General features: G+C 34.5%; 10 protein-coding genes across 23 annotated transcripts; 5 read left to right on the top strand and 5 right to left on the bottom strand.

Moving 5' to 3' along the window:
• On the top strand, positions 4,923-7,210 carry LOC18597979 (indole-3-acetic acid-induced protein ARG7). Of its 2 annotated transcripts, none has more exons than XM_018120835.1 (2): positions 4,923-5,545; positions 5,648-7,210. In XM_018120835.1, exon 2 carries the CDS (start codon positions 6,700-6,702, stop codon positions 7,069-7,071), a length of 372 nt encoding a protein of 123 aa, XP_017976324.1. In that variant the 5' UTR covers positions 4,923-5,545; positions 5,648-6,699; the 3' UTR covers positions 7,072-7,210. The 2 variants fall into 2 exon arrangements, with proteins under 2 accessions (XP_017976324.1, XP_017976323.1); XM_018120834.1 differs by having other exon boundaries at positions 4,923-5,557.
• Positions 9,978-11,841, bottom strand: LOC18597978. Its single transcript, XM_018122294.1, has one exon. It carries the CDS (start codon positions 11,688-11,690, stop codon positions 10,353-10,355), a length of 1,338 nt encoding a protein of 445 aa, XP_017977783.1. The 5' UTR covers positions 11,691-11,841; the 3' UTR covers positions 9,978-10,352.
• Positions 13,101-16,710, bottom strand: LOC18597977 (adenosine kinase 2). Its single transcript, XM_007027299.2, has 12 exons — positions 16,486-16,710; positions 16,309-16,362; positions 15,519-15,565; positions 15,366-15,397; positions 15,165-15,266; positions 14,815-14,882; positions 14,584-14,660; positions 14,325-14,422; positions 14,170-14,240; positions 14,022-14,088; positions 13,756-13,939; positions 13,101-13,496 (listed from the first exon to the last, which is right to left on the bottom strand). The coding sequence occupies exons 1-12, from the start codon at positions 16,566-16,568 to the stop codon at positions 13,354-13,356; spliced, it is 1,026 nt and encodes a 341-aa protein (XP_007027361.1). The 5' UTR covers positions 16,569-16,710; the 3' UTR covers positions 13,101-13,353.
• LOC18597975 lies at positions 23,186-39,922 on the top strand. 4 transcript variants are annotated; one of them, XM_018121412.1, is made up of 21 exons: positions 23,186-23,333; positions 23,952-24,479; positions 25,172-25,268; positions 26,212-26,293; positions 26,921-27,066; positions 27,746-27,933; positions 28,048-28,178; positions 28,322-28,588; positions 29,872-30,012; positions 31,071-31,325; positions 31,451-31,591; positions 31,663-31,971; positions 32,117-32,290; positions 33,226-34,171; positions 34,339-34,406; positions 34,514-34,573; positions 35,714-35,818; positions 36,662-37,708; positions 38,034-38,465; positions 38,567-38,765; positions 39,140-39,922. In XM_018121412.1, exons 2-21 carry the CDS (start codon positions 23,960-23,962, stop codon positions 39,712-39,714), a joined length of 5,883 nt encoding a protein of 1,960 aa, XP_017976901.1. In that variant the 5' UTR covers positions 23,186-23,333; positions 23,952-23,959; the 3' UTR covers positions 39,715-39,922. The 4 variants fall into 4 exon arrangements, with proteins under 4 accessions (XP_017976901.1, XP_017976900.1, XP_017976899.1 ...); XM_018121411.1 differs by having other exon boundaries at positions 29,872-30,021; positions 34,342-34,406; XM_018121410.1 differs by having other exon boundaries at positions 29,872-30,021.
• On the bottom strand, positions 40,041-42,933 carry LOC18597974 (isocitrate dehydrogenase [NAD] catalytic subunit 5, mitochondrial). Its single transcript, XM_007027293.2, has 7 exons — positions 42,634-42,933; positions 42,036-42,356; positions 41,784-41,945; positions 41,619-41,693; positions 41,277-41,386; positions 41,132-41,204; positions 40,041-40,641 (listed from the first exon to the last, which is right to left on the bottom strand). The coding sequence occupies exons 1-7, from the start codon at positions 42,811-42,813 to the stop codon at positions 40,450-40,452; spliced, it is 1,113 nt and encodes a 370-aa protein (XP_007027355.1). The 5' UTR covers positions 42,814-42,933; the 3' UTR covers positions 40,041-40,449.
• LOC18597973 (phenylalanine ammonia-lyase) lies at positions 45,369-48,479 on the bottom strand. The gene is made up of 2 exons (XM_007027292.2): positions 47,918-48,479; positions 45,369-47,251 (listed from the first exon to the last, which is right to left on the bottom strand). The coding sequence occupies exons 1-2, from the start codon at positions 48,334-48,336 to the stop codon at positions 45,502-45,504; spliced, it is 2,169 nt and encodes a 722-aa protein (XP_007027354.1). The 5' UTR covers positions 48,337-48,479; the 3' UTR covers positions 45,369-45,501.
• LOC18597969 (ethylene-insensitive protein 2) lies at positions 59,275-68,744 on the bottom strand. 2 transcript variants are annotated; one of them, XR_001928112.1, is made up of 9 exons: positions 68,566-68,744; positions 66,853-67,728; positions 66,154-66,240; positions 65,903-66,013; positions 65,611-65,823; positions 64,228-64,413; positions 61,399-64,098; positions 59,692-60,785; positions 59,275-59,582 (listed from the first exon to the last, which is right to left on the bottom strand). XR_001928112.1 is itself a non-coding variant. In XM_007027288.2 (8 exons), exons 2-8 carry the CDS (start codon positions 67,099-67,101, stop codon positions 60,396-60,398), a joined length of 3,936 nt encoding a protein of 1,311 aa, XP_007027350.2. In that variant the 5' UTR covers positions 67,102-67,728; positions 68,566-68,744; the 3' UTR covers positions 59,275-60,395. The 2 variants fall into 2 exon arrangements, 1 of the variants encoding a protein (XP_007027350.2); XM_007027288.2 differs by having other exon boundaries at positions 59,275-60,785.
• On the top strand, positions 74,467-81,372 carry LOC18597968 (synaptotagmin-3). 4 transcript variants are annotated; one of them, XM_007027286.2, is made up of 12 exons: positions 74,467-74,995; positions 75,585-75,683; positions 75,784-75,834; positions 75,977-76,100; positions 76,356-76,474; positions 76,819-76,920; positions 77,068-77,142; positions 78,726-78,802; positions 79,217-79,466; positions 79,985-80,359; positions 80,567-80,698; positions 80,773-81,372. In XM_007027286.2, exons 1-12 carry the CDS (start codon positions 74,882-74,884, stop codon positions 80,899-80,901), a joined length of 1,647 nt encoding a protein of 548 aa, XP_007027348.2. In that variant the 5' UTR covers positions 74,467-74,881; the 3' UTR covers positions 80,902-81,372. The 4 variants fall into 4 exon arrangements, with proteins under 4 accessions (XP_007027348.2, XP_017977308.1, XP_017977309.1 ...); XM_018121819.1 differs by having other exon boundaries at positions 78,723-78,802; XM_018121820.1 differs by lacking the exons at positions 75,977-76,100; positions 76,356-76,474 and having other exon boundaries at positions 78,723-78,802.
• LOC18597967 (29 kDa ribonucleoprotein, chloroplastic) lies at positions 82,095-85,061 on the top strand. Of its 2 annotated transcripts, none has more exons than XM_007027285.2 (5): positions 82,095-82,590; positions 83,104-83,205; positions 83,652-83,951; positions 84,217-84,283; positions 84,730-85,061. In XM_007027285.2, exons 1-4 carry the CDS (start codon positions 82,213-82,215, stop codon positions 84,277-84,279), a joined length of 843 nt encoding a protein of 280 aa, XP_007027347.2. In that variant the 5' UTR covers positions 82,095-82,212; the 3' UTR covers positions 84,280-84,283; positions 84,730-85,061. The 2 variants fall into 2 exon arrangements, with proteins under 2 accessions (XP_007027347.2, XP_017977311.1); XM_018121822.1 differs by having other exon boundaries at positions 82,096-82,590; positions 84,217-84,318; positions 84,730-85,041.
• On the top strand, positions 86,952-91,874 carry LOC18597966 (putative cyclic nucleotide-gated ion channel 15). Of its 5 annotated transcripts, none has more exons than XM_018120609.1 (8): positions 86,952-87,462; positions 88,158-88,231; positions 88,448-88,994; positions 89,253-89,465; positions 89,727-90,019; positions 90,399-90,510; positions 90,706-90,942; positions 91,048-91,874. In XM_018120609.1, exons 2-8 carry the CDS (start codon positions 88,203-88,205, stop codon positions 91,753-91,755), a joined length of 2,139 nt encoding a protein of 712 aa, XP_017976098.1. In that variant the 5' UTR covers positions 86,952-87,462; positions 88,158-88,202; the 3' UTR covers positions 91,756-91,874. The 5 variants fall into 5 exon arrangements, with proteins under 5 accessions (XP_017976098.1, XP_017976101.1, XP_007027345.2 ...); XM_018120612.1 differs by having other exon boundaries at positions 86,953-87,462; positions 88,158-88,226; XM_018120611.1 differs by lacking the exon at positions 86,952-87,462 and adding an exon at positions 87,683-87,795.

Genomic DNA, 101,429 nt, shown 5'->3' with positions numbered 1-101,429 from the left:
GCGTTTGATCAGGTTCCTACGCTGATTTGCTCCATCTCCGCATCAAGAAATTTCTATAAGAATCACTTCTTAACTTGAACAGAAAAGCGAAATACCACAAAGAAGAACACACGTATTAATTCACGAACACAAGTTAAAAGAAGAAAACCATACAAGCTTATGCTGCGAGACAAACTACAGCCAACTCCCTTCCTGGTATGGTACCCTACAATGTTATGAACAACACAAGTTCGTATGGCACAGATACTATAGCATATATATAGATATCAGAGTAAATACGATATTCACATCATGCATAGCACTTGAATTAAAACACTACTCTTTTTATCCACTTCCATCATCACCGTTACCACCATTGTCCGGAGAATTGCTCCCCCAATTACCGTACTCTTGTCGAGGAATGTTGTGGTGGTTGTCTATGTTCTTGTCCGTGTCCTCGACTGTGTTCCTCCTTCCTTCAACGGCTTTTCCTTTCCCGGCACGATGTCGTTGCTCTTGCCCGTATATTCCACCGATCATGGCTCTCCTTGTCCCCGCCATGCAACTAGAACTCACCATCATCACAACCAGAAACAGCACCAAGAGCTTCATTGCGTGTTAGTTCAGGCCCCCAAAAGGAATCACCTCAAGTATTTTGAGTGTACATGGAAGCTAGTTAGCTATAGGGGTCAGTTGGGTTTAGGTGCCATTTTGTAGACAGATCAGCCAGTGTTGATATAAAGAGCATTAAAAACGACGAACAGGGTCTCCACCCAAAAAGAAAAGAGATTTGAGTGGAGTTTATAAAATTTCAAGTTACAAAAATAAGTTTTTAATGTAAAATTAATTTAATATAAATCCAAAAAAAAACTAACATCCAGAATCACTCGAACCAAAGTTTGAGAGAAGAGTTTTGGCTGTATTAGCAGCCTTAATAGGGAAGTTCCACCTTGTTAGTGGAAACATAATGGCTATACACCAAGTCAATGAGACATAATTGTCTTCATATGTGTTGAGTTGCTTTATGATGACAAATCATAGAAGGCAGCTTTGCATTTATCTGTGACACAATGTTGATGCAAATTAAAGGAAGCTGAATTTCTTCTGTTGTTATTAGGGTGTGCAGCCTAATAAGAACCCATCTGTCCATTTTCAGTTTTACTGTATGAGCTAGGTCTTTCTCTGTAATTCTTTTCCTTATGCTGGCTGTTTTGCACACCTCATGTAGACAAGGCAGGGCAGACACATCAAACACATGCCAATTCAAGCAACATGCAAACATGTGAGCGTTGTAATTTGGCTTGTTCTCTACTAATACCTTAGATCAGGTTTATTGATATGTTACTTTCATTTGTTACATGATGATTGTCGGATAGATTTCGTGTGAAGCACTTAACTAAAACAATCATGGCTTTTTTATTTTCATATAATATTTAAAAAAATTAAATTATTCAAAAAAAAATTAAATAAGTCATTGAGACTAACAATTGATTAATAATATTAATCAAATCATCCCTTGTCATTTTTATATCACATGATATTGACGTGATACGTTAACATGTCATCATAGATAATGTGATGGTATTTTTTGATGACATGATAACATGATCATATGATATTTTTACCTTCTCCATGTCAGCTTTACACTAGCATAAAATGAAAAATAATATTTTAACTAATGATAATTAGTTAATCGTTGTTTGTAAAAGGTCTATTTAACCCAAAATAAAAATATAAGAATTTGATTAAATATAGTAACAGAATAAAGATTTATTTAAATTTTTTTGAACAATTCAGAAACGTTTTAAAGCATTATTTTTTTTTCTTTTATTAAAAAGTAGCGAGAGTTTACTAAATATTTTTTGATAAAATAAAATTTAAAAGAAAATAGAAATAATTACACATTTTATACTCAAATTACAATTAAATATTCAAATTTTATTTGAATTCATTAATTTAAAAACAAAACTATCATTTTTTAACTAAATAAGTAATGTATCTAAAACATTTAATAAAATTACAATACGTAATATATTGCCATGATATTTTTGAGACACGTAGCATGTTCTTATTAATAACTAATCTTTAGACAAATCATTCAATTAGCTTTTCAGATACCAAATAAACAATTAACCTATATATATAANATATATATATATATATATATATATATATATATATATATATATATATAAATCACACAAACTCTATCCTCTTGATCTTACTAATTCTGAAAGGCACTACTGTCCTTACTATAAATATCATTGTCAAAACTTTAGCTAGCCTTGTACCTACCTTAGCTAAATGATGAACATACATAATAATCTGGCATATAACTGAGAGAACTCTCTATACCATCCTTGTATGTTCCAATCAACCCCAAGCCTTAAGATTTTAGTGGGGCTGCTAACCATTGAAAATCGTTGCAATAAAGCATCTTTAATTAAGTACCAGAAGCTTCTACCTAAAGCAAGTGGCTGAGAAGTAATTTTCTAAAATTTCCATTAATTGGCGAGGCTGCGATCAAGCCATTTTTCTAACAAGTGTCACTGATGTCCTAACCCACCACAAAGCACTCACTTTCAGGGTTCCAATTCATTTGTTAAAATAAAAATCTGCCTGCTCAATACTTGGAACCTAACCAAGCTGTTTGTGTACTCTTAGAATAAAATGGTCGGAGAAATCTTCTCTTCCCATTTTTGTAATTTTACATCATATATCTTATAAATTTTTCAATATATTAAACAACATGCAAAAATATAAGATTTTTGTAATGAAGTTGAGGGAAAAACAAAAGAAGAAAATTTTTTATTTTCTATTTAATTAATTATTAAAAAACTTAATATTTACGTTTAAATCTTTCAAAAATTTTAATTTTACTTCACCAATGGGTTGACAACATTTGGTGAGGTGATAGTATATCGAATATAAACCCAATTAGTAAATAAGAAAAAGAAAAATAGAAAATGAGTTACTCAAATCGATGAAAGCTGAATGGATTGGGCTACATATTGAAGATAGTAGGCTCGTAGTTGAGCCCAAGCCCACCTTATCTTGGACTTTAAGAAATGAAGACAGAATTGGGCTGCAAAAAATAAAACCCAAATACTCTTTCGGGTTATCTTTTTGGAGAGTATTTTGAGTGTATCAACTCGATGTGAAAGATTGAGGGAAAAGAGAATTTAAATTTTATTTTTTATACAAAAAAAACTATGTATCAATCAATGAGTGGAACTCGACGTAAAAGATGGATGCGGGGAAGTGCATCTTCTAAGATAGTCTATAAAAGGGATTTAGGCCATGATGCCCGGACCCCATGGAAAAGGCAAAGTGGTAAAGAAAGTAAAGGGGAGCCAGAAAAGAGGAAACAGGGGAAGGGGGGAAAGTATCTTTTAACTTGTTGCTTCCCAATGGGAAGCATGGGAAGGAATTAATGGGAAGTGGGAGAGCCATAGGAAGGCGGTTGAGGGAATTAAAAAATATGATTGTAAATGATAGTCAGGGGAGGATGACAGCTAAGAGAAACGGGAGAATGCACGTGTAAGAGCTGGATAAAAAAATTAAAAAAAAAAACTGAGAGGGAAGTCCAATCAAATCATTGGGAGTTTGGGGAACACATGGGTAAGCCTTAGGGAGGCGATGCATAATAATATGAGTGGTTTGATGTGTCACCAACCCTCTTTTTAAGCTGTGTGGTTCGTGTAGGTGAGTGAGCCACCGAGCCCTCTCTGAAAGACTTTGGTTGGACCTGGAATGGGGTGTGGTGGCCCGACCCTCATGTGCACCCACGTCCCCTCCTCAGCTTCGCCCCACTCCCACCCTATCGAGACTCTTTTGTCGCCGGCTACGACAACCTTCCCTACATCTTCAGACATTGTTTCACCCCCCCTCCCTCTCCAATGGTGAATCTTTACTAAGCTTAATGTCACTCTTTCATGGAGGTTTTTTTTTGCAATTACCCATATTTTACCACGTAGACCTGCCAATGTTTTCACTATATAATATTAATTCTCTAGTGACCAATGTATATTTTTGAATACATGTAAAACTGTTTTCTTGGTGTTGAAAATAGACATTTCAAATGATTATAAACACAACCCCATCATTACGGTTTTTATTTTAAAAAATAAGATTCAAATTTAATTTTTGAATAAAAATATATATATATATATATATATTATCGGATAAATTTTTTTTAAAGAATTTTGATTTTTTTATAAGATAAAAAGTTGTTCATTTTTGTATACAAATGTTGTGGTTCTAAAGATCTAAAGTCTAAGCATTCATTGAGATAATTATGTAGGTGTTAAATCACGAATTTATATTTTCAATTTAATTATCATGCCTATTAAGTATATAAATCTAAAACTCATTTAATTTTCTTATTGATGTGAAATCCGTAAGATTTGTAACAATTGACATGTTTATTAGGTGTATAAACTAAGACCAATCACTTCGTTGATAGAGGAGAGAGACTCATTTCGACTTTAGTACTGATATCTCTAACAAAGGGTTCTGTATTAGTAAAAAGTTAAATAAATTACAATACCATTTATCACAGATTCACAATTTTAATTCAAATTATCACATTTATTAATTAAAAAAATCTCTTACTTACAAATTCAAAAAAAAAATTAAAATAAATTTAAAACTTTACTCATTTCTGACATAAAAACTATGGTATTGATTAATTAGCGTAAGAAAGAAGGAAATAATAATTAATCAATCCGTTGTGAATCATGATGAATAATTAATTAAGTTGGCACACCGAATCCCAAGTCAACGAAATGCCGAGTACCTGTACCGCCATTAAAACTCCACTAGTGGTTAGGTATTTAAAGGAGCTTCTTGTTTTTCTTAGTACTACCACCGCAATGCATTGGTAACGTGAACTTGTTCCCATTTGATTTTAATGGAAATTCCACTCGAGGATGTGTAGGGCTTCCATTCGCATTTATAAACTGTTAGGCCTAAGGTTAGCTAAAGGGAAATATCTATTCAGAGTTCCCTTCCACCATAACCAAAAAATTGAGGACGAAGTAAGAGAGATGGAAGTCTTTGGGAATATTAATTAATTGAACTCCTTTGTCCTCCCTCGTTCTCTGTCTCTCTCACCATGTCTGCAGAACTGATGGCAGCTTAACTCGAATGATGTGAACAACTGAGGGACGCTTTTTCCCTACAGACGACCGAGTACAGCACATCTTGTCTTCAGGGGATGAACCCTGTGCTGGCTTTTCAATCGTCTCTCTCTCGGTCTCAGAAAACTATAACTTCAACAAATGGACCTAAAAGAATAAGGGACAATGAGAAAAAGGAAGCACAGTTATCTTCACTCGTCTTTGTCAATCTTTATGACCCATGTTTCTTCTTCTTTTGGCTTGCTCAAGTTCTGGAATCCATTAAGCAGAATTCAAATGCATTAGAACAAATCATGAATATATTAACGGAGGCATATTTTCAAGCTAAGAGAGCCCATAAACTATTGGTTTGGTCAGTAAGATATGGAGCCAAAGAAATTTTAAGTATGGAATGTTTCCAACTATCAACGGTTGGAAGGATCATTGTAAGATTCGATGTGCGACTTCCATTCTCTTGTTTTTTTATTTGGTTTGTCCTTGTGCAGAGACTGCAACCTAAGTGGCTTCTCTCCATCCTTGTTTTGCAGTAAATAGCCCATTACATGCATGCACAGACAGGGTGCGGAGATACGCAAAACTTATCCCAAATCCAGCTGCAGAGCACAGCTGCAGCATGCCCAGCTATAAAGGAAAGTCTATTTGACCATGGAACTAAAATTGTACACGGGTTTTCCCAAACCCCTGCAATCCAAGATCTAAGATAACTTTTATAGCTGAAAAGTGAGCAAAGCAGCCATTGGAAACACAAAGGCAAGAAATTGCTGCTTCCATCAAGAGAAAATCTGGACAGATGATGGTGTTAGTGGGGGAGGGCTTAGCTCATCTTACGTCATTTTTCACCAAATGTGATTTCCAGCAAAGCTCAACTTACAGAAGAGAAGCAATATGTTGTCTAAAACAATGAATGGTTGACATGACTGAAACAGGAAGGATTTATGAAGCCTTTCTTTTTTCCCTTCCTTTCAGTCTGGGCAAACTGGTGTATATTTTACAATATCCATTAATGCTTTACTATTACTATGGAGAACCAAAATTTAAGTGGGATCGCACTTTGCCCGAGAAGCTGATCCCCATCCCTCTTTCATATCTTATCTTTTCCACTCTCAACTTGTGGGGTCTTCACTTCGAGTTCTTCGAAAGATCACTGATCAAGAACCATCCTCTCTCTCTCTGAACAGAGCAAGAGAGAGACTTCCTGTCTGACCTTAGAAGCGATAACTCTACTTTGTATAGCTTTTATATCATCAGATGCATGTTCGTACAGTTTCGTATCAAGACACAAATACTATAAAGTAAAAAAGAAGGGTTCAACTACAGCACGACAAAGCGCGGCAACCAACTTATACAGCAGCGCTTAGCTTAAGAAATATACTACAACACTTTGGCTCAGCTCACCATCTCTTAGCTACCTGTCATGTCAACCATTTAATGACACTGCCTCTTTTTCTATTCTACTGCTATATAACCCTTTCTTTCACTTCTGTTTAACCATCCAACCAACTATACACTTCTCCATCCCAGATAGATATATGCAACTTCTTTTCCCCCCATCATCTACTTTTCATTTCCTTGGAAGACAATGAAGGGGAAGACTCTAAGGGCATGCCTTAGCAAATGGAGGAAGATGGGGAGTAGAGTCATACCTTGTGGCAGTTGCGAGTACTGCTATCAGTGGGCAAAGTGGCCTTCCATGCACCAAGAGAGCTCAATCCCTAGGGATGTGCCCAAGGGTCACTTGGTAGTGTATGTTGGTGAAAACTATAAGAGGTTTGTAATTAAAATCACCTTGCTCAAGCACCCACTTTTCAAGGCATTGCTGGATCAAGCTCAAGATGAATATGATTTTACCACTGACTCCAAACTCTGTATTCCTTGTGATGAAAGCCTGTTCCTTGATGTTGTTCGTTGTGCTAGCTCTCCCGAAGTTGGGAAGCTCTCCCATTGTCTTTAGGAATTCATGCTAGAAATATGATTGATTCACGAGGTTCCAGTCCTAGTGAGAACGCTAATATGTACTATACTGAGAAGACATTTGTAACATAAATTCTGTAGCTTATAAATGTAATTCAATTGAAAAATGTTTTAACTTCTGTATTTGCTCGTTTTGTAAGTTGTGTTTCTAAGGGCCTCAAACCCTCAAGGCATGTGAAGATTTGAAAGCTCTTTGGCGCATGTAGAGCAGAGTTAAACACACGGTACGATACCAGATCAACACTGAACAAGAAGCTGTACAAAACCCCACCAGCTGACAGCATCGTGACAGTTCCAGTTGGGCCAAAACTGGCAGTTTCATTAGCTCTGGCCTCCCCCTACCACTCTACCTTATCTTTGAAACTTAAACAATAATAACACCTACTGAAGTAGACAACTATAAATTCTGTTTATATTACTATAATAGAAAATCGCCGTCACTGAGAGTGAGAAACATGTTCCTTACGGCTTACTCTCCTCAAGGCCATTGTCCCTGATATTTACCATTCAGCAGGCTACATATTAAACAGATACACGCCCAAAGCAGGTAATTTATCAAGACGAATCAATCATTCAAGGTGTTGCCAATATTATGAAAGCAGGATTCTTTGTGATTAGTCTAGGTTAACAATTTCAGGAGCTAATGCTGCAAGAAGAATGAACAGAACTTTAGAGGAAAAGTGTTTAAAACCAAATATTTGACTAGATTGGCAAGTAAAATGCTTGGAACTCGGAAAAGAATCAAATCCCAGCCGATCAGACAATGTTAGCATGCAACATGCATGATGCAAGGTTACAAGTCAAAAGATGAGAAAGTTATGATCCTCAGCTATGGGAAACATTGAATGCAAGATCAAAGTCAAAGCATTTCTTCAGCTTTGGTCCTCAAAAGAAAACCAGATTGACACTGGGAAAGCAAGGTTTAGCAATTTGCTTCCATTTTAAGATTCTCAGAAATTCTCTCAACAAGAAACACCATACAAAAGCCAAGAGATGGCTCAAGCACTAACTTAAGATTACATGATGAAGGCTAGCAGGGTGAAAAATAAGCAAAGTAAAACAAACCATACTTCATGCTACAAATAGATAAACAAAAAGCCGAAACAATTTTAGGGCATAACATAACAACTAGCACTTAAGTGTTCCATCGTGCACTTTTTCACAGATTTCACATAATTATTATAATCTCCAGTAGCTCTTGCATATTCCCAGGTTCCCAACTTCTTCATTCACCAACACTTCCATTAAGTAATTCTTTCCTACCAGACACTTGTATCACAAAAACATAAAACTAAAAGAGAAGGCAATCAACTAGTGGACAACAATTCTGCGAGAAGCACTGATAGTTTTGACATCTTAAAAGTACAGGAACAGTAGTGAAATGATAAATTTCTCAAAATATTGAGCTAAAAATCATACACCAATTGACATGCAATTGATTCTTGAAGAGTATTCTTTGCACATTAGCATCAGAAGTCAAATTGTCTACAACAACAAGATGAATAGATACAGAAACAAACTCAGTCTACGTATAACAACAAATCTACACACCATTAATCCAAACTCGCTCAAGAGTCCATGCAAAGGACCAAAGTAGACTTGTCCAAAGCACTCACAGCATAATAGTGGAGTCATCAGAATGATAAACCTCTATCGACTAAAATGCATTTATATTTGAAAAACTATCAAATAGTCTGAAAATCATAAAAACATCCTACAAGCACTCTGTCACAACACTTAGTAGGAGCACATGCACAGATAAGGATTATGATAAGATCCTTAGCCATATGAGAAACAATATTGACAGCCATCAGATTGCTACCAGCATAGAGGTAAATGTATTTTGGAGGCCAAAGCCCAAAAGCTTGTCTTAAAATCCAATCCAATCCAATACAACTGGACCCGCCCAACAATAATGGCAAAAGAGTTGCTTCATACGTGCTGCTATTCAACAGCCAAAAACATTGGAATAACGAGACACATTTTGAGGATAACGTTCACAATTTAAATCTATCTTACATCATTTTAGTGATTTAAAATTTGTAAAGATAAAAGAGGGTCTTCAACTTGTCTATGGATCCCCTTAAATCTTAATCCACCAAGCCAGCTTGAATGAACTTCCACAAACCTCTGCAATTTCACAACTACAAGCAACTTTTTATAACCTTAAAAAATCATAAATACAAAAAGGTTAAAAACAAGCAGAACCTGCCATAATCTAGGCATTGTTGCATTCTTTTATCTCACTTCTCATCTCGGCCCATGTCAAAACACGTTATTTCCAACTCAGATTTTCTCTCCTTCTGAAACCATAACTTAGAAACATCATCCAATATTTGCTAAAATTGCATGTCACATCCCAATAATCTGCCCATCACAGCATTAAACGCATATTACCAGCATGCCTCCCACTCAATTTCTACAACCTCTTATACTATTCCTCACTCCAATAAAATGGAAAAGTAAAAAACTCACAGCGAAAGCAAGCAGGTAGGATATTTAGGCAAGACCTGAAGTGCACCTTTCATAAGTAAACTCTTATTTACTTCTCTTCACCAACCAACTTTGCATTCATCATGTCCCCCATAAATAACCTTGTCAGTCTGATGCAGTTGTCTAAGATTGTCTCGTTCCTAAAGCTCATCAAATTAACTCTACAAGACAGTAGAATGCACACTCACTAAGGTTATCCAGCATTCCAAACTTAAAGCCTTTACTTTTTTCTCGTTTAATAATTTAATGGACTACAAGATAACATATGCGAGATGGCATCTTACTAACAAAATTTTCCCATCAAAAGTGGGAACAAGAAAAGGCTCATTCAGTGCAAATACAGAAATTCATAACATTATCATAAGCACAAAGAGGAAAGGGACAAAAGCCACACCACAAAGATAATGGTCTTATGTATAACAACATAAGTGCTATTTGGGGCATGGGAAACCATTACCATTCTCATTGATACCAGCGAGGAACAAGTACTGCAAAGCAGTAAAAAACAATTGATTGCAACAGAATATACACAGAGAAGCAATGTTGTGGAAAATATACACAGGTAATATATTGCCTCGTGATAAAAGTACATGCAATGCATTGGCAGGTTCTTACAACAAACAATGGCAGTATTGCATCGCTAGCACTGCAAAAACAGGAAGACTCTAAGCGTTGAAAGATTGCCGCCATCTTCAGCTATCTTCAGCGTCACAGTCGAAAATTCTAGCAGCAAAAGTAACTTTCACCCATTTTTTTCCCACTTGAGTATCATCTAAGTCCATCAATCAAAGCCTCCAATTCTCTCCTCCCATACCTCCTACCCTCTGCAGTAGCTTCCCTACACCTAGCCACAAAGTAAAATATCAACCAAGCTAACATGAAGTACACCTCCAAAGCTGCCTGAATAAGGGTAGCGAAAAATTCCCCACCTATAAAAGTCAAAACCCATCTTGCAAGAGACCCACCTACGATAGCTTCGTAACACTTAATCTGTATCGCTTGGTTCAACATTGTTGACATCAAATAACAACCTTCTTTAATAATTTCCCTCCCGGTTCTCCTCGAATCCACAATAGCAATCCAAGCAGCTAATGAAAATGCAAATGAAACTAAAGTATCCACCAAAAACCACGTAAATAAAAACCCTGAAATCTCCTTCTCGAAACCCCTAATCCACGGTGACATAACTGAAAAAGGCATCAACTTTAACCTAACAAAAAGCTTGAAAAACGAGTAATGATCCTCAATTTCTCCGAAATACCATAATCCAAGAAGCTGAGTCACCGCGTCTCTCACCGCCCATTTCATTAAAACGAACCCAGTGAGTCTTTTCAAACCCATTTTCGACCCATCCCAAAAAGCCCCAAAAAAGGAAACAAATCTTCCAATCAAGTCATTAACAACTGTAACAAAAAGAACACCCAAGACCAAAGAGTAAATCGCTGTAAACCCTAGAATTACCCATCCATAAGCTGCCGATAAAAAGCTGACGAGAAAGAACAGCGCCGCCGCGTCACGTCGTCCCAACTCCAATCCTTTATAAACGAACTGAAAATCCACAATTCTTTCTTCTTGTTGTTCCCCTTCATTATTTTCGTAGTCAAACAAGGCTGCTTTAAATTTGACTCCATAACGAACAATTTCCGGCAGCAGAATTCCGTTATCGGCAACGAAATCCGAAAACCCCAATTTAGTGTCGAAGTTGGAAAGAATCACCGGCGTGCCATTGAGGGGGCGGTTAGGGAAAGAACCGAAGGGGGAGCGGTCGCGGTGATCGTCGTCGGAAGAAAAGAAGTCGTCGTCGAGAGTGCCGACGCGCGTGAGGTGGAGGAAAGGACGGCGCGTGGGGCGACGAGTGGGGTGGAGACGCGCGTGAGGGTGAGAAGGGTGGAGGTCGAGGCGGGAAAGGAGGGATTTGAAAGAAGGATCGCGGTCGATGAAGGAGGTGAGGAGCAGAGAACCGGATTCAACTAAGGAACGGAAAGAGAGGAGGAGGAAAGAAAGGAAGAGGAATGCGAAAGGGTGGGCGGCGAATTGCACGGCAGTCTTTTTTAGGATCTGGGATGTGGACCGTAGCTGGCCGAACCGGTGGTGATGATCGGTCATGGCGGTTTTTTTTTTTTTTTTGCGTTGGGGTTCAGATTTGTAGGAAGTGAGGCATAGGTGCAAGAATTGACAGAAAGGGATTCTGTTTTTCTGTTTTCCTTTCTTGGTTTTAAGAATTTTCGTTCTTTTCCATGTTCTTTTGGGTTCGTTGGAATTGGGTGGAAAGTAAGAGGAAAGGAGCGCGGCTTGAAAAGGGTCCGGCCCTGGAAAATTATCATGGGCCTGTGTCTAATTGTTGGGTCCACATTGGGGCCGAGATTGATCCGTGCTGAGTAAAGATATACTAAAGGACAGTACTTTTTATCTCAATTTTTAAAAAAATTAAAATTATTTAAATAAATTTAAGTAAATTATTTTTTCAATTACATTCAGTCAAATTTCTGTACCGATTAATAGTTAATTAATTATCATTAATCAAAACTTTTTTTATCTTTTTTTATCCATATAACATTAACAGAAATAATAAAAAATTACATATGATTATATTATCATGTCTTATCAACATATCATTATATATAAGACTCATTTGATTTAAAATAAAAATAAAAAAATTTAATTGAATATAATCAAAAAATAAAAATTTATTTAAAATTTCTTAAATAATTAAAAAAATTTTAAGTTTTTTTAAAAAAAAACTAGTAGTAATATATACTTGTTGATTTTACTTTAGCTTTTAGTTACAAATAGAAAGATTCCAAGAATGCGGGAACCACTTGGTTCCAACCAAGTGAATCTGATTCCGTTCACCTTTCCGAAGGACTGGTAGCGAAGGCCAATATCAAATAGGTAAATTTTGATCCTTATTTCCATTATTATTCCCTTCCAGAAAGGGTCATCCGGTTATGGCTAAGGTAAAGTTTAGGGTAAATTGCATTTCACTCTCAAAGACTGCAACCAAACCGGATCATTTCTATTTGATCATGATGGTGGAGAAATGGTTGGTCCAGAATGGGTTCCTGCCCACATTCTGCCCTTCGGTTTTGGAGGCATGGGTTGACTATACAAGTCTGCAACTTTATCAATATATATCCAATCTTGATTAAACATTAACTAGAAACATTTAAGAATTATGCTCTGATATAATACAAATCTCATAAATCATAACACTTTATAACTCTTTGCTTCTAATTCCATAAAAAAAACAATTATAAACATAAAGATAAAGAAAGCTTTAATTAAATGTAAAGCTAAAAATAACAATAATATATCCCCTATATCCAACTGACTGGCTTATAGGACATAATATTAACTCTTTCTTCAACTAGTACCGTTTGAGGTAGACTGTAGCACGGTTATGGTTTGATATTCTAATGCATGCTTTAAATAAGGTCTTGAAGGGTGCTTAACCCTTAATGCAAGCACATGGAGCAAAAATTAAGGTCATAACAAGACTTGTAGCCTGCTCTCGAATGCAAGAATGTAGAAATGACAATGATAGGGTAAAATAGTTGAGTTCTCTCCTTTTTGCCTTTCTTTTCCTCCAATTTCAACATGGGGATAAAATGTTATTCTCATATAACAATTTTCTCAGGCTATTTCTGGAAACAGCAGTGGTAATGACCAGCGAATAAAAAGCACAGTACAAAGAACGAACATTAGCAAGAGGGTTCTCAACAATCAAAATTTAAAACAACCGGAGAGAAGGCCAATTAAGTGGAATAGCTTAGTTAAACTCGGGCTTTTGTGGATATGTGCAGCCAGACCTTTGGATGATAACATTGGATGCATAGCAGCCAGCCTTTACACAGACGTCTATGGGCTTCCCTTGAACCAATTGTGAAAGAAAGCCTCCAACAAATGCATCACCTACAGAAAGTAGTAGAAAATTGTTAACACTGACTCCATCACAAGGTTATGATTGTATTTTTTGACACACTGATATGCCAAATAGAACCAAAGGTAGAGCATATGACAACTACTCATAATTATTTCTTCTTGCATCCACTCTTCCACCCTCCCCAGCCTCCTCTCCCTACCCTTCTGTTTCCTAGGAATGTCTCATATTGTAGTTCATTTAGCATTTACAGTTTTCAAGTATTGGAAGCAAAGGTGAAAGACCGTATACCTGCACCATTGGTATCAACAAGTTTTTCCTTGGGTAACAATATTACAGGGAATTGCTTCACTTTCCCATCCTCAGCAACAACAACAGGATCTGCACCTTGAGTAATAACAGTAATCCTCTTGAATGTTCCAGATGCTTTTGGCCACTGAGAAATCTTCAAGGCTATCTCCGCAACATCATCAGTCTGGACAGCAGAAGCAGCCCAAATAGGTCAAATATGAAACATAAGGCGTCCATCATAGAATCTAATAGTTAACAGCTATTACCTCCCAGCCATGAACCTTTGAGAAGGTTCTTGCCTCTGTCTCATTGCCAAAGACAAAGTCCATATACCTGAGCAACAATAAGTCCACAGATTTTTTTCAGTACATGTACATTAACTTCCACTGCAGAAAAATATGATAGAATGCTTACGGTAAAACTTTCTCCTGTGCGTCCTTGAAGAACTCACAAATAAATGGAGCAGAAAGATTCATTGAGAACACCTGCAGACAAAATTAACATGTCAGGCCACTAAGCCAGTGAGCAGAAGCACAAAGAGGGATTTCAGTTGTGTAAACATAATATACCTTGTTATTTGCAGCTGCATGTTCAGCAACAAGCTGGATGGAATCAGGAGATACGGTGAGAAAAAATCCAGCAATATAGAAGTACTTGGCCTTCTCAACTGCACAAAAAATATTTTATAAACAAGTTAGTCCCTAGAAGGAATAACAGACAGAAATCAAATTGTTCGTTTCAATTATTCTCATTGGAGTAAGTTAATGTATAGTTAGACCAAAATAAGAAAAAGAAAGCCAAATCCAAGAAAATAAAAGAAAAGTGTACCCAATGCCCAATTCTCAGGCCTCTTCAAATGCTCAGACTTGTAGCAATTTGCAGCTGATAAATTTGCAATGAGTGACCTACAGATAGATTTAAGAGTGAATATTGCTACTCCAGTAGATAAGACATAAATGTTGCATTACATCTTAATAATTGGAGCAAACAAAAGAAAGTACAACAGCGAATTGGCAGCATAGAAGAAATAAGGAAAAGCAAGCTCATTGTCAAGCTGACCTTTCACCACCCACAACACAAACAGCACAAGTTCCTGTTGGTGCAGATTCATCCTCAAGATATTGAACCTGATTTAATGTGCATCATAAAACATTAACAATATATTATTTTCAATTCCAAAGATCAATTCCAAAGATTAAGAAGTGCAAAAATGCAACTCAAAATAATTATGCATCCAGAAGTACGAAGGTGGAAGGAAATAACAAAAGAAGCATAATCTATTATGCTTAAAGCTGTGTGGAACTGAAATCAGAAAACAGTATAATGCTCCCTTTTTTTTTTGCCTTTTCTCACTTTTCTTTTCAACTCTTTCGGAGGTTAAAGGAAAATGGTTCAGAAACAGGGCTCACATTAACACCAGCAGCTGTTGAGTTCTTCTTCATTTCCTCCCCAAACTTGTCCTTCCCAATGCAACCCATGTAACTAGTTGCACCAGGAATTTGAAGCATCCACTGCATGAGGCAAAAAGAAACTCAAACTATGGTAACAATAAATGTTATGACTGCATTTTTCCAAAGGTCCAACCAAAATAAAAAGGCACTATGATTTACCTGTGCAACTTTGATTGAATTTTGAGTAGCTCCTGCACAAAATAAAAGTGAGGAGAATCATTATTGTCCACCAAGTTCTGATTGAAAATTCAAATTCCAACATCTTTTTTTTCTTTCTTTCAAAATCATATACCAAGGCAATCTATGCATTACCTCCAGCAATATACTCTACATTGGGGTTTGAAGCCATTTCTTCATACCTGTCATAGAGAGCCATTAAGAAAGGTGCATACTGTGCTTGTAAACAAGAGTGATTAACAAGGATAAATGTATCCTGTGGAAGGTGGAAACTGTATAATGTTGAACCCAACAACACACTTGAACCTCAAATTTTCAACCAACAGATCATATCATTTCAAACCTACTAGGTCAAGTGAGACCCCAAAAGCTCTATCTATTTTCTAAAGGAGCATGACAGAATTGACCTTCTCCTTAACAAAATTGATTCTAAAATGAAATACTATAGTTTTTCATCTTAAACTGCATGGCGAGAAGTCGAATTCGCCCTAAATATTGGATGATCAACATGTGGTGCAACCCAATCTTTTGTCATATGTTCAGATTTTACTCTATATTGATGGTGTTTAATACTTACGCTTATCAACCTTCGCTCTAAACTACAAAGGAACACACATAATCTTTCCCAAAATATCATTACAGTTTCTTTCATGTAGATTGACCATCAATTTGTCTACACGCACAACTAGCTAAAGCTGCAAATCAACGGCCGGAAATGAATAAAAAAACTTGATCTATTATATCAAATAAGGCCGTGTGTACACGCGCCCAAGTCAGGTGAAGGAAATGTTTAAATAGATAAACTAAAACTATAAATAACAAATTACAGCTTCCAGTTGATCTGTTTACACAGAAATGGTAATTAACAGAAGTTAACAAAAACAAATCATTTGACCTTGAAAACAGGGACAAAATTTTTGCTTACATGGGTATGTGTTTCTCCTCAGCCAGAATTGCATTGTTCAACTTGACATCGTACCTGAAACCAAACCAAAACCAAAACCCAACTTTAGATTCCACAACAAAAACCGATCCCAAGTCCCAACATTACAAAACATATCCCATAAAACAATAAAATCATCCAAAATTGTTCCAACCGTACTTTTTCAAGAAATCTTCGTCCACGACAGCTGAAATGTCAAGGAGAGGATTGCCCATCCCCAACAGAATTCTTTCGTAGGCCATTTTTTGGGTTGTCGGCGATTATTTGGTGAGGGGAAATCAAACAAGAGGTTGGAGTGAGAGTAGGAGACTCTTAGATCTTGGTTGGGAAAAGGATTTGAGTAATTCAAAGTTTATAGGCCCATACTGAGACTGGCGTGTCCCCACCTCACCAACCCAATTAGCCGCTATTTAGTCTTTATTTAAAAAAAAGTCCCCCATTTTGTTGCCACCTTTCAAGCTTTGGACATATTCCTCTCTCTATGGTTGGTAAATGAAAGCCCTGTTTAACTGTGACCACAAGCTCTGTTTTTTTTTTTTTCATTATTAAAGATACACTTATTTAGATAAAAGAATTAGCTTTTTTTCATTTTTTTAAATATAAAAATTACTATATCATGATGTTAAGTTAATTATTTTCAGATGAATAAAAATAGGAACTTCGTTTGGACTTGGGCTTAGCTGCGTAGTAGTAGCCATGACCCTCCTTGCTGAGGGTTGGGCCTTGTGGGCGTAGGCATTTTGGGAAAAAAATCGTTTGTCCTTTATGCATCCCTTCTTCTTTTCGTGCAGTAAAATTTTTATAAATTAGTATTTAAAAGTTATAAAAATTTATGAATTAATTAAACTATTCTTTAATTAAAAAATTAATAATTTATTAATTTTATATATTAATTAATAAAAAATTAATTTACCAACATATTTTTTTTTTCAAAATATTGGAAAAATATTTTAAAAGGCAAATAGAAAATTTCATTAAAGAAAACGTTTCCCTAACAAAAGAACCAGCAGCAGCCCCGTAGCCAGCAAGGAATAGTGGATAGTATGCCCCTTCGGGGGGCTGAGGGGGGGACCTTCCAATATCCCTTGCTAGAAAACAAAATAAGAAAAGAAAAAAAGAGATTTGAGGTGTATTGTAATATTCTTTTTTTTAAGTTATTGTTTGATATGAGAATTTATAAACAATGATTCTTCAGGATACAACAAGTCTATTATAGAATATTTTGAACGAATGAAGCCTGGTTAAATATACGTTTCTTCTATAAGTATTAAAAGATTGTGTCTAATTTGTTTCAACAGACATATCTTGTTAAGTTTTAAAAGATGTGTCTGTTTAAAATACTGAATAATTAATCAACGTATTTCAATAGATGCGTTTGAAAATACTTCTTTTTATTTAATAGTTATGTCTTAATCTAAATAGATACTTAATTTAAATACTCACTTTAATTTGAATAATCACATTTGAATAAGATTTCTTTATGTTACAAATTATCTAACAATCCCCCACTAGTTTGTAATATTAATAATATTATGCATAGTAGAGAATATCTTGAATATTTGAATTTTCTATTAATATAGAAATTTTAAAGTTAAGACAAAGTTATTGGTATCACAAGAATTGAACCACAACTCCTTATGTCATAATCAAAAATATCACACGCATAGCATTATTTAATTGCTTTAACATTATGCCCATTACTTTAGCACTTAAAATGGCCTTGTGTTAATCTTGATTTCATAAATATTTACAATAGTAAACCCTTTTAATTCTTGTTTGAAGCGACATTACTTCAATATTCATATAAGTGGAATTTGTTATTATGCCCCTTTTACTATAAGCATTTGACATTTCCATTAAGAGCCTTTCGCTCATCCTTTTCTCATAACTGACACACTGAATATTATAGAATGAGTCTATTTGAATATTCTAGAATAAAGCTATTTAATATAAAAATTTAGTGCATAATGATAGCATATAATAACTTGTTATTGCCTATTAAACTTTTATTATTAGTTTTGCTAATTCAAATTTGGGTTTCCATTACTAGTGCTATTGAGTCAAGGATTTTAGCCCCATTTCACTGAAAATTAACTTTACAGCCTTTTTTGGCTAAGTTTTGGTAAGTGAATCAATCAAATTCTTGCGAGATTTAATACAAACTATTATTATAACGTCATTTGCATTAATACTCTAATGTAGGCATATCGCAGATTTATGTGTTTAGACTTTTTATTATATATCTTATTATGGGCTACACATATTATAACCTCACTATCACAATATATGGAAATGGTTGGTATTGATTGTAGCCACAACTTTATATTTAATAACAAATTTCTAAACCATTTCGCTTCTTTTTTAATAGCAGTTAATGTTAAAAATTTCGATTTCATTGTGGAATGCATAAAACAAATTTGCTTCTTAGATGCCCAACTAATAGTACCACCTCTTAAAGTAAAAATCCATTATGATGTGGATTTATTGTCATCAATACTAGTTTTTCAACTAACATAAGAAAATCCTTCTAAAGTACTCGAAAAACCACTATAACAAATTTTTAAATTTTTTGCTCTCTTTAAATATCCAAGCACTCTAGTAATAGCCTTCCAATGATCTTTTATAGGTTTACTTGTAAACCTTGAAAGTTTTTTAACAACAAAGGCTATATCCAGTCTGGTACAATAAGCAACATACATAATGGTGCTTATGACACTTGTATATTCTAATTGTGCCATAACTCTTCACAATTCTTATTCAGTTTTATACTAAAATCATAAGGAGTATTAAACCTTTTCATTTCCAAATGACTAATTTTGTGAAGAATTTTTTATGTAATGTGATTGATTTAATAAAATTACTCTTTGATCTCTTTTGACTTTAATTCCCAAGATTGTATAAACTTCATTGACATCTTTCATTTTGAAAATTAAAGTCATATATTTCTTGGTTTCAATAATTTTAAGCATATTTATACCAAAGATCAACAAATCATCTACATAAAAACATATAATTACACCATAGTCTTTTTGTAAATTTAGAGTAAATACACTTATCAACATTATTATGTATAAAATCGTTTGAAAGTATAGTATTATCAAACTTTTCATACCATTACTTTAGAGTTTGTTTCAATCCATAAAGAGATTTAATTAGTTTACAAACCTTCATTTTATTTCTAACAAGTAAAAAATATTCAAGTTGCTCCTTATATATTTCTTCATTAAGATCTCCATTTAAGAAAGCAGTTTTAACATCCATTTAATATACATGTAATTTATGAATAAACGCCAAAATCAAAAGTGTTCATATAAATGTTATTTTTGCTACCGGAGCGTAAGTATCAAATTAATAAATACTTTCTTTTTGCGTGAAACCTTTAGCAACTAGTTTAGCTTTAAAGTTTTTCACCGAACCATTTGTGTTTCCTTCTAAATACTTATTTATAACCTATGAGTTTTGATCTAAGAGGAAGATCAATCAAAACCCATATTTTGTTTAATAAGATTGAATCCATTTCATCATTTATTGTTTCTTTCCAAAAAAGCTACATTCTTTGAAGACATAGCTTTTTTGAATGTTTTTAGATCATCTTTATCGTTTAACAAAATATGTATCTTTTTATACACTTTGATTTTACTTCATTCCACAATGAATGCTAATGCTTGCGAGTCAATGAAATCCGGATCTAAGTGCTTTCTTTTTTAGCTTTTTGACTTTTTCTCGGCTTAATTTGAGTATCATTATTTTTGTTGTTACTAGATGTATCATGAGAAGTTATATCACTTTAATCATACCTTGGAATTAAGACATCTTGTTCACAATCGAATTTATTTTCAATAAATTCAACATGTATAAACTCTATAATACCATTTGATTGTAAATTTAAAATTTTATATGCTTTAAAATGTTGGGCATAGCCAACAAAAACATCTTTTATTGCTTTAGGTTCAAGCTTTGTTTTCTATGGTTCAAGAACTTTATAAAAGGCTAAGCACCCCCATAATTTAAGATATTTCAAATTTGGTTTTCTTCCATTCTAAAGTTTACAAGATGAAACCTTAATATTCTTAGAATGAACTCTATTTAGTATATGACATGCTATTAATAAGGCTTCACCCTATAAATCGTACCATAGATGCGCATTCAATAACATAGTATTAATCATGTCAACCAAAGTTCCATTTTTTGTTCAGTCAATCCATTTTGTTGTGGTGAATAAGGAGCACCTTTTTAATGTATCAAACTATTTTCTTTATAGAATTTATTAAATTTTGTAGAAAAATATCCTCTTCCTCTATCACTTTTTAGAATTTTGATTTTCCTACCATTTTGATTTTCCATAAAAGATTTATATTTTTTAAATTTCTGAAAAGCTTAATTTTTTGTTTTAATTAAATAGACATAAGTGAACCTAAAATAATCATCAATGAAAGTTATAAAATATCTTTTTCCTCATATAGTTAAATAAACATAAGTTAACTAACCATTAGTAAAACCGTTTTCTTTTTCTTATGGTCAAAATACCTACTAAATCTTTTGTACTCATGCATTTTGTGTAATTTAATCCATATATTGAAAATGAAAGTAATTTAGTCCCTTAATTTTAAAAATTACTTCAATTTTGTTCCTTCACCTAATGGTATGATGTCAATATTGATGTGACGCGAACGTGTCATTTTGGTGATGTGACAGTACCACGTGGCATTGATGTGATGACATGGTAGTGCCATGTGGCACTGATGTGATGATGTGACAATGCTAATGTGTCGGTGCCACGTGGCAATATTGATGTGGCAAATTGAGAAAAAAAATTCTAAAAAAAAATTTATGTCACGTTATAGGGACTAAATTAAATAAAAATATATAGTATATGGACTAAATTGAATAAAATTGTAGTGATTAGGGACTAAATTGAAAAACAAATTGAAAAATACAATGATACATATACTTATTAATAAGCCAAATTTTTAAATGTAAAAGATTTATGGTGCTGAAAAATATATATAAATAGTTTCTTATTTGATTATGTAATTCTCAAATAAGTACTTTAATTTATTTTCTTTATAAAAATTAAGTTTTCATTTTTCTTTAAAAAAAAAATTTCAATAAGAATTAAGGTTTTGTTTTCACAGTTTTAAAGGGCAATAACTACTTTTCTCCTTGGCCACCCCTCAATTTAATTCTATGTTTTTTGTTTTTCTCATTAGAAGTTTAATTCATCAATTAATTGTTATGAAATTAGGACAATAATGACAGATTTACGTTTCTTGATTCTAATTTGGATTTTTTTTAAATTCTTTTAATTTAAGGATTAAATAGCTTTCAGATAACAACGTTTGTGTATGTCTAAATCTCATTATTCTTGATTTTTTTTTTCACTTTTAGCAATGATTATAAAAATAATTTTTAATTTTGATTTGTTCAATTTGGGCTTAATATACCTCTTATTACACCTTGAGCTACTTCACCCTTTCAAATTTTTGTTTAGTTTTTTATGTTTTTATTTTGTTAATATTTCAAGTTACATTTTTTAGACTACAATTTTTTAGATTAAAGATTACATTTATGATTGATAGAGTTAAATATAATTGTAAATATTTATACCGTTTTATTTTGTATTTGTGAATTTTCTATAAATCTAAATTAATAATTTAAATTTAAATTTAGTAAAATTTGATTGTGATTTTTGAACTTAAATAAAATTATTTTATAAGAAACTTTGAATAAATTTAAATAAAAGGTAAATTGGGTAGAGGTTGAATAATTCCAAAAGAATGGATATTTGTAAATTGTGAAATATATAATTAAATCAATCTATTTTGTCAATTTGAGTTCATATCAAGTTAAAAACTAAGTCAAATTATAATATAAATTTTAAATTTTTATACTATTACAAATAGAAGAAAAAAATTTATTTAATCTTTTTATATTGTTTTATTTCAACATTATACATGTTATTCATTTAAATTTGCCTTTAGGTATGAATTTTTTTATGAAATATTGAAATTCAAACTTAATTTTTATAAATAAGATAAATTAATATACCTATTCTAGATTTAAATAATTAAATAAAAAAATTTATATATATATTTTTTGACATCATAAATCTTTTTACACTTAAACATTTGACTTATTAATAAGTATATGTATCATCTACTTAAATATTTATATTTTTTGAATATTTTATTTTCAATTTAGTCTTAAATATCTTAATTTTGTTTAATTTAGTTCTTATATTATATATTTTTATTCAAATTAATTCCTATAACTTGACATATATTTTTTTAAAATTTTTTTTCTCAATCTGTCAAGTCAGTATTATCATGTGGCATCGATACGTCGACATATTAAAACCATGTCAATATTTTTACATCATCATATTATTATCACGTCACATTGTCATGTCATCGTATCAATATTATGTGATATTGTCTTGTCATTAAAAATATTAATATTGATGTTATCACTTTTAATGATAAAATTAGTTATAGAAAAATTAAATTGTAATAATTTTTAAAATAAAAAAATTAAATTATTTTAATTTTGAGTATAAAGATTAAATTAAATAAAATGTGTGAATATATTTTGACCTTTTTCTTATCAAAATTTGAAAAACCGAAATCGCAAATGAAAACAATCCAAATTTTTTCTTTCACTTTCCATTCTTAATGAGTTTGGATAATTTTTACAATTAATTAATCACGAGTAGTTAATCCTAAACGATGCTTAATTACCGCCAAAGAACGATCTTGTCTTCTTGTACACGTGCCAGCGTACGCTGTATTGTACTCTGCCACTGCTACCACTGGCACCATATTCCATGTTTATAAACCCTGTCACTTCCTAACTTTCACTTACCCCATGGCCCAGCACCCCCCCCTAGAAATAAAAAAAAAGTCTGCAGAATTTCCTGCATTTTCTTCTTCTCTCTTTCAAAGAACATTTCTCACATCTTGCTTTGTGATTTGTTTTATGTTACTTCTCGATAAGCCAAACAAATCCCCGTAAGTTGCTTTTTGTTTTTTTTTTTAGTTCTTTTTTCTTAGTTAATTATGTGTTTCGTTTTGTGATTCTTGTACCTAAGGATCGGTTTGAGCTAGAGTGCTCTGGTTTTTTTTTTTTTGGCAGAGAAATCATAGAAAGAACAAAAAAATAGTATTCTTCCTTAAACTTCACACTAACATGTGTTTGCATGCTCATCTCTTATAATTTTTTTTTATTTTTTTGAAATTTTTAGTCTTACCGAGTAAAATGTATTTTTATGTTCTTACGTAACTATGAATGTGTTTTTGTCCGTTGATGGCTGTTGCTTTGATCCTACAATATGTGACTTTTTCTTTTTAATTTCTTTTGTGCGGTTTCTTTCTTCTTCTTCTTCTTCTTTTGTTTAAATTTTATTCCTCTGGAGAAATTAAGAATTTCGGGTAGATTTGATGAAGAGTGGTCTTGATTTGATTGTTGAATTTTGTGAAGGGGTTGAAAGAGAAATTAGGGAGCAAAGTGTAATGCCTAGTTAATTACTTGAGGAAGAACTTACCAGATAGCCTCTCTGTTTTACTTGTACCTGTGCTTATTTTTAAATTTGATTTTGATCTTATTTTGTTCACTTCAATTGTTTGCAGTCGCGGCCATGGAAAGTAATAGTGGTATATCTGGTTCTAGTCCCAAAGGTAATGGTGCAAACAGTTCAAAAATGACTTCTACTACCGCCGAAGGTTTGACTTCCTTGGCGTCAGCTGGGAAAGATTCAAATTGCTCTAGAAGTTCTACCAGGGAAATGTGCAAAAACATACTGACTTCACCAAGCCCTTCAAGCGGTGGAAACAAAAAGCAATTTCAGAAGCCAATGTTCAAAACTAAGAGGACGCCGAAGTGGTTTGAGAAGAGAAGAATGACAAGATCTATGAAAAGGTTGGACAAAATTGATCGGTACTTCTCATGTTTTTCTGTCTCAAAGATGTGTGAACAAGTTTCAGGTTCACTTCGCTATGAGAAAGTTAAGTTGGTGAATCCTCAGGAACTAGTTAAACCGCATGACAATGTAAAGCGGGTTGCAGACCATGAACTGAATCCTTCTAATAGGATGAGATGTGATTCTCGCAGCTATAGAGAATGGCTGAGATTGCGAGCTAGCAAATATAAAGTGTCAGGTAACAGCCTTGTTCCACTCCACCAATAGTTCAAGAAGTATCCATAAATGGTATTCAGGAATATTTATGGATTTTAACTTAGATATATTGTAACTTGCAACCTCCTTATAGCTGCAACTTTTATATTTTTAATTCAAATTGTTCTATTTGTGTGTGTGTGTTGAGTTGCATAAGGGTGCTGGTATTGTGAAAGGAATGGGGTATGGTGGTCTAGGTGGGTCAAAATAGGTCGCTAGTGCTTGTAAATATTATTGCAATCGTGCATGGTTTTTTTTTTTTTTTTATAATTGGGGGAGGGGAGATTCGAACCTGCTCTTTTAAGCAGGGGATCATGCACCAACCAATAAGCCAAATGCTGGGGTGCAAAAAAAAGGGTTTTATGGGCTGAATGAGAAGTTCAGTTAGCCCAATGCATGCATGCATGCATGCATGTTTTTATGTATCTATAAATTCAGAAAAGGTATATTTTATGTTCGCTTCAAAAGAATAAACACATTTGTTGTTTGTTAGCTCATTGAATGCTGTCATTGGGCAGCAAAGATCTCAGTTCTCTAGCTATGGACTTTACATGTGAAAAGCAATCTTTGTTTTGCTAAGATCTGATGATTTATTTACCATATTATCTGGGTTGTTTTTATTGTTGTTGTTTTTTTTTTTTTTAATTTTTTTATCAACTTGGTAATCTTGTTAAGGATCCTATGGAAGCCTGAGTGTCACTACTGCTGATGCTTGCGAGGAAGTAAAGGAGGAAGTTATGGAGAGTCGCCTTTTATGTTCTAAAATGCAGAGGTACTGCTTTTGCAACTTACTATTTCTAAAACAGCCAGCATGCTAATACCTGTTCCTTACTCTCTGTTGCAATGAAAGACACAAAATGGGAAAAACAGAAATGTTGTTATTGGCCACCGAATAAGAATTTCTTCATTAACTACCATAATGCCTTGCCTTTTTTTCTTGAGTAACATAGCTTCAATATTTGATGATTATGTTCATATTACTGTTTTGATCCCGATTCTATCGGCAGTTTTTATTATTTCATTGATCATACAGTTCATACCTGATGTCTATGTTCTTATACCAAGGTTGTGAGAGAAAAACTTTTAGAACCCCATTACTGGAAAAACATTTAACCTTATGGGTATTTACGATGGAGTTAATGCACCAATCAACCAGAGGAAATCTACATATGATTATGTTTGGTTAGTTGACCTGATATGAGTTATGATAAATTGTAAGCATGATTTCATTGCAAGATAGTACACTATCATTTTGGTCCCACAGTTCTTCTCCAATGGTTAGTGATGGAACAGGGGTTTTACTAATGCAAATTGTAGAAAAGATCTGACCATTGTACAAAGGGCCTAAATACAGGCACTATCTTTACTTTTGGTTGGAAATAAAAGTGGAATTGTGTTTAGAAAGTGTCCACCATGTATGCTTCACTACTTTGCATTAAGTGTCTGTTGTAAAATGATTGAAATGATGAAACTGTCTGAAATGTTGTAAGGACTGATAATTATTCATTTTACTTTAACATTGCTTAACTTAAATCGTTTTACTCCATTTTGTTGGCTTGGCTACTTACATATTGGTTGTTTTTTTTGTCTTAAAGCTCACGACTATTGTTAATGTATGTGTATGTTCTGCAAGAATCTTGATGATGAAATTTCTGGACATGTTGTTATATGTTGATGGTAATCAATGACCATTAATCTTCTCTTTACCTTTGAAGGGTGGATTTTGATTCAACACAACAATGTTATTCTTGCAATGCAGAACCAGGGAACGCATTGCATAGTGTCTTTCCTGTTCAGGTCGATCTGCTTCAAAGTCTTTAAAATTTGACCTTTTTCTATTTTTTTTTCTTGCACATCATATTTCCATTTGTGTCCTTCACATGCTTTACTGAGTTAGCTTCAAAGGAAGAGCTTTATGTGCATGTTTTAGGCAATTTCAAAGAAGCATCTGCTTTAAAAAGTTCTTAATGGGATGAAAATGCATGTGTTAACACGAGAAATGAGACTGTAGTCTTTAAAGAAAACATTTGTTTTGATTCCAGTTTTCCTGTAACATAGATGCTTTTCCTTGTTACCATGTTGCAGCATTATTTTACTTCTTCATCATTGTTTTTAAAGCTGACAGAGGATGATTTATTATTTGCTTAGTATCTAATTGCTGTTACACCTCTTGTTATTTATTTTTATCCTACAAATAATTGTTTTCTCTTGCAAATTTCTGTGGATTGTTCTAACTAATGCAAATGCTATGTTAGAGGTTCTAGCTTGCATATAATATGTCTTTATTAAGAGCATTTAGTGTTAACTTGCTTTTCTTTTACTAAGTACTTTTTATTTCCCTCAAAATTTTTCTCCATTGACATTCATGCTGACTCAATAAGCTTAAGGTTCATTACTCTTCCCATTTCTTATCCATTATGCCAGGATGGAAAGGAATTGATTTCTGAGCTCAATATGGATCAGACTGAAGAATATTCCAGTGATGTGTTGGACAAGGAATCTCAGTTAGAAATTAAAACTGGTGGCGGACATAATGCATGTGTCACCTGCATGCTTGGTGGAAAGCTTTTGTGAGTTACTCAAATACAATTAGTTTCTTCTTTATATCTCATTTCTTAGATTGGATAATATCCTGGATGGACCATACCATGTAATTAACTTGGCCCATTACTTATGGTTAGTATCATGTAACTGTTTTATGGCCAGCAACCATGTTGCTACTAGAAACTCCATTTTGTTGTTGCTTACTTTCTTTGCAAAGATGACATTAAGGACTAGGGAGGGGGTAGAAGAACAAAACAAATTCTAACATGTGACTGGTCACAACTGGGGAGCACAATATGCTGAATGAGTTTGATTGGATGGTCTTCTTTATGTGTAGCTTACAATCATATGCAGTTTGATTGGGGATTATTTGTGCCAAGAATAAACGTAGATGGTTCTTAAAATTAACTTTGCCTACTTATTTTTGTGATGTAGCATTTTTTTATTCTTCAGATTGCCTACGTCTCCCCTTTTTTAGCCTTCCTGGCTTTTCTTTATCCTTTTTTGAACAAGATATTTGATTTGTTAATATGATATAATTGGTTTGCAAAATATAGCCCTAGAGTTGGTAGTACACACTTTTGGCTCCATTTTGTTACAATATTATTTTCACATATTTAAAGTTGTTAATTTGTTTTAGTATTATCTTTTCTTTCATTTGTCCATCTTCTAGCTATATATTGCATCTTATTTGTTAAATTTCAGGTCCTGTGTTGGAAAAGGGTGCAAAAGGGATTTTCATCTTTCCTGTCTTGTCCCTGCTCTAAGTAATTATCCACCTGGAGTTTGGCACTGTATTTGGTGTGTAAAAAAGAAGAAAGAACTTGGTGTGCATTCTGTCTCTGAAGTAGAGTCCATTTGGGATGCTAGAGAGGCAGTTTCTGATAATAAAAGTACAACTCATTATACTCTTGTAATGCTTGCTTTGCATTTGTAATTAGTTGATACAGTGTTACCATGTTTAAGAAGTAAATTTTGGTAATGATTAGTTGGTTCTGTGGTGTTAGCAATGCCGTGGGAGAAGCAATACTTTGTAAAGTACCGAGGTCTTGCTCATGTTCACAATCGCTGGATTCCTGAAAAAAAGCTGCTTTTGGAGGCTCCAAGACTTGTTACAAAATATAATAGCAAAAATCAGGTTCTTAGTAGTTTTTCATGTTTAACTTTATATGGTACCAATCAAAGAAAAAGAATCTCTTCCTAGTTTAGTGGGAAGAACAATATTAATGTATGTTTTCACTTTCATTGTGGGCCGGCATGGGGGTTGAGTGGTTCTTTCAGGTGATTAGGTGGAAAACAGAGTGGACTGTTCCACATCGTTTGCTACAGAAGAGAAAGTTATTGTTTCCTACAAATTCTGATGAGAATGATTTAGATTGCACTTATGAGTGGCTCGTGAAATGGACTGGCCTTGGTTATGAGCATGCTACATGGGAATTGGAGAATTCTTCATTTTTGACATCACCTGAAGCTATGAAGCTCATGAGAGATTTTGAAATTCGGCACCTAAAGTCAGAAACATTGTCTTCCCATTCTGAAGAAGAGAAGGTGCTTCTAATATAGGAAAACTGACAAATAGATGTAAATTGTACTTATTTACTTACTGCATATTTATTCCATCTTTATAGGTATAACCTAAATGTACAGGTTTCTTTCATACAATGCCTTTGAATTTCTGAGTCTTTTTTCATCTGTAACAAATTCACACTTTAACATGAAAAGGCCTTGCTAAACAAAAGCATGTCCCATGGCATGCAGAAGCTAATCAAAGTATTTATTGAGGAAAAGGTTGTGAACTTGGGGTGCTGTAACTTTAGAGTATGGTTTTTAAGTGAGTTTGCCTGATAGCTGTTGCAATGGCAATTACCTTTGGTTCTGAGTAGTTTTAAAAGTTTTAACGATGCTAGATTTTTTCCCTTTCCTTTACATTTTGTTCTTATCCTTTGGTTTCACTATATACTTGTTGGATTTGGTTGTTTAAGTAGAAATTCAGATTTAAATTTTCCTCAACTCGGAGTGCTAAATTAGAGTAGAAGAAGTGGATGGGGCGTAGATGATGCTATTGATTAGGTTATGGAACTTTATTACTGCTACAATCCTGCAATGTTAGATTTTTTGTCAGTGGGATTCCAGGGTAGCTGGGATTTTGGAAAGGCACTCTAATAATGTAGTAACTTGAGGGTGCTTTTCTTGTATGATTGGTGCTCCTTGAGCTTGTGCTTTGTGTAAATGAAACTTCCAATAGGCAACTAACTTGAAAGTAAAGAAGGTGAATCTTGAATTAATTTGTGAAATTGCAAAATCAAATGTTAGTGTTTAAGATGAATACTTCATTTCAATTAAAAAAGGTTATGAGAGGCTGGAGAGAATAGTTTATAAGAACTTCAATTGATAAGAATGGAAAAGGTATGTAAGGTGCCCATTTCAGCTTACTGTTGCTTTATTTATGTCCCTTCAGCCTGTTTATTCTCGGTCAGTATAGATTTGTTCTTAGATAAATGAGCTGGAGCAAAGTATAGGATTTTTTGTTTATTTGTGTAATACTCATGCCTGTTTCAGTCTTATCATGATTATCACTCTGTATAATATTCAAGTCTTCTTGTATTAGTATCTTATAACTCTGCTGCAGAATGCTGCTGTTCTTAGATTATGAGCTTGTGTTTATCTGCAGCATATACTGTGTTTGTTTACTCATGCCTGTTCCTCTAGCTGCTGATGTTTGTTATTCTGTATATGGGCCTTAAATCTAATGCTACTTGTGTGAATATTTTAATTTTGTATTCAGATTATGGGGTTATGAATTTATTGTAAACAATTTGCTGGTTCTGCAGAAGGAAAAATGCAGCGTTTCTGAATTGTCACAGTTGTCATTTGGAGGTTCACCTGGAGAATATGACCGTTATCTAAGTTATGTTAATAAGCTTCTTGCACATTGGAACAAATGTCAGAATGCTGTTGTCTATGATGACCAGGTGGATCAGGTAGATGGTTGTTTACCTTGTTCCCATCCCTATTTTTCATCTGGTTCTTCCGTTTCTGAGATGCTTCATGAAACATAATATCCTCTTTGATTTTATTATAAAAATTTGTGTATGTGTGCATTTGCTATTGTAAATGAACTTTGACTACATGAATATCCTCTTCTTCGCTTTCATTTGTTTTTTTATTGCAAATGAGCTGCTTTTTGAGGTGTTAATCATAATCAGAAGATCAGTTTTATTCTTGTCACTGCAAAAGCATTTTGTCTAACAAAGCTTGAGTGAGTGATTAATTAGGCTCTATTTTTGCTGTTACAAAGGGGAGCTGTCAAAATTATAGGATATATCTGTACATGCTATTTGTGAATTTTTGGTTGTTCCCTGTTATAAATTGTGTGTTGTTAATAGGACAGTTAGTCTAAAAGGCAAGAGCTCAAGAATGTTATTAAATAAATATCCAACATGCCTCTTCAAAATGCAAGTTGTGCTTAGAAGCATGGGCAATGCACAGGCCCAATGAATACCTTGTATTGGAATTTAGTCAACAGAATAAGGGTTGAAGCTTAATTGTTAGTTATGGGCTCTAGGAAGGTTTATGTATTAATCTCCAATAGAGACTTTCCAGATGGTGTGTGGTAACATATGCACAGATTATTTGGAATGACTATATTGAATCTTCTGTGCCCAGGGTCCCAATGCCAGAAAGTAAGCTTATCATGAGTTTTAGCCAGATGGCTACACTTATATATGGAGAATTTAAAATCAACTGTAACTGATAGTGTTGAAGGATTCAGAATTTTCTTCCAGAGATACTCCCTTCATATCTAACCCATCTCAGACATTCTTAATATTTTCTCTCATATGTTTTTACGCTTTACGGTGTAGGTCAGGTTTTCATTTTCATGCTCTCTTGGGTTGCTTGTATGGATGTGAGTTTATATATAACTTAAAATTTGCTGACTCTCTCTGTCTCTCTCTCTCTCTCTCTCACACACACACACACAAATATTTTATAACCAGAAGAAATGACCAAATTAAACTGCATTATTCAGGAGCGAGTTATAAAGGTGATATTGTTTGTTTTATCTCTGCAATTTACTGCACGGAAGCCTATTCTAATAATCTCAAAGTCGACTGCTCTTTCTGTATGGGAATCTGAGTTCTTACGTGTGGCATCATCTGCCAATATCATAGTTTATAAAGGGAGCAAAGATGTCCGGAGTAGTATTAGATCATTGGAATTCTACAATGAAAGTAGTTCCATAATGTTTGAGATACTTCTATCCTCTTCTGATGTTGTTGCTGAGGTACCTTTTTTTTTTTTTCCAATCCATATTATTTCATTTCACAACTGACTTGAAATACAAACTTTCTCTGATAAAGGAGACAATCACAGGAAATACATTAATTTGTCTTGTGTGATTATTTGCAGGACTTAGATATGTTAAAAGCTGTAGAATGGGGAGCTGTTGTAATTGATGAGTGCCAAAGCTCTAGAATGTCTAGATATTTTGAACAAATCAAGAGGCTAATAGCTGATATGAGGCTTCTTCTTGTTAGTGGTCAAATCAAGGTATATTTAAATCTATAACCACTTTTTTCTTTACAATCCCAGATTTACTCATCTACTGCTCACATTTTCAGGATTGCTCTGCTGACTATCAGAATTTGCTGTCCCTCCTTGATTCTGGATATGAGCTAAGCAGTGACCATTTGAAGATTGACTCTAATACTAATGTTTACGAACTAAAGGAAACATTTGCTAGTTATGTTGCATTTGAGTGCAAGTCAGGGTCTTCTAGGTTTGTTGAGTATTGGGTTCCAGTCCAGCTTTCTTATCTGCAACTTGAGCAGTACTGTGCTACATTGCTTTCGAACTCAATGTTTCTTTCTTCATCTTTGAAGAGTGATCCAGCTGATGCTCTTCGTGAGGTTATTATTTCAACCAGGAAGGTTGGCCTAACCAGACCATGGCACTCATAGAGTTAGCTGCTGTTTTGCATTTTGTTGTTTTAATTATTACTTTAAAGTGCATTTATTGCTGTGGAGTCTAAACTGACAATATCATGCCATATGCATTTGTTGTGTTTCTTTGCAGTGTTGTGATCACCCATATCTTCTTGATCAATCTTTGCAAAGTGTTGTCACAAAAGGTCTTTCTGCAGAAGAGAATTTGGCAGTTGGAATAAAAGTGAGTGGAAAACTGCAACTTCTTGATAAAATCCTTGTGGAGACTAAAGCCAGGGGCCTACGAGTATTAATCCTTTTTCAGGTAGCCTGGCAGACTACATTGAGGTTTTTTTTTTTGGGGGGGTGGTGGGGTGTGGGTGGGGGGAGGGGGGGAGAGGTATAATGTGCCAGAATCATGAGATGTCATTTGAGGGGTTGATCAGGAATTAGTCTAACCTTCTTGCTTGCAGTCATTGTTTAAATTGATGATATGATACTTCATGTGCCTTATAGAATTTACGTCATTAAACCTTTTGAAGAATAATGTAGAATGTACTTCAGTTTCCTCAATTTGATGTAACCATTTGAAGTCTTCAACATGTTGTTAAAACGAGTATATTGAAGATCTTCCTATCAAAATTTTAAGGAATTTATTAAGCATTTGTTGCCTATATAGATTCATGTCTTGTATTAGTAAATAATTTGTAGAGGAAAACTTGCACTGTGATTGGAGCCATGCCTTTTATTTTGCTATATTGGATTTTTCATTTTTTGTATATTTCTGAACTTGAAGATATGTGAATTTTCATTAAATTCATCCCACCTCCAAGTCGCTTGGAGCTTGATGATTAAGATTATTATCACAAGAGTCATTGTTTTCTGTGTAAATTCTTCTAAGCAACTAGTTCCTTTTGGTTTGGCTTTGCTTTGCATGCAAAAGTTTCCAGGAAATCAATTAGATTGCAAGATTTCAACTAACTGGCAATTGTTTTTTTTTTAAATATAATTTAACTATGATTTAGCCTTTGTCCCTGCAGCTTCTCCTTTAACTAGTTTATTTGTTTCTTCATCCTCTATCTTTGAAAAATTTGAGACGTTGTTCTCATTTGTCACTCTGTGATGTGGTGGTTGATTGGTATTTTTCTATAAAAAAGAACTTTGTGTTTCCAACTTCTCAATGACATATATCTTTCTTGATTGCATAGGGTTTATTAATTAACAGTTTAGAATTCTCTCGTTTAAATTTATGCTGTGCAGTCAATTGGTGGCTCTGGACGAGACTCAATAGGAAATATTCTGGATGACTTTATCTGTCAGAGATTTGGTAAGTATTCTTATGTGCGCATTGATGGTAGAGGATATGCCAATTCAGAGAAAAAAGCGGTTGTAAATATGTTTAATGATAAAGAAAGTGGCAGACTTTTTCTTTTGCTTGAAGATCGCGCTTGTCTCCCAAGCATTAAACTTTCAGCAGTCGACATTGTCATTCTGTTTGACAGTGATTGGGAGCCACTGAATGACATAAAGGCCCTGCATAGGATCTCTATTGGTTCACAGTTTGAGCAGCTCAAAGTATTTCGTTTGTATTCATCTTTTACTGTTGAAGAAAAAATTCTAATTCTTGCTAAGGAAGGTAGAAGAGTAGATAGCAATATAAGAACTTTAAACAGGAACAGCTGCCTTAGATTGCTAAGTTGGGGTGCTTCTTATCTATTCAATAAGCTTGATGAATTTCATGGCTGTAGTAAGTTGTTCTCAGTTTCAAATGTTTATTGTGAACAGTCATTTCTGAATGCTGTATTATTAGAGTTGCTAAGGCAATTACCTTGCAGAGGTGAGAGCAATCATTCTGCCAAATGTTCATTTATTACAAAAGTACCCCAGAACATTGTCTATGATGGAAGCATTTCTTTATTCGGTGAAAAAGAAATAGGATCGATGAACCATGAACCATCAACATTTTCTTGGCAAAAACTGCTCGAAGGAAGGCAACCGCAGTGGAAATTGTTATCTGAGTCCTCTCCAAGAAGAAAGAAGTTTCAATATCTTGATAATCCACCAAGAAAATCCGAATTTGGAGATGGTGGTGATATAAAGAAAAGCCAGATAGTGGTCAACAGCACAGATGATCCTACATATCCAAACTGGAAGTTAAAAGGCAAAAGGAAAATAACTGTTGCAAACAAGAAAAGAAAGCTGGCTGGTATGGACAAATTCCTAAAATGCTAGTTAGTTTTTAAATGTTTTAACTGGGAAGATTCCTAGTTGTGTGGAAAATGATGAAGTCAAGATGGTTGTTGCGGAGAAAAAAATCAAAACTTTAGTGTCTCTCCTTTTTTGCTTTTCTAAAGCTAACTTTTCTTTCTACAGCAGCATCTAAGGACATAGGTGAGACAAATTTTCATTGCTCAACAGATGGTAAGAAAGATGTTAATCAGGTAAATAATTACTATTGGTGCCTCCTTTGCTTGATGATACTAAGAGCAATTTGAAGTCAACTTGATTTAATCTGAGAGATGAAACATATATATATATCATGTGGCAGAACAATCAATTGTTGCTGAAGCTGGGGATCTCAAAACTTTGTGAAACTCTGCTACTTCCGGTACAGTACACTCTTTCGACACCTTTGAGTTTGTTTTATATGAATTTAAATTAACTTTATGTGTAGATTTTGACCAATAAAAAAATCAGTTGAAATTCTTTTTTTATTGAACTTTTCTGTCTATGCATCCATTATTAAGTGTGATACGTTTCCTTTCCTATGTTGTGTAAATTATCATGGAAAATTAAATAACAAGATGATTAGATGATTCAGATGGCAGCATATATCAATGCAGTGCATAAATATGCAGATCTGTGTAAATATCATTCTCTAATGCACAATATAAAGCAGTGTGAAGTTTGCATTTGATATTGCAATGTATTTGCTTGGATCTCCTTCTATTTCCCTGGCTTAAGGAAAGGCTGGCATTAAGGTTCTTATAAATGGGGGAAAATTGGAATCTCTGAACGAGTTAAGTATTTGTACATGAATTGCTTTCTGAAATTTAATGGGGCTTAAAAATAAATCTGTAATATACCTGCAGTGTAGGACCAGGGGAAAAGTAGGTATGGGGCTTGAAAAGTACAGCTTGAAATGGGATTGCTGGTTGACTTGTCTATTTGGTAAATAACTTTATCGAATAAGGGGAAAAAGATTACTATTGGCCTTCATATGTATAGGTTCCTGGAATTCCTTGTCTCTCCGGTGTGAACATGAAAAGAAGTCTTGAGAAGTTGTTACTTTAACATCCCCCCCCTCAAACCCAAAAAAACAAAAAAAAACAAAAGATTTTTCTGCTAAGGTATCACACTCGGGGAGAAGAAATACCTATTTGAAAGACCAAACAGTTGCAAAATCCTGATAATATTTCATTGAGTTGTAAAAAAATAAATAGAAACTTGTATAGGTTCTCCATGAGACAACTCTAAATATAATAAACCTTGACCATCAAAAATTAACTGATTTCCCCTGTGAGATGTGAATTTTGGAAATTAAGATGAAAACCCCAAAAACTCCTATTAAAATAAAAAGAAGCCCTGTGAATTGGAGTGGCAAATTAAGCAGATAAATGTGTAAATAATCTTTGCTGTGAAACAAATCAGCATTATTGTTCTGTGAACACTAATGGTAGTAGTTCTGTTATATCTGTTTCTAAATTTGATGAAATTTGGGAAAGTTACATTTTTACCTTTAATGTAGGAGAATGTCAGGGGCACTGCAGTGGCATTTCTTGAGTACATAATGCGAGATTATGATGTTAGCTGGGAATCTGTTTCTACATCACAAGCATACCAGATATCTCTGGTTAGAATGATTCTAACACTTAGTGTAGCATGTTGTCTTTGTTGTATGAATGATTATTTATCATTTAGAAACTAAAAATAATTGAATTTATCTGTACATAAGCATCATCTCTCTTTCACTCTAGTGTGCTTACATGTGAATGTGAGTGTAAGCTTGCTTATACTTGGACAAGATTTAAGAGTAAATTGATTCTGATACAGTGTAAATGGATGTATCAGTTCGGATGACATTAAGGTGCATACAGTGTTGATTACTGGGATATGAAATTCTAGTCTAATTTGTAATTTTCTTGAATACTGTTCAACAAACTTATGAGTCATGGCCAACCTAGAAATCTTGCAAATTTTTATTACTTTATTCTGCCAGAAGTTCTTAAATTTTTGCATGTTTATTTACTTTTCTGGGATTTCTCCTGCAATACCACATCCTGTTTATAAAATTTTGAAATACATGTGAAGTACCCTTTGATTCATTACTTTCACTTTGTCAGGAAGTTGGTCCTGTTATCACATCTTTAATTATATTCACAGAACCATCTTTGCTGCCAAACAGAGCTCCCAGTAACATAGAAAGCTTGTCAATGTCCCCAAACATCTACTGCTATTAAGACCTGTCTCTTGCTTCTTTTGCTCATTTGGTTCATTTCCCCCCCCTCTTTTTTGTCTTTTTCTTCTCATATACATCTCTAGAAACACTTTTGCCCTGCCAAGTGCTATTTTTCAGATTTTGCTGTACTTTACAAAGTTTTCACATTCATTGCATGGGCATGCCCAATTCCGCTGTTGCAAGCATGTTTCACATTCATTGTACATGCAGTTTGCTGATGAACTGTGTAATTTCTAGTGTTGGACAGCTGCTGATTTATTGGAACATAAGATTAATCAGAACAAATCACTTGCACTTGCAAAACTACGCTTAAATTTGGACTGCAGGGAGGAAGAGGTAGATTATATTTACTCCAAATTGCAGAGTGTTGCGAAAAAGTTTGCTCAATGTTCCGAGAATGTAAAGGGTTACAAGAAGTCAAATTGTTCAAAGAGAGTTTGTGTCAACCCCCAACATCCTGTTCCTAAAACTATACCATCTATTCCTAGCTGTGGTCAAAGTGGAACTTTACAGAGTGCATCATCTAACGGTCCTGATGAATCTCTTACTGAGAAGACAGTATCCAGTTTACCTATGAGATTGGTAGCTGATCACTTTAAATCTGATCCAGAGCATGGTGGAACAGAAGTAATTGTCTTGGAAGGAGTGAGAGCCAATAATAGCAAGCAGCATTTTAAGGTTGGTAGTCCCTGTGATCAACCAAAAGATCATGCCCTTATATTAGATTCTCGACACCACCAAAGTCCTGTTAGACTGCCGACCACTGATTTTATTGCAGAGCCTTCTGAAGTTCCCCAAGCCCAATGTAATGAAATAGTTACAGGCAATGACCTTGTGACTACAACCAATGCTACCCAGCCCAATGAAGATAGTGATGAAACAGATGCAGTGACCTTAGAAAGAGCAACTGTTTTTGGTAGTCCCAGTGATCAACCAAAAGATCATGCCCTTATATCAGATTCTCGACACCACCGAAGTCCTGTTAGACTGCCGGCTACTGATTTTGTAACAGAGCCTTCTGAAGTTCCCCAAGCCCAATGTAATGCAATGGTTACAGGCAATGACCTTGTGAAAACTACCAATGCTACCCAGCCCGATGAAGAAAGTGACGAAACAGATGCAGTGTCCTTAGAAAGAGCAACTCTTTCAAGGATCAGTCAGCACGATAGTGCAGTTACTCATCTCACTGGAGACTTGAATGCTTTGGAGTTTACTGGGACTGGCCAATCCTTGGTGGAGGCAGATATTAACACTGTTGAATCATATTCATTGCTATGCCAAGAGGTAAGAAAAGGTCAGATGACTAGATTGATTTTTGTGTATATTTTTATCCAATCTCCTGTATGTAAAAAAAAAAAAAAAGAAGTTACGGCCATCAATTATAGTTTTTGAATAAATTCATTGATAAATACCCCCCTTTGTCCAACATGCATATGGAGAGAGAAAGACTGTTTATCTTAATTAGGGCTGTACAGAACTTCTAGAAACTTTACTCAATTAGGTGTGGTCATGTAAAAGTTTAAAGTTCCAGCAGATGTATTTTTTGATAAATTCATTGATAAATGGTGCCTTTAATTGCTAATTGTTCTGTTCTAATCTTAAATTGCAGACAGCTGTCTCCTTACCACTTCATATAAGGTCATCTTCCTCTGAGAGCAGTATATCTACTATACCTGCATCTGGGATGCAACATCTTCTCAGCAGCAATCAGCATGCTTTGTGTCAAGAGGCTCCAGTTCCAAGACAACCATTATTAGAGGTCCCACTGGATGAATCATCTGGTCCTCCTGTTATGCATTCAGTTACACTTGTGCCGCAACAGCCATCTGCAAGTACACCTGTGGGTGAAAGTCAAATGTGCATTGAGAACCAAAGGAGCACAACTACTCTCTTAAGATCTCCAAACGATTATCCTTGTCAAGTCAACATTGTGAGACCTGTGAGTGTGACACCTCAGCCTGCTTGCTCAAAGCCACTTCGCATTGAGCTGGAGAGAATACAAAAGTTTAGGGAGCAAACTTTGAAGCTACATGAAGATACGGTATGTGCAAGATGAATTTAGTTTCTCTTTTTAAATTTTGATGTCATGTTTAGTCAACTAAATGATGTGAGCATTATTGCATCTCTTTCCCAATTGAGCAGATATTACGGCTGAAGTCTGAGTGTGATAAAGAGATAGAAGAAATATGTAAAAAGTATGACATGCTCCTTCAAGATGCTGAGGTAGCATTCATGCAAAAGGGACAGGATCTTGAGAGTTATTGCAGCAAAGTTTACTTAAATAACATATTGGCAGAAACACTGACATTTAATTTGGAAAAAAATTCAGCTGGATCACCAGGTACATGGCAGGAAATAAACCTCTTTTAGAAAATATTTGACATGTTTATTCTTGAGTAATTATAAAGTATCATTGTTCATTCTAGAGATTCTGCTCTAAAGTTTGCTAATTCTGCACTAAACCTATCAATCACATGTTTCATGATTTTAGGCAGAGTTCATCTGATGCAACTAGTTCAGTATTACAACTTTCATATGCTCTTTTAAATGAAAGGAAGACACATTCAGCTTTATGGTTATGATTGCAGATTTACATGAATTTGCTTTTTATATCACACGTATTATGAGTGTATCTTTGTGCAGACATAAAGTGATACCTGTGGTGTTTCCTGCCTTTAACTTCATCTAGCTTCTGACAACATTTTGTTCTTGCAGCAATTGACAGTTTCATTAATCAGTTGATTCAGCAACCTTCTCTGATGCTTGATCCACAAATTCCATCATCGACAGGCCTAGGTGCAGCAGCACCTGCACAGATGTCTAACCATACACCAACTGGTGTTGTTGCACCACATTCCAGTCCTGCAATCCGTGTTAGAGGAAGCTGCTGGGTTGGCAATGCACGAGCACCAGCTCCACACCTTCGAGCCTTAAATCCACCACCCATGTCGACACCTCATATATCAGCCTTGCGTGGAAAGATGCCCAATCAGCAATTGGTAAGTAATCCACAGACAATTTCACCATACCTACCTCGTGGAACACCTAGGCTGCCCAGAGAATCATCTGGTATTCATTTTCCGGTTTTCAATAGTTATGTTTCAGCGCTAGAAGTTCCTCTGGATATTGGCAATCATGCTGGTCCTAACCCACAACATCAGTTAAGACCTTGGCATAACTGGGGATTGACTTCTCACATACCCAGTCTAACAGACCGAGTGGCCACTGGTTCTCCCGTTGTCCCAGCTGCTTTTGATGCAGAACCCATTTGTTTATCAGATGATGATTGATCAGCATGGGGAATACTTTTTCAAAATCTTGACATGGTCATGACCAAATTTCATGTATAAATGTATAGGTCTCAGACAGATTCTAGACACGATGAATTGCTAAACCATTTTGGATTCTCGATAGTATTCCAAATTCGTCTTGGAAAAACCGAAGCCTGCAGTGAAACTTAACTACATCGTTATCTATTGACATCCATTGGTCTTTTGATTCGAGAGTAAAGGTCCGAATTTTGCTTTAACAAATTGTGACAAACCAAAAGCATTCTCATAAGTGAACCAATCGAAAGCACTGTAGGGAAGGCATGACAACAGGAAACACAACAGTCTGCAAGCACATCACAGCGACATGAAACTTGTTTGATTTCAATGAAATAAATAATTCTAAATATAACAATCGTTCCACCTTAGTCGCATCAATATGTGAAAATACAGCTTATCAAAGTCGGGAAATAAAGACCATGAAGAAGAAACACATCATCTTCACTGAATACTTTTCCTTATAAAAGCCCCAGTAATCTCGAATGTTTTCTTCGCAAATTTAACTGGCGCCACATATTCTCCATAGCTGAAGATAAAAGAGTTAAGAAGATACATTCCTTCGCCATCAAGGTGATGTTATTTTTATTCCTCTTCATAAGAGAAGAAAGAAAACATTTAAGCCGAGGTGAAAAACATAGCAGACAAGTTGCAAAGAAATCCAACGCAAAACCAGAAATGCCTGCAAAGAAACAATCTCTAAAGGTGATCACAAATAGCCTTGGTAAAATCAGTTGTTGTTGAAGAGCCACCAAGGTCAGCAGTTCGATGATTCCCCTCAGCAATTGTTTTGAGAATGGCATCCTGAATCCTATCGGCCTTGTCATGGAGATTTAAGTGGTGTAACATTGAGACCGCACTCAATAGCAAAGCAGTTGGATTTGCCAAATTCTAAATAATGTCAACCATATAAATAATTAGCTGGTGCAATGAGAATTGAAATTAAACTCAGAAATATACAGTTGAAAGAGAAAAGACAGGAGGTACTTGGCAGAGGCAATTAACAAATCATGACAGGCAAACATGACCCTAATGGGTTTTCTACTCCAAACTACCACCATTTCCTCCAGACTTAAAGAACCACAATCTAGAAACTCCAATAACCAAGCACAGAATCCAAAATTGAAAACCTGACACAGCTTGATAATTAGCATAATGCACACAGTTACACCTTAATAGTCTTTCTCTAGATATCCAATCTCAACTCTCAACCATTAAGATTTTCTTTGTATCCACTAAAGCACTACATGACTAACAATCCCTAGACATATCTTCATATTTTTCACAAGTGCTCCTTGTCTATGCAAAATGAATGGCAACACAGAAATAAATGAAGGACAGATACTCCATTAGAAATCAGAAGATAGATTTGACGACTAACCTTTCCTGCAATATCAGGTGCTGAACCATGAACAGCTTCAGCAAGGGCGATTCCTCCCTCACCAATATTGCAACTGCAGAAGAAGAAAATGCTGTTAAACCATCTAGATGTATGTTACTGGTGATTATTAGGAAGGTTTAGTTACCTTGGTGTTAAACCCAAGCCGCCAACCAATCCAGCACAAAGGTCACTGATAATGTCACCATAGAGGTTAGGCATCACCAAAACATCAAAAAGTGCTGGATTCTTCACAAGCTGCAGGTAGCACAAAATGTAATTAGTTCTAGATATCAGTTTTCACTTCCATAAAAGATGAACATGCAATTCTGTGCATGTCTAAACAAGAACTCTTTCTGTCAGATGTCAAAAGTAATATAGGCAGAAAGGTAGCCCTTAAAGTAGCTGATTCAAAATCTGACCTCTCCCATCACATCAAAAGTGGGGAAAAAAAAGCAACATAATACTTATAGGAGGAAATCTGTCATACCATCATACAGCAATTGTCAATGACTACTTCCTCATATGTTATCTCAGGGTATTTCTCTGCAACCTCCCGGCAGCACTAGAAACAGAAAAGTAAACCAACTTTAATAAACAGTAACTCTAGGAAATTAATGAAGAACCAACAAACTAGGCATTTAAATTGGCAGACCTTAAGAAAAAGACCATCTGTTTTCTGCATAATATTGGCTTTATGAATTGCAGAAACTCGCTCTCTTCCATGGGTCTTGGCATAGTGAAAAGCATATTCAGCCACCCTCAAACTTGCCTGACGAGTAATAATCTTGAGACTTTCAACCACACCTCTCACCACCTAGCGCCCAAAGCAAAAGAATTACCTCCTCATACTTATAGTGAATACCCCATTTATCAAATTGCATACAAACTATAGAAACCAACTTACTTGATGTTCGAGTCCACTGTACTCCCCTTCTGTGTTTTCACGAATAGTAATAAGATTTACATTATCATACCGAGTCTTATATCCCGGAAGGCTATAACACGGCCTGACATTGGCATACAGATTAAGTTCTTTCCTTAGAGTAAGGTTCAAAGACCGATGACCTTTACCAATAGGTGTAGCCATTGGACCTTTCAAGCCTACCCCATTCCTTCTTACTGATTCTAAACTTTCCCAAGTTAGAAAACTCTGAGTTCTTGGATCAATTTGATCCCCAACATAATGTTCTTCCCATTCAATCGGCACTTCAGCTGCTCTAAAAACCTGAATCAATTAAAATTACTCAGTTCCCACCATAATTTCACGAAATATAAATAAAAATTGGGTCTTGATAATGATATTTTTCATACAAATATATATTTTTTATAATTTTATAAAATTTGCTTCTTTTAAACTAAAAATATCTAATTTCTGACAGTCTGTGCCTAAATTAAAAACTTTTTAAAGCAAAAATTTTAATTTCTAATACTTATGATTAAATCCATCGAAACTAAAAAATCAGGACTTTCCAAGCGAAAATTCGGATATAGGGGGAAGGAACCTGTTTGACGGACTCAGCGATCTCGGGGCCGATGCCGTCGCCAGGGAAGAGAGTGGCTCGGATGGGATCGGTGGCGGAAGAGAAAGCTCTAGCTAAGGATAGCGGCGAGGTACGGTTAGGATTAAGATTGGAGTGGGAAAGGATCTGAGTGGCTCGTCGTCTCAGGAGCTGCGTCGCCATTGACCGTGCTGGGTTGCGACCCCTCGACTCTGTTAAAGTGCAGAATTAAAAATATATTTTCAGTGCCATATAAAGCTATGTTATTCCCAAATTTTGGCAGTCAGGGCAGATTTGCTCATTCTTTTTTTTATTATTATTATTTTTACTATTGATATGCCACGTGTATTTTTATTTAGGAGCTGGTCAAACTTTGAAAAGTCCACTTGGCCACTTGGCGTAGTTTGTAATTACAAGTCAACCCAAATAAGTACCACTACATAATTTAGAAAATAGAAATACTCTTCTTTTTTAATTATACAGAACAAAAAATTGTCACGTACTTTTTACTTGTATATATTTTTATTATAAAAAGAAATAATAAAAAATCAACCAAATGACCTGTTAATTTTTTTTAGTCATTTTATTTGTTTAATTAAAAAATGAGTTTCTTGACATTCCAAAAAAATGTTTTGTAATTTAAAATAAAATAAATGTCTCTTGAAATTAAAATTGGGAAATTAATTGGTTACTTTTTATTTTACTTTTGAAAAGTGGTTACTTTTTACTTAACATAATTAGCTTTGTTTTTAAGAATTTTTTAATTTTATTATTAATATTAATTTAATGGAATAAGAGACATTTAAGCACCTTAATTTTAATGGTGTCAAGAAGAATTTAACAAAAGAAAAGGGACAATTAAGTGCTAAATATTATACCTTAAGTTAAATTTATTATGTCTCAAATTATAAGATATATTATTTATCTAATTTTTTTTATATTAGCTATGAAAAATAAATTGAGATACTCTTGGGTCTATATTAGAATAGCTAGCCCATTTTGAGATAAGGTGCAATGGTCCAACAACATCAGAGAATGGGCTGCCTTAAGAAGTTAGATAAGAGTGAATAAAATTGAATCACGTCAATGACTCCATCTCATACACTTCAATTCAATTAGTTTATTTGATCAATTTTTTATTTTAAAATTTTTGAATCGAATCTATCAAAAGATCAAACTAAGTACATATATAATATTTATATATATTATTTTAAATTTATATATAATATATATTAAATTTATATATAATATATATTTTTATAATTAATTTTTGTTTCACATTTTATAATTTTGAATAAAATTTATATATTTTAATATTGTAATTTGTAAAAAAATAAAATTTTAATCTTTTTATCCAAAACTGAACTCATTGAATCAATTTTATATATTTGATTGATTCAATTTTTTTTATAATTGATCGATTCTAATTAATTTTTTAAAATAATTTAATCCATTTAACCTCTAAATATATCATATTAAATTAACCGAATCATCTAACTGCTCACCACTAAAGCCTAGTAACTCAAGCCTGATGGGACAAAGAGACTTTCTAAATATTATCTCGCTACCTCTTAAGGCCCAATTGGATCGTCCGAAGGCCATCTTTCTTGCCCATCCAAACAAAATGGAAACGGGGTAATGGCTCTGTGAAGAGCTTCAAAATGGGTAATAATTGCCATTTGCATCTAGCATTATCAGGCTGAGTAAAATCCACAGAAACCAGGATTAGATGTAATCCTCAATCACCACAATTTAACGTTGAAGCCGTTTGCAATTTGGGACCAACATGAGTGTCAAAGTCAGCAGTGCCAATTGCCAAAAATGGTCCTAGCAGGCAGCAATTCCTTTCTTGGTTTTTGGTAATCTCCATCTGCCACTAGAGAATACTAGCAGTGGCATTGGACTATGTTCACTGGGGAAATTGTTCAGTCAGGCCATGTTTTCTTACCTGAAATCAGCCATTCTTAAAGCTTGAAAGAAGAGGAAAAAAACACTACCCCTTGCTCTTCAATTCTGATCCACGTTGAGCAAAGTGGCAGAGTGCAGTTGCAGCTGATGTCAGCTTCAGTTAATGCCTGAAACAAATGCAAATGAGCAAAGTAAATGTGCTTTGGTTTGCTCCACTGGCCTCTGGGGCTCACATTAGCTGCCTTTTTACTTCATTTTGTTTTTGTTATCAAAATCTTTGGACGTCATGTATGTCAATAATGACTGAGGATTTCCAGGATCAAAGGACCCACCGCCCACACATAGCATAAAATTTAAAAATCTATGTCACACACTGACATTCAATTTCTGCTATTGGAATTTCTTTCTGGTTGTTTTGGCTAGTGTTGTTATTGGAATTATTGAACACAACTATCACGTTTCTGTCCATTATTGGGTAGCCAAGGGCTTTCCAATTATGACGCCTTGATCAGGGTCCAATATTAAATAATGTGGGTGAGTTGGTGAAAGTCTGTAAGGAACCCATGTGGCTCTCATGACAGTGTAATAAAGAGGAAGGGGAGAAAAATATTCAGTTGAAGTTGTTACTTCAAGCATTTTGCAACACTCCCGAGGATCAAGCTAGGGGTTATTTTCAATTTCATTCCAAATATTACTAGTGTAAGTTTTAAGTTTTGGGAGTAGCAATGGACAAGGGTGAAGGGTCCATTGACTGCTTAATGGTGCTCTAGAATGTCATGCCACCATCTACCTCTTATGTGATAGAAACTTAAAGGGGAAAAGAGAGATGGAAATGAGAAATAAACATATTACATACGCGTTCATATCATTAACTTCTTTTACAAGGAAATTCAAACAAAAGAGAGGTGGAAAAACAAAGAAAGAGATTGGATAACAAATTTCAAAGATCGAAATGACAGCAAACTAGCAGATTGGTAGAGGGGCACCGTTCCATTCCTTAAGGCATTCCAGCATTGGATCAATGATCTTCCCCTGGCACATAGCTGTGAACACCTTGTCAAACTCCTCACCAGGTGACTTGACATTTTCTCCAGTTAGCAGCCCTGTTCCAAGCTCCTCCCTCACGAACTTGTACAAGGGATATGATCTGCATTCCTGGATCCTGTTAGGAATTCCTGCATTTCCATTCTCAAGTGACAACCTTGCACTCTCGACCTCCTTTGGCAAGATAGCCTTTAACTCCTCTTCAAAAGCTGCGACCTTTTGGAAGATTGAAGTGCTTGCATTCTTCTCATTCTCACCATTTGCCAATGCATGCTCAACAAGTACTTGCCTCAGCTTTTGCATCAATGGGTAGGTAGCACTGCAGGGGTCATCAATGTAGGCAAAGACGTATTCGCTATCAACAGCTTTGAGTAAATCCTTCTCACTGAATCTTGAAGGGTGAAGTTCACCATTGGCACCGGTAGTGAGGATTTTCTTAGCTATCTGGCTCACGGTGTTCTTCACTGTGTTCCTCAAATTCTCTTCCAAATGCCTCAAATCAATAGCTTGGCAAAGAGCCACCAAGTATGTAGAGGACATAAGCTTCAATATATCAACAGCCTCGGCAGTTTTTCTCGAAGATATTAGTCCCAGAGAGTTCACATCTTGGTTGTGCTGCTCGGCACTCTGGACATGGTTAGTGACTGGATTAGCTAGGTATTGGAGCTCAGAACAATAGGAAGCCATTGCAATTTCAGCACCCTTGAAACCATAATCTAGACTTGGGTTCCTACCACCGGAGAGGTTTGATGGGAGACCATTGTTGTAGAAATCATTAACAAGTTCAGAGAACTGAGCGAACATAAGTTTTCCGATGGCTGCAATAGCCAAACGGGCATTATCCATTGAAACACCAATTGGGGTACCCTGGAAGTTGCCACCATGTAATGCCTTGTTCCTTGAAACATCGATCAAAGGGTTATCATTGACGGAGTTAATCTCTCTTTCAATTGATTTGGTTGCGAATCTGATCACTTCAATCTGTGGACCAAGCCATTGTGGAGAAGTCCTCAGAGCGTAGCGATCTTGTTTTGGTTTTTGCAGGGGATCCATTTCGTGCAACTTCTTAGCTGCTTTAACATAAGAGCTCCCCTCAAGTATGTGTTCCATTATGGCTGCAGCCTCAATTTGTCCTGGATGGTGCTTCAATTTATGTGTCAAATGGTCAGTGAACTCAGGTTTACCGTTCATGACTTCAGCAAAAATTGCTGATAAAATTTCTGACAAAACGGCCAAAATGTTTGCTTCAAAAAGAACCATGGAAGCCAAGCCTGAACCAACTGCAGTGCCATTGACCAGAGCAAGGCCTTCCTTAGGCTGCAACACGAAGAACCCAGTATCAATACCGGCTACGCAGAACGCTTCCTGGGCATCAAGCGATTCGCCCTTGGGTCCAACGGCCTTGGAATTAGGCCTGCCAGTGAGCAATCCAGCAATGTAGGAAAGAGGAACAAGATCGCCAGATGCAGTAATTGTGCCACGAAGTGGCAGGCATGGGGTGATGTTGTGGTTGAGAAGCTTGGTGATCGCCTCCAGGATTTCAAATCTGATGCCAGAGTATCCCTGGAGGAGGGTGTTGATCCTAACAAGCATAGCTGCTCTAGTTGCTGAGTGAGGGAGTGTGTGGCATGACTCGGTTCCATTGCCAAAGATCCCAGCGTTCAAGAACCTGGAGCAACAAAACAGATTTAATTATACTGATAAAACCAATTTTCCAATTCGTGACTTTAAAATTTAATTAACATAGAAAACTATGCTTAGATTAGGCGATCTGCTTTAACCATAATTTTCCTATCTGAAAGAAACATACTATGTTGATATGGTCAAATGTTGTCCCATTGGCCCATTCATCATAAATAAATTTGCCTTAAATTGCACCATTACTTTTATGATGACACCCTATCAACCTTCGAACCACAAATCTGGCCCCATCCCGCATTACTTCCACGTTCTTTCCAAAAATAGCCAGCCCAAGTTGACAAGTTATTATGGTAATGAATTTTATTTATTTACTATACTTAACTCGGTTTTAACTCGGCCCAACAGGCCCAGTCAACTCGACCGCCGTCCAGTTACTTCGGACTACTGCCACAAAGTTGAATTTTGACTTCAATGCTTAATCCCACAGACAAAATCACTAGTCCCCAACCCCAACCCCAAACAAAAAAAAAAAGAGCCCAAAATTTGTCCTGCCTCAATATAATGGGACTGAGTCAACTCGGACGGATGAACTCAGTTTGAAACCGAAGTCCGCATGCTACGTAGTTTTGATTTCCAGATGACAGTTTGTAGTTAATTTGGTAGGCATAGTAAGAAAGAAAGTTTTTTAACTTACCTAATTAGCTCTTTTTGAAGAGCAGCTCCTTGCTTGGTTCTTCTATGAGAAGTAGCACCAAAACCGGTCGTAACACCATAGCTGTCGGTGCCTTTGTTCATGCCATCAAGGACCCAATCAGCACTAGCCTTGACGCCGGCCCTCGCATCCTCGGAGAGCTCAACTTTGACCCCCAAGTCCCGCGTAGCTATGGCTGCAACTTGAGAAATCGTCAAGGTCTCGCCACCAAGCTTCACTGAAGGCTTCCTATACTCAGCAACCATGCGTTTCACTTCATCCAAATGACTTCCCTTGAGTGACTCAGCTGTAGCACCCCAGTTCAAAGGGTCGACGACGGCACCCTTTGTAGCAGTGGAAGCAGTCGTGCAAAAGCTCTCCAAAGAACCGTTCTGGCGACCATTTTGAGCGATCGTCTCCATGTTAAACAAGGAAAACTGAGAATGAAGAATGACCCAGTAAAGAAGATGAAGTACTTCTTAATTTACAATGTCTGTCTTTTCCTGTAGTTGAGATAGGAAATGAGAGTTTATTTGTTTCCCTTTCGTTTCCTTCCTGAGGAGAGAAGGGAGAAGAAAGGTGGTTTATATAGAAGAGAGAAGGGCAGGGGGGAGTGAGTTGGTAGGTAAGCATAAGGCTTGGCAGAGGGAGAGAAAAGGCTTCGGGCTTGGGTTGGTTGAGATTCAAGAAGGGCCGTTGATTTAAAAATGATCCAAGGGTCAAAAGAAAAGAGCGTGGACTAGATTTGGATCAGCGGGCGAAATGAAGAAAGAAAGGTAAACATTTGACTCGTGAAAGTGGTGGTGGCTGGAGCTTTGAGGAGAGGATGTGGTTGGTGGGAATCGAGGAGGAAATGATGAAGAAAGTTGTAACCATATAGTCCCCCCACCCCGCACCCATTGGTTAGGTTACGTCGCAACAAGTCCCTTAAATTATTGCAACGACTGTGCCACACGTAATTCTTTCGTAACTAAACCCTTTGCTTTCAATTACATTCAAATATTTAATTAATGGATTGGTACATGATATTTTAATTAAAGAATAAAGTTCAAAATTTTTTTAAAAATTTAATTAATCAAAACCTTTTTTCTTAATTTACAAAATGATCTCAGTCATCTAATGTTTCACCCTGTTAGTTTATTCAAAAGCCTCATCTCATCGACAATTCATGGCTTCCCTACATGCACTAGCTTTTGGCTAATGTTGCCACGTTTTGTCTGAAAAAAAAACTGTCCACTTTCAGGAAGATGCCAAAAACCAATTCACAGACACAACAGTATTGGATTCGGCATCATCACCGTGGCCACATGATGCTTTGGTTTTTGGGTGCAGCTAGCGAAAGCCCACTGCAATGAATGCCGGTTGCTTTGTACTTAAACATTTGGATAATTTCCTAGTGATATTTAACTATACATTTAACTCTCTAACTCTGAAAACTTCTTCGATCTTGACATGTTCTATAATTAGTTTTGTTTAGCATGATAGTGAGCAAGTCGTGCAGATTATTTCATTCCTTTATTTATTTATTATAATGTTTTTGTTATTTTATGGATAATTTATACAATCGTCCCCTGAGAAAAAACTTTGGTCCAACAAAAGCACCTGCGAACCGGTCTACCTAGTTTTTTGTCTGTAATGACTATAAGGTTCTCTATCAATTTGAAGATGAAACTTGTTAAAGAAAAAACAGCTGAGAACTCAAAACTTTCATTTCTCCTTGAACTTTCCGATGTTTGACCCTTCATCGCCTCCGATTAATCTGAAATCATTACATGTATAGAGACACCCACGTGCATGTTGAGTTTGAGTTTTTAGTATACCATTTGATCTCGTCCAAATCTAATCTTAACAAAAGGCCATCCAGTTTCAAAAAAAAAAAAAAAAAAAGGTACACATCTAGACTGAGCCAGCTAATTTAGAATAGAGGGCAAAAATTTAACCCCCTGTGGACCATTCCTTTTAAAATTACTGTACTATATGTGATTAATTATCCTCTCTTTTTGTTTTGGTCAAATGAAATTATTCTCTTAATTAGCAGCTAAAACCAATATGTCTAGCTTTTTTCGGCTTGTTTATTTAGACTCGGTTTATATTTTTATTATTTTTTGTAAGAATAAATAGTAAACCAAATTTAATTTGGTTGGTAAAAATATTTATTAACTTTTTCGGGAAAGAGGTTTAGGTTGTTGAAACGGTGTTGTTAATGTCAAAGATTCAATCTTTTTTATCTATTCTTTAATGCTATGTTGTATAAACTTTAAAGTATCAATTAATTAATGATTTAATGGTCCATATGAGCTTAATATAAGTCTCCAATAGTTAATTAAAAATCCGAAACTTCAAATTAACTGTTTAAAGATTCATAATTTGTTAATTTTATGAGACGAGTAAGAATTATCTCTCATCGTGTAAAATAAATACCTTTAATAATATTTTTACCAGCCACGTATAATTATTTAATATTCCCTTCACAAAAATAGGGTTTGGTGGTATACTTTTTTTTTTTCAAGAAAGGTGTTCTGTTTAGAACATATCCTCGAAGCCATTTGAAACTTTTGTTCAAACCTCACCAACTCTGATTTTGCCTCCCCCCCCCCGGACCTTTCCTAGCCTCACCAACCCTTTGTAGCCCTTTCCAATTTTTCACTTTTACATTTGAACTAATTCAATTATTTAGAAGGAAAAAGCTGCAAGTAAAAAAAGTTCAAATTCAATGAACATGGAATCATTTTTTCCTACTCACCAACCCCTTCTGTTTCACACGAATTATATTTTACAGTTTCAAATAATACTACAAATTCACCCTTCGAGAGTCAAATAAAATAATAAATTATAGTAACGACTTTCAAAATAGACTTACATATTTACATAACGTATGACTATAATTGTTTAATTATTATTAAATATATTTAATTTTTATATAAAAAATAAAATTCCCTTTTTTATATATTTTATTGCATAATTACATTTTCTTTCAAACTCTTTGAAATTATATGTTTTTATTTATTTCCTTGAGACCCTTTTAATTATTTGAAAATTGAAGTTAAATTAATGTTTANGGCGTGGTTGGGGTTGTTAGCAATTATATTATGGTGAGACGATATGTGGTTATTAGTAACCCAATTCTTAGATATTTTGGTAAAAGGAAAGATTAATTCTTTGATTTAAATAAAAACAGCAAGAAAAATGCTGCCTGCCGGAGACTAGCTAAAAGCTTAATAACATTACACCAGATTTTTGTCTTGCACATCTGTTTCCAGTTGGATTAATTGGTCTTGTTCTTGACCAATAATGTCAAAGCCCATTAATTCATATGCAGAAGTTTCAGGACTTTTGGCACTAAGGAAGTTTCTGTCTAAGATAATATCCAAGTAATTAATAGAATCTATAGTTTCTTTTTGTTTTCCTTTTCTTTTTTTCTTTTTTTGAGAGAGGACAAGGGGGGGTTGGTAAGGTTCTTCTTGGCAACTTCTCCAAGTGGTCACATTTTAAGCACCAAATTATTAAGATATGTGTGGCTAAGATTCTTCAACTATTTAAAGTTTCAGTATTTCACTAGAAAAAAGTTGAAATTGGTGGATAAATCATGGGTTTTCCTCTTTAACTTCTAAAGAAAATAATAAAAAAGGATAATATTGTTGTAATTATTGAATATAAAATCACTATTTAAAACAAAAAGAAGAAAAACCCATGTGGAGATTTTCCAGCCACTCACATGTCTAATTGGTCCTTGACTGAAAGCTGCTTTGTTTTATAGTGGGGCATGCTTGTACATTTTAATAAAAAGGACAGTTACAAGAAATAAAACAAAAGAAAAAAAAATGGGTTAGATTAGAAGAGCTCTTTAACAAACATGGTTTGTTGAGCTAACACTAGTCTTGTTCACACAACCCTTTTTCCTTTAATGGTAGGTATAAGGCAAAGCAGCTCAGCTACAAGCAAATATCATATATGCATCCATTCATTCAATACTCTGATGATTTTCTTTCCAACTTCACTTATGCACAATTCCTTTTTTTTTTTTCTTTGGTACAAGAAGAAATAGTATACAACTTAAATTTAGAATTAACCTTATTCTTATAACTCAAAATTAAGTTTTAGCAGCTCACTTCACTTTTATATTTGTAAACATAACTCATATTAGAATTGTTTTTTTTTATCATCTCTTATTATTGATGGATTAACCTAATGATGTATAAATACAATTATTTTTTGTCAAATGAAATAGCTTATGTAATTATATATATATATATATATTGAGATTTTTAAAATATTTACATATTTATCAATATTTTAATAATTTGTATAATATTAATTGTACGAAAAATGTTATCTACATTTATAACTTATATCTATATTTATGACATACATAAAAATATAAATGTTGAAAAACTTTTAGAATAATGAAAATGGTCATATAGATTTATTTATTCATTAAATTTCTAAATTGTGATTTTAAAATATTTTTATTATTAATATTAACAAGATTCATCTAATTTGTTAATGTATAAAAATTTTAATTGCATGAAATCACTTTCATTAAAAGTATTTTCTTATTAGAAATATTAATACAAAGATATATTCAATTTATGAATAAGAATTTTGTATTGAATGAGTATTGAATGATTTTATAGATTAATATTACAAAATTTAAATTGTATATAATTTAAACACAAATTTTTTATATATAATTATGTTTCAATTATAATTTTTTTTATTTATAAACAATTAACTTTACGTATTAAAAACATTTATATTTATATATAATTATTATTTATATTAAAAATAAATATGATCACATACAACACATTTGATAAAAAAAAAATATCAATTAGCTATCAGCAGACCAAAAATAATTTGGTCCGCCACTTCTCTATTATAATCATGAAAAAAAACATTACTAAAAAGAAATTGAAATTCTTCCACATTCCACGTTGGAAAGAATGGGGCCGTGGTGTATTATTTTCAAACAAAAGCTTGGGGCCCAATTGCCAAGACCAAGACTCGGAGTTTGATCGGAGGCCTCATATCCCACCTACCCCCAACCCCCCTCTTCCTATTCCAAAGCATGGATCATACCTCCAAAGGGTGCCATCCCATCCCATCCCACCCCACCCCACACACCAGTCTGGTTTTCCCAGCTTTCCCCTGCATGCGGAAATTTTCATTTCTCCATCAGTGTAAATACGGCTGCTGTGGATAACCAAGTAAAGAAAAGAAGATGACTACATGGCTGTGTTTTTTCTGTGTCTGGTCTTCTGCAGTTGCAGATACTTTGGTAACAAAGCAAATTTGAATTAAAGATCGTTCAATGGTGACTAACATTGAGGTGTTTTCAATGTCACCGTCGGCATGTCTTTGATGCTATTCATCGAGTTGAGAGAGGTGATTTCAACATCTAATCGTAACAGCAATAGTTAAATAAAAAAAATTAGTATACTAATGTTGCACATGGTTTGGCAAATCTCATAAAGCAAGACGCAAAATTTGCTCTTCCAAGCTAAGCAACATGTGAAGTAGTAACTTTTTCAGGTTTAACAAATCCTGAAGATACAAAACAGCAGGTGACTAAGTAGATGTCTTATATTATTGTATGTATTCCTACAAATGAAATAGTAACAAAAAAGAGTGGTAGGTATGGAAGTTGTGGTTCATGTGACTTTGGCCTACCAGCTTCTGCTAGCTAAGCTCCTGATCCATACTTCAAAGCTCTCAATACTGGTTGTTTACTCCATTTCAGACTGAGAATACCAACATTTTTGTTTCAGTTGTGAGTAGTAGTATCGCATGGCGACAAATTGAGTTCGCTTCATGTCCATGAGCTTTCATACATGGGACGCACGGTCAACTGTAAAGCTGCAATGATGATGATACCATCAAACACCGTAAAAAATTTCGAATATTCCGGGGTCCTTACTCCTTGGGCTAAGCCTAAAACCTCAGTCCCCTGAGGGGAAGTCCGGTTGGTAAAATCATGGGGCATAAGTGGTAGATTCATGTATGAGGAATGGTAGGAGGCAGCGCTTCTAGCCGTCACTCGAGTATAATTTAAAAGGGTGCCTGTAATTGTTTTTAATATAATGAGATTATCCAATCCCAATGTGGATTACACAACCGGATCACACTAAATCAATTAAAATAAAGTTTAATAAAATATTTATATCAAACTCTTGTTTATAAATGATTAATTTTTATAATTGAATTAATTAAAAACTATATATATTACAATTAAAATGTTCTTCCTAACTTCATACCACAGTGGGTCAAAGAACAACACCATCCGACTCGATGTACGAAGAAAAAGCTAAGCCTTTTTTATCAATAATAAAATCCTTTTTTAAAATATTTTTATTGTCAAAATTCGAATGATTGTTTTTTCATGATTAGTACTTGATATATTTTAAGTTTGTTAATGAATGTTCTCTAATTTTCTTCCAAGACAGGCTCTGACGGTCTAAATAAAATTTTATTATCCTTTTTATTGGGCAATTTTATAACATAAAAAACTTACAAGATTTTTTAAAAATGGTTGTCACGTTTTTCCAATCATATAAAGAAATTCAAACTTAAAAGTCTTTTGATATGACATTTTTGGCTTAACCATGTGAGTCAAGTTTGAAGCGGTGATCTTATCTTATCTCCTTTTGCATCATGTTAAGTTGCAAGAAAGAATTAAAAAGGCATAATCTTTTAAAAAGTATGTAAATTATTTTAATAAAGTTTTATTTTTTATGGTGTTTAATTAAATTTTTATATTTTATTTTAAATTAAATTAATTTTTATAATTAATTATTAATTTATTATCAATAGTTAAAATATCATTTGTTATTTTATGTCTCTATGTCGTCAACATAACGTTAATGTGAAGAGTAAAAATGTTATATATCATGTCAGCATGTCATATTAATATAACACGTTATTATCAATTATGACTTATCAGTATATCATGTTATTATCAATTATGACATATCATCATGTTACATCAATACTATGTGGTATCGAATAACAAACAACATTTTTACTAAGTCAACCAATATTCCTAAAAGCATATTTGATTCAAAATAAAACTATAAATGATTATTTAATTCAAAATAAAAATATAAAAATTTGAATGAACATAATCAAAAAATAATGATTAATTAAAATTTTTTTAAACATTTTGTTAATTAAAAACCTGGAAACTAGCAATACTATGGGCTATGGCTAGAACGCAAGGAACATGGTAAAAATGTGAAAGAAAACTTAAAAATACTTTGAAAAAAGGAACAAAAAACCTAAGACGAAGAGAGTACTCATAATTACAACAATTATTGGTCTCTGTAGTGGAGCCCTAAAAAAATCTATATCTTTGGCAAGGATTTTTATGAAATCAGACATTTCGTTTTTTTTTAAATAGAAATTAGACATGTTTAATGTAATATTTGAAACAATTTTTAATTTAAATTATTTAAAAAAATTCAACTTACATTTAGTCAATTTTTTTTATTTTAAATCAAATAGATCTTTATTATTAACAGTTAATTAATAATTATTAATCAAAATATTATTTATAATTTTAAATCATATAATTTTTACATAATATAATAAATAATAATATAATATAATAATAAAATCACGTGATTTTTTTACCGTGTCACGGGATATAAAATGACTGATGACTTTTGGTCACAGTCCACAAATCCGTAGCACACCCAACCTACAGGGATTGTTGAATCACTCGCACTTACAGGGATTCCTCAGCCCCAAGAAGATCCTATCAGTCCAGAGACGAGTGGACTGAGAGGGCCGTCGACGAATGTGAGCGAGCCATCAGTAGTAGGGAGTTGCTAGATATCCCCAACATTCGAATGTCTAGGCAGCACCAGCATCAGGGAACAAATCGACAGGCTTGGCACGCCAGCACTACGCGCTAGGCCCGCGCATGAGCAGTAAGAGCACAAAAAGATTGCACAACACGAGGCTACCGAAGAGAATGTCACGCCCATGTGAGAAGCATAGAGGACCCGTGCGTTTCAACAACTTGCCTGTCAGTCAGTTATGCGGACACAAGCCGCATTACTCACCCACAGCCTGACCTCGAGATAGGGGGTAGCACGGTACTTAGTCACGCACAACCTGATCACGCAAGAAGGGGCCGCATACACAATAGTGCCGCACCAATGAACCTCGATTTGGAAGCCCACACTTCAGAAGACCTCGCAAGCATAAGCCGCACACCAGAAGGTCTTGTGCTGGAGTGACGCACGCTTAAAGGCCACAAGCCCCTCGGACACACACCATTAGGACGAATGTTTGCCACACCAAAAAGTTTGGCTCAAATTTAGGCCAAACTCAAGCGAGCCATTCATACTCGGCCAACACACTAGGATGCTCAAAAGGAAACGCACCAGCTACCTGACTACACAGGGAGTTCGAGTGAAAAGTCCAAGTTCAAATAGGATTGCTCGCATAATGTAGTTTTAGTAGGACTAAAACTCTCTTATTTTACTTGCAAGAACTTCATGTTAGTTGTGCTCCTTTGGGAGCACTAGATCAGTGTTCTCCCAATCTGGCCGGATCTGGCATTCTCCGGTCAAATCCAACAGCAAGGTAACTGGTCGTGAGAGAATTTTTTTAATAAAAAAGAAAAAATTTAAAATTAAAAAATTATAATTTATATAATGATAATTTTTTAAATTAATAAAGAGTAAATTATCTTTAAAATATTATCATATCATCAAATTAATCGAAATATTGAAGGTTAACTAATAGTAAGACTTATATGTTCAGCAAAAGAAATTTTTTGAGGTAGACTGTCCATTCTGAATATTAATAGACCCGCGTATAATTATAACAAAAAATTAAGAGGATCAGTGTATTTGCCCATATGATTAACATAATTAAAATAATTAAATTAAATTAAGAACTAGTAAAATATAATTCTATTATTCAAATTTACAACAAAATATTATAAATTTTATAATATTTATCAAATATAATAAAATTCAATATCAATAAATTTTAACCATCATAAAAATATTAATATTTATATCGATCAATAAATGGATCTTAACCGTGTATTGAATATGTCTACATGACACGTTAACACGATTAAATAAATAGATCATAAATGAGTCACGGGTTATACATATACAAGATAACACGATTAATTAATCGTGTCTTAAACGAGTTAAGTAGGTTTGATACGATAAAGACATGATTCATTCGTATATTAATTGTGTATGTTTTAATCGTATATACACAATTAATACACGAAATACGATTAACAAATCTAAACACGTTTAAATTAATATCATGTTGTTGTGTCTTATACAAAATTGTCAAGTTTAAATTGACACCAATTTTCAACTTAAACCCAAACATTCTTGAATCAGTATCATGTTTTCAGGTCATATATAAAATTATCAAGTTTAAATTGACACCAATTGTCAACAGAGCAAATTGTTGGGATCTTAAAGCCTTAGGGGTGTTACATTTCTTTGAATTTATGAATAATGGTAAGCACCCTCTTGGCCTAGAGCTTCAATTCTACTGTGGGAATCAACTTAATCTAACGCTTTTGAAGCTGTGCATCATCAGTGTCTTGTAACAGGTTTGAGGTTTATCAGAAGCATTCATCATGCTATGGCTTGAATGAATTTACTAAGTTGGTGGTGGAATGGTACTTTGTGTCTGTCAGTCATGGTTTCTGACTGATATAGTCATATCTCATATACCAGTGTACAGAATTGAAGAGCCAAAAATGAACAGTTGAGAGAGGACAAGTCTTTCCTGTTCAAGAATATCTCGAGCAGCACAATGAAAAGCTTTGAGGCAAACATCATTACAAAGTCTTGGAAGTGAGATGACTAATGTTGTCCACTGATACAACTCGTTCCCATGTCTGTTCAGTTTTTTTTTTTTTTTTAAGTATGTATGGACAGGATACCTTTTTTCTTTTTCTTTTTTTAAATAGTAAAAGATTTCATTAAATCACAGGTATGAAAACTCACTACCCAGAAATCAAGTCCAAACAAAACATCCCCAGGAGGCCGAGTACCTTTTTTCTCTTGTTGCTGTTCTTGTCCTGATTAAACTAAGATTATAAATTTTAAAATAAAATACCATTATCTCGTAAGTTTTCAACGAATTCACATAGAGTTTCATTCATTTTTAAAATAAATACTTTATTTTAAAAATACTAATACTATTAAAAGAAATTATAAAAAATTAAAATATGTTTTATTAATTTAAAAATTATAATTATATTGTTAAAAAATAAAAAAAATAAGGGGATGAGAGGGGAGCACAAGATCGGTGCTTCCAAGAGAGGGGAGCACCGGTGCTTCCAAGGGAGGAGTGCTCCTCTCGGGGAGCTCGATTTTTTTTAATTAATAATAATAATAATATTATTATTATTATATAATAATTATTATAAAAATTAATTAAAAATAAAAATACTTTTTTATTCTTATCACATCAATAATAAGTTGACGAAATATTAATGGTTAAATCTAAATATTTAGAGAATTTTTTTAAAAAAATGGGGCGTTCATTTCAAAAACTAATAAATTTTGTGTAATTTTAATCAAAATTTTAAAAAATAAAAATATTTTATTCTAAATTTTAATATTGTTTGTCGCCATCTTTATTACTATCTTTGTCTCTAATGGGTTATCTCTTTGTTTAATTATAGGTGCATTTGCTTATTAGTTATGTGAAGCGCTATAATCTTTCTTAAACTCATACTAATAACTAATTCATTGTCGGAATAGGAAATAGCAAAGGGTTATTCAATCTTAGACAAAACACAGACAAGGTAAACTGATGCTGAAGAAGATGAAAACTAGTGAGAGGAAAATGTTGCCCTGAAGAAATTAGGTTGGCTACCCGATTCCACCGGAGGAAACCCCATTCACCCCAAAAAAAATGGAGGCACATATCTGAAGTCAAATTTCATATGAATTGAGTGTGGTTAGAAAGGATAATGGGACTTCTACCAAAAATATTCAATTATATTTCTAAGATATTCAATATTTGTTGATGCTTACCACACACACACACACAAATATCATTGATAAGTCAGTTAATTTATAAATAAGATATTACAATCAAAAACAGATTATTGTCACGTTAAGTGAGACAAGTGATGAGACGAACAGATTTAGTTTATATTAAATTCAATAAAAAAAATCAAGTAAAGAAAGTTTTATAATTAAAGACTAAAACGTAATATAATTATTTATAAATAAAATAATAAATTTAACAAACTCTGAAAATTATACATGTTCCGCGTTTACGCTTTGAGAATGTGTACATAACTAGTGACCATCACGTGGCTACCAACTCACCAGGCGAATATTGCAGTATACAGAAGCATCAGATATAATTTAGTGGAATTTATCGATTAAATTATTCAATACAATTAATTGCCATTCCAAATGCTTTACAAAATTATACAGTGGAAACTGGGAATTGATGTGGAAAAGATCACATATTAAGCAAAGACAGACCACACCCAAAGTGTTACTTTGATTAAACAAGCCAACTTTTCCGCAACTTTAGACCTCGGATGATTTTCCTTGGGTTGGCGGAGCTGAAGCTGAAGCCGGAGGAGCAGGTGGCCCCAAGTACTGGGCAGGTCTTTCACTTCGGCCCTGTGCTCTTCCCAGAAGATAAAATGCAAGGGCTAGGATCAAGACGAGCAGGATCAATGGAAAAGTTATGACAAGAACATAACCCATCTTGCGAAGAGAAGAGTAAACCAAGATTGATTTCGATGGACGGGGCCTATGTACCTTTTGAAATCGAAATAAGATGCACCGTCTTCGCCTTTTAAACAGAGAGTGGTGGAAGCCGATGAATTATGAGTACGGAATGCTATGAATCTATATGATTGAATGATGATAAACATAAGCAGTCAATGACTGAATAGAAAATGCAGACAATCGCAACTGTGGGCTCTCTTGCAGCCATTTAGGTCAATAATCATCCACGTGTCTCGAACCATGGCCTCTTTCATTTATTAAATTTTGTCTTCAAGGTAAAGTTGGAAAAACCCCTGCTCCAAATTTCAGCCACAAACTTTTCCGATTGGCAGACAAAGTTAGAGCTACAATTCGACAAGCTCAGTTCCAATATATAACAATGCAAATGCAAGCTACGTCATGTTACAGAGCAAGCCAAGTTAGATGACAGACTGACTTAAACTAAAAATGACATTTGCTATAAGATCAATTTCCACCTTTCTTCTACGCATTTTCTTTAATTCTGCTGCAATTGCACATCCAGTAAACTTTTATCCTATGTAAATATATAACATACATGGAAATTCAATTTGCAGCGCGGACTTTTAATACACGAGAGAGAGGGGAGGGCGAGGGAGGGGGGCAGGGGGGTTGGTTTTGACAGTCCTGTGGGAAGTGAGCTAGCGTATGAGCTGCCTTTCAAAATCAAACAGCTCAACAACAGTGAAGCCATAGAGGGAAAACTGGAATGAAAGCTATGAACTGTAAGAAGCCAACACTGGAGTCGATGTTGGAACCTTTCGTGACCCAGACCCCTCATGGGTGCCAAATGGTTTGTTGGACAATCTCCGCTTGTAGCGTTTAAGGACAGATGCCAGATTCTCTTTTCCCTTTGGAAAAGCTACATCACCAGCAGCAGTGCCTGTTCGACCCTTCCGGCAAGATATAGCAATCTCCACATCCTTAATTATTTCCAAGAGCGTTGCAGCAGTTGTACACTTACCCCGGCCAGGTTTTGCGGCTGGGGGCAACATTCCATTTGAAATAGGAGGACTTGACCTCTGCTGATATTCCACAGGGATTTGAAGGCAGAAGCATGGGGTCATTGGGGTTCGAGGCTTAGAAAATGCCAGGTCTATGACACCCTGTTAATGAGGAAAGATCACTTTTTAAGGTCATCAAAATAAAGGAGAAAACAACAGAAAAAGTACACAAAGTCTTCAACCCAGAAAAAAGAGTTCCAAAATCAGATCAGGTCTAGGCTCTGTGTGATGACACTTGAAATCAATTTCGCAATGAGGAAACCTACATATGCATCATAAACAAACAGCTGTAGCTGTGAAGCAAAAGGAAATGCACTGCTAAATTGAAGTAATGATTACAACAACAAATATAATAAAGTTGCATGATCGGGGTTAATACCAACCAAAACAAGTTTTCTTCTTAAGGGCAACCAAGGTACAAAATTTTTTGCAATAATGCCATTCATTGAAAGGAATTCCCGCTAATGGAAGATAAGAATGATGAAGTAAGTATGAAAGATTGAACCTACCAAACTGTTTGCAAAGCCAGACAAATCTCGATCATTAAGTCTAACAGATGAAGCAAACATGACGATTTTGAAAAAATAAACCAATCATGTAATTATACCATGCGAACAACACTCACTCCTTAATACTAAACTGACAGGAACAGTTGACAATTAAAGCAACTGATGCATGCATCAACAAGCAAGGAAGCGATTACAAAAAAATATACCTGGAGACGATTAAGCACGTAAGTGTATTTTCCCCACAGCTCTGGTCTGCTTTCCATCAGTGAAAGAACAAGAATCCGGTGAATGCACCACACTCCAAAGCTTATTACCAAATCCGCTTTATAAACACAGCCCTCCCCACAATGAGGAAATGATGAAATTGAAAAGTTGACAAGGTTTGCCTTGTCACTTATTGGTGTAGAACCATACCTCCTTTCAGAAGACAAGTATTGAGGTTCACCCAAGTGAGCAACCTGGTTTATCTCTCTAGCTTCAGCATCATAAACAAACCTCTCCCTTGCTGCTACACGATCAATTAAATCCTCATCAGCTCCATCATTTTGTCTAAACAACCAGTCAAACCCATCCAATTTCAAGAGCTTTACTATACAATCTCGGAAAGACTGAAGAAGTTTGGACTCTAAATCCTCACCAGAAGCAGTATCCCGGGCTCCTGAGTTCAACCCACTTCCAAATGCTTCACTGCCAGCAGTTCGTCTTTTCTCAGCCACACCAAACTGCTCAAAAGGCTGTCTAGACCAAAGGGATCCAGTGTCTGGACTTGAACTCAACTGGAAGGAAAAAGCATCTTTATAACCCTTTGATTGAGAAAGCTCATCAAAGGCCAATGGAACTCCTGCCCTTGACCCAGTGTTCGGATACATGGGTGTGTCATAATTTGTCCTACCAACAGATGACCCATATCCAATGGAACTGTCCCACTGAGCACTCCTGTCAGACATGTATGAATCCCGATGAGGAACCGAAAGCCCTGATATGTCTGGTAAGCTATGATACTTCTTTGAATTGACTGATATCACAGAGTTATCATTAGGTCCAAGGGAGCTGATGTCATAATATGATCTTTCAGATTGTAATGGACTATTTCTAGAAACTGCAACATTCTGAAAACCAGGGGCTTGAACAGGAGTTATCCCATTTTGCAATTTTTGCCCTAATGTGAAAGCCAGTGGGTCTCTATAATTTATAGGGCCGAGGGCAGGAGATTTTGATGCTGGTAACTCCATTTGACCATTCAAGCAATCAGGGCTTCTATTCTTAGCAATTCGACTGAGATAAGATGCAATCTGATATCCATGTACTGTAGCTGGTTGATAATCCCATGCATCAGTAGATGGTGCAGCACGCAAACTAGAATACCTCTTCTCACCAGAATCAACATTACGACTTGAAGTCTGAACATAAGCATCCAATAACTGCCTGTTGTTCGACCACGAGGATGAAGATCCTCTCGAATACCCATATGGCAAATCAATACTATTTGGCACCTTTAGTTGCTTTGGGGAGTCATACAGACTTGAACTAATGAGCAGATCAGATCCTCTTCCTCCTACCGAAGGGAAATACCCACCACATTCCTTCCCAGCAGTATCCACTTTCATTGGCTTTGTATCAACACCTAATAACACATCTAGTTTCCTTATCTTTGCTTCTTGGGTAGGTTGCCCGTGAAAATCATACAATTGCCCCCAAAATTCATCAAGAATGGCAGCTAATTGACGCCTTGCAGCACGACCTAATCCTGCTAATCTAGAGAGACTCCCAGTACCATTCCCTCCATCATCACTTTTCCCACTGAGGCTCCTCAATGAAGGAGGGCCATCTGGTGTCAAAGAGGAAATACTTCCAGAAGGAGGTTTGGATGGCTCTTCAGGCTCCCAAGTATCTCCATCATCATCATCTTTTTCAATCTGCAGATCTCCGTCTAAACTCACTGTTTTCTCCACAGGGTTCATTGATTCAATTGTCACCATCTTAGTGCCTGGCAATTCATCATCTGCTACCTCATTAACTAGAGTTGCAGCTGACTCAATTATGGATGCTGACTCCTCTGGGTTACGAACCGCGGGGCTAGGATATAGACTATTCGAAGAGTTCTCATTAACAGTAGTCAAAGGTATGTCCTGGTCAGACTCCATAATTGTTTCAGGCAAATCCAGATCATAGTTTGTAAAAGATAAATCTGAATGACTCTCAATAGACTTCCCTGGTGTTGATGAACTTTCCTGCCTATGAACAGGTTCTTCTCCATGATATCTAGTTTCACTTAAACCACTTTCCTCCCCCTCTATAGCTGCCTCAGGAACAGTTCTATTCAAATCCCATTTCCATGCAGATGCATCAATTCTGGCAGTAGCAGATTTTAAAGGAGTAGCCGCTAGCCAAAGCATCAAAGAAAATGATGCACAAGCAGTAACAAGAAGAACAACAAAAGGAACAGACATGCTAATCCCAGCATTCAATCTCAAATTACCAACCCAATCACTGTTGCCAAATATCATTTCTACCACAAAAATTATCTTCAAGCCCAGCATCCCCATGAACGTTAACAGCGCTAGGAACTCCACAATTGGAGAAATCTTATAGACACCCATAATTGGTCTTGACGAGCCAATCCGGAACAGGGGGATCACTGAAGATGGAAGCAGAAGAGCTACCATAACCTGAGTGAAGATAAGCAACTGATATATCCCTTCAGCTCCGGAAGTCCACACACAATAAAGGGCTGGGACCATTGCTATAATTCTGATTGTTGCACAATGAAGCCAACCTGGTATGTCAAGACCAAGGAAATCGTGCAAGACAACATGCCCACCAAGATTCCAGGTTGATGCAGTGATTTGATTAGATAAGAACATAATCAGCAAAAAGACTAAGGGCAGCACACCATTCCTAAATACCTGTTCAAATCATTTGTAAGAGGAATATATCAATATCCACATATAGAACAGTACATTGATTGTCAATAAGTATTTGAGCATGATTCTTAAAGCCATCATAATCAATAGGTTATCAAGAAGAGAAAAAACCTGTTCCATTAGTGACATTGCATCCTGAAAAGTAACCAAGACAAGGCCTGCACTGTAGAATACATTTGCAGCTGAATTCATCAGCACATAATTTACTAGATAAATACCACTGAAGATGCATAAGATGGCAAATAACTGGTCATGACACAAGGCACTCTTAGAAATATTTGGTGGTCCCTGATGCCGCTGTGAACATGAGAACAAAATTTCAGAAAGTTGACAAGGAATCACTTTAAAAGTTAAAACTCTAAAAATGGCACCAGCATAAAATAAAACCAAATAAGTTTGCTAGCACAAAATAGATAAGGCGCATTAATTTGTCCCACAGTCTGAGAATGGTATGTGTATAAAATTTATACATGGTGCAATAAATATTACCTACCCAACATTTGAAAATGGTGCCATAAGTTAAAAAAAAAAAAAACCCAGCCATTTAACAAAAACACCAGTAAAACAGCAAAAACTCCATGTACCAGCAAACAATGGGCAAGAGTCCACATTTACTGTTTGCAAAACCACGCCTCAAACACAACATGGTATGCAACATAATCTAGAAAAAGTGACTTTGGTAAACAGGAAGAAACCGTATTACCAATTATTTTGAAATACATGCAGTCAAAGTAAAATTCACGTATTCTAAACGTGCTACCATTCAATAAATTCAGGCTAAAGCAATTATGACAACAGCAAGTGGACTGAAGAATTATATATTTCTAATAGGCGAGAAATTGGAGGCTAAAAATCTAAAAAAATAAATAAAAACATAAGAATTGGCAAGAAAAAATAAAGTTAAATATTAGCATAGTTAAGCCAGAGTCAACTGCTTGCTTATCAGATATATTTTAGTGTTGTTTCCCCTTCATATATATGCCCACTAAAAGATTATATGAATTTGGGTCCGATAATTGTTCAGGTGGATAGTGGTATTTTTACAGCAGAGATATTCAAATTGGATATGAACTTCTCACAGATACTGTTGTCTCAGTATGAAAATTATTCTTTGCCAAACTTAAAGTTCAATTTAGCTGAATGAATAAAAAAATCAAAGAAACAAAGAAAAATATAATATACAAAAAATAAAAAATAAAAAACCTTCAAGCATGATAGAAGAACTATACATGTTTGTCAATGACATAAGTTAAAACATATACAAATACAAACACAATTGATCAAGAATGTAGGAAATAAAAAAATTACAAGGGCATCATCCATGTGCAAAGATTCTAACATGGCTTCTGAATCTAAGTATTGTCAAAAAAGATTATCAAATTCTTAGTGAAAACAATTTCCAATCTATATAGGATTCACAATCCATTGAAACTAAAAACAAGAGGGCCATACGCTAGAGTCGTACATACATATATACATTCCAGTAAGAGATACCTGGACAAAAGAAGAATGTAGATAAAAATTGTGAGGCATAATGCTTGCTCCAAGGAGACTCATCAGGGCAAATGCACTTTCCCCACTCAACTTTGTCAGCATCCCAGTCATGGAAAGAGAAATTTCTGGTTGACTGATAAGCACTCCAGAAATATAAGAAAGCAATATGAAGCCCACTGCATACATGCATAGGAAACTTGCCCTGCAGTGGTCCTGAATATTTAAAACTAATTAGATTGTTGATGATGTTGCAAGAGAGAGATTGTGCATTAAAAGAAGCAGTTCAGCTTACCAGGAGGGTGGCAAAAACTGGGAATAAAACAGCATCAAGAGCAGCTAAAAAAACACCAGTGGATAGATCCACCCCGAAGAGAAGATTAATCCCATGTCCAACCCCCAAAACCTGGTAAAACAAGGACCTTTGTTGTGAGAATAAAACAAATATCTATAAAGTGAAAAGAAAAAATTACAGCTGCCTTAGCTCCATCATAATTTGGAATTGGCAGCTGAGCATTGTGGAAGCTCATCAATGAAACAAATTACCATGGTAAGGTCCAACAAAAGAACAGAAAGCTCTGCTTGAACTCCTAAGAATATACAAGTGGCCTTATCATACTCGTCATTGCAAATCTGTCATCAACAGAAAAATTCAAAAATAAATAAATAAGTATCAACGAATCCATGAAAATACACACACCTATCCTATGCACACACTTAAGCACATATATGCAGATATGTTTGATTATAGATAAGCACTTAATTATAGATAAAATAATAAATAAGCATTCATTCATTAAAGAAGAGCTCAAACGCTTCCTAATCTAGTGGGAAAATAATTAGACAAATTATATTTGCAATTATAATTACTTATTTTTGTTAACTTTTGTACACTTTTAGAAGTAGGTGAGTAAATAGGCTGTCTAAGATATTTTGTCTTATCATGTTCTATAATTAAAAGGAACCAACTTGGCTCTGTCTTCTACATTTATTGTTCTCCAATATTTTCCCATTTCCTATATGTCACAAATTTTTTGCTGTAGACGGTACTTTTAGAATATACTCTGGTACAAGCTCTCTAACCCTCTCTCTTCTTTATAAGCGATATAATCACATGAAACAATCATAAAAAAAAAAGTAAATGTTAACAATGATGTTCATAAAGAAATCCAAAGCCTAATTCAATCAAATGACGATAAGAAAAAATCTCGCAATAAGCACAAGCACGAAAAGAATGAACTGTACCTGAGCAAGATCTTTTCCAGTGACAACACCAATTCGAGCTGACAGGTACTGACACAAAATGGCGGCAAAATTAAAAAGAAGCATGGGGGCTACCAGATCAAAACCAAAACGTGCACCTCCTTCAACAGTTGCAACCCACTTTCCAGGGTCAACATATCCGATTGATATTAGAAGAACAGGTAAAACAGCAGGAAGCAGCCGATGAAGAGCAGCTGGTTTGTGATTAGCATTCCCCATCTCAGCTTCCATGTTGATATGTCGAAATTTAGACAATATACAAGTTCCAGTGCAATACAGAATTTAAATAACTCTTCAGAATAGCAAAAGAACCTCTGATGCTCGACAAGCTACACAATTACATGGTTGCTCACAGGACTGAATCGCCTGAGGCATGATACTACCCATCAGAAGACATTCAGCAGGACATCAGCAACTTCTTTGACTAAACATGATTTTGCGAGACAAAACAAACAGTCCATCCCATTTTCTCCTAAGCTTGCTAGCAAAGGAATGTACATCTAACAATAGCCCTGGCACTGCAGGACTAGCGGGCATTAAAAATGCACTTTCCCAGATAAATCCTAATAGCCTCTTGTAACACAATCAGTGCTATGGTGACTGCTAACACAGCAAAATTCCAGACCCAGATGCAATCATGAGATGTCAATCTATTGCTTGCAATCCAATCTACTAACACATTACAGTTGTGACCCTATGCAATTTCCCAGTCATCTACCAAATACGAGTAGTTGATCATTCAAATTCAAGCAGGGTTTCTACCAATAACTTGAACCAGCTTAAAATGACAGAAACTCTAAGCTGCAGTCCATGAGAAAAACAACAATTAATCCAAAGAAATTCCTCCTCTGAAGGCACCTGCAATGTCAAAACCTGACTCAAATCAGTCAAACTGGGTAAACTAACATCAATCTTTAAACATAAACACAAGACAAAGAAATCAAAATTCCAAAATCAACATCTAATATAAATTTGACCAAATTATAGTATAAAATCACAATTAAGCCATTCAGTCCAGCTTTAAAACAAATATATATATACATGATCCAAATCCAGAGACAAAATCGTCAGAGGGTCCACATACAGTGAGCCTAATAAGTTTTGCCAACCGGTATAGCAAACTAGTTTATTCACAAAAAGCACAGTGAATTAATTCAACCAGGCGAGCATTCAACGGCATCACAAATTCAGTTTCCAAACTAAGTTTCACCATTAATGCTAATCAATAGTAACAAAGACCAGTACGAAACATAAACCAAAATAAACAACCAGAACAAAGAATCTAATAACAACTCCATCCAAAAGCATAAATCCCCAAAACCCCCAGAGACAAAAAATGCATAAGTAAACACCTTAATCTTAAAACCCAGCTCAGATCTTACTCAAATATCACAAAGCAAAGCAAAAACACACAAAAGCAGAAAAAAAAAAACCAACAAATTAAGTAAACCCCCAGGAAGCTAAAATTATAAAAATCAAGTTCCATGGATCTGATTCAGCTCAAAAACTTAAAAATAAAAATAAAAACAGTTTGCACAAATTCCAAGGTGGATTATACATAAAGGAAGAAAACCCAGATAGCCAAAAAAACCAAACAAAATAAAACAAAAAACAAAAAAGAAGCTACCCAAAGTTAAATAAAACTAGTATTTGATTAGGGTTTTGGGGATGGTAAAGAAATGTTTTGGGTTTTACCTTGTGGTAAAGTTTATGAGAAGGTTGTTTCTGGAGCTTATCTGCTATCTTTTTCTCTGCAATCTCTATCTAAAGTTTGGGTTTTAACAAAGTAGATCTTGAGGGGCTTTTTTATGAAACCACGGGGGTTTATATTGCCCTTTTCTTTTTCTTTTTTTCGCAAACAGAGAGATATAGAGAAAGAAAAAGAGAGCTCAGTTTCAAGAGAGAGAGAGAGAGAGAGAGAGAAGGAGGGGTGTGGGGGAGAGAGATAAAGATAGATCATATATATTTATATATTTCAAGGGTGTGGGCTCTTTTCAAGCCATGTTGAAGAGAGAGGAAATAAAGATTTAAAAAGAAAAATTTTACTTGTAGTAATCAACGCGAAGAAAATGAAAGAACAAATTTTTATGTTAAAGAAAGAAGAAGAAAAGCTAGAGAGGTCTAAAAGACGGTTAACGTTTTCCTTACCTTTTCATTTGTATATATACATATATATATATATAGATAACCCCATTGACAGACAGGGATGCTCTCATTTCTTTTCTTTTCCCTCTAAAATATCATAGTATTATTTTTTATATTTTTCCTTTTTTTAAATTTCAAATGTCTTTTAAAAATATGCCATAAAAAAAATTTATAAGATACTAGAAAATTATTTATTTTTATTCAATCGAATTTTATAATAAAGACAAGAACGATATATTTTTAAAAATATAATTATGGTGGATGAAATTTACAAGTTTTGACTTGTAATATGTACAATAATTGAGTCCAACCAAAGTTTTTTTGGCTTCTTTTTAGCACTAGCACGCCTCCATAGGATTTATTCCCTTTCTTTTAATTATTATTATTTTAAGGCATAAATTTAAAAAAAATGAATAAAAAATAGTTAGTTCGTACTAAATTGTTCCAATTGAGTGTGAATTATTTATTAAAGTCATTTTCAATGAATTTTTTTTAAAAAAAATTGAAAATAGATTAAGTTTTTTGGATTTAATATATTTCTTGACTTGAACTGGTTTGCTCATGTGTATCCACGTTTCTGATTTGGCCATTTGGAATCCTATTTTCAAATCTATATATAACATAAACCTCTTTCAAATAATTTGAAGAATAATGGGTTTTTTCCTTTTTTGAAAAAAAAGGATTAATTTTAGAAACCAAAAATGTAAATTAAAAAACAATTTTTTTATTGTAAATAAACCAAGATTTTTCCAACTTTCATAACACTCTAAATTAAGATCACGATATTTTTCTTAATTAAATTATCCAATACAAGTAATTAATAAAAAAACATACCTAATTAAGATGGGAATCCTGCAGATATTTTGGTACATAACATCTATATACAGTTCATTTTGAGTACGTAATTAATCAAAGCAAAAGATTTTCTTTGGTTGGAAAGATAGCAATTTGTCATAGCAACACCACAGAAAAGATACCAATTTTAGTATATAATAAAAAAGGTTAAAACTTTTTTCCACATCTGAATTCGTACCATACATTAGAAGAAAAATTATATATTTATTTATTTATATATATAAATATATATTAGTAATAATCAAACACCCCAAATTAAGACAGATGAAAAGATTTTTCTAAAAAAACTGGATTTATTACAGCAAATAAATAGGAAAGGAACAAATAAGGTAATTCCTACCGAACCCAAAGACATAACTTGGAAGACAAATTAGCTGATGCATTATTGTTTTGCTTGTGAAGATACTACCAATCTTGATTTTGTGATCAAAGCACATGGTGTTTAATGAAAAATGGGGTCCACAGCCCCCCCTGCCCCCCCTCCGCCACCCCCACATCCGAGCCCTTAAAGTGGCCTAATGATCAAACGTTGTACATGTTACATGTAGACATGTATATAGCCTTTTCAATGTTTATCCATCTTGGTGTTATCGATTGCAAAAATTGTCACCTTCACACTTGATAAGAGCAAGGTTTAACTGAAACCGTACGATGAAATTTATGGAAGACAAGGAATTCAAAGCGTTAGACATTTCGATCCTCTTAGGTTCAAAGTGGCGGAAAGCGACGGTGGTAATTATTAAGTTTAGACTTGTAGTTTTAGACACGAATAAAATAAAAATTAAATAAATTTAAGTTAATTTATATTATTTAGTATATATAATTCGTTTAAATTTACTTACTAAATTATTAATATTATAAAAATTTTAATATTATGTTTAAATGGAATAATTGTATTTAAATAAGTTAATCGTGTGTAATAAATGTAATGTGTTTGTATAGATGCATTTATCTATGATACCATTATTTTTACACAATAACTAACATGAAGTGTTAAACTCAAATAAAAAGATGGGCAAAACCTTTATTAATTATTTATTTTTCCATTTATTTTTTTTCTTTTATTCAAGATTTTTTTATTGTAAAATTATGAAATTTGATGGGTTTTAAAATTTTATTTAATTACTATACTCATATGAAAGTTGTATTGATTTGCACGACATGAATTGGTCAAAAAGATGAAAATAATAATAATAATAATAATAATCAAAAGTCTGACTTGGGGGTACTTTGGTACCTAAGAACTTAGGATCTAACCTCCTTTAGGTAAGCAGTTATGATCCTCTTTCAGTCAGAGAGAAAGGGCAACTTGGGGTATAGAAGGAAAAGAAAGCAGCAGGCCAAGGTACAGTACCATTTTAGTCTCACACCCAACCCAAGTGATAAGGTTTATAATTGCTTAACCCACCCAAGGAAAAGTTTTTTTATTACTATTTTTTATTTTTAAAAATAAATAAGAAATAATAATAGTAATAGTAATTTTGACATGGACCCAAGAAAAAAGGAGCAAAGCTGAGTCAGGAGTACCATATCTCTTTTTCTCTCCAACCTCTGGATATGCCAGCCTGATCTAGTCCTTGGGAATTCAAAGCATCAAGCTACAGTTTCCCTGTAGGCAACTCTGCTTTTGTTTCTGCTCAATGTAAAAGTTAAAATAAAATTAATACATATTAAATAATCAAACATGTAAATGTGACAAACTGAAGCAGGCAACCAAGATTTGTAAGCAAGATGAACATGTTCAATGAACATTGATAGTACAATCCCTGTTTAAATTAATTATTAAATTTCAGCAGATAGGGGGTGGAGGGGGGGGGGGGGGGTTTAATAGCCATTTTTAAACAGATCAATTACCATTGAAATCACAAAACAATTTGCTCAATTTTCTGAATGAATTTTGGCAGTTTAAGGGAGACCAATCTCTAAAGAGGCAACAGGGTCCAGATCACTAAGCAGCCAAGAATCTAGTTTGTCTATCTTTGTTTACTAGATTGAGATTTTTGGGACTTTGGGAGCATTGAGGGGATGTTATGAACTTAATCATGATTAATAATGGTGCCCCCACCTCATGCCTTTGGTTCATTGCATCTTTAATTGTTTGAACTTAAACAATTCAAGTATTGGTTAATTCTTTCCTTTTTTTTTTTTTCTGTTTCATGTCATTAATTTTGATTTGTTATTCTTAAATCACCCATTAACATGTGAAACATGCTAGAATTATTTTACATAAAAACAAGGAAAATTTCAAGAACAAAAAAGACAAGTGAGAATCTTTTTAACTGTTTTTAATTTATGAATAAAGAGAATCATGGTAGTTGATCTTTTAGATGGTTATTTTGTTAAAATGATAAGGCTTTTTTGGACCAGTATGAGTGGTTCACATATTTTTTTAGCAGCCTAATACTCCAATTTTTAAGAAACTTATGATGTTAAATAAAAAAACAAACAAATAAAATTAGTTTAAGGTTCAAGTTTATCAAATTCAAAACCCCTTCAATCCTACTCTTTAATTAAGAATCCAAAAGCAATAAAAAAATCAATTTAAATATGATGCTTATGTTACATATTTCCATCGAACGTGTAACTAGCAAATTGGACTTAATTTATTTTATCATGATTATTGAATTTTGAACTGATTAAGGATATAAGATATCTAAGGATGTTGGATGTGGAAGACTTAAATCTTAAACTATAAGTTTATAATGTCACAAGAACAACGGTGGACTCAGGACTTTATATGAGAAATGATTTAAAAATAATCACACAACATCATGAATAAGATTAATTTCATTAATGATTTAAAATTAAAAACTACAAGGTGGTAGTCATCACTTCTCGTCACCACCTTCAATCCTGCAGAAGATGACATTTGATATAAAAAATGTGCATCACATTTTCAAATATTTAATTAAAATCTTTACAAAAATGGTATTTAATTACTGAAAACGTGCTTTCTACATTTGGTAGACATACTTCAAATTGATTGAATATATTTATAAACTTAAATCATAGAATGTATATCTAAAATCCCATAAAATTAACATGCACAAGCATGAAAAAAAATTATATTTTATATATAACTTTGACGGTTATTCAATATTTCTTTTCAATAATAAAAATATTTAGCTAAATGGTCTGAATAAAACATATAAAATCGTTATGTTTAAAGTTTACTTTATATAATTATTCCTATTTTCTCATACCGTTTGACACATTATAATCTCCTCTCAAGCAGTTAATTTCAAAAAAATAAAAAAAATGAAAGTTAAAAGTTTAGAAGTGTGACTCTTTTATGTTTTGTAAATAAGAAAATCGGCTCCTTACACTAATAATTTAATCAAACACTGATATTAATACTTATTTAATGATCTTTACAGTAAAATCAAAATTTATGCTGTTTCTTACTCTGTGAGTGCTTGGGTGAAGCCGAATTAACACTTACTAGCATGTACTATAAGACTGTCGCTGATCAATCCATAAAGTCCAAATAAGCATATATTGAATTGACTTTGAAATGATACCCCTATAAGCTAGATGCAAGGAATTCATGTGAGGAAATTGGAAAAGGTAAAAATCAGATAAAAGTTACGTGACCAAAGCTGATTCAGAAAAGGATGGAGAACAACCATTTGATTGTGACCATGCTAGTAGATTGTGACCATGCTAGTAAATTGTGCCACGTTAGCTTTGCTTATTGTTTGGTTTGCCTCGCTTTGATCCCTTTGAACGCCACAACACCATTGACTTAACACACTATTACTTTTCCATTGGGTCACGTGAAACACTGTCAATCCAACCAATTAACCCAAACAAGTTTGAGCCAAATTTCCTAGTTGAATTTTGATTAAATTTTTTTTAACACTAGATTTTGATGGTTAAATATTGGATTTTTGTCCAATTTAAAACTTAGGCGTTGTACGTTTAGCCTCCTAAAAGGTTAGGGTTGTAAACGAAACTGAACCGGATTGATTCAATTGAAAAACTCGAGACTTGAGTTCAATCCAATTTTCCCTTTTTATATAATTAAGTTTTATTCAAAAATTAATCAAATTACTCGATTAAATTCGAGGATCGTTGGCTTGATTAAAAAAGTTCAAAACTCGACTTGAATTTGAACTCGAACGTGAATTCTAAATTTGAATAAATTTTGAAAATATGTAAATAAATATAATATAATTTTTGAAAAGAAATTTGAATTATTTTAAAAAATTAAAATAAATTTCAATTATTTTATTAAGTTTAATCGAGTTTTTATATTTTTATTTTGAGTTAAACATGTTTTTATAATTAATAATTAATAATTAATTAATTATTATTAATCAAAATTTTATTTGTCATTTTATAGTCAAGTGACAATGATGGTGGAGAGTGAAAATTTTTCATGTCATATTAATATCATGTAGTACATAACAATAAATAATATTTTAATTAATAACAATTAATTAACTATGTAATAAAAGAATAAAAAATTATCTAATTTTTATAAATAATTCAAGATTTTTGTAAATATTATTAATAAAGTATTAATTATTATTAAAAATATTCTATAAAATTTGTGAACCACTCAAAACAAGTATCACGAAACTCAAACTTTACTGGAGAACAACTGAGTCGCACTCGAATGTTCATCGAGCAAAATCTGAGTAGCTTGACAAAGTTGGCTATATTGTATCAAGTTCATGTTATTACCCATTATGGAATTGTGAATTATTTAGGTTATTGGCTTAGGTTTTTTTTAATGATTAAAAAAATAGTCTATTGACTAAAATGCCTCTACGTTTGACGCGGGTACTCAACAACGAAACTCTGTTTTGGCGGTTTCCTGAAACACCACCATCCGTTAATTTCCGATTTCATTTTCGTTGCTTCTTTCTACGTCCTCTTATGCCAAAAAGCAACGTTTTACATTAATTTTCCATTACAGTCTCTTTGAACATTCAAACTGTTAACCTTTCTTCTTTGATCTGCATTCCCTCACAAACTCATGTAATCAAAGGATTCGTCCAAGGTGATGATGGGATTGGTGGGCTGTTTACTAGGAATCATTGGCTTTGGAATTGGAGTTCCCATTGGTCTTTTCATTGGTTTTCTCTTGTTCATATACAAGGAGCCTGCAGATGTAAAGGTAACTCAATCTTTGATGGGGTTTTCTTATTTTCCTTTATAATCGAATATCCACTCTTACATGCTGGATTTGATGCCTTTTTTTATGTTGGGTCTTTGGCTTTATAAAGGAGTTCTTCAATCTTCATGTTTCTTGCAAATGCTTCTTTGTGTTGACATTTTGGTAAAAGGCTACTTTCATTTGGTGATCTATTGACCAATCAAATCATTCTGGGAGAAGTCAACGAATATGTTCTGTATGTTTCTTGGTGAAAGTACATGATCACATTTCCCAGTGTTGATTCCCCCATCCCTCAGTAGTTTTTTCTTTCTTACTGTTGCATTTCAGTTATTTATTGCTTCTACTTTTTCTGCTCTTGCTTAGTTATGTCATTCCCAACCCAGGCCCTCAGTATCTCAGTTGAATTAGCCGAATAACTATTTCAGTCATGTTATTAGCTGATTCTTGGACGCATTCTACCTTATTCTTTAATATTTTTGTATAACTTAATAGATATGTTGTTAGAGTTTGATGGATGGAACGCTATATCTAATTTAAAAATAACATTGAAATATCTTTAGGAGTAATGTTTCTAAGCCTGAATTTGCAGGATCCAATAATCCGGCCACTTCATGATTTGGATACCAGCTCTCTGCTTGATATTTTGCCTGAGATTCCTTCCTGGATGAAGCATCCTGATTATGATCGAGTGAGTTCTAAGATTGGTTCTGTTCATGCTTTACCAATAACATTGGTTTCTTCAGTTTTCTTGGTTTGATTTTATTAAATTTTAATCCTTGTAAGAGCAGATTGACTGGTTGAATAGGTTTATCTCCGACATGTGGCCGTTCCTCAATAAGGTGAAAAGTCCAGAAACACTTTTTTTTTTCTTTGAAAACACTGAAATCGTCTGATGATAAAACACAATGCCATTCAATTTCTGGAATGGTATTTATCATTAACTATTCAATTAACATAGAATTTGCATATACTTCTTCATAGGCAATTAGTGGTATTATAAGAAGCACGATGGAGCCCATATTTGCAGAGTACACTGGCAAGCTTCAGATAATATCCATATATTTTAAGAGTTTGAGACATGGAACTATTCCTCCTATAATTCATGGTAAGAATTGTCTCCAAAGGGATGCTGAAATATCTAATTAGCACAATCTACAGCCTAGTGTTTAGAGTTTTTCATTCTATTCCATTCTGATGGCTGATGTACTCTGCTTAATAAAACATGAAAATATGTGCATTGGAGGGGTGCCAATTGCAAAACGATACACAAGACAGTTTTATCTCTGAGTCATGATCCTATAGATTTGTATGCGTTTGGATCTTCATTGGAATTATTATATCTTATTCATCAAACTGGCAGGTATCAAAGTTGTCGAAACCAATCAAAATGAACTAGTATTTGAGCCTGTGCTTAGATGGGCTGGAAATCCTGACATCACTCTGGTGTTGAATTTGTTGTCTCTTAAAATCACACTTCAGGTTAGAAGAGTTTCTAAACCATATCTTAACTGTAGTAGGTGTTGAGAACTTGAGATGATGAAATGACAAATGTTGAAGTTTTTCCATTACGATTTTAATAGCATTTGACTCAAGTCCTTTTTTTCAACAAATTCCAGATAAGCTACATTTCTTTCTTGATATTAAAATGCAGTGAGGCCATCACAGTACCTGAATCAACTACCTCAAGTTTTATTTTTTTTCTTCATTGTTTATTGATAGCATTTCAGGCATCTCATGTGATAGAACTAGATAATATAGTAATTACCATAATTTTTGTACTTGCATTAGATGTATCTTAAAAATGTGCCCATGCTTGTTCTCAGCTGTTGGATGTACAAATATGTGCTGCACCTCGGATAGCTTTGAAACCTCTGGTGCCAACATTCCCTTGTTTCACTAGAATATCAGTGTCTTTGATGGAGAAGGTAACTGGTACTGTAAATTTGACAAAGTAAAACTTTGAACTCTATTTGGTGCTTGTGTTAGAGGTTTCCAGTTAAAAGTTTCAAGTGAAGTGGTGGAACTCTGATAATACCCAGCTTTGATGAATGAATGATTAAACATACATGCAGCCGCAAGTTGACTTCGGATTGAGATTATTGGGAGCTGATATTATGGCAATTCCAGGATTGTATCAATATATTCAGGTGTCATATATCTCTCTTTACTCTTTCTAGGTTTGTCAAATGTCTGGTTTCTGGAAGATTGCTTACCTTCTGCATATCAATCACCTAGATGAGACCAGCAACACAACTACTAGAAGTTGACTTTTTTGTTTTTGAGATATTTTAACTTTAATTGTTTATACTTGAACTTTCAATTGATGGCAAAACTGCTAAAATGGTCATAACCTAAGAGTAAAATAGAGAATTCAAACCATTAGTTCTGTCTCGAGCCTTGAAAAGAACAGATAAACTATATCCACCTTTTTCCCGTTGACTTTTTAATTTGGATTGTTCCACCAGTTCATCTGACATCTCTTTATCTTATCTTATTTCTATTTGTGCACACTTTCACTTGATAGCACAAGATAACGTGTAAGCCATGCTAATTTGCGAACAGCTGTTAGTAACTAACTGCAAATGCTTGTAATATAATGTCTGTTTTGGTTTGAGTTTTTTTTTTTTAAAAGCAAAAATTATGTCAAATAAAATTTTAAGAAATTCTTATAAAAGCGTTTAAAGAATATAATTTTTAAAAATATTTTAAAAAAGGCTCTAGAAATGAGCTTTATCTTTTTTCAAAAACATGCCATCTTTATTCTCTTTCAATCCATCTTTCTTTCCTCTACAAATCACCCTTCACCAAATGCAAATCACGATCTTCCTCTCATTTATTTCTCTTTACAAGGACTGCTAAAAAAAAAAAGATCGAGCAACAAAATAGTAAATTTTGAGATTTTTTTATTCTTACAAAAATTAAAAAAAAAAACTTAAAATTCAAAGTTACATTCAGTACTATTTAAAAGTTTTCTCTCTTCTTCTTCAAAAAGAATTTCATTGTAAAATATATGTTTTCTCTTTTTTTTTTCTTGAAGACTTGAAGCATCATGATCCGATTACTTACTAGATTAATAAAAACCTAATACTATTACTATTATATAAAGTTTGAGAGCTATTCCGTTTCTATATGGATTTATTTGATTTTAACATTTGAAATCATATATAAGTTCAAAGCAAACCTATTTCACTTAGTTTATTAGGTGATTAAAAATGTCATGAATACACTTTATGTAATTTTAATCAAAATTAACGTTTTTATAATTTATTTTACTAAATAATTTACCAAATAATTTTAGTATAATTTTAAAAGTTATTATTTTTTATAAAAGTTTCATAATAACTTTTAAGCTAAGAAAAAGTTAGCAAAGAAACTTATGTTTACATTCTAAAAAGGCAGTCTATCCAAAACCTAGTGATGCAAATGCATTTACCATGAAAGTACTTCATATATGGCTATTGTTGAGATCCAACAATCCTTATTTGAAAAGAACACCCGTGTATAATTAGGGCTTCCAATCAACGAATTACATTAATTTTTAATTTTTTTAACTATGAATTTGCTTGATTTTTGTAATTATTTTTTTTAATCTTTGCATATGCAATGAAAACACTATAGTCTTTAATTTTGAAATTGAGAAATTATGGTTATGAATACCGGACTTGTGTGATCTGCTTTTAGCATACACTATCTTAGATTCTTAGTGCAATGAATTTTATGTTGCCAGCAGGAAATGATAAGCAAACAAATTGCTAGCTTCTATCTCTGGCCACAAACTCTTGAAATACCGATTCTTGATGGTTCAGTGTAAGTTCTTCTCTGATGCATAATAGATATCAAATTTAGATTTTAGTTGTGATATACAAGCGAATGAGATTTAGATCTTTGGTTTAAGAAAATTACCTCTTGGAAAAAGAAAACTATACCTTCTTAATTTCTTTCTGTGTGGATTATCTATGCCTATCATTATTAATTTTCTGTGCAGTCAAATTGTTAGAAAATGATATATGATTCTGCATCATTTCTTGGCTATTCACTGCTATTAGAGTCTGTTGATTAATTTCTACTTACTGAGATAAGGGTTCTAAAGCAGAAGAATCTGTTCCACCCTCCTTTTCCCTGTTATGTTGTCAACACAGCTAATGGAAGCCTTTTAGTTTCAAGGTCCATTCTGTTTATCACTCACCTTTTTCTTTGATTATTTTTTTTCCATCTGCATAGAGGGGCTACAAAGAAGCCTGTAGGCATTTTGCATGTGAAGGTTGTAAGGGCGCTCAAACTTTTAAAGATGGACTTGTTGGGATCCTCTGACCCTTATGTGAAACTCAGCCTTAGTGGGGAAAGGCTACCGGCAAAGAAAACGTCTATTAAGATGAGGAACCTCAACCCTGTGTGGAATGAGGACTTCAAGCTTACAGTAAAGGATCCACAGTCTCAAGTCCTTCAGCTGCATGTATATGATTGGGAAAAGGTCTAGTATTATCTGTTTCTTATAACTCATATATTTATATATTTTCAGTTGCAGTAGTTAGAATTAGCAGCATAAGAAACTAGACCTTGTGTTACTTCTGCACTGTCTCGAGTGAAAATTTAACTGAGGGTTTGGCAACATGGTTTATAGAAATTTAAAGTAATGATTCCAGACAACTATCAACACATTTGTTGGAGGTGATTTTGTGAGGTTGATCCTTGTCACTTTTTGTTTTATGAGAATGACCTCCCTTGATATTCCTTGGAGAAGTTCATTGCAGGGAGCGTTTGAGATATATGCTTTTCTGCTTTATATTTATCAAAGTGTAATGTGATCAAACATCATAATAATGCACATGCTGTGAAACAGGATAAGTTCTTTTTCTGATTAAAACATTTGTCAGTAAGTGGGTCCCTCGACTCCAAAGACTCTAAATGGGATTTGATATTCATTTGCTTTGCTTTGCTAATATAACTGATTTTGTTGATCACTAGCAATGATTTTGTCTGGTTTAACAGGTTGGGACACATGATAAGTTGGGAATGCAAGTAGTTCCACTAAGATTACTCACCCCTCATGAAACGCAGGAGTTCTCACTTGATTTAGTCAAGAATACAAATCCTAATGATCCTCAAAACAAGAAACCGAGAGGACAGCTAGTGGTGCAGATGACATTTAATCCTTTCAAAGAGGATAATGAAAGATTTAGTGGACCTTTGGACAGATATGCAAGTAATGGAAGTGGTGTCGGTAGACTACCCAAACATGATGGGTCCATTTGTGGAGCCGGTTTGCTTTCAGTTATCCTCCAAAGAGCTGAGGGTGTTGAAGGGAAGTATCACAATAACCCTTATGCTGTTATTATTTTCAAAGGAGAAAAGAAGAAATCCAAGGTGAATATATAGTTTCCTTCCATACTCTACATGTGTCAGTTTGAACTTTTATGTATTCTCAAATTCCTTTTACATGGCATGAGGGGTTGAAAGTGACACCTCAAAGTACACAGACGTAGGACTATGCAGCATCATAAGTTAGAAAGACAAGCTTTCAATTACTTTAATACTGTCAAGTTGTTGTTGTTTGATGCGCTTTCCATCTAGCTGGTCAAGAGAACAAGGGATCCATGTTGGAATGAAGAATTCCAGTTTGTACTAGAAGAGGCACCTTTGAAAGATATGATCCATATTGAAGTTATGAGCAAGAGGCGACACTTCAGTCTCCTACGACGGAAGGTTGGGGCATCAACCTTTTCCTTTTCTTGTACTTGCAATGTTAGGCAGTCCCTGATCTCTCTGGTTTCCTCTAGGAATCACTGGGGCATGTGGATATCAATCTCAATGACGTGGTTCACAATGGACGCATCAACGAGAAGTATGATCTTATGAATTCCAAATATGGAGTGATATGCATTGAGATACGGTGGGAGGTGACTTGAGAAGAATCAGATTAACAAGAGATGGCCTTTGATCTTTGCCATTCTTCTCTTTATGGGTTTATTCTTTTGATACGTACAGTGACTACAACACGCAAGATGGTGACAAGATATCGTGCAAAATTATACATTTTCATTGTTGCAAGGCAACCGCTTTAATTCGGTGTTGCGTGCTGTCTAGAAATGACTAAATTTTCAAGTGTACAATCATTCATCCGATGTAATCCACATAATTTTAATGTAATGCACCACGACCAGACCATCATCTCATGTGTAGCTGAATCTGATTCTGTTGTCTGCATACCTGCTAGACAAACCCTCAAGACCCTTCATGCTTGGATTAGCTCTTGTTGGTGTTTATCTCTTTTGTACTGTTCGAATTTGAGCTCAACCTTGGAATTTAGGAACATAAAATCTAGACAGGTGCAGAGTTTGAACTCAAGTACAATACAATGAAAAATTTAAAGAATCATTATAAATAATTCTTTTATGTCTATACATGTTTGATTCTCTCCATATTTTTATATTTATCATTTTTTTATATATTTTTAATCATTATTCACATGTATAGCTTTTACAATACATAGAATAAGTGTTATGTATAGAATGAGTGATGACAAGTACATTGAAAAGTAATAGAGGAAAACTGATTTGTTCTCTACACCTTATATTATAATTTTATTAATAATTTTATAATTAAATATAATAAATTTGACATTATATTTAGAGAAAATATGAGTGTACTTGTGAAATTTTCACCAGCATGCTCACAATTCTTAATGTTGGAGAATATGATTGAAAGTAAGCAACAAAGTTAACAACCTCAAGACAAGAACATGAACATGAACAGCTTCAGAAAAACCTTACGTAGGCCTGAAATGCAGGAAGACATCCTGAACCCATAAATCAGTTGGCTGAGCCATCTCAAAGGACAAGATAGAGCCCATTTCGACTAAAACTGTAACCTTTTGTTGGGGCTTTTAGGGCTGAGGCCCCAAAGCTATGAATCAATCAAGACAAGGAAAAACAGCAGGAGAAAGGGAAACCGACAAAGTCCAAAGCAGTACTGTCAGTAAATATCTACTACCCTAATCTAATATCTTATCAACAAAATCCGACGGTTCAGAGCTCTTAACATGTAATCCAAAGCAAGGGCGGCAGGAGGCAATTTGCCTCTCTTCTCCTTCCAATTCCCCTTCTATATGTAAGTATCTACTCTAATCTAAGCCCTTCTCCTTAAACCCTCTCTCTTTCCGTTACAAAAACCTTATCTTTTCAGCAAAGCGGAAACAAAGGCTAAAAAGAAAGGAAGCCATGTCTGCAACATCTGCCTCATCTCTCATTCTCCCATGTCTCAATCCCAAAACCTTATCTTTATCCAACCCAAGACCCATCTCACTTTTCCTCTTCTCTCTTTCTCACAAGCTCCATGCAAAGCCTCTATTCTGTTCTGCTCTTCAAAGCTTCGAGCTTTTAACCAAGAAGTCTTCTTCTTCTTCTAGGTTTGTTCGAAACGTTGCCATTTCATCTGAGTATGGTCAGGAGGAGGACCTATTTGGTAGTGATGATGGAGAAGAGGCTCCTAGTTTCTCCCCTGACTTGAAACTTTTTGTGGGTAATCTTCCTTTTAGTGTGGACAGTGCCCAGCTCGCTGGTTTGTTTGAAAGTGCTGGAAATGTTGAGATGGTTGAGGTACTTTTGGTTCTATTTTCTTACTAGTAATTTTCCAAGTTTATATTTCTCAAGGAGTTTGACTTGTTTTGTTTTCATTATGTTTTGGAATTGATTGTTGAAAAATTGAAATGGATAGTTACCTGATTGAAGGCTAGTCATGATATAAAGTATGAAACTTCAGAGAAATGCTTGTTCTTTGGTAGTTTAATTAAGAATTTATTTGGATTAAAGCAATATGGACCTTATTGTTTAACTGTTAAATTATAGCAGTATGTTTAACAGTGCTTTTTTTTTTTGGCATTATGAAAGAGTTTTTCGTTTTCTTTTTCCAAATTTATTTCGAGATGAATGTTGAATGTTGAAAAAGACATTTTGCTAATTGAAGGGTTATGAAAGAACTTGTTCTTCGGTGATTTAATTTAGCTTTGATTTGAATGGAAGCTGTATGATCTTATCATATCAATTTAATCATTTGGAAAGTTAAACAGAATGGTCACCAGTCTGATGTGATGAAGTGATTGCTTTTGTCAGGTGATTTATGACAAGGTAACTGGGAGAAGCAGGGGATTTGGTTTTGTAACCATGTCCACAGCTGAGGAAGTTGAAGCTGCTGCTCAACAGTTCAATGGCTATGTAAGTCATTTTTTGGTGTCATGTGCTATGAACTTATTGTACTTTGCACATTTTTCAATTGGATTCGCTTTCTATACATCTCTATTTAGACAAATGTGACTATCCTTTTTTGGTTTGGAGCACATACAAATGTTGATTTTCTTCATTGTCATTATTAGAACAGTTTTGAGAGGTGACATCACATTCTTGCTTTAAAACCAATTGTTGCAAATGTATTTGATCGCTATCAGAAGTAAACAGCTTTATTCTTTCTTTCTTTCTTTTATTTTCTTCCACATTCTCTTTTGCAGCATAGTGGAGTGGGTGGGAAAAGGGGGTGGGGGTGGGGTAAAGGTCTTGTGACTGTATTAGGCTAACACCCAATAAAAATCATCGAGACATAATGAATCTATAGTCTTTATCTGAAGTTTGTATGCAGTTGATCATAAGGAACTTACTGGTTGCAGGAATTGGAAGGGAGGGCATTGAGGGTAAACTCTGGACCTCCTCCTCCTCGTAGGGAAGAATTTTCTCCTAGGGGGTCAAGAGGTGCTCCAGCTTTGGGTGCTTCAAATCGTGTCTATGTTGGTAACCTTTCATGGGGCGTTGATGATTTAGCACTTGAGACCTTGTTCAGCGAGCAAGGCAAGGTTGTGGAAGCAAAAGTCGTTTATGACAGGGAAAGTGGAAGATCAAGGGGTTTTGGCTTTGTAACTTACAATTCTGCTGAAGAGGTTGACAGTGCCATTAAATCCTTGAATGGTGTTGTAAGTTGATCATTGCCTTGATTTTTTATGTGTGAATCTCTGTAGTTATATAGAATCAATTACTGCATAATGGAATTGAAGTGATAGAATATATAAGATAGGTTATTTGGTGAAGTTATACTTTCAGTATCATTCATGCTTCTATAATTCTATGCCGGGCACCTATCAATTCTCATGTGCATGATTTTGTACAAAACTGCTACTTCCAGGAATCTAATAAGTTCATTAATGATTGTGAATTATTTCAAAATTTTGTATGGTGCAGGATTTGGATGGCAGACCAATTCGAGTCTCTGTGGCTGAGTCTAGGCCAAGGCGTCAATTTTGAGTGTGTATGTTTCATACTAGTACTGCTAAAATTCTTTGGGTATGGATTTTAGTCTTTGGGCACTTAATTGGTTTTTTGTTATAAAATATTTGCTTGCCAGGCTACATTTGGTGAATGTTATACTTTATTTATCACGAATTTTAATTTCCCTAGTTTATCTTCCTATTTTTACATTTCATCATGTACTTGGGGATCTTTGCCTTTGGTTTTCCAAGCTAAAGCACATGAAATTTCTTGTTGACCTTTATCTTATCTGACGTATCCACACATTTTAGGTTGAAAATGTGCTATGTAAATGTTATGTTAAGCTCAATTACTTTGTGTTTTATTCTCTAGACTCTAGTAATTATTTATTTAGAAAAATTGGTCTTGAACTAAATGTTCATTTCTTATAGTAGTTTAAGTTTTGATTGGACAGCATTGTTAAGATTCATTATTCTCATTTATCAGGGACACCTAGAATATGCAGCTGGAAGCTGGCGGCTGCAACTTCGTGCTCTTCTTGGGAATCTGCAAACATCCTTCTTGTACCAGCTGCATTTGCGCGTCGTGGCCATCTGTTCTTTTCGACATCTGCACTAGACTATAAAGAGCTGATAATATCCATTGAAATATTTTCGTTGTATGTTCTAAGTATCATGATTCAGTAACTGACATGTAGCCTAATGTTTTGCCTCACTGGATAGAGTTGCTTCAAATTATTGACTTTTTTTTTTTTGTTTACAATATTTGCCTCCCTTGTATGTATATGCTGCTCTGGAAGGTCTATGCTTGTTCATTAACTGCAGGAAAAGCTAAACCTGGAAATGTCACATAACAACCTAGATTCTAAAATTTGTAGATGTTTGAATTTGTGAGAGCAATATGAATTTATTGTGAGCTTGAAACTTGTTCAAACTTCCAGGCACAATGATGTGGCTTCAAACTTTTTTCCCCTGTTCTCGGGGGCTGTGGAGATGTGTCATTCTATTTTTCCAAGGTTCAGTTAAGGCTTGAGGTTAGATATAACAAAATGATTGTTTTTTTAAAAAGAAAATTATAACAAAGTGATTAAAATAACAATCTGATGGTAACCATGTCTTGGGACTTGGGAGAACAGCTCAAATGATTGGGTCATTATGGGTTGGGATTTTACTGAGGATATGCTACACTGGACTTGGCTAGGTTCATTTTAGAGGCTAGAACATCTAGCAATGTTAGGCCCCTAGCTCAATCCAGTTCCATATTGTTTGGACTTTGGAATTTGGATAGTTATATGCTTTGGAACTCTTTAGAGTTGGCCTGAGTCATGCCCAAGTTCACTTCCTATGCACCCATTAATTGGCTGGTCATCTCACAAGGGACAAAGATATCCACCAAGGCATGTTGGTTTCCTTTTTGTTTTCCTGTTCTCTATAGACCTGTGGCATACGTGTTTGTGGATGTATATGCTGATGCATTACCAGGTATTTATGCCTTGTAGTTATGGGGAGGACTTTAGGTTTTGTGGTTTTGATGATTTCAGTCCTGAATCAGGAAGGGGATAAACTCTTGGGTAGCAATAGCATGTCAAGACAGCTTTTTCTTGTGAATTTTTGCGGTTTTGCTGCTGGCCAATGCAATCTATTTGGCGGTTGCCTGTTCACACTTTGACGCGTTTGCCATTAAACTGCTTTAAATTTGCAGCACAGATTCACCACTGTTCCACCTGTAATACAACGAAAAACCAACCTACTCTTGAGAGTCCAAAACTGGTCATGTGACTCCTATAATTATCATCAGATAAAAGGATTGAGAACAATACAATACCATATTGGGTCATCTATCTCAACTTAATTCAACCTTACTTGTGACTTGTTTTTTTGATACTATTTGATGAAGGTGGTAATTCCTGAAGAGTTTTTTGTATGCTACCCTGAAGGTTGGAGGAGCACTATATCTGTCTCTGATACCATAAAACAGAAAAGGGTTAAACCTATAATTTGAGATTTTTATGCTTACTTATAATTATCTTTTTTTGAATGTCTAGAAACAAAGAACTCATAGCCAGAGTGAAGATTGGCTCTACTCCAACTCCAAGCTTACCGTAGTAAATATTTGGTACCTAACCCACTCAACTTTATTGTGCTACAAAGAAATTGAAATCCATTAAGGTTCAGATTCATGGTATCTACGCAATCGTTTCTCAGGGGAATGTCCAAATGAATCTGTGATGCGTCTCTTTATTGCTTCCACCTCAGTCGATTGTACGATTACTATAAATTTTCTTCTTTAATGCAAAGACTTTTTGGAGCTCTTCAATGTCCTCCACTCTGAAATTTGTTTAGTACTTAATAGTTTTTGGAACCTTTCAAGGTCTTGAGTTCTAAGCATATGCAATATCCTTTCACATTATAATAATGTTTGCTCTTAAGGTCCATCAAATCTAAATTTGTTTTCTCTGATAGCAAGAATTTTCCAAAATGGAAAGCAAAAATAGGATAGCCACTTGGGAAAGCTTTTAATGTAGGAGTCAACGTAGAGCGACCTGCTGTCCTCCTTTCATAAATTTTATTCACTTGTTTGTCTCAATGCTGCACAAATGGAGAGAGCCAAACCAACATTATGCTTGCTGGCAAGGTGTTAAACTCATCCTCCTGGTCCTAATTTCCACGTAGTCAACCCCCATGTGCGATCTGCTTGTTTTTTTTCTTTCTTTACAAACAAACAAGCATTCCACTCTAGTCTTCTTAGCTGGATTCTAGATACATAGATTTCCACATTAACTGTTTAATACTTTGAAGGGAATTAACAAATAATAAGTTGTCAATCCAAATGTTCTGACTTTTGGTTAACATCCCCAATTTTCAAGATCTTTAAATAATTTCTCTTGGCGGATCTTTATAGGGGAGTGTCACTTTCTGATGACTCTGTAACATGGAAAATATTTGCATTTTGAAAGAGACAAAAAACCAGGAAGTGTGTTGCTTAACCAAAATAAACTCAAAAGCAAGAGTCTAAACTTTGGAATGTGAAACTGCAGCTTCATGCCAATCCCATACATATGCCCACCTTTGTTCTATTTTTACTATATCTATCCTAACCATTACATTGTTCACACTTAACTTTTAGATTTCAGAGTTGGGCGTGAAACTTTAAAGATTTCAGCTGAGAGGATCAGAGGAGGACAAGCAGAAATATAGCCAAGAGTTCTGAGACTGCATGGTATGATGGCTACTTCTCTTCAAAACGTTTTCTTTCCTCCTGTTTTTCAAGAACCATTTATCATGCCTAATCGTGTTTTTGATAGCTACTGCTTCCCTTTCTTCTTCATTAGTCTTTAACTTTGAGTTTGGTTTAAATGCTTCCATATATTATTTTTTTTTCCTGATTTTCTTCTCGAAATCTTTATGACAATTGCCAACCTTCTGTCTTTTCTTGGACTATAATGGATGATGTCAACAACCATCAACTAAGAAGTTCATCAAGTCTGTGAGAACTTTTTGTCAATGATGCTACAGTTAAATCAATATACTTTCGCTTTAAAATGTACGAGAGGTCAGCTCAAGTCCGTGGTTCTGTTTTTTATTTTTTTTGTTCTTTGACTCATGCAATTTCATTGATAGAGCCCCCATGAATGCTCAGCAGCCATTCTTCGCCTGAAGTGAAAGCAATATGACGAGTTTCTATGAACTTTGTTGTGCAGGAGATATAATAATTGGGTCCTTTTGACTAGTTAATTCGCCTATGGAACAAAAAAGTTTTGCTTAAAATGTTACTACCAATTTAGAGGAGCAGTGCTTTTAACTTTCATGGAAGTTGCTATACATTTTCTTAGGCATTTTTTTTCTTGGTGACAAATTAAGTACGAGATAGTTTCTTGGTTGGAGTGCTCAGTGCTCTGTAATTGTTCATGGCAGATCATATCCAGTGATTGAAACTACAGCAGTTTAATTGCTAGAGCAATGGCTTCTGGTAATTCAAAATCTGTAAGGTCTGTCCTGCCACTCACTCTAACTATTCTCAGAAGATTTTACAGTTCTGTTTTGCCTGATGCTTTTGTGTTACTTTCTTCTTTCAGTGTTTTGAAACCCAGGATACTGGTTTTCTTTTCCCTGTAGTCGAAGTGTAAAAAAATTTAATGTATGTGAATTACTACGTATGATTGCTGATCAAATTCTTCACTAAAATCTTCTGATATCAATTTCAGATTTCAAAATGATCCTGAGAAGACCACTTTTACATCCACAAAGGGAGGTCATCTTTCAAAATTTATGAGCAAGATGAATTGCAATCAAGTGCCTGAGCTGCGAACCAAAACGTTTGAGAAGACTGCAATTGGCAAGACTTTTCACAAGAAAGAACTCTCCAGAGTATTTTCAGAAGACTACGAGGTAGTGGAGAAGACAATATTGGATCCTCGAGGGCCTGACATAAACAGATGGAACAAGCTTTTCTTAGTAGCTTGTCTGATATCTCTTTTTGTAGACCCTTTGTTCTTTTATCTGCCACAGGCTAAGAAGAGCATGTGCATGACTGTTTCTCTACCTCTTGAAATTGATCTCACAGTTACGCGATCAGTAGTTGATGCTTTTTACATTATTCAGATTTTTGTTCGATTTCGAACAGCTTATGTGGCTCCATCCTCTCGTGTGTTTGGGAGAGGAGAGCTAGTCATAGACCCTTCAAAGATTGCTTCAAGGTACCTGCACAAAGATTTCTGGCTTGATATAATCGCTGCACAACCCCTTCCACAGGTATGCAAGTGGTTAAATTGAATGTTGGGTTCTTTTTTTGTCCTCAAAATGTTCTAGTCTAATTTAAGCAACAAAATATTTTTAGTCTGCCCTTGGTTCAGATAGTATATGTGATCATAAAACCCTGGTTATCAAATTACTTTTAAAGTTGTTCATCAACTAAACATATAGCCATGGATTTAAATTTCATGTATGTTCATACAAGTTTATAGTATTACAGTTTTCATCAGAAATAACACTTAGTTTTGCACATTGCAGGTATTGGTTTGGGCTGTAATCCCCAAATTAAGGGGTTCATCCATGGTTACTACAAAAAATATTGTTCGCCTAATTATCATATTCCAGTATCTCCTGAGGCTATACCTAATCTTTCCACTTTCTTCTCAAATTATCAAGACTTCAGGGGTTGTGACAGAAACAGCATGGGCAGGGGCTGCTTATAACCTGATGCTCTATATGCTGGCAAGTCATGTATGTTAACACACTGTGATTTTCAGTTGGGAACTTGTATAAACAAGAGTGTTTTTTTCGTTTTTATATCAAAATGCTCTTGCCATTCTGCATTTTCTCTATACATCAAAATCCGGTGTCTGCATCATCAAGTCCTTTATTAGCTTGATTAAATACTTGTCAAAGCCTGAAAGTACAATCAGTTCAATTTATTCTACTTGCTATATATATGTATTTTACTGCGTCTGAATTGAATCTGTTCATTCCCCTGTTTCTAAAAAGGTTTTAGGAGCCTCTTGGTACCTCTTATCACTTGAACGGCAAGAAGAATGTTGGAGAAAAGTTTGTAGTCTTCCCGTCATAGATTGCCGCTATGAGTTTTTTGACTGCAGATTTGTTGGTGATCCTGCCAGAGCTGCTTGGTTCAATTCAAGCAATATCTCAGGCCTATGTGATCCAAGAAGTGATTTCTTCCAGTTTGGCATTTATGCTGATGCATTACAATTCGGAGTCACATCATCAGGATTCTTCAGGAAGTACTTTTACTGCCTTTGGTGGGGGCTGAGAAATTTGAGGTAAATACCATAGAAGCTAGATAGTTATCCCTGTTAATTTTTATTTGAAGAAGTTAATGATGCTTTATAACGGCCATGAACAAAAAGGACAGTTCCTTGAAGTTGTCGAACTACAAGAAACAATGTGATTCAAACTTCAGTTTTTTCACCCCAAATTTTTTAGGACATCTGTTGTATGTTCAGCAGTAGACTCTAGGCTGTTCTTAGATGCGATTCAGAACTGGATAAACTTGGTTAAGCAATGCAGTTTAGGATTACTTTCTTTTATGAGGTGTTCATTCTGTCTTTCTGTGCCCTTATTTTATTCTTCGTTTGCAGAAATTGTTTCATTTCATTCAAGTATGTGGAAATGTAAGCATTTTCCTGTTGAATTTTGCAGTTCATTGGGACAGGGTCTCTTCACAAGCACTTATGTTGGAGAAATAATATTTGCCATCATCATTGCTATCGTTGGATTAGTGCTTTTTGCACTTCTCATTGGAAATATGCAAGTAAGTCCACCAGTTCTGTACTAGGATGATTTTATTTGAACACAAGCCTGGAAGTTTGCTCTACCTTCAGTTTGAGCATAACTTAATGTGGAGGATATGCCTATTCGAAGAGCATCTTAATCATTCATCTGGAAGAACTGTGTTCTTTTGTACTCCATTGTCGTAGTTTGTTCAATTAATCTTTTACATTGTCAGACGTATCTCCAATCTACTACTGTTCGACTGGAAGAATGGAGGATTAGGAGGACTGATACGGAACAATGGATGCATCACAGGCAGCTTCCTCATGAACTAAAGCAGAGTGTTCGAAGGTATGATCAATACAAGTGGGTCGCAACTCGGGGTGTTGATGAGGAAGCCATCCTGAAAAGTCTCCCTATGGATCTTCGTCGAGACATCAAGCGCCACCTCTGCGTTGATTTAGTTCGACAAGTAGGATTGTATCTCTCTTTGCTTTATATTCTTGACAAGTTCTCTATTCAGCTTTTGAATTAGGACTAATGGGGGTTATGAACTTTCATTGTAAATGTACAACAGGTGCCACTCTTTGATCTGATGGATGATCGGATGCTAGATGCAATTTGTGAAAGGCTTAAACCATGTCTCCGTACCCCATCCACTTGCCTAGTTCGTGAAGGTGATCCTGTAAATGAGATGCTTTTCATTGTCCGAGGCCACCTAGATTCCTTCACTACCAACGGTGGACGCACAGGATTCTTCAATTCAAGCCGGATCGGTCCAGGTGATTTCTGTGGTGAGGAATTGTTAACTTGGGCCTTGGACCCTCGTCCAAATATCGTCCTTCCATCGTCTACACGCACCGTTAAGGCTATCACTGAAGTGGAAGCTTTTGCTCTTGTTTCTGAGGACTTGAAATTTGTTGCCGCCCAGTTTCGCAGACTGCATAGCAAACAACTTAGGCACACATTCAGATTTCACTCGCATCAATGGAGGACATGGGCTGCATGCTTCATACAAGCAGCTTGGTTTCGCTATAAGAGACGGAAAGGGGTAGCTGAGCTCAAGAAATGGGAGAGTATGGCAGCCAGTTCACCTGAACAAGCAACAGAACAAACGGGTGCACCAGCACTTCCTCCAGTAGCCTCAGGCATTGCCTCATACGCAGCAAAACTGGCCGCAAGCACCAGATCAAGAGGTGGGAGTCGGCGGTGCGGAACCGACTTTGACATACTAGGCTCTTTGCAAAAGCCGAATGAACCTGATTTTACAGTTGAAGATAGATGAGAGAATAGCATCATCAAATCAATGTGTACATTGTATACAATAATACAAATTGGATAAGGGTTTAGCTTCCAAACTGGAAGTAGGAGGCAACCACACTCTCACAATGTCTTTGGCAACAACTGTCAATTGTTTACTCGTAGTCCTTTTTTTCCTTTGATGGGAATTATTTTGGTTTCAGTACTTAATTTATCAAATAAAATATTGCACGCTAGCCGAAATTCTTTTTTCTTTTCTCTGAAACCGAACCCTTTGTAGCCTTTCTTCATCAGGAAAAAGAGGAAAAAGAGCTCTACATGGCCCAAAGGATGATAAAAGCTAGTACGATGAGCCTTATTTGGTTGGACTTTATTTGGGGCTGGAAAACCTCACCCTCTCAGGGCCATGGAGAGCTCCAACATAGCCTCTTTTCAATTATAATTCTGGGTCATGGTCATGGTCCAGACTCCAGAATCCATGGGCTTTGTAAAACTCACTATCCAATCACACAACCATGTAAAAAGTTCATCCCCCCCCCCCCCCCCCCTTTCCTTTGCTTTGCCAACCTATATCCCAAGCTATACTTTTACAAGGGTAGAAGAAAAATATCATTGGATAATGGATAATGGCATCAAGAGTTTTAGTCTTAAAGAATCACTTAGTTATATGAGTGTGCATATGCATAGTGCATCTGCTAAACCTTTGTTTATATATATTTTAGTTGCAGGCTTTTTAGATCAGTAGTTTAATATCCATCAAAAGACAAAATATTTGTGAGCGTAATGATTCACAACTTTTGAACTACATAACCTTTGACTTGAAGCCTAAGAGAACTGATGTATTATATTAACTTAACAATGTTTAAGTTTTCATGATTTCATGTTTGAGACTGAGTAACAGAGCCTGTATTAATCTTTTCATGGCATATATATATTATTGCTTCAACATATATTCCCTTTGTCCTTATTTAGTTTTCTTTTTGCAATGAATGAGTGGCAACTTTTCTTCATATTAATCAAAACAAAGAGGGAAAGAAAAAAAAGAAGAAAGAAAGAAAAAGCTCCAATGGAAACCTAGCCTTTAAGCCATTTATTAAATATTTCTTTTTCCTCTATTTTTTCTTCTTTTTTTTTAATTTTCTAATGGGGATTGTGGACAGGAATGATGGGTTGTATATCAAAGTCTGAGTGGGTGAGGTAGCTTTCCAACTAAGGCTAAAAAAAATGAGGACATTACTTAAATTTCAAGGTCATATTTATCTGATACTCATATGCATGCCTTTTGAATTGATCCACATGGGATATCCCTCAACTGGTCATCATGTTTTTTAAGCACAACGATGAGGAATCCTAGAAAACTAATTGAATTCTTGCATGGGAAGAAAAATTTAAGCAGTAAAAGTTAAAATAATGAAAGGAAAAAAGGATGATTGAGGCCAGTTAATTTCTGCATATTCTTTATTGAAATTGAATTGATGTTGTTGGTGTTGCTGCTGGTTCTTGTGTTTCGAGCTAAGGTTATTTTAAACATGAAGTTCTGCCCCGAAAGCAGAGAGGGGGAGATAGACAAACTGATGAGCATGGAACATAGAATAGCAACCAAAAGGAGGACAAGATCGGTGAAAGGGGAGATGACAATGGGACCCCAAAACCTAGTCAGACAGCAGTTCCATATTTCTTTGTTCTTACAACTTTTCTTGCTTTTTTTTTTTTTTTCTCTAATAACACTTTTTTATTACAGCTTAATTACTTGGCATGACGATTGCTTTTAGGCATGGATCCACCTTGTTGTCACTACCAGCAAAATATGCCTTTGGAGTGAACTCTGTGTCCACTACCTCAGCAGAGATAGGCCCACCTTTTACTTAGTGGCCTATACCCAAAATGCTTCTTGGGTCAGAAAATAAAAATAAGGAAGAAAAATCAAAATTAATAACTACCCTAATAATTTAATTCAAACAAATGTACCCCTTTTGAGAAAAATACAAATAGAAAATTGGCAATTAAACATCTAATTAAGAGGGTAATAGGGTGAGTTGGAGTTAATTCCTTAACTATGAGAGAATTAAATATTAGGAGAAATTGAAAGCCATAGGCTGGAGAGAAAAGTAGGAATTGTATCCCAATGTGATGACCATGGTGCTTTGAAGCATTTGCTGTTTCATCATCATAACATGGTGGAAAAACTAGCTATTGGAAGGTTTTGTAGAGCCACAGCCATAGTTGATGACCTCCTTTTGTTTTTTTAACACCTGCATTTGAACAAGTGAGTCCTAGCTAGCTCCCTGGTTAGGAGCCAACAAAGGTCCCACACACAGCCAGCATTACTCCATTGCAAGGTTTTCAATGGAAGGTGTGGGGAGCAATTAGTGTTGGATAAGGCAATGAGTGAAGAGTTGTGAAGGGAAACAAAAAAAGGCATTAAAAATTTGGAATCCCAATGGCATCTGAATTATGTCTTTGACCAACAATGTAGAAGTTGAACACAGAAAGATTAATTCAGTTTTTAACTTAATTAGTGTCTTTGATAAGCCTAAGTTTCTTAGTTTTCCAACTAAAAAGCACACCAAACAATTGCCATTCAATAAAGAAAGTCTGCTTGTCTCCTTCCTTTTTCATCATAGTATTGTATTAAAAATTTATTATGTTGTCCAAATGGAATTATACCAGAAACTGTTCACCCTGGCCACTGATTCGGGAATCTCACTCTTCTTCAAGACCTCCCTAAATAATAATGTTTTGTGGAAGTAGACATGAAAGGAAGCTATACAAAGAGGGGATAAGAAACTATATATATATCTGCCAAATGTTTGATCATGGCCTTGGACCACAGCAATGGCCGTCATTTTGGAAATTGGGATGATGTTTATGATTAGAATCTACTCCCTGCAATTACACTAAAAAAAAAAAATCTATATCTTGCAAACCAAACATACTCAAATCTCTCCCTCAAAAAAGCTTTCCCCTTCCCTTAATCTATGGGGAAAGTTGCATAATTCTTGCCATGTGATGAGTGACTGCAAAGTTTTAGGACCATCATTCTTGCATGCTCTTGTATCATTTGATCTTCAATGTCATCAAACCCCAAAAACTCTCTTATAGTTGATATACCATTAAGCAAATTGTGTAGGAAATGCTACTGATTTCCTAGATATATATGCTCCTAGTTATTGAAATACATTCAAGTTAAGTTTTTAAAAGAAAAATTATCATTAGATTTACATAGACGGACGAACGATGTATAAGATAATAATTCATTTTTTAATCCCATTTCCCAATTAAACTCATCAATTTCAGTTCCCAATCTCATTCATTATATCATAAACCGCCCAAGAATTATAGAATCCACCTGCTAAAAGTGATGGAGGGTTGTAATATGTTGAGTGCAAGTGATGAGTGATGATGATATTTCATTTTTGTTTAGTAGAAGCATCTGGGAGGAGCAGCGGATGATGGAAAGTCCAAAGAGTTGCCAATATGTGTTCCAAAAACAGGGGACATTGATCTTAAACCAAACCATATCGGTTTCTCTTCATGTCCACCCTATTGCTTACTACGTTTTTCTTTTCTTTTTCTCCCTGCGAAATGATCGGCATCTCTCTCTCCATTTGTTTCACAAAATGTCAAACATTATCAAGGTTGCTTTCAAGTATGTAGTCAGGATTAAGACATTGTTTGAATTAGGTTACGATCAAGTTATAGTACCCTCCACTTCAAGTATCGAATAAAAGAAAATTATTTACGAGAAGGTTGCCGGATGTCGGTCTTCTTTTCGATTCTATTTTTAAATTAAGCAATGTTTGATTATAATTTTCTTGAAATATCAAGTTTTGGGTCTCTTCAAATCGAGTAATTATTGATTATAAGAATAAAACTTCATGAGCTCGATCAATTAATGGTCGTCTAATAATTTCATGTTAATTAAAGATTGTGATCAAGTTTGACTAAAACGAACTCTAATAACTGTCATTGTCAAATAAACTATTGATGGGAAACGGTTTAGTTATGGCTTGTGGGGAAGGTAGGGTCAATAGAATCTTTATTAACTTTTTCCTCAATTGTGTTAAGTAATAATCATGCATTTGTTCATAAACTATACTTCTTGGAACTAATCATGCAAATCCCAAATTGCTTCCTTCTCTTTTACATTTCCATCCAATCCTTTCCAAAAATTCCTAAAGAACAATTAAAGCTAAAAGAAAATTAAGCTTCTGTTCAAAGTAATCGAATTGAACCCTACGAAAAAATAAGAGTGGGTAATCGAAATGGTAAAAAAAAAGCTTTGAGATTCAAATTTGACAAGCGAGACTAAATTATGAGCTTCACGATGACCCAATTTCACTTTACGTATCCTAATCTTTACCAAAGAAAGTCTAAGTCATAAAGGAAAAGAAATGCATGCATGCATGCATGCTTGCTGCATGATCACTTTTTCCATGAACAAAACATATTTAGTCAAAAGAAAACTTGAGCAATATATATTTTTAAAGCTTTAAATGAAAAAGACGAAAGTGTTAGCATGGGGTTTGAACCCAAAATGTATGAATCCCCCCCCTTGCAACAAAAGGAAAACTTTCGGTTCCATGCATGAAAGTCAAGTGTCAATCCCGGCATTATTTATTCATTTATTTCTTTGCCTTTTTAGAACTGTCCAAGTCTTTAAGAGATTAGCATCAAGGCCTCTTTGCCATATTCGGTATAAAGGGGCTAGTAACTTATAAAAGCACCTCGAAATCAGGCTTTTCATACCATGCTTGAATGCAGATATTTTCAAAGGTGTTTTTCCACCTTCAAACCTAGCCTAGCTAATTTCCTACCTTTTCTCACCGCACCTATATGCCATGACAGAACACTGATATTCTCCTCTCATATATAATCCCTCTATGAATCTTACGAACATGTAAACTTTAATGATATATAATACACGCATGCATATATATATATATATATATATATATTATATCGATTATTATAAATTTAAAAAAATATTGAAGGAAATGAAATCTCTATCAATATGTTCAGGAAAAAAAAGTAAAAAACCCAAGTGGAAGAAGGCATGGAAAAGATGAGTCGATGGCCATGGAAAGGAAAACAATACTTGTCTCCATGTGACGTGTAAACACCCTATTGAAAAGGGCAGTAGGGGGAGAGGGAAAAGTGATCAATCTCCCCACATAGAGGTAAGATATGGAAATATTGGACTTGAAATTCAAACCACAACAGTTTATTCTGTCTTCTTCCGCCACAGCAAAGAGCATCCCCTTCTTTGGTGCAAGACGCCAAGCACTCTTTGCCAAATAACTTTGAAAAGATCCTTATCGCCCCCTCCTTTCATATGTGTTGCGCGCAGTTTTGGATAATAATATTATCAAACATTATGGCTTCTTTTGGTAATAATTAATAATTGTCATCCTCCTTTCTTCTGTCTTATTTTTCTTTTTTCTTACTTTTAGCTTTGGTTTGCTCTAGTTTCTTTCAGGTTTTTTTTTTAGCGCTTTGTACCAAAACAAATTCTTGTGGAATGATGAGCTAGTACTACATATGAATTCAGACTATAATTCAGCTATTCCCTTTATTCAATGGTAGCCTAAATTCCTAAGAAAGAATTAATAATTAATTCAACAACAGTGGAGATTAATGTTCCAAATACATGGAGAAAGTATATTCCTTCACGAAATTAAGAAACTTAAGTCGACCTATAACCTATATATATCTATGGAGACAAAACGTACTACCCTACTCTATGAAAAGTTAATGACAAATTGAGTGATAGTAAGGAATAAATATGTTGTAAATTTCCCAGAAAGATCTCCACAGAGGCAAAAATTTTGTCCTAACTAATAAACGAGAGAACATTCACTATTCCCATGCATGCTCCTCTCCTTCCCCAACCCCACCCAAAAAGGGAAAAAATTCCAATCCTGAAATTCAATTAAATTAGTAATAAATATAAGATTATATTTTAAATATTAAAACAGAATTCACATTATGAAAATTAATATAATATGATATAAATAATTTAAAACGCGTGATCTTATTATCATGTAAAAAAATTAACATATGAATTAAGAAAAATCGTTTTATGATAAAAATTCACTACAACATTTTTGACCTTTGGCTGCAAAAAAAAATTGTAGTCATAGGCGAAAAATATGCAGCCTTAGCCAATGTATGGAAAAGTATGGCTGCACTTGTTTATGGGATTCAACAGCAAAATTAAAGTGTAGCTGTATGCTATATGATTGCAATCTTAAATCATATGGTAGCATATAAAATGTGCAGTTAAAAAGTATAAAATATAAACACATATAACCTTTAGCATATAAAATGTGCAGCTAAAAAGTATAAAATAGAGACACATATAACCTTTTAATATGTGATAGAAAGACATGCTCACAAATCTTAAAGTGCCTCTAAAATCAAATTGTAGAACTAATGCCTCAAAAATCAAATGCTTTAAAAACCATTTTCAAAGGTCTTTACAATGTTTACAGTAAGGGGTTTCCTTAACTAATTTTAGTCATCTCTATCTTTCTCTCTTCTTTTCTTTAATGCCTCTCTATACATATTTGTTTATCCATTCTCCAATCTAAGAAAACCAATTGACATTGTAGTTCCCAGCCTTCCTTACCTGCAAAGATTAAGTTGCAAGAGAATATTTATTTGCAAGTAGTTCATAATGTAATATGAGACAAAGCAAGATAATATCCAGTTAACCGTAAATAATAGGTAATATTTTTTCTAAAAAGCGTAATTATATTAATCCATCACCAACGAATGCCATGACAAGTTTTTTGTCTTATTAGCCTAAGACTTTAATGGCATAAAAATTGGTGTGGTAACAAAGCTGTACAATTACAATAAATTCTCTATGAAGTGGCTAAGTTCAGCAAGGACAAGATGAAAAGAAGGTTGAAAACAGCAATAGCCAAAAGCAAGGTAATAAAGAAATGCTCTTGTCGCAAAAGTAAAATCAGAACCAAACCAACAGACCTCAGGACCTTGCTGCATTTCACTAATAGAAACTGCCACCAGAAGATTAAAAAAGAGACCCTTAGGATCACGAGTCATAAAAAACAAAGAAGCTCCCAGCAGAGAACAATACATCAAAAAACCATGATAGGGATCTAGCAAAGAACAATACATCAGAAAACCATGATAAGGACCCAGCAGAAAACACTACATTAGAAAAACATGATACGGATCCAGTAGAGAACAACACATCAGAAAATCATGATTGGGATCCAGCAAAGAACAATACATCAGAAAAACATGATACGGATCCAGTAGAGAACAACACATCAGAAAACCATGATTGGGATCTAGCAGAGAACAATTCCAATGATAATGCTAGAACAAAATTATCTTCAAAGTAATTACATAAATTAACATAAAATGACTTATAGGATTTATCAATAGCAGCATTTGGAATCAATTCTTCCAAGTATCTTGTTAAGCTCATTTGTTCGAAGTTGTGCCTTTATTCTTCAAAGAGAAGTTGAGGAACATTAACTTCCACCATCTAAGAAAAATAAAAATGACATCACAAATCATAAATCTTAAATTATGTTACAAATTAGACCCTCAAAATTGTAAAAACTCTTAAAGTGATTACAACTTACTAACCTTACAAATCTGATTTAAAGATATATTATCAAATATTTGGTGTTTGATTATTGGTTCCATTTCTTGACAATTGATCAACGATGATTCATTAAGTTGCAAATTATTATAAGTAAAGAAACTTGAGAATCGAAAGAAAATAAAAAATAGTTGCAATAGATGATACCATTTGTGAATAAGTTGATGGTCGGTCATTTATGGTTGAAGTTGTTGGCCTAGGAAACCTCATTTGTAATTGTGAGATCAACAAGTTAATTTGCTGCAAAATTTTTGATTTGATTGCTAGAACTTGATTTATCATCTCAATTTTGATAGATTGTACTTGCTGCTCCAACTTTTTTTGCATCTCCTCTTCTAATTTATCTTTCACTTTTTTCATCTCATCCATAGCAACTCTTTTAGCATTTTCAACCATTCTTTGGGCATCCATGGAATCAAATGAAGGTGGCTTTTTCTTTAGATCTGAAGCAGTCACACTTCTTCCGTAAAGAGACACATGTCCAGCTTTGTTGTACCCCATTACATGAGCAAAGATTTCATTTTGAGCTTCAAAATCCTTAGGATTCTCTAAATATTAAAATATTTGCTGCTTATATTCAAACTGAAATTAAACATAAATACTTATAATTAAATTATTCATGTTTATATGATCTTTCTACATCATATCAATATAAAGTTTGTAGTCATACCAAAATTCTCATGCTTTCCTCATCTAATTCTTCATTCTTGTGTTGATGTGTCAAAAGAAACATATCAGATTGGGATATTTCCTCTACGTTTTCCCTATTAACTTTCTACATTAATAAAAAATAAAATAAATTACTAACAAAATAACTTACAAGTTAACAACATCATAAATAAAAAATACTTGGTATAAAGGAAGAGAAAGGGAAAGATGCAAGGGATAATAAAATAAAATAAAATACAATACTTGATAACTGACAATAGTGAAGGTAGGATGTTGTTTACTTGGTATAATGCATCCATATTTTATATATAATGTTTGGATCAAATCTGGGGAAAGAAAATGAGTAATAAACATTACACTAGCTATCATCAACCTAAAAGATGGGTTAATTAATACCAAACCAAACAATGATATAAAGATAGGTAAGTAGTCATGTCCTAATACCTAACTATTAACTTTTTGTATTAATAAAAAATAAAATAACTTACTAACAAAATAACTTACAAATTAACAACATCATAAATAAAAAATACTTGGTATAATGGAAGAGAAGGGGAAAGATGTAAAGGAAAATAAAATAAAATACTTGATAATTGACAGTAGTGAAGGTAGGATGCTATTTGCTAAAGTTATAGGACTCTAAACTAGTAGCCACCCTTGTAACCACTCTAGAGCATAATGAATCAAATTTGTGCAGCTTAGCTTCTATGGCAGGAATCTACTAATATACTAGACTAAGAAAGCTAGTCCAATGGCCTATTCATTCATAAAAGTTCACATGGCAATAGGAATTAATCAATAGTGTTCCATACACATAACTTTATACAATTGCACATTTTTACCGCTTTCTCACGAACTTGAGCAAAACTCATAGATCTAGTAGTGTGTATGCATTGTTGCTTTTTACGAGATATCATACCTCTGATGCTACGTATCTACAACTCATATAATATAATTATCACAAAAATACTTGTTCGTAATAGTTGTAACAATTATTTCTACTAATACTTGAAGTCAATAACATACCTTTCCTTCCGTAGAACTCCAAAATGCAACTAACATTTTCCAATGTTCAAAAGGGACTCCTTCAGGATAATTTTTAAACCGAACATCATCTGTTTTATATATAGAATAAAAACTCCTCTTCAATTGGCATTTGTAATTCCTCAAATTAGTCGTTATTGTGCTTAAGACCCATTTTTTGGCACGTGCCTCAATGTCAAACTTTGCTTGCAAAATTGAATTGCAACTATTACAAGTATAATGATTGAGAAATAATCATATATAAAAATTCAAAGGTTCTTTGGCATGAAGGGTTTGTAATAACTATTTTTCATCATAACAAAATTGTTAACATTACCTTCATTTTCAGAATTAGCATCAACCAA

Source organism: Theobroma cacao, chromosome 5, assembly GCF_000208745.1.
Source record: "Theobroma cacao cultivar B97-61/B2 chromosome 5, Criollo_cocoa_genome_V2, whole genome shotgun sequence".
NCBI lineage: Eukaryota > Viridiplantae > Streptophyta > Magnoliopsida > Malvales > Malvaceae > Theobroma > Theobroma cacao.
The sequence above is the reverse complement of the archived record's forward strand: the minus strand, read 5'-3'. Positions and strand labels throughout refer to the sequence as shown.

Bases quoted from the DNA above. Each gene is read 5' to 3' on its own strand.
- LOC18597977 (XM_007027299.2), bottom strand. From the start codon at position 16,568: ATGGCCTACGAAAGAATTCTGTTGGGGATGGGCAATCCTCTCCTTGAC. The intron at 14,241-14,324 runs GTATATTATGTT...TTTTGTCTGCAG, and splicing joins ATGCAGCTGCAAATAACAAG to GTGTTCTCAATGAATCTTTC. The intron at 13,940-14,021 runs GTAATAGCTGTT...TCTGCTGTCCAG, and splicing joins CAAAGGTTCATGGCTGGGAG to ACTGATGATGTTGCGGAGAT.
- LOC18597978 (XM_018122294.1), bottom strand. From the start codon at position 11,690: ATGACCGATCATCACCACCGGTTCGGCCAGCTACGGTCCACATCCCAG.
- LOC18597979 (XM_018120835.1), top strand. From the start codon at position 6,700: ATGAAGGGGAAGACTCTAAGGGCATGCCTTAGCAAATGGAGGAAGATG.
- LOC18597974 (XM_007027293.2), bottom strand. From the start codon at position 42,813: ATGGCGACGCAGCTCCTGAGACGACGAGCCACTCAGATCCTTTCCCAC. The intron at 41,694-41,783 runs GTCTGCCAATTT...TTCTGTTTCTAG, and splicing joins CAGATGGTCTTTTTCTTAAG to TGCTGCCGGGAGGTTGCAGA. The intron at 41,205-41,276 runs GTAACTAAACCT...CTTCTTCTGCAG, and splicing joins GGCTTGGGTTTAACACCAAG to TTGCAATATTGGTGAGGGAG.
- LOC18597968 (XM_018121819.1), top strand. From the start codon at position 74,882: ATGATGGGATTGGTGGGCTGTTTACTAGGAATCATTGGCTTTGGAATT. The intron at 75,684-75,783 runs GTGAGTTCTAAG...TTGTAAGAGCAG, and splicing joins AGCATCCTGATTATGATCGA to ATTGACTGGTTGAATAGGTT. The intron at 76,101-76,355 runs GTAAGAATTGTC...TCAAACTGGCAG, and splicing joins TATTCCTCCTATAATTCATG to GTATCAAAGTTGTCGAAACC.
- LOC18597966 (XM_018120609.1), top strand. From the start codon at position 88,203: ATGGCTTCTGGTAATTCAAAATCTGTAAG. The intron at 90,020-90,398 runs GTAAATACCATA...TGAATTTTGCAG, and splicing joins TGGGGGCTGAGAAATTTGAG to TTCATTGGGACAGGGTCTCT. The intron at 90,943-91,047 runs GTAGGATTGTAT...AATGTACAACAG, and splicing joins GCGTTGATTTAGTTCGACAA to GTGCCACTCTTTGATCTGAT.
- LOC18597969 (XM_007027288.2), bottom strand. From the start codon at position 67,101: ATGGAAGCTGAGATGGGGAATGCTAATCACAAACCAGCTGCTCTTCAT. The intron at 65,824-65,902 runs GTAAGCTGAACT...TTAAATATTCAG, and splicing joins CAGTTTTTGCCACCCTCCTG to GACCACTGCAGGGCAAGTTT. The intron at 60,786-61,398 runs GTATATTTTTTT...CCTCATTAACAG, and splicing joins ACGTGCTTAATCGTCTCCAG to GGTGTCATAGACCTGGCATT.
- LOC18597975 (XM_018121410.1), top strand. From the start codon at position 23,960: ATGGAAAGTAATAGTGGTATATCTGGTTCTAGTCCCAAAGGTAATGGT. The intron at 30,022-31,070 runs GTAGATGGTTGT...TGCATTATTCAG, and splicing joins ATGATGACCAGGTGGATCAG to GAGCGAGTTATAAAGGTGAT. The intron at 32,291-33,225 runs GTAGCCTGGCAG...TATGCTGTGCAG, and splicing joins GAGTATTAATCCTTTTTCAG to TCAATTGGTGGCTCTGGACG.
- LOC18597973 (XM_007027292.2), bottom strand. From the start codon at position 48,336: ATGGAGACGATCGCTCAAAATGGTCGCCAGAACGGTTCTTTGGAGAGC. The intron at 47,252-47,917 runs GTAAGTTAAAAA...TTGTTGCTCCAG, and splicing joins CTTCAAAAAGAGCTAATTAG to GTTCTTGAACGCTGGGATCT.
- LOC18597967 (XM_007027285.2), top strand. From the start codon at position 82,213: ATGTCTGCAACATCTGCCTCATCTCTCATTCTCCCATGTCTCAATCCC. The intron at 83,206-83,651 runs GTAAGTCATTTT...TACTGGTTGCAG, and splicing joins CTCAACAGTTCAATGGCTAT to GAATTGGAAGGGAGGGCATT. The intron at 83,952-84,216 runs GTAAGTTGATCA...TGTATGGTGCAG, and splicing joins TTAAATCCTTGAATGGTGTT to GATTTGGATGGCAGACCAAT.